Raw genomic sequence first — 144,179 nt, forward strand, 5'->3', positions numbered from 1 at the left:
TGACCAACTGCAAATTGGATCCTGCAACATTAACCTGGGACATGTATATTCACCTTCATTCATGCCTATTACTATTGGTATTATCTTTTGCCACAGTCATTCCACTTGTATTATTATGGTTCATCGCACAGTCAGTCAGATGTTTAGACTGGATTTGGCAATTTTATTCACTTATCGAGTCATTACGGTTTGTCGCACAGTAGGCCAGATATTCTGACTGGATTTGGCATTTTTGTCTACCTATCGAGTCCTTTCCAAGGATCTGGGACATGAGGATGTTTGATGGTATTACAGATATCACTGCAAGATGTAAGCTATTCCAAGTAAAGCCGCCTTTTGCAAGTGACTGATGGTGAATTTGTCAGTGCCAATGGTGTACAGGTAATGTTCCAGTTGTTTTGGGATTGCACCCAAGGCACCTATTACTATTGGTATTGCCTTTGCTTTCTTTTGCCACAGTCATTCTATTTCTATTTGCAGGTCTTCGTATTTTGTTATCTCCTCCAATTCTTTCTCTTCTCATTCTATTTTGCTAATGACCTTTCTGGTTAATTCTCTTTCAACCTAGAGGAGAAGTTAATAGTCTGTCCAATTGATCCTGATTAGCAGCAACAAGTACACATTTCTATCATGATTTTCGGCAGCTTGTTGACGTGACCTGTCATATACAATATTCAAGACATACAAGGAGTACAGAACAATATAACATTATCTCCACAATTTTGTTTTCCTTCCTACAACTAATGCAGGTTTACCAGATATCTAGTGCTGCCTATTCAAGGATCCATTATTTCAAGGCCAATGCAATGTAATTACTTGTCTCACAAATAATTGGACTGTTCAGCAGAACATAAAGACTTTCTGTATCAATTGCTGAACAAATAAAGTCTGAATAGAAATATTTACTGAACTGTTATTTTCAAAGCAAAGTAACGGATGCTATCATTTAGCAGAGGGAATGTCTTGGTGGGACAGACTCCTAGATAAAAAATTTGCTTACTCCCAAACTGCCATTTAGGCCACATTTACATGAATATTCCTGTCTGGAAATGAATGGTTTTTGTCTGTTTCTTTTTTAAAAAAAATCTTTATTTCAGGTAAATAAAGCTCACAGTGTAACGGTGTCCAGTGCCTTTAAACAATGAAGTGTATTGATTTCCCTGCCTGAGAAATATAATGCTATTTAACCTCCTTTCATTTCATGTTGATCCCTTTTGCCAAGACAAACTCTATTTTATAATGTCCCAATGCTTTGTTTTCATTGTTATTTCAGTATCTATATTTTTGTGCAGGTTCTTTTGTTCTGAAAGGCCTTTAGTGTTTCAGATCCAATAACATTTCAATGTCAAAGTTCCTTTTCCTCATTCTCAAAGCAACATTTGGTCCAGGTAGGCCTACTTGCTTCAGATTATTCAATGCTAACTTTAGGTGCTCAATCAATCCATTCATTCATTCATTCATTCATTCATTCATTCATTCTCCTGTTTTTTTCCCTTCTAGAGAATTCAAGCAATGTACCTCAAATTTTCCCCTAATTTTTATCATCACAACAATTCTGCTTCTTATGCTGATCTGAGAGTGATTGATACAAATCACACATCAATTTCATGGTCAGGTGGTGATTTGAAGCTGAGTATTTCTGGTCCAAGTAAAACCCTTTAAACATCAGCTCTTGTTCTTCTTATGCCTTTTTCCTGATATTGCTGATGAATTGCTAGGCATTATTTTCTTCATTTGAAGGCTCACAACGAAACCACATTCCATTGTGCATTTTTATTCTTCTCACTATTAATATCCCATTACATGCCTTGTGAAATCCCAAATTATTGAACCTTTGAACTATACATGTGCTGTCAATCTCCACTTGGACTTGGTTATGTCTATTTCTGCAAAATTGCATTCATTTGTTGCTTTGTGTGTTCTAAATGTCAATTACATGGAGCAGCATCCAAAGAAATCTCACACAACTTTGAGAAAGGCATGTCCTCTCCTCCCCCCCCCCCCATATCATTCTATTAACAATAAAGATCTCTTTTATCATTTTTACATATGTGTTATGTACTTAGCATGTAGAAGACAGTCACGGTTTCCAGAATTTCAGAGAGGACCTGGGGGGAAAAAAATGCCCCAAATCCTGAAAAGCAATTGTTACTCTGTGCCAAAATTCTGGAATTTCTTGTGTTCTTTGAGTTTTAGTGAACTTAGCTTTTACTGATTCAGCAATCATCTTAGTAATGGCCTTCATGTTTTGCTACATCCATATTCTTTTTATTGTTGCTGCTCTTTTCTTAATATCTTTCCTTTTATTTTCATCACCTTCATATTAAATTTTGAGCATGTATTTCATTGTACACTTTGATTTTTGCTTTATTGGTTCACTACAGACGTACAGCTGCAGTTATGAACTCAGCTTCATTTTAAAAAGGAAATAATAAAGAAATACCTGCAACAAAACGTTTACAATATTGCTTATCTGATCCTGTTTATCTTGAGCTTAAGCTGAGATCCTTACATGGTTGTTTTGCAGTGCCCTTAGAAAGTGTCTTGACTATCCTTTGCTCTGACCTACTGGTGGTGACCTCACCTATATTGTTTTCTGAGGTATTTTATTATACTTTTAGAAGGGCATTATCAGAAGCAATTTTTCTCTCCCTTGTGTTTTGAATAAAATACAACTATTCTATTGAAAATGCTACATCATCATCTGGGATGCTGGATTTTTAGAATCAGAGAATCAGAGAACTGAAAGGGACTTTGGAGGTCTTTTAGTCCAACCCCTGACCAAGATAGGATATTTTATTGCATCCCAGACAAATGGCTGTCCAGTCTTTTCTTGAAGATCTCAGCAATGTCCAGGAGACTCCATCATAGTAGTATTAATAAACATTCCTCCAAGTCTCTAAAGCAGCAGAAAATTATGTGGCATAAATAGATGAACCCCATTCTGCCTTACTATCAGAGCTAATGGATGCTGCTATTATTACAGTTTTAATGTGGGGCAAGTTAAGTAAAGAATAGCAGAATAACAAAATAACAGAAGGGACTTTAGAGGTCCAACACCTTCAAGCAGGAAACCCTGTACCATTTCAGACAAATGATTGTTCAATCTCTTCTTAAAAACCTCCAGTGATGGAGCACCCACAACTTCTGAGGCAAGCCGTTCTACTGATTAATTGTTCTAACTGTCAGGAAATTTCTCCTCGTTTCTAGGTTGGTTCTCTCTTTGATAAGTTTCCATCCATTGTTTCTTGTTCTGCCTTCAGGTCCTCTCTTCTTTGTGGCAGCCTCTCAAATATTGGAACACTGCTATCATGTCTCCCCAGTCCTTCTTTTCACTAGATTAAAGGTAAAGGTAAAAGTTCCCCTTGCGCATATGTGCTAGTCATTTCCAACTCTAAGGGGCGATGCTCATCTCCGTTTCAAAGCCAAAGAGCCAGCACTGTCCGAAGACATCTCCATGGTCATGTGGCCGGCATGACTAAAAGCCAAAGGTGCACGGAACGCTGTTACTTTCCCACCAAAGGTGGTCCCTATTTTTCTACTTGCATTTTTAACGTGCTTTCGAACTTCTAGGTTGACAGAAGCTGGGACAAGTAATGGGAGCTTACCCCGTTATGCGGCACTAGGGATTCAAACCGCTGAACTGCCGACCTTTTGATCGACAAGCTCAACATCTTAGCCACTGAGCCACCATGTCACTAGACTAGACAAACCCAATTCATTGAGTGTCATCTATCATAACAGACTGAGCAAGCAGTTGTTCTCCATTATGTAACAGATTTGGTACCTTTTTGAGCAAGAGCTAAATCCACATTTTTGTAGAGATTAAATGACAGAATATAAGACTGTGAGGGAGTTGTCTGACACATTTGGGAGCACTTCCACTTTATCCTCTTCAGCTGGGCTGATGTACATACATAGTTAAAATTTAGTAATTTGTGCACTTATAGGAATGTGTACATGCAGTTGAACATGCCCTGAACATTTCTAATTCTTCTATACAGGTAATCCTTGATTTACAATAGCAATAGCACTTAGACTTATATACAGCTTCACAGTGTTTTACACAGGGGTGAAATCTACTTACCTTCCCTACTGGTTTGGAAGTGTGTGCGCCACACCTGCGGGTGAGCAAAGCGAGTGCATGCACCATCATCAGGTCCGATTGTAGACCCTCTGCGCATGTGCAAAGCCTTCTGCACATGTGCAGAGGGTCAAAAACAGGTTACTTCCTGGTTAAAACCAGGAAGTAATGACATCCAGGTGGGTGGGCGGAGCCTTACACTGCCACTGCTACTGGTTCGCTGAACCACGTGCCGCCGCTGCTACCGGTTCACCTGAACTGGAGCATAACTGGTAGCATTTCACCCCATAAAACGGTAGCATTTTACAGCCCTCTCTAAGCAGTTTACAGAGTCAGCAAATTGCCCCTAACAATCTGAGTCCTCATTTTACCCACCTCGGAAGGATGGAAGGCTGAGTCAACCTTGAGCCTGGTGACTTATGACTGTTTTTTTCACACTTAGAACTGTTGCAGCATCCACATGGTCACTTGATCAAATTTTGGATGCTTGGAAATTGGCATGTATTTATCACAGTTGTAGTGTCCCAGGGTCATGTGAACACTTTTTGCGACCTTCTGATAAGCAAAGTCAATGGGAAGCCACATTCACTTAACAACTGTAACTGATTCACTTAACAACTGTAGTAGGAAAGCTCATAAAGTGAGGCAAAAATCACTTAACTTGTTTTATTTAGCAATGGAAATTTTGGACTCAGTTATGGTTGTAATCACGGACTACCTGTAGTTTGCTGCAACTGATTGGAAGTTCTGGCAACAACTGACTAAGTAGGGGCCTGTGCTCCCGAAACTAAAAAAAAAAAAATGGCTATGGAAACCCTTTGCCAGTAGAACAAGCAGGAAAATTATACAGGTAGTCCTTGATTTATTATCAGAATTAAACCTGGAATTACAGTCTTAACTGATGTTGGTCATAATAATAATAATAATTTTATTTCTATACCGCCCTTCTCCCGAAGGACTCAGGGCGGTGTACAGCCTAATTAAAAACAGAATAAACATCAATTTAAAATAATTTAAAAATATTAAATAAATTTGGCTTAATTTAAAACCCCAAAAATTTAAAACATCCAATTTAAAATTATATTGCTAACCCAGGCTGGCGGAACAATAGGGTCTTGAGTGCGCAGCGAAATACCCGGAGGTCAGAAATCTTACGAATTTCCGGGGGCAGTTCATTCCACAGGGCTGGTCACCATAAGGCATCTGATTTTACTACCATTTTTGTGATGTTAAGTGAATCACAGTTCATGTGATTCACTTATGTTGTAAAGCTGCCATAGTCATTAAATGAATGCCATGGTCATTAAGCAAATTGCTTAACGCATTGTAAGCCGCCCTGAGTCTCCGGAGAAGGGCGGCATATAAATCAAATTAAAAAAAAACAAACCCATCGTATACAATGGACATATTTTAACAAAACCCAGAAATAAATGGCATTGTAAACATTGCCATCACAGGGTACTACAAACAGTTGAAAATGTAGGCTGGTTGCTGAGTGCCCAGAGTGTGATCACGGGGAGAGTGGCCATCATAATTTTGATGGGAAGAGACAACTTGCTATGGCCAACTTGCTGCGGCCAACTTGTCATGATCAACATGGCACAGCCAACTTGCTGCAGCCAACTCACCATGGCCAACTGGTGAGCCAACTCCTCATGAGACAAATAGCCATGGGACCATTCAACAACTCAATTTAATTATTTAAAATAATTTAAAAGTATTTTAATGTTTGTTATTCACATTTCATTTTGTCCCTTCTTTCTTTAATGATTCTATTACACAATTCCACAAACTCAAGGTCCAGGGGCCAGATCCGGCCCGTGGAGTGCTTAGATCTGGCCCAAGGGTTGCCCTGTAAACAGAGAAGGACTGGCCCGCGGTACCTCGGCCAGCAAAAATGGAGCTTGTGAGGCCCATTGGCGGCCCTCCCGAGCTCTGTTTTCACTGGCAGAGGGTTGCAGGAAGCCATTGCAGGAGAAAACAGAGCTCGGGAGCCTGTTTTCGCTGGCAAAGCACTCAAGCCAGCACAGGTGCCCCTGACACGAGTGTTGTTGAGCTGGCCATGCCCCTCCTGGCCACGGCCCCAAGGTCAAACACAAGCCTAATGCGGCCCTCAATGAAATCGAGTTTGACACCCCTGTCCTAGACCCTAATTTTGAATGGTTGCACCCATTTAAGACAGAACCTGTGTTTTAAATCAAGCACAATCTGTCTTTCTCTATCAGTATAAATCAATCTTATGCACAGCAGAGAACTAATCATCTTTGGAGAACTACATCTGTTTTTCAAACACAAGCTTAGTGCTCTTTCAAGAGTCCTTAATTAAAAACAGAAAGCTCTAGTATCACCGTCAAAAGATTGCTCAATCCTAGTGTGGAAAGATGAACTTCCCTGATTCAACAAACAAGTAAAAATGTTATGTGGAAAAGCTAAGATCAACATTCTTTTTCCCCTGATGGTCTGTCAAGTGCACAGCTTAGGTAAGTAAGCAGATACAAAAAAATAAGGAAGAAAAAAAGCTGCAGTTACAGAAAGAGGAAGATTTTTAAAAAACCTCTCTCTAACTGCCATAGAATTGTGTGCAACCTGGCACATAGCAATAGCAATAGCACTTAGACTTATATACCGCTTCATAGTGCTTGATAGCCCTCTCTAAGCGGTTTACAGACTCAGCCTATTGCCCCCAACAATCTGGCTCCTCATTTTACCCACCTCGGAAGGATGGAAGGCTGAGTCAACCTTGAGCCAGTGAGATTTGAACTGCCGAACTGCAGGTAGCAGTCAGCTGAAGTAGCCTGCAGTGCTGCACTCTAACCACTGCGCCACCTCTTCTCATGACTGACATAGACTTTGAAGGGTAAAAAGAATAAAAGGAAGCCACCGCTGATAGATAGAAGGAGTACGTGCGGGTGTAAGGGGAGAGGAAATCTTCTAAATTAAATTTAATCCATCCACTCACTCCATCAGGAAATGCTATTGAAATGAGAGGTGGCCAGGCAAGATGTGGCTCAGGTAGAAAAGTACCATAAGAGAGCAACAATCTTGACAGACTTAAACACTGGGCCCTATCTAACAAAATGAAATTCAATGTAAAGTCAAGTCTTACACTTAAGCAAACCCCCCCCCCCCAAAGTACACATATAGACTGGGTGAAACCAGGTCTAATAGCAGTAACTATTGAGAGGGATCTTGGAGTCTTAGTGGACAACCAATTAAATATGAGCCAACAGTGTGCGGCAGCAGCCAAAAAAACCAATGCAATCCTAAATTGCATTAACAGGGGAATACCATCAAGATCAAATGAGGTACTAATACCAGTCTATAAAGCGGGGTCCACAAACTTTTTAAACAGGGGGCCACTTCACAGTCCCTCAGACTGTTGGGGGGGCGGACCAGCTGGGTGGGTGGGTGTAGCTATGTGGTCATGTGACTGGGTGGGCGTGGCTAGGTGGTCACGTGACTAGGTGGGTATGGCCAATTTAGCAGTCCATTAAACAATACTCACAAATTAAACTTTAATTTGTTTTGCTCCTGGTGGTGTTTTATTTGTTTTGTTTGCATGTTGCTCTTTTGATTGACTTTTCTTTTTACTAGATCATTTTTTAAGTTGTTTAGGAGTCTAGTGTTCAACTTCAGGAAATTCAGTTTTGCGGCAATTCTTCTCAGTCCCAAGGAGCTTACATTCAACAAGCCTCTCTCTGTCTCCTCTCTCTCTCTCTCTCTCTCTCTCTCTCTCTCTCTCTCTCTCTCTCTCTCTCTCTTTCCCTCCCTCCCTCTCTCTCTCTGTCTATCTCTGTGTCTCTTGCCTCTCTCTTTCCCTCCTTCCCTCTCTTTCTCTCTCTCTATCTCTGTGTGTGTGTGTGTGTGTGTGTCTCTCTCTCTTTTCTCTGTCTCTGTCTATCTTCTGGAGGCGGGGAACGCCAAAAACGGGATGCACCCTGTGAGGCCTCCATGCACCCCATTTTTGGCCTCCCCCTGCCTCCAGTCGCACTCTGCCAGCCAAAAACAAGCCCGTTTTTGGCCTCCTCTGCCTTCAGTAGCACTCTGCTGACCAAAAATGGGCCCATCTTTGGCTCCCCCACCTCCAGTAACACTCTGCCAGCCAAAAATAGTACACTGAGGCTTCCCGGGGCATCTGCACTCCACATTTTTGACCTCCCCCCCCTCCAGTTGCAGTTTGCCAGCCAAAAATGGGCCTGTTTTTGGCCTCCCCCACCTCCAGTATCAGTCTGCTGGCCAAAAATGTTGGCCTTACCTTCCAGGTCCAGTCTGCGAGGCTCGCAAATGTAAGTCCTGCACTTTGCCAAAGGGTGAGGGCCAACAGGTGGGAGGGGCGATGTGGGCAAGGCAGCTTCGTGGTCCCTTGCGGGCCTGATTACTGTCTTCAGTGGGGCGTATCTGTATCATGTAGGCCATATCATACCTCCAACTGCATGTACACATTCTGTATCTTTGAATGGTCACTAAACAAATGGTTGTAATTTGAGAACTACCTGCACACAACTAGGCGTCTCTGCAGAAACCAGGGGTCCGGCCCTTCCTGCAAAATACCAATACCCAGACCAAAATACCCATGGAGTTTAATGCCCTGCAGCCAAACAGAAGAATCATACTTCAGATAGGGTGAGGTGGTCTTTAAGAGCTACGCAACTTCCAGCCCAGATCAGGTCATCCACCACATTGCTTAAAAACATCACAAATCTTATCTGCAATAAAAAATAAATAGCATAAGAACCAGGAAAAACACATTTTTTTAAAAAAAAACCAAGACATTTACCACTCTAAATATTAGTGTGGAGTGAATCACCCAAGATGTGCTTCAAATAATCAATGCAAGCTGTTTATTAATTTGGGTTGGGGGGAGAAGCAGTCGTCAAATTGAATAAAAAAATATCCACTCTGATTTGATGCTTTAAATTGATTCAGCAGGAGTCAATGAAAGAAATGATTTGATCGAAATCACCTTTTGACTGAAACTCCAAATTGTCTCTTCACAGAACATGATTGAATATATAAGGGAAGGGTGGTAGAAAAATACCCCTAGTAGTTCAGCATTACACAGTGGTGGGATTCAGCCGGTTCTCTCCAGATCGCACGAACTGGTAGCGGCGACTGCGGGAGGCTCCGCCCACCTGCCCAGATGTAATGCGTGACTAGTGCTCATGTACAGATGGCCGTGTGCATGTGCAGAAGTGGCACGTGCAAGCAAAGTTAGTGCATGCTCGCGTGCGCTCACATTTGCAAACCGGTACGGAAGGTAAGTGAATCCCACCTCTGGCGTTACATATTATGTCAATTGACCCAGTCCAGCAAGAGAGATCTCTATAGGCAGAATCATATTTCTAAAATTGCAAGTAGAGAGAAAAGACGTGCATCAGACGTGCACTCATAATGTATTTAGTACCTCTTAGGCTCGTTGGCTGCATAATTTGATAAAGATGGGAGGGTCTATCTCAGGGGTGTCAAACTTGATTTCACTGAGGGCCACATCAGGGTTGTGTTTGACCTCGGGGGGGTGGGATGGGTGTGGCCAGAGTGGGTGCCGCCTGCTTGATGTCACTCATGTCAGGGGCACCTGTGACTGCCTCAGCTGCTCTGTCAGGGAAAACGGGTTTTTGAGTTCCGTTTCCGGCTGCGCGGCCCTCCTGAGTTCCGTTTTCGCTGTCAGAGGGTTGCAGGAGGCTGTCGCAGCTGGAAACGGAGCTCAAAAACCCGTTTTCCCTGGCAGAGGCATTGCGGGCTGGTCCCTCACTGTTTCCAGGGTGGCCCCACAGGCCAGATCTAGACACCCCATGGGTAGGATTCGGCCCATGGGCCTTGAGTTTGACACCCCTGGTCTATCTTCACTGAAGACTTCAGTAGTTTTGCAAGCATGCAACTAAAAGAAGTCTGAATTCTCTGGATTATAATTAAGTAGTGATTGTTTTAATAGCTTTAATTGCACTCCAGATGTATACATGCGAGTTGGCAACTTAAGCCAAGTAAACATTTTCCCCCTAAGATTCATTAATGGCTGCGTACATTTCTCCCTCTCCCTCTCCTTCTCCCTCTCCCTCCCTCTCTCCCTCTCTCTCTCCCCACCATTTAATGTATCAACAGTTCTAAAGTGAAAGAAGGAAGGTAATAAAAACCCAGCATTCTTTCTGAGGTTTCACAAACAGAGAGAGTGGACACACTCTGTAATTCTGACAAATTGATGGGTTTTACACAGCCTAAGTGGGTGTATGATTGCAAGTAATGTATCTCGATCTTTAAGTGTCAGGTTCTCAAGCTCAGAGTGAGGATGAGCTGACAGAACTGATATGCCTGGTTATGTTTCTATGCCCTGTTAGCGGTGTTTGGGAGCAGATGCCTGTAGCTTTTCATTAGCGTCTTCTCTGGGAAAATGTAGGAATGTTAACCTTTCTTTGCTGGTGTGATGATTGTGCTGTGTTTCTGGGTCTTGCTTTAGTTTATGTAGACACCACAATATACAGTGTTAGGGCAACACCTTTTGGTCAAGCAGAGCACAGCAAAGAAGCTTGTCAGAGAAATTTGATCACAATGTTATTTCTTCTTTTTGCAGTCACAAGTGTTGAGAAAAGCCTACAAGGTCAGAATCCATTTGGAACAGAAGCAGGCAATCATGAACAATTACCTAGAAAGGCTCAAGTGTGTAGATAGAAACTCTGGGAAAAAAAAGTTGGGGGATTTTGTTTCAAAGTCAAATGCACACACATACACACACAAATACAAATGACTGAAAATTCCATTTGGTTCTTGGATGGAGGGTATTAAATGAATTCTGCCAACAGCAGGATGATTCTGTATCATATATGATGAGGGGGAAGGGGGAACAGAGTTTGTATTTAAAATATCTGCACATTGTATATCTTGTTGGGGGAGGAGCATTGGTGGGATTCAAGTAATTCAACAACCAGTTCTCTGCCCTAATGATTTCTTCCAACAACCACTTTGCCAAACTGCTCAGAAAGTTAACAACCAGTTCTCCCGAAGTGGTGCGAACTGGCTGAATCCCACCATTGGGGAGGAGGGAACAACCTGAGACTTGAATGTACTTCCTGGACCAATTTTTATGTAACCCTAGAGCAGTGGGGTTCCTTCCGGTTTAACATCCGGTTCAGTGATTGTGCACTTCGTTCAACGAAAAATCACCTTTCGCATTAGTGCTACGGAATTAAAACAGCTGAGGCACAGCAATCTGCTCTGCTGCACTAATCAGCTGTGAAGATAAAGGTAAGTAAACGCAGGGGTGGGTGGGCGGGGACAGCTGATCATCGGAGCAAACCGGTTCGCTCCCAGCTGATTGTCGGAGCTACTGCTTCGCCTGAACCGGTTCAAACCGGTAGAATTCCACCCCTGCCCCGGAGTCTCATTTGTCTACTAGAAGTTGTGGCACAGTGGTTAGAATGCAGTATTGCAGACAGACTCTGCCCACAGCCTGTAGTTCGATCCTGACTGGCTCAAGATTGACTCAGCTTTCCATCCTTCCATAGTCAGTAAAATGAGGACCCAGATTGTTGGGGGCAATATGTTGATTTCTATAAACTGCTTACAGAGGGCTATAAAGCACTGTGAAGCAATATATAAGTCTAAGTGCTATTGCTACTATTGCTAAAAAATCAATAGTATGATTGCTTATAGTTTTGTGCCAAAACTATTATAAAGTAATGAAGACTATAGTATAAGCAAATGTATATAAACCCAGAAAAAAGTGCCTCCTCTGTGTATGTAAAATTCTGACAATCTTGTAATATGTTTCTTCCAGAGGTGGGTTTCAGCATGTTCTGACCAGTTCTGGAGAACCGGTAGTGGAAATTTTGAGTAGTTCGGAGAACCGGTAGTAAAAATTCTGACTGGCCCCGCCCTCATCTATTCTCTGCCTCCCAAATCCCAGCTGATCAGGAGGAAATGGGATTTTGCAGTAACCTTCCTCTGGATTGAGGTCGGAATGGAGATTTTACAGTATCCTTCCCCTGCCACGCCCACCAAGCCATACCCACAGAACCAGTAGTAAAAATTTTTGAAACCCACCACTAGTTTCTTCCCACTGTGGACCCAAACATTTATCTAAGTTAATTTCAGCTCGAGGTTACCAAACATTATCCATTCATTTCAGTGGTGAAATCTAAAATTTGTTACTACCGGTTCTGTGGGCGTGGTTTAATGGGGGGGGGAAATGTGACTGGGTGGGCGTGGCCAATATTTTTTTTTTACTTTTAAAACCATTTTTTACATGTAAAACCATGTAAAAGAATGCTTTCAAAAGGCTCTGACGATCCCAGATGAGTTGCCCGATCGTCAGAGGGTTTAAACCCTCTGCTAATCAGGCAACTCAGCTGGGATCGTCAGAGCCATTTAAAAGAAAAAAAAACCTCTGATGATCACCCGTCTCAGCTGGGCATGGGGGGTGGGGGCAGGGATTTTTGCTACCGGTTCTCCAAACTGCCCACCGCCATCACTACCTACTCGCCAGAGCCGGTCAGAACCGGGAGCATTTCACTCCTGATTCATTTTCACCTTCCTATTTTATGAACTAAATATGATAAATGTATTTTGTTTCTCAGAAGCTTAGGTGCACCTAACCATACTAAATCTTAGGAAAGCCAAAGGATCTGGTTATGTTTAGATATATTTAGTTTAAAGAAGTGAATTTAAGAATAAGAGTGAATTTTCTGATTGTGAGAGCTACTAAACAGCAAGACAGGTTCTTCCTGAAGTTACAGATGGTAATCTCCATCACTGGAGATGTTCAAAGGCTGGGCAGCCATTTATCTGGAATTATTTTAGAATATCTGTCTAGGATTTCTGCCCTGGGCAAGGGGGTTATAACCTAAATCATTTTAACCCTAAAAGTTAAGATCATAAGCTTTGATAGCCTTTCTGTGTCACAGCCCTCCACCTATGACCACAATTGAGACCAGAATTTTCATTGCTAAGCAAGGGAATTGTTAAGTAAGTTGTACACAGCTTTATTTTTATTTATTTATTTTGCCATAGTTGTTAAGTGACTCGTATGATCTTGAAGCAAATCTGGCTTTCTCCATTGACTCTGTTTGCTGGAAACGGGATGAGAAGATCACAAATGGCCTGAGGATGCTACAATTGTTGTAAATACATACAAGAACTGGTTATAAGTCACTTTTTTCAGAGCCATTGTAATTTTGAACGGTTGCTAAATGAATGGTTGTAAATTGAGAACTACCTGTCATTAACATGCTGTCATATCATGAATTAGAAAACATTTAAAAGCTCTGCTCTGTATTCTGAATAGGCATTGAACCATTCATGCAATCTGAAACTTCTCAATGCATAACATTAACATGGGGCTTAAAAGGAAGCATTGCTGGTGCCAAATAGAGTAATAGTATTACCTACAGAATCCTGGGCATTATTGCTTTTCTTGAATAGTTCAGAAAAGCCGTATGTGTGATCTTTCTAACAATATGGGAAAGGCCATTTTATTTCTAAACTTTTAAAATACATATTTAAGCACTTGAACATGAATTAAACATATAGACACAAGAATTATCTTTAGATAGCTTAGCTGAGACAAAACCAGACTTTAATAGACAGGGAGACAACTGATTCCAGTTCCTAAAAATAAGCAACCAGTCTTAAAATTGGAAAAGTGTTACAGTCAGTGTTGGAGCAAGAAAATAAAACCGTAAACTACATTATTCAAGAAATCACCGAAATGGATGAACTAAATGTCGAACAACTGATAGCAAAGGACAAATCAACAGCAGAGATTAACTATATAAGAAGCCCATACCGAAATAAAGTTTCTTTGTTCCAGATGTGATTATGAAACATTGCAAATTACAAATGATAATTTTCAAGCCAGTCTTCCTCTTCTCCTGAAAATTAAGAAATAATCTAGCAGTTATAATCCAGTCTTTCCTCCTTTCATCTGCTTCGTTATTGTCGTCCAGCTCATTTGCAAGCCTTGGTGTTGGATCAGTCCATCTCAATACATACACACACAGCTTGTTAAAGTCCTTGGCTCCATTTTATCAATGTTCTGACCGATAAGTGGGAAAGGTTTCTGTTCTGTGAATCTTCAGTGGGCTATCTTCTCCAAATCAAACAAAAAGGAGAAAGAACAATTATGTTATCAAATTATCACACATTCAGGATGTAATAAATTTGTCTGATTGAGCAGCTGCTCACTTTTACCATTAAAATGATGATTTGAGATGCCCAAAAGCATCATGACAAAGAAAAGTATTTTTTTCCTTCATTCTAATGTTCAGATTTTTATGGATATTGTTATCCATTCCATTTGCTTGAGGTGTTGAAATGCCAATCCAAACCTCCTTCACTTTGCCCTCACCCAGAGGTTTCTGCAGAGAGGACAAGAATCCAGATTATGGCCACAACTATGAACTAAAGCCACATTTTTTTATATTTTCATATAGACAGATGTCAGGTTCCAAAAACCAAGAGACACTGAGATTCTTCTAAGCAATTTCCTTTATAGCAATAGCACTTAGACTTATATACCACTTCACAGTGCTTTACAGCCCTCTCTAAGAGGTGTACAGAGTCAGCATCTTGCCCCCAACAATCTGGGTCCTCATTTTACCCACCTCAGAAGGATGGAAGGCTGAGTCAACCTTGAGCCAGTGAGATTCGAACTGCTGAATTGCTGGCAGCCGGCAGTCATCAGAAGTAGCCTGCAGAACAGGGGTGGGTTCTACTTACCTTTACTGCGCAGATCACTTCTGATGACGTCTGGGTCAGTGGGTGGAGCCTCCTGCTGGTTTTACTACCGGTTCTATAGAACCAGTCCGAACCGGGGCAACCCACCACTGCTGCAGTACTGCATTCTAACCAGTGTACCACCATGGCTCATAGTTTATAGTTCCTCACCTATAGATAAAAAGTCCTGCCAAACTCAGGCAGATTACTTGCACCGTGAAGCATATCCTTTGGGAACTATTTAGGAGTAGCCCTATTTGCCCTCTTTCTCTCACACAAACAATCTAAACTAGAGCCAGGGTGGCACAGTGGTTAGAATGCAAGATTGCTGGCTGATTCTGCCCACTGCCAGGAGGTTGATCCTGGAGTTTGAGGACTCCCATCTCTGGGAGAATACAATTCCAGAGAGCAACTTTCTGCATCCCATCAGAGGGTACTACTTAACTGATGGGACCCAAAGCATACCAGCTCTGTCCAATCAAATAGAACAGACAGAAACTACAGGAAGCAAATGGTCCATCAGCTAACCAAGTCCATTATGGCTCTGTAGATCATAACCAGCATGTTGAATTGCACCCAGAAGCCAACTGGTTACAGTACAAGTAGACTTATTTTAGAATATCTGTCTAGGATTCCTGTCCTTAATAACCATTCAGAGTTACTATGGACCTCCCCAGATCTACTCACAACCCATTTTCAAAGGACTGGACTGGACTGGACTGGACTGGACTGGACTGGACTAGACTAGACTAGACTAGACTAGACTAGACTAGACTAGACTAGACTAGACTAGACTAGAATAGAATAGAATAATAGAATAGAATAGAATAGAATAGAATAGAATAGAATAGAATAGAATAGAATAGAATAGAATAGAATAGAATAGAATAGTTGGATGGGATCTTGGAGGTCTTCTAGTCCAACCCCCTGCTCAGGCAGGAAACCCCATACCATGACCCACCCACCCCACACACACGCACTGTATTCATGTGATTATATTTTGGTCGCTTGGCAACCAGGTCTCCTTTACAGCTATTTGCAGGTCTCCTGATCATATTACTGTGATTTGTGACACCTTTTGCCAATTTCTGGTGTTTAATTCTGGTTTCAGACCAAAAATCCCCAACCCACTGAAGAAAATGGATTTGCTTAACAACAGTGGGGATCATTTAACGACTGCCACGTTCACTTAACAACTGCTGCCAAAAAAAAAAAAACATGTTGAAAATTTGGTTCTGGTCATGTTATTCCTTGACTTACAACCACTATGTATGACTATTACGGTCAATTATAGTTGTAAATCAAGGACTACCTACACATTTTACCTTTAATAGCATTTCTTTTTTATTACTTTTCTTTCCAGTCCCTCACAAATAAATTATATTGGACATTATATAAACACTTTCCTTGGCCACTAGATGTCCTTAGAGATTATAAAACAAATCAACAAGATTTGAATTGAAGCTACAAAAATATGAGCAACATTTTCACCTTACTAGAAATAAGTTTATTCAGGAGAGAGAGAGAGAGAGATAAAATCTGCCTTTCATCATGCATGTCACAATCTAAGCTACTACAATTAGAGGTGCATTTAGAATAATTACCTAATTGGAAACCAATAACATTTTTTTTCTGTTGAGAATAAGAAAGAAAATATTCAGATTGTTTAACAGACTCTGGAGTAGGTTTGGAGTTTGATGCCTGCTATTTCCTAATTTTGAGGAATCATATATATAGTCCACTATCCATTTCTTAAACTTTCAGACCAGAGGGGTGTTACATGTAACATGCCCTCATTTACAGGGTTTCATTTCATATGACAGCTGCTCCGCCCCCTATATTGAGTACCAGAAGGTCGTCATCAGGCGTGCATAAGAATTAATTTAGAACGTAAAGAATTAAAACATGGGTGGTTTTTATCTGGAACGGTCAAGATTTAGAATCCGATAGATCAGCTGGTTCCCACCTTTCTTTTCAGTTTTCACAATCTAAAGTTCACCCAGACAAGGAAAAGATAACATGCAATAACTTTCAATAAGGTTTTCCCAGTTGCAATGTATGGTTGTGAAATTTGGACCATAAGGAAGAGTGAGAGCCAAAGAATTGAGGCCTTTGAACTATGGTGCTGGAGAAGACTTCTGTGAGTCCCTTGGACTGCAAGGTGATCAAACCGGTCAGTCCTAGAGGAGATCAACCCTGACTGCTCTTTAGAAGGCCAGATCCTGAAGATGAAACTCAAAATACTTTGGCCATCTAATGAGAAGGAAGGATTCCCTGGAGAAGAGCCTAATGCTGGGAACGACTGAGGCAAGAAGGGGTGACAGAGAACGAGGTGGCTGGATGGAGTCACTGAAGCAGTCAGTGTGAGCTTAAATGGTCTCCGGGGGATGGTAGAGGACAGGAAGGCCTGGAGGAAAGTTGTCCATGGGGTCACGATAGGTCAGACACGACTTCGCAACTAACAGCAACAACAACAACTTTCAATAAAGAGCTATTCGATCAGGCATCATTTCTGAGATAGAATGAAGACTGATTGATTAAGCCTGTGGACTTAATTGTTACTGACTTTCCAAAATGGGAGACTTGATTAACACTTATTCAATTCCATCTGCAATCTAGTCAAGATTACTTGGACACTCAGATATAATGATAATCAGTTTTATGCACAAAAGGCATGTTTTTCTTAAATGAAAATAGTGATATGAAGTCTAGAGAGCACATTGTAAAATGTCACCTGAGATCTAATTATGTCATGTACATTTTCAACAAAGAAAAAGTTTTCCACCTTGCTCTTCACAGGTGGCCACGATCTCTCCTATGCGAACATAGGATCTCTTCATTCTCAATTCTTCTTTTACTTTCTCCAATTCACCTGCAACTTCCTCATTCATTCATTCATCCAAACCATATTTTTTCACCAGATCCAAATCAGCAAACTGTGCTTTGCCTTCCAAACCAAATCTGGGAACTGTGGTCTGATTTCCAATTCTATTTGGGAAGGCAAGCATCAAGATTTGTAATACAAGCATAATAGAAAATTAGAGCTTCCTTGAAATGGGAAGCCAGAGAAGGTCATTGCCCAGGAGAGGGGAGAAGAACAAGAAAAAGAAAGCACTGAAGACTGTCACTGATTAATGCAATACCAAATGAATCTGTATGGCAATACCTGTGTATCTGTACATTGCTCTATAAATGTTCCTGAGGTTCAATGTGCAATGTTATATAGGAAAGACCCTGGGGGACTAGATCAAGAGCCATAGCCAAGGGAATGGTCAGATAAGAGATACCATAGTTCACAATTGGATAGTAGGTGGGACAAGAGGTTCAGAAGGGACCCTCCCTGTTTTCTTTGGGCAGAGGTCGGCAACCCGCAGCTCTGGAGCCGCATGTGGCTCTTTCATCCCTCTACTGCGGCTCCCTGTCGCCGGTCAGCTCCACAATTGATAGGGCTTTCAGTTAGGACAGGTAGAGGAAAAAGGACACTGCGCTAGGAGACTCTATGATGGGGGAACTGGACTTCCGGTTGACAGTGGAAAAAGGACACCGCGATAGGAGGAGACTCTATGGTGGGGGAACCAGGCTTCCGGTCGGCTCCAGAATTGAATGGGGGGCTTCCAGTTAGGACCTTTGTGGCTCTCTGAGTGTTTAAGGTTGCCGACCCTTGTCTTAGGGTATAAATTAGGTGGTAGTGGGTTGGCTGAATGAACTTTCAGACCTGCAAATTTGATGCCATCTTCACAATATAAATCAGATACCAACCAGATATTTATTGTAAAGTGACATTGAACAGAATCTTGCAAGTCTGAAAGTACCTCTCTACCTCACCTCCTTTGCAGCTCAAGAAATTAGGGAGGGTCCCTTCTGAGCTTTTTGTCCCACCCATTATCCAGTTGCAGGCGATGTTGTATCTTATTGACTGTTCCCTTAGTTACATCTCCTGGCTCAGGCTCTGAAGAACTTTCATGCATACCATCACCCAATGGGACTATTTTTGGAAATGTTATATCAGCACCTTACCTTGTAAGCCAAAGAGCTGTCCGGTACTGTGCTGCCGTGTGATGTGCTGCCAATAGGCACTCCTGGGCAAAGGGACCATGGTGCCAAGAGAAACAGCTCGGTCAGTCATTTTCATTTGAAGCTGAAAGAAAATCCAAGACATAATGGGATGAATATCTGAGGACCATGTGAAATGCATCTTCAACATGTTGCATCAAAGTTGCACCTAGGTTGGTTTTAATGCTTTTCATCTTTGCAATGTGCAAAAAGTAAGCTCATATCCAAAATTAAAGACAGTTTATATAACCAAAGAAAGCAGAAGAACATTAGAATAGTCTTGCTTTATCAAATAAAACTGTTATCTTGAATATCTTCAGTCTGGAGTTCGATTCTGATGGCTTGAGGTTGACTCAGCCTTCCATCACTCTAAGGTTGGTAAAAATGAGGACCCAGATTGTTGGGGGCAATATGCTGGCTGTATAAACCACTCAAGTATATAAGTATACAGGTATATAGCTGTATGCTCCATCTATGGAGGAGTATAACATAGTAGAGATGTCAAGAGTCACACTGACAACTCCTTTGAGGAAAGGGATCCCACAAGCCAGGATTTTACCATATTACCTTGGTTGAGAAATAACACTGGTGCAATTTTGTGCATTTATGCATTCTTCCTTTGTTGGGTTTAAGATGAATAATTTAGGAAGTAAAGAATTAATGACACATCCTGTATTTAACAGCATTGCATTCAAATTTCTCAAATAGCAGCAAGGTGGGAGATATATTCAAAAGCAATACTAGCCTTACAAGAAGCCATTCTAACAATTTGGCTCTCCCAACATGTACCCAGACACACACACACACACACACACACACACACACACACACACACACACATTTAGGGTCTCTGGGACAGAGGAATCACTGAAATAAAAACTGGATGACATTAGATTTTTTTAATGTGAATACAGAAACTCCTTCTTGAAAGTCAAAGAAATAAGAGATATGTTAAGATATATTGATAACAATGGGAGACAAACCATGATTGCTCTATATCAAGTCCCACCCAAGACCATCTTTTTCCTGCCATGCCTTGTTCCACATGGGTCATTTTACTTCTGTGTCTTCTGCTCTCTTCTATCTTTACATCAGTCAACGAAAGCAATTTATCCTCCATTTCCAACATAGCATCAAAACTTTCACCGGTTCTTGGGGAGAGGTTTAAGTAAGAATGACATTGTTCATAACTCTTTGTAGTTCAGCTTGATTTTGTTTTGGGATTACAACTTTGGCTATAGTTTAAAACTGATTACAGTCATTTTCTGATATACTTTTCAATGAATGAAAATGTGTGATTAGACTTTCACAGTATAAAATGAAAAAAAAAAAGAAAAGCATGCCACTTGCTGGAAAGTTGATTTCATAACAATTCTACCTTAGGGAGTTAGGAGGGAGTAAAAATAAGCTACAGATTATCACACTTGTTCAGAACAAATATGCTGTTCTAAGAGTAGGGAAAATAACACATGGCATGACCGTTCAAAGACAAAAACACTAGGGAAAACATATAATTCTTTTCCCCTGAGGAAAAAAAAAAGCATGAATTTTAACAAACTATATTCCATTAATGTCAAAAAACATTGTCACAATTTCTTCTGGAAGAAAAGAAATTGCAGACTGTATTTTCCTTAGAGGAACCCACAGCAGGATGAATATTAGGAACAAATGAGATTTTATCTATTTTTTTTTTCTACTTTCCTTCCTTCTCTTTCTCCACATGCACACAGAAAGAGCAGAGCTGAAAAATGACAGTTTTTAAAAGAAAGTACCGGTAGCTCACTCCTAATTAAATCATGAGCCTCAAGCCAAGCTTCAAAAGAAATCCAGTTATTTATTAGGAGCTTCATGTCGGCACGTACCCAAGTGAAGCTAACTCTGACCCCACGTAATTTATGGCTCCAATCATGACCCTGTTTCCTCCCTCCCCCCCAGGGTGTGTATCACATTCGCCAATGGAACAATTTCGCAGATTGTAGAGATCAGTCCCCTCCGGCCGCTGTGGGTAACCCCAGGAGACAACCTTGAGAAAGATATGTCGGAAAGTGCTCCTGTCTTTGGCTGCCGTGCTGCTTTGTCGGTTTCCCATCCCCCTTGCCTAAGGCAAGTCGAGAGCAGGCCAGGAATGCTTTGCGAGTTGACACTAGCTTTGCTTAAACTTTTACGAATTTCTGCAACTCTCCTAAAAGAGAGACATGGTTCTAGTGTTTCTTGGACTGACCAGGTGATAAAACGTGATGATAAAGTGTCACCTGCTCTTTCCAGGGCGCACCAGAGAAGAGAAGAAATCTGTCACTACGGTAATAAGCCCACCAGGGTTTTCAAAGGTTAAAAATATCTGAAAAAGTTCTCTTAAACATCTTGTAGATTTTCAGAGGCAGTAATTCCACCCACCCACACACACATTAGATCTGTTAGATAACTATTAATTTTTAATTTTAAAAAAAAGTTGCTAGAATAAAAAATGGCAAGCTGTAGAATGCAATGCATCTTAGCCAGTCAGCACATCTTTAATACCTTCAAATTGGAGTTTAATAAGACTTACACATACTAGGACAATATGCAAAATATGAAGGGCATGCTTGTTTGTTTTTTTAAAAAAAAACTTATATAGTTTTGTTTATACCACTTTGAGGTAATGGTTAAGGATGCAGGCCTAGAAACCAGGAGGATGTGAGTTCAAGTCCCACCTAGGGCACGAAAGCTGGTTGGGTGACTTTGGGCCAGTTATCTTCTCTCAGAGCAGCGTAGCTCACAGGGTGGTTGTTGTGGGGGAAGAAGAGGAGGAGTAAGGAGAATATTCTGTACGTGTGTCACTTTGAGTTTCTTTACAAAAGTAATAAAGGTGAGATGAAAATCAATCAAACAAACAAACAAACAAACAAACAAACATAGCAACATTACCCATATTATGAATCATGGCCCTGAGCAGTTCACAAAACAATAAAAACATAAAAAAAAAAACCCCTACAAATAAAAACTTGGTACTCTGGGGGAAACCAGTCTCCAACACATCAGTGTTTTAGCTTGCTGGGCTTCAGTCTCATTCTTTCAAAAAGCTTACAAGAAGAGACAGTTCTTTAAGGCCTATCAGAAGAATTTAGAATTTAGAATAACAGAGTTGGAAAGGACCTTGGAGGTCTTCTAGTCCAACAGACTGCCCAGGCAGGAAACCCTACACCACTTCAGACAAATGGTTATCCAATCTCTTCTTAAAAACTTCCAGTGTTGGAGCATTTACAACTTCTGGAGGCAAGTTGTTCCACTGATTAATTGTTCTCACTGTCAGGAAATTTCTCCTTAGTTCTAAGTTGCTTCTCTCCTTGATTAGTTTCCACCCATTGCTTCTTGTCCTGCCCTCAGGTGCTTTGGAGAATAGGTTGACTCCCTCTTCTTTGTGGCAGCCCCCGAGATATTGGAATACTGCTATCATGTCACCCCTAGTCCTTCTTTTCATTAAACTACACATACCCAATTCCTGCAACCATTCTTTATATGTTTTAGCCTCCAGTCCCCTAATCAACTTTGTTGATCTTCTCTGCACTCTTTCTAAGACTATGAGGGTAGGATCCTATTGCATCTCTGAGGGTGTTTCACAGAAAACTACTTATATTTAACAAAAACCCAATTTGAAATCTTTAACACCTGCATCTGGATTACAAATACACCATGCAATAAAAGCCACACTGTTAAATAAATATGTTCCATCAGGTAAACCTTCAAAAGAATATACAAAATTATCCTATATTTTACTGTCATGGAAACAATTAGAAATCTATTTTTAGTAACTGTAACACATTTTAAAAACTTGCCTTTGAAAACAACTTAAAAGCGTATCATTCGGCATCTCTCTCATCTTTTTGAATTAAAGGTATCTTTCTTGTTTAAAATAAAAGACAGGTAAAATATTTTTAAAAGATTATTTTTAAAGAAACTTCAAATACTCTGATAGAAGGGCTGGAGAAAAGCATTTAAGCAAAGGAAACAAATAGATTTAAATAAAACTTATTTTTAACAAGAGAAAAACATTGAAAAGAACTGTAGAAGGAAAAAACCTTTCTGATATTTATTTATAGATCACAAGCAATTAATAGATTAAGGAAATACACCTAATAACAATTTCTAATAATAATTATTTTTGTCATACCAAAAAATATTGGACTACATTTAACAAGCCTGGGCACTGACATATTGCCATCTATCAATGACAAAAGGCAACATTGTCTAGATTGGCACATAGTATACTATGCTAGTACATTATGATGTGCTAGAGATGGCTAACCTTTTCCGAACCAAGTGCCCAAAGCACACATGTATGTGAATGTGTGCACCCGAACCCCCAAAATGCAATGTGTGTGCAGTCCCCATGCATCCGTCCCGCCTCTCACGCATGTGCGTGCTGCCCCCCGCATGCTCCCTGCCCCTGTGCATGTATGCACGTGCCCCACATGCGCCTGCCCCCCATGCAGGTACAGCAGAGACCTGAAGACCAGCTGGCCGGTGGGAGGTGCACACGCATGCACGATAGAGCTGAACTGGGGCAATGGCTCACGTGCCCACAGAGAGGGTGCTGCGTGTCACCTCCGGCACATGTGCCATAGGTTCGCCATCACGATCCTAAATTCTTGGAAAGAACTTGATGCTTATGAAGGTCAACATTAGCTAAAGAACTGATAGCTGTGACTTCACATTGTTGTGATAGGAATAATAATAAGTAATAATAAGTAATAATAAGTAATAATAAGTAATAATAATAATAATAATAATAATAATAATAATAATAATAAGAAGAAGAAGAAGAAGAAGAAGAAGAAGAAGAAGAAGAAGAAGAAGAAGAAGAAGAAGAAAAAATTCCAAAACAATCGAGAATACCACTTGAACACCATCAATACGGACAAAATCACCAGCAGTCAATTATAAAAGATAGCTTTACTTGGAACAATTTACATCCTGCGACGATACCTCTAACACCATCCAACAACAATATCTGCCTATATCCCAGATCCTTGGGAAGGACCTGATAGGTGGATAAAAATTCCAAATCCAGTCTATAAACATCTGGCTGACTGTGTGACCAACCTTAATATGTTAATCTAACACCTCAAGTTTTGCCTGACCATTTTTGGTATATCAGCTGATCTATCTCTGTTTCAGTTCCACAAAATCAAAGAATACATTTCTGTCTTCCAGTAAAATCCCAGTGAGATTTGGGGCAAAATATCACATATATTCCGAATGAGCTTTCTAGTTTAAGATACATTTGTTCTCAGGCAGATAGTTTTCATCAATCTCATATTGCAGCATGAAGTTTGTAGACTTAAAGCTGGGTAAACAAGTCAGCACAACTTTGGTCGAGGTAAAAATATTGGCAGGATGTTTCCCATTTGGAAAATGGACTACAATCTGAGGAAGACAAGATTATTGATCCAACTGTTTGGTTTAATGCAGTAGTTCAATACATGAGCTACACAGGGATTATGTATCCGGGATGCCAAACCTTTCTTTTCAGGTCCTATTATAACATGTACTTGATTTCTCCAAACTTCGCATTGAACAAAAAATAACAAAAATGAGACTTAATATAAGAAGACATTAAAACTAAGATGATACAATATCTAGTAAAAGGCTAAAAAAGGGCAAATTCTGCAGATTTGCTGAGAAAGGCAGTGTGAACAGAATAACACCAAAAAAGCTTTTCCTTATAATGTCTTCTTTTGGCTTACTTGTGTTATACCACCCACCCCAAAGACTCATGAGAGGCTCATGTCTTTCCAAGGAGCAGGGGCTTGATGTTCTTTTAATATTTAAGGGTTAAATGAGTAGCTCAGCAACAAGGGTGAAACCAGGCATGGATAGACTGCAGTTCTAGAAATGCACGAAGTTCCAACCATCCTTCTGCCAACCTCTAGAGTAGGAGTGTTCATCCTTGGCAACTTGAAGACTTGTGGACTCCAACTCCCAGAATTCCCCATGGAGAATTCCCCATGGAGAATTTTGGGAGATGAAGTCCACAAGTCTTCAAAGTGCCAAGGTTGGACGCCCTGCCCTAGAGGACATCCCAATACCTGTTCGTGAAAACGAGGGGCAATGTGGCCTACTGTTCTACAGTAATGGCCAAAATTGTGGAAACCTTTTGGGAAAAGTGTATTTTCTAAAACTAGCTAATAACACCACTTTTTTTTTTTTTGGGAGTAATACCATAAAATTATATATCAATGGAAAGATAATTGAATCAAGAATGTAATGCAATAACTTTTATGAAGGATTTGCTATTAGAATAGCAGTTACAGTATAAAGAAGAAAAGTGAAACACGTAGGAAAAACAAGCTATACAAAAATTATCACCATAGAAAAAACAAGCTATACAAATATGATCACTATAGAAAAAAATGAGATATACAAAAATTATCACCATAGAAAAAACGAGATATACAAATATGATAACCATAGAAAAAATGAGATGTACAAAAATTATCACCATGTCAGTTAATACTTAGTTGGGTAACCTTTAGCATGAATTATGGCCTTACAATGTCTTCCCATGGAGTGAACCAAGTCTTTTAGTTCTACCGCTGTTATAATGTGAAACCAAGATTGCTTCTATTAACTGGGTGTTATCGCTGGGTTGCTTCTGACTAACAAGTTTCTTTAATCGGCTCTAGTGGTGGGTTGCCCCCGGTTTGGACCGATTCATAAGAACTGGTAATAAAACCAGTGGGAGGCCCCACCCACCACCCTGGATGTCATCATCGGCAATCTGCGCATGCTCAGAAGCAAGGCGCACATGCGAGCAAAGCGAGGGCGTGCGTGTGAGATCCCATTGCGAACAGGTAGTAAAGGTAAGTAGAACCCACCCCTGGTCAGCTCCATAGATTTTCAATTGTGTTAAGTTCTGGGCTATTCCCAGGCCATTCCAGCAGTGGAATAGGATTATCTTGAAACGCCAAAAAAAAAGTTTGTGTTATTAGCCATCAAACCGCAAAAATACACTTTTCCCAAAAGGTTTCCACAATTTTGGCCACTACTGTATAACAGAGGCGAATCAATCCATCAGGATACTTGAGGTAGCTTTCACTTCCCATGTTCATCAATCAAACAGCAATTGCAGCTACAGGTTCATCACTCAATAAACCCATTGCTTAGAAACAAAGATGTGGAGTAAGCTAGCAAGAGCAAGTAGACTGCTTTGCCGTTCCTACCATCCAACCTAAACTCTTGCTTCAGGAGGTGACTTGTGTGGTCCATGAAATTAGGAGAAAAACCTACCATCGAGGTTTTCACATTCTGCAGTAAGTGGTCGTGCTGTTCTGCTATGGTCAAGGCAGCTGAGTGGACTTTCTGATAGATTGCCTCCCCATCTCTTGTCTGGAAGATGAATAGGCCTTCCCCAGTATCACACATCCTGCCAGAAAAAGAACAGAGTATGGTTCCACACGATCAGAATAATTGATAACTGCGTATTCCTACAGCAAGGTCTCTGCTGGGGAGGGGGGGAAGGAACAACAAAGGATGAAGCAAAAAATAGCAGATGACAATGTATTAAATTCAGATGAATTTCTGCCTTCCCCATTTCTTGCAACGTTACCACCTTTCTTGATGCACAAGTTGATCCTGTTCCAATTTTATGCTTTTCCATTGTAAAATATTGCTATAGAAATACTTTTCTCTGCAGGTTTTGGTATGCGATTCTCTACAAGGTGTGTATTGACTGGAGAGCTGTACCACAACATACAGAAATGTGCAAAAATCTAAGGCTCCTTTGAGTCCAGTTTGCACATGGTTCTTGTATTCAAATTTAAACCACAGTTATTAGTGAAACCTAAGAATCACATGTATATCCTTGGATAGACAGATAAGCATAAATAATTTCTACATCTGGGGAATCCAAATAAAGGCCATAAGGTAAAAATAAAGGTTCCCCTCGCACATATGTGCTAGTCGTTCCTGACTCTAGGGGGCAGTGCTCATCTCCGTTTCAAAGCTGAAGAGCCAGTGCTGTCCGAAGACATCTCCGTGGTCATGTGGGTATCATGACTAAACGCCAAAGGCGCATGGAATGCTGTTATCTTCCCACCAAAGGTGGTCCCTATTTTTCTACTTGCATTTTTTACGTGCTTTCGAACTGCTAGGTTGGCAGAAGCTGGGACAAGTAACGGGAGCTCACCCCGTTACATGGCACTAAGGATTCAAACCGCTGAACTGCCGACCTTTCGATCGACAAGCTCAGCGTCTTAGCCACTGAGCCACTGCATCCCTCTAAAGGCCATACAAAGCACATTTAATGAAAATAAAAAGAGAGAATAGACACTATTTAAAGTTCATTTCTTTTCTGGAAGACTTTTCTGTTTTAATATTCTCAAACAATGCATTCTTTCTCTACATGACAAGATAGCTCACGACCCATTATTCCGTATGGAGCGAAGATATGGATTAGTAGAGTAGCAGCAGAATGTCCTCAATTTACAATCACAATTGGGACCAAAATTTCTGTTTGCTAAGCAATCTGGTTGTTAAATGAGACACACCCAAATTTATGACCTTTTTTGCCACGGTGGTTAAGTAAATCACTGCAAATCTGGTTTCCCACATTAACTTTTTTTTAGATTTTATTTTATTTTATTTTATTTTATTTTATTTATTATTTATTTATTTATTTATTTATTATTTATTTCGTCAAGCATGTATTAGATAACAGATATTCCAGGACACTACAATTATCATACATTCATGCTGGTTGCCAAGCACTCAAATTCTGATCATGTGACCCTGGGAATGCTGCAATGGTCCTAAGCAGGGGTGAAATGCTCCCAGTTCGGACCAGATCACCTGATCCGGTAGCGATGGAGGTGGGCATAGCTTTGAATTTAGCTATGCTGCCATTTTGGCTGACTAGTTCAGCCAGGTTAAACCTGTACTTTTTAAGAGGACTTTCAGTACAGGAAAAAAATTCTTTTTTGTTCATCTCTGAAGCTTCATCTCTGAAGTTTCTCCAGTATTGGATATTCTAATTAATCCATTGTTAAATGTTCTCCTTGTCTACCATCCAGGCCAAAAATTGTACACATGTGTGAATATACAGTAGTGGCCAAAAGTGTGGAAACCCTTTTGGGAAAAGTGTATTTTTGAGATTTGATGGTTAATAACACCACTTTTTTTTTTGACTTTAAGATAATCATATTCCACTGCTGGAATGGCCTGGGAATAGCCCAGATCTTAACACAAATGAAAATCTATGGAGCTGACTAAAGAAACTTGTAACTCAGAAGCGATCCAGCAATAAAACCCAGTTAATAGAAACAATCATTCAAACTTGGTTTTGTATTATAGCAGCTGCAGAACTAAAAGACTTGGTTCACTCCATGGGAAGGCATTGTAAGGCCGTAATTCATGCTAAAGATTACCCAACTAAATATTAACTGATGTGATAATTTTTATATATCTCATTTTTTCTATGGTGATAATTTTTGTATATCTCATTTTTTTCTACGTTTCACTTTTCTTCTTTATAACTGCTATTCTAATAGCAAATCCTTCATAAAAGTTATTGCATTACATTCCTGATTAAATTATCTTTCCATTGATATATAGGTTTATGGTACTACTCCAAAAAAAAAGTGGTGTTATTAGCTAGTTTTAGAAAATACACTTTTCCCAAAGGTTTTCCACAATTTTGGCCACTACTGAATGTGTGTGAATATATATGTATGTACACAGATGGGAAATGTGTTTTTATCCTTCCTTTAAAATTCTCCTGAATAAAAAGTACAGGGCTAGTGCAACCTGTGTTGCAGGGAGAAAAATATAGGTCTGATTCTGTCGCATCTTCAGATTGCGCTGAAGAATTTTTTTAAAAAAAATCTAAAAGGACCCCAAAAAAATCCTTGCTAACCAATGTAATACCAGAAAAAATATAGTCCAGTCTGAATCATGCTTCTATAGCTTCCAATGCGACGGACTGTAATCAGATTCACACTTGTCAAGAGATTTAAAATATTGGCTGTTCTCCCAAAATCAAATAGACCTACTTCCTCTGCCATCAAATATATCAGATGTTATATTAATAGGACAGAGAACAGTTGTTGCTGCTGTATATGTCTGTGGCTTGTTGTGTGTCTTGTTAACACGATATACAAGGGTTCCAATGCAGAGAGAATTTCCTGTTTTCAACAACATTATGGGGGAAAAAACCTGCAGAAAAGAATTTGCTCACCTTCCAGCTTCAAATGTAAACCAGGTTGAGTCCCTCCCATATCTCCGGAGGGCACTTAAAGGCCAAGATACGAGTTTTATTCTGGGATTCTGTATGTCCCAAAGACAGATATTTTCAAATGTTATCTGCAAGGTACATTCCCCGTGTACATCTAAATTAGGTGACGGCATCAAATACACATGGAATCTCTCTGGGAGAAAAACAAAAGATTTAAATTAAAATTCTTGCCGAACTAAAAGCCTTTTTTTGGTGGCATTTTCAAATTGCTCCATAATTATTCCTACATTTTTTTTGCCCCCTAACAGCCTACAGAATGAAAGAGCAATCTTACATGGCTTGGAGGACTTTTATGTGATTGTGCCACTTCCGTTGGCAGAAGAAAAATATATTTTTGAATGTCACTGAAAAAAACCCACTGGTTGAAGAATGTAGTTCACTGAGGATAAAAGTTCAATTTAGTCTTTTGCCTGACATGCTATGTTGCTCTATGGTTTATGTATGTGAAACTACGTCAAAAACATGGAGCCCCAATGCAATTGTTAAAACGTAAACTCTAAGAATTTGGGGTACTGAATTGTGCATGATGTACAGCCAAAGAATCTGCAAGATTCTGCCTAGAAACTTTCTGTTTTTGGAAGTTAGAAAGTCAACAGGGTTCTTAGTGATATAGAAAAGTAACTGTTGGATATGAACACAAGGTGCAATCCAAAAACCCTGATATCCTACAAGGATAAGCCACTGTTCAGACAGAGATAAAAAAAATTATGCATATTGTTAAAACAGATTGATTTCCACCTAACTGAATAACAGAGTTGGAAGGGACCTTGGAGGTCTTCTAGTCCAACCCCCTGCACAAGCAGGAAACCCTATTCCTGTGATGGGGAACCGTTTTGGCACTGAGTGCCGAAAAGATCGTGCGGAAACATTGCGCACGGACACACACGCTTATCAGGGCAGTGCTCCAGAAAAGCCAAACTTCTGGGTTCTAGCATGCATGCACACCTGACGATCAGCTGGCCAGCACGCAAACGCAGGCTGCTTTTCAACATTGCCGTATGCGTGAAGGGATCGTGGTCAGGAAAAGCCGAACTTCCGGGTTCTGACACACATGCACACCAATAGTGGGTTTCAAAACCCGGCGCTACCGGTTTGCTATCGGTAGCGTGCGGGCGCACACGCTCACTTTGCGAGCGTGCAGCGCTTCTGCGCATGTGCAGATCATTTTTGATGACATCTGGGCAGGTGGGCAGAGCCTCCCGCAGATGGCACTACCGGTTTGCTGGAATCAGGGTGAACCGGGAGCAACCCACCACTGAAGCGCACCTGACAATCAGCTGGCCGGACAGCATGTGCACACCAGTTTTCGGCACTACCGCGCATGCAAAGGACAGCTGATCATCGTGTGCACATGTGCACCAGAAATTCAGAAGATAAACAGGCAAGGCCACATATGCCAGGCAACATGACTTCGTGTGCCACTTTAGGCACGTATGCCATAGGTTCGCCATCACGGCCCTATACCACTTCAGACAAATGGTTGTCCAATCTCAGCATTCCTCACATTCCTAAACAACAGCTGAGATTTATTCTCATTTCAAATAATTTCCTCTTCGCTTAGAAACGTAGGACTGAAATATTTAGAAGGACAGAATATAAACAGAGATGTCACTTGCAGATTTTTTTTTTAAAAAAATGACCAAATGAAAAAAATTAACAAAGGAGCATTTCTGGATTTTATGAAGCCATTTCGAAGGCACCCTGAATGTGTCTACTTGTGGTTATATACAACATGTATTTACATACCATTCTGTTCCCTTTCTACACCAGAAGCCAACAGGTCAGGTTCTCCGAGGCTAATATCATTAATCTGAGTCCCCAGGCACTCAATTTGAAGGACTTTGCACCATTCATCTGCTTCGAGTTCTGCATACAAATGACCAGAAATCTGCAGGTTGGTATGGACCATTTGTAATATTTACAGCTACCACAATCATGCACACACACACACACACACATTAGTCTATGTCATTAGACCTACCTGATTCACAAGCAAAAGTCCTGGATGTGTCGTCGTTAAAATATATCCCTACAGCATGTTTCCTTGTGCCTTTTGGCAACCGCAATATATTCTTCACATGATTAAGTTCTGTAACCTGGAATTAAAAAAAAATAATAAAAATAAACAGCCACTCGTGAATCTCATTAAGGTTGTTTCACAATGAATATTCTAGGTAATAGGTGCAACCTGACACATCGACACCATGCATTTGAGGTAAAGAATCTAAAGCTCCTTTTTTGTTGTTGTTGTTTTCTACCTCCAAGGGCCATTTCCATGGTCAGGTAAGCATACCAGTTGTGGGTTGCTCCCGGTTCACACCGGCTCGCAAGAACCGGTAGTAAAAATTTGTAGTAGTTCTGAAAACTGGTAATAACATTGGCTGGCCATGCCCCCGAACTGGTCCCCAGCCCGATCACCGTTCGCTTATCCAGCCACCTCATCAGAGCCTTTTTTTAATTTATTTTTAAAAGCATTTTTTCTACAACCTCTTTGGCGGAAAAAAATGCTTTTAAAAGTAAAAAAAAAAGCCTCTGATGATCACGCAGCTAAACTGGGATCGTCAGAGGCTTTTCAAAGCATTTTGAAAAAAGCATTTCAAAGCATTTTCAAAGCCTCGCAATTGAGCCTCACATTTCTGTTGCTAAGTAAGACAGTTGTTAACTGCATGTGGTCCCATTTTATGACCATTCTTGTCACATTTGTTAAGTGAATCGCTGCAGTTATTAAATTGGTTGTTAAGTGAATCTGGCTTCCCCACTGAATTTGCTTCTCTCAGAAGGTCGCAAAAGGGGATCACATGACCCCGGGACAGTGACCCCGTCAGAAATATGAGTCAGCTGCCAAGCGTCTGAATTTTGATCATGTGACCATGGAGATGCTGCAACAGTTGTAAGTGTGAAAAATGGTCATAAGTCACTTTTTTTAGTGCTGTTGTGTCTTTGAATGATCATGACACAAACTGTTGTAAATTGAGGGCTACCTGTATTAATTTAAAAGGACAAATGCAAAGGCAAGCCTAATGGACTGGAATATGCTTTATCGAGGAATTGGATTCATTATTATTATACAATCCCCAAACACCCCCCCCCACCCACCACAAATTCCCCACCCCTAAATCACTGATGGTGGCCCTTTGGTTCATTGTTGAGTGTAATTATAGCTCTGGGATAAAAACTATTCAGAAAACTCAGTAAATTCAGTAAAGAAATTAAAGGCATGAAAAAAGAAAGAGAAAACTGCTAAGTCAAGTTATCCAACATGTCATTCGCTATTCTTCTCTATAGCTTTCTATTCTTGCCAAGCTTCTTTGTTTGCCTTGTTCTTTAAATGTTTCATATAACTTTCTAAGGACCCACTCAACTCCAAGCACTCTTCTTAAGACATTCATTCTTTCTTGACATATTTATTTTGTGATTCATTCTTCATTGATTCTGCCTTTATGACCAAACCATATCCATTCCTTTCTTTCATTCATTTTTATATTCGATCCATAGTCATTCAAGCAACCATTGCATTCTTGACCTCATCTTTTCTTCTCTAATTGTACACTCATCTTAAATGTTCCATTTAAACTACAGTACATTCAATCCCCACTTCCATATAACAAAGTGGGCAAAATCACACTCTTGGGTTTTATATCTTCCTCTTTCATTTCTTTTTCTTGATCGCTAACATTTATAGCATTGGTTTTCCACCCACTACTCAACATCATACTATCATAACAATCCTATCACCTCTAAAATGTTCCTTCCAGAATTCAATATGAATACTGTAAAATATGCTTAGAATGTTTTTTTTTTCTTACTGTATTGTGCAAGCTCAATCCTTTTGGTTAGTCTGCAACTCAATGTAATTGTGCAAATTCAGAAACTGTGCAAATTCTGGTTCAGTGTACTGGATAGAATTGCAATTATTCGGCCTCTGGTAAACATAATATTAAAGTCCTCTACTTAACTTAAATATTTGTAAATACTTCTAGGTTTAAAGATTCATCTGTTATCTCCTCTACCTGTTGGAAGAAAAATCCAGGTCCAGTTCTAAGCTGGGAATAAAATGGAGGCTGATTGGAAAGAAAGATTTTCTTTATTGGTGAACAGAACCAACACAAACAGCAGGCAGTTCTGTGACAGCTGACAAAATGGAGTTGAGAGTACGGTGGGTTTTTATACCTTTTTGATTTCTATGGCATCATGTAGGGGTCATGGCTGGCTCTATAGGCAAAAGGGGAAATGCAAATCCTAGGTGTTTGTCTGAGCTAATCTTGTCTTGCCTAATTGCTTATCTGGAGTTTCTGTCTGACCCAGTCTTTCTGAATGGATTACCAGATCTGCATTTCTAAAAGCTGGCCTCTTCAGTTTCTGCTTGGGGCAGGGAGACTGGTGCTGGTTTCTGCCTCCTTTTTTTCCCACTTCTCCTGTAGGGGAAATATTCTATCCTACCTTTTTAATATTCCCCAAAATATTTCATTCTCTAGAGGTGGGTGCTGACTTTCTACATACCACAGAACAAGCAGAAGCAGAAGCCAAGTAGGTAAGAATTGCCCACTTCTACCTAGAAGCCCGAACTACATTTAAATTTCTCTCTGGGAAAAACCATACACAACAGTGTGAAGGATAGGATTTGTGATGATAGGATGAGAGAATGGCTCCAATAGATCCCAGAAACAACATAGTTCTTGTGTAGGTGTGGGTGTGTGGATGTATGTGTGCATGTGAGTCTCTATATATCTATGTATATACATAGTGTGCACCCACACACACATAGGGAGAGAGGTAGATTATTATTAGGGATAAAAGGTAAAGGTAAAGGTAAAGGTTTCCCCCACATGCGTGCTAGTCATTCCCGACTCTAGGGGGCAGTGCTCATCTCCGTTTCAAGCCGAAGAGCCAGCGCTGTTCAAAGACATCTCCGTGGTCATGTGGCCAGCATGACTAAATGCCAAAGGTGCATGGAACGCTGTTACCTTTCCACCAAAGGTGCTCCCTATTTTTCTACTTGCATTTTTAAAAATTTTTTATTGAAATTTATTATAATACAATACAATACAATCAATTTCTACTTGCATTTTACGTGCTTTCGAACTGTTAGGTTGGCAGAAGCTGAGACAAGTAACGTGAGCTCACTCCGTTACGTGGCGCTAGGGGTTCGAACCACCGAACTGCCAACCTTCTGACTGACAAGCTCAGTGTCCTAGCCACTGAGCCACCACATCCCTATTATTAGGGGGCTGGAGGCTAAAACATGAAGAATGGTTGCAGGAATTGGGTATGACTAGTCTAGTGAAAAAGGACAAGGATAGCAGTGGTCCAAAATTTGAAGGGCTGTCACAAAAAAAGAGGGGGTCAACCTATTTTCCAAAGCACCAGAAGGAAGACAAGAATCAATAGATGGAAACTAATGAAGGTGAGAAGCAACCTAGAACGAAGGAGAAATTTCCAGAGAATTAACCAGTGGAATGGCTTGCCTTCAGGGGGTATGGGTGCTCTATTGCTAGAGGCTTTTAAGAAGAAATTAGACAGCCATTTGTATGAAATAATATAGGGACTCCTGCTTGAGCAGGAGGTTGGATGAAAAGATCTCCAAGGTCCTTTCCAACAGTTTTTCTATTATTCCTGATTTCAGTCTGTACCATTGGGACCACATTGGGCTTTTCCACATCCTCTCTAGTTCCTCCTTCATGCCCTGGTACTTCTCCAGTTACTCATTCTCCTTCCTGATCTTACTGTCACTTGGCATTGCTACATCTATCACCACTCTATATATACACATCACACAGACAGACACACATCCATTGCTAGATGTATTATTGAAAACTAACTTTCTGTCTCTCTCAATTATCTATAACACTTTGTCTTTGGTAACAGCTTTTTTTTTTTCATTTTTTCCCCAGCCTGCTGAAATCTGAATTCTGCTTATTCAATTTCTTTGTGAAGGTAACTAGCTATAGATGAGATATGAGCTATTGACTGCCTATGATGGCTTTATGAGGTTTAGGAGAGAACGATACAAAAGATGTTTCCCAATCTATTCCCATTATCAATTCATCCTTAAAGGTCAGATACGGAAAGAGCAATTGCTCTGTCAAAATTTAAAATGAAGAACGATGGGTTTCAACAAACATTTTGCAAGCCTCACTTCACAACTGGTGCTTCACAGTTCATCCATCTGAAGAGCAAAATGGGTTTGCTTTGGGTTGCTTTTTCCTCCCACATCTGCACTTTATCAGTTCATAAAGCAGACAATGAAGATTGTTCATCACCAGTGACTATTATCTAGATTGAACAAGATTCTGATTTCATACTACAGATATCAAGAAAGATTAATCTTCTGAACCCAACAGCTTGACTCAAACATCTGCGAACCAAGACAACACACTGATTAGGCAGAATTTCATTCAAAATTCCCAGGGGGACAATGGTATCTGGAATGGAGTCTGAAGTCACATTGAATGTTTTCAGAGAAGTCAAGTTCAAACTATTGCTAACCTGGAAAACACAGAGCACTGTCATATTAGAATACCCCTTCTAACACCGAACTCAACTGACAGGTGAGAAAAAAACAGCCTTTTTACATTGTTGTTCATTTTGAATTTCAATTAAGCTACTTGTTCAGAATGAAAACAGAAGATAACAACGACTAATAAACAATGATTATCCTTAAAGAGATACCTGAGCATCCCTACGTTTAATTTCAGTTAATGAATGCAAGTTTTAACATTATTAGAATGTATCTCTATCCACATGTTTATGCTAAGTAAAACATCGGTACCTATATGTGATTCCCTGTAGCTGTCAAGCCTGAAGGCCTAATACAAAAGATGGCTTCCAATCCATTCCTAGACAACTTTCTTAAAATCAATAGCCCCAATTTTATCATTTAGACACCCGATGTTATGAGAATAGTATGGAGATCACAAGATGGAGCATGAGTTTATTTTTCTTGAGGGCTTTTCAGATAATTTAAATATTTTAATAGTTGAATTAGTGAAATGCCTCTCATATTTTTAAGAGGGAAGGTAAGGCTAAAGGTAAGGGTTCCCCTCACATGTATGTGCTAGTCATTCCCGACTTTAGGGAGCAGTGCTCATCTCAGTTTCAAAGCCGAAGAGCCAGTGCTGTCTGAAGACGTCTCTGTGGTCATGTGGCCAGCATGATTAAACACCAAAGGCACACGGAACACTGTTACCTTCCTACCAATGGTGGTCCCTATTTTTCTACTTGCATTTTTTATATGCTTTCGAACTGCTAGGGAAGCTGGGACAAGTAATGGGAGCTCACCCCATTACGTGGCACTAGGGATTCGAACCGCTGAACTGCCGACCTTTCAATCGACAAGCTCAGTGTTTTAGTCACTGAGCCATTGTGTTCCTTGTTTAAGATGGAAACCCCCCTCCACCCCAAAAAACTAACCATTTTGCCACTGATCTTAGGGGGCTATAGAGTGCAAACAGAACATTGATGGCTATGGTGTCCACATCTACCCTAAATTTGAAAGCCCCAGATGTGGTATCTGTGGAGTCCTTGGTGCTTTCTGAGCTTGGTTATTTTCTTGCGGACATTCCATTATAAACTAGGTGGCTTCATGATGTTAACTAGTTTGATAATGAAATGACTGTAACAAAACAACCAAGCTCAGAGAGCACCAAGGACTCCACAATACAACCCTGTGTTACCAATACGAATTCTCTTCTGTACTATCTGTTCTCACAGGGAAACTGTTATAATCGTCTAATAATTCTCCTTATACTGCTGCTCACTTTTGTTACTTAAAATTAAATTGGTCAGATTTGAATTGAAAACTCCTTTCCAATGCACATTGGAGGATTCAGACACATTTGTTTTAATCATGGCTTGGATGCTGAATTTTGTCCCTTACAAGGAAGAGTTTACAATCCGATGAAGAAGCATTCCATTCACAGGTCCTTCCTGATGATGGAAAAGTTCATCCAAGGCCTCATATCTATAAATAAGTGTGTTAGTTATCAGTTAGCCTAAGACATCACCGAAGGAGCTAAGCATAAGTCAGCTGAACAACTGCAATAAATCATTAAAGTGATAAGAACAAAATTATCAGATCTGGCTCTGCGAAATTAAAACAAACTTCAATCTATGGTGCTTATTGGAACACAACAGCAAAGTTCAATAACTTCAGTAATGTCTATTCAAGCTTTATCATTCTAAATCTGACCATAAGTAACATTATATAATTAGGTCTTGTCAGTAATGGCAACCCCAATTTTTACCACCCATCATCACCTTGCAGTAGATTTCAAACTGTTGAGTTCTTGATGGTAATTGAAGATGTGTATTTATTCCGACTTAACAAAATCTTTCAAAACCAGTCTAAATTGCAAGTTAAAAGTGGGGAAAATGAAGTCACCTCCAATTTCAAGCTCAATTACTAGTTACATATATGATATACCCAGGAATAACTTGGCATTATACAAAAGCGGTTCTCCTGAGCTTTCTTCTGGAATTTTTTTTAAAATTCCCAGTATAACATTCAAAATACAGAAACAGACTTAATAATAACAGCAGGTATTAGGCAACAGAAATTCAGACCACAGGGAAAAAATGTAAATTAATAAAGCTAATATTAAAACTTTATTAACTCTCATTGAAATATCTTAATATATTCTAGATCAGGTGTGTCAAACTCAATTTCATTGAGGGCCACATCAGGGCTGTGGATGACCTCGGGAGCTGGGTGGATGTGGCCGACTGGGTGGGTGTGGCCAACTGGGTGGGTGTGGCCAGCTTGACGCCACTCATGGGGTGTGACCGACTGGGTGGGTGTGGGTGACTGGGTGGATGTGGCCAGCTTGACACCACTCCCCAAACTGCTGGCATGTTTCCTCTTTGCACTGGGTAGACTGGACCGAAGCCACACTGACCCGGTGTTTCCTCTTTGCATTGGGTAGACGGGGCCGAAGCAATGCAGGTAGACTGGACTGAAGCAGCATGGGCCAGCCCCTTACATTTTTCCAGGACATCGGGGGCCGGATCCAGCCCGCAGGCCTTGAGTTTGATACCCCTGCCCTAGATAGACTTTCTTCGATTAAATTTATCTTCAGGATATAAGGCAATCATAGCAACAGTTTTGTTGGTGGCTAGTAACTCTGAGTTCAGAAACTTTTTTTCTTCTTCTAAGCAGGACAGAATTTATTTTGGGAAGTTATGCATAGCAAGAAATAAAATTGCCTTTTGAGAGAAGAGAAAAGAATTAATTATTACTTAATTCAAGATACTATATTCCGGCTCTAATTCCCTCATCATTCAGAGAGCTTTGGATGAACCACTTACATTTTGTATTAATATTAATGTATTAATAACATTTTGTATTAATAATGTGAATGGGAAAGAGAAAAAAAAGGTCAAGATCTGCTTCAATAATTGGTTTACTCAATGTTATTGCAAACTACATACTTTCTGTGCCAACCTAAAATTTTATTGCTGCAAAGATGGATCTCCCCAATTTCTATAGACAAACAAATGAAGAAGATAAAAGAATTGGTCAGATTTAAAATACATCTTTATTTTGGTCCTCAGCAAAACAAGTGCAGGTGCATAATACAGCAAAGAAAAGAACTAGTATATTCAATATTTTTCATAGTACAGGGGAACAAGGAATTGGACCAGAGGTGGTATTCAGCAGAATTGGTATTCTAACCAATTCTGGAGAACCAATAGCAGAAATTTTGAGTAGTTCAGCGAACCGGTAAATGCCACCTCTGACTGGCCCCACCCCCATCTATTCTCTGCCTCCCAAGTCCCAGCTGATTGGGAGGAAATGGGGATTTTGTAGTAACCTTCCCCTGGAGTGGGGAGGGAATGGAGATTTTACAGTATTCTTCCCCTGGAGTGGGGTGGGAATGGAGTTTTTACAGTATCCTTCCCCTGCCATGCCCACCAAGCCATGCCACACCCACCGAGCCATGCCCACAGAACCGGTAGCAAAAAATTTTGAATCCCACCACTGAATTGGACTAACCAGCATAGGCATTTAACATAATAAGTTCTTCCATATCAAATGGCACATTTAATTATGTGATGCAAATTAACAAAGACCAGATCACTGGGTGACTTTCTGTATGCAGCAGCATAGATACTGGTCACATTGAGAAGAACTGATAAGTTCTTGGCCTTTTCTCTGTTTTTTTTTTTTCCATGACCTTTGAACATGGTTTTGAAAATCCATGAGTTTGGGTTTGAGTTTTATTAAATTTTTATACCGCCCTTCTCCCGAAGGACTCAGGACAGTGTACAGCCAAGATAAAAAACCAACCATATAAAAGTTAAAAACAATTTAAAATTATTAAATAGTTTGGCCAATAATCTAAAATAAAATAACCCATTAAAATAATATTTTAGGCCAGCCCTGCTTGATGGAATAATAGTGTTTTAAGGGTGTGGCGAAAGGTACGGATGTCGGGAATCCAACGAATCTCCGGGGGCAGCTCGTTCCAGAGGGCAGGTGCCCCCACAGAGAAGGTTCTCCCCCTGGGGGTCGCCAGGCACCCTGGCACCCTGAGGAGACCCTCTCTGTGGGAGTGTACTGGTCGATGGGAGGCTATTGGAGGCAGAAGGCGGTCTCGTAAGAACCCAGGTCCTATGCCATGGAGCACTTTAAAGGTGGCAACCAACACCTTGAATCACACCCGGAAGACCACCGGGAGCCAGTGCAGCTCACGCAGGAATGGTGTTACATGGGAGCATCGAGTCGCCCCCATAATCACCCGTGCGGCCGCATTCTGGACCAGCTGGAGCCTCTGGGCACTCTTCAACGGGAGCCCCATGTAGAGAGCGTTACAGTAGTCCAGACGAGAAGTGATGAGGGCATGAGTGACCGTGCGCAAGGTGTCCCGGTCCAGAAAGGGACGCAACTGGTGGATCAGGCAAACCTGATAAAAAGCCCTCCTGCCACAGCCATCAGATGGTCTTCTAAAGACAGCTGTGAGTCCAGGAGGACACCCAAGTTGCAAACCCTCTCTGAGGGGGCCTAAATCTCACCCGCTGTAGTCAGTGATGGAACCAACTGACTATGACGGGACACCGGAAACCACAGCCACTCGGTCTTGGAGGGGTTGAGTCTGAGCTTGTTTCTCCCCATCCAGATCCGTACGGCCTCCAGGCATCGGGTCATCACTTCAAGGGCATCATTGGGGTGGCCTGGGGTGGAAATGTACAGCTGAGTATCATCAGCGTACTGATGGAAATCCACCCCGAAGCCATGGATGATCTCACCCAGTGGCTTCACATAAATGTTGAACAGGAGGGGTGAGAGAACCGACCCCTGAGGCACCCCACAAACTAAGCGCCTCACGGTCGACCTCTGCCCCCCTGCCAACACAGACTGCGTACGGTCAGAAACGAAGGAGGAGAACCACCATAACATGGTGCCCCCCACCCCAACCCCTCCAACCGGCGCAGCATGATACCATGGTCGATGGTATCAAAAGCTGCTGAGAGATCTAATAGGACCAGGACAGAGGAACAATCCCTGTCCCGAGCCCTCCAGAGATCATCAACCAATACTACCAATGCCGTTTCCATGCTATACTCAGGCCTGAAGCCCAACTGGAACGGATCCAGATAGTCTGCTTCATCCAGGTACTGGGGAAGCTGTCATGCCACTACACTCTCAACAACCTTTGCCACAAAGCGAAGGTTGGAGACTGGACGATAGTTTGATAAAACAGCCAGGTCCAGAGAAGGCTTTGTGAGTTTTTATGTCTTAAGATTCCAAGCATGGCACATAATTTCAAAGCTTTAATAATCAATACTGTACACATTATGCAGCAGGCAAATGTAGATAGATGGGGAAAATTTAAGGGGATTTTAAAAAGATTCAAACACAGTTTGCACATGATTTTTATTTCTTAAATGTTTCTCAAGTCAAATAAAATGGATCAGCTACCAGAAGCTTATCTTTCTTGCTCCAAGGCTCCTAAACACCACACCTAAATCCCATTTTTCTAATATATTAAGCTGCGCTGCCAAAGCTTAAAAAATAAGTAAAGGTCTAGTATAGTTATCATAACGCAGCATGGAATTACACATATATTTTCCAGACAGAGCATGTGATCCTCACATAATAGGACACATACACTCCCTCTCACACACATACTTCCTCCCTCCTCTCTCTCTCTCTCTCACACACACACATGGGGGGGGAGGAGAGAAAGAGAGATTATTAATTTGCAATGCTAATAAGCATTTCCAGTTTAACTGGGTGTTGTACACATTCTGAAATCCATAATGTTGGTTAAAACAGATAACACAAATAGGCAAGATAAATATCATGAGCATAATGAAAATGAAAACTGAAAATCATAAATCACCATATCTAATAGCAGAAATCTAAGCACTGAAAACCAACAGGCAAACTCCTTATCAAGCAGAATAGTCACAACAACCCAGATCCTGAGATGGATCAAAATCTTTAGAGACTCTCTGAAAGTCATGCATGAAAGGGCTATTTGAACATCTGTACCTTAAGAAGAGCACCTAAAAAGACATGTTTCTTTAGCTCCCAGAGAGGACAATCCTTGCTCAAGGGAAGATGGAGATATAAGGGTCAGGAAGATTTATTTAACCAGGCTGTATCCAGCAACTGTATTCCAAAAAGTAATGAACTTAATACACTTCTGAAAGGTCACAAGTTCTTGTGTTCTTATTTATACCTTATCTGAGCCTTGGAGATTTATACAACTGATGAAAAATGCTAAAAATGATCCATTTTCTCTTAGATGTATGGCAGTTTAAAAGAAAGAATGCTGTTTCAAAATCATATAATAGTCTAGGCAACAACAATAACAATCTGAAGCCAAAGTCTCATCCAAACTTGATCGTAGCTACCAAAATCTCAAAATTCAACTAATCACTGTAGTAGAATTCCTTAACGCTTGGACTATTAAATCCAAGAATGCTCACTGAGCAAAGTCAATAAGTATCTTGGCTAGAAAATGTAACAACTGGAAGAACACATCTAGAGGGCACTTAAGAAGATGGTTCTGTGTGTATAAGAGGTACAATAAAATATGCCAAACACAATTTAACACCCAATGAAGTTATTTGTAATATACTGTATAGCTGTGTTCCCAGGCATATGGGTTGGAGCATCAATTGGAGCCCAGGGTATGGTTATGTTGATGGATGTTTGTTTTATCTTAACCACCAATTATATATTTGTGTGTTCGATTTTTATTACATTATATTGCAACTATTGTCAGCCACCCAAAGACACCATAGTACCAATCTCATTGTACATATGTTGTGCACTGACAATAAAGATTTGAATTTGAATTGAATTTAGTAAGGTGAGTGGCCTTATCAATGGAATGCACGAAGGAACCAAAAATACATAATGAATACAAAAAGCTGAATCAAATGTACTAGGCATGTTATCATCTACTTCCCCAAATAAATTTCATACCATTATCCTAACATCCCAAAATCTGAAGTAAGACTACTAAATTTTGTTATAAATTCCCTTAATAATAAAGAAACTGCAAGCAAAAGTTTAATATGATAACATCTATCGTTTGACAAAGCATGGAATATTGCATTTAAACTCCAAGAATTTTTCATCTCCTTTTTTGGGGGGTGGGGAGAGGGAGTATATTGATTATATTAACATTTAACTAGAAGGGCTGAAGACTATTAAACTTGCATGCCTTGATAATTTTTTTCCTTTATTTATATAATTTATATAGCATCCAATTCAACCAGATGACTCTGGTTTCTATATCGGTATAGGTAACATGATTAAGCTGGGGCAAGGAATGCAAATACCAAGGTGGTGATTCAGATCTCATGATTAAACTACCATCTTGATTTCCTTTGTCCCCACAAAGGAGACAAAGAGACATCCCTAGATTAAGTGCTAATAAAACCAGAACAATCCCAACTTTAATTCTCTTTAAATGTCAGTAAACGGTGTATGTCTTTAGATGATTTGGCACAAAAGGCCAATTTAAACAATTTGCATAAGATTTTCATCACAGCATGAAACCGTGGGAGAAGCATCTCATCCAATTCTTTTAATTCTTCTTACCTTGTGATAACATCTGAAGTATGCAGCACGCTCATCTGAAAATTTCTCCATTCTTCTGGGCCCTTTGCTGGATGCTTTCTTGAAGACTAGCCAACATCTCTGATAAATCTATGAAAAACATACACAAACATACTTCCCCATGACTTGTATGACAATGGTTTTATGAAAATATACACTCATAAATATCCATACGCACTTATCCATCTAAACATGTTTAAATCCTCCATCTAGGATTTAAAATTAGGTCTATGCAATTTGTCCAGTGATTCCAAGAGACTTGAAGTTCAAGTATTTTGGGACCCATCTCAGCAATTAAACGTCACAAATAACATCCTAGTTTTGGGTTAAGAGATTATACTGTTATAGACCAGTAAATAATTCAAAATCACTGTGCAACTATGAAAATTTTCAGATGTCAGCACTCACCACTTTGTTTTTTTCTCTTACATTCACTCATTAATTCATAATCATACTACACATGGAAGCCTTTTTTTTTTTTTGAATGACCAAATTAAACAAGGAGAGAAGCAACCTAGAACTAAGGAGAAATTTCCTGATAGTCAAGTTCATAGATAACACAAGAATCCTGTTGTAACTTTTCTGACTCTGTGGTGTTTTCATGTCATTTAGCTTTTTCAAATATTACATATGGGATAAACATATTTTAGTATTTCTAGACTGCTCTCAGTGAGACTATCTTTTACAGCTCGACTGATTGTCTTAGCAGTTTAGAAAATAAGGAGTAATATCAATATCAGTCACTGTCACTGTCTTCCTCATCAGTGTTCCTCTATTTTAGCAGCTTTATGATGTATGGACTCCCAGAATTTTGTAGCCAGCATGGCTTCATCAGTAATTTAGGAGAACTTTTCAGGAATGGCTTTATCGTAGGGAGATTGTTTGGAGGCAGCTATTACGTCATTACAGAATGGAATGCAGAACCAAAGAGATGGTGGGTGAATTATTAATGCTATATCAACCTTGCAAAGTATTCTGCCAAAGTCAGGTGCAATCTGACCCACTGCCAGAATTAAAATATAATTTAACTATTATTGTAGTCAGTTTCTGTGCCTGGAATCCAACAAGGTAAATAGGGGGAGGGACTGTTCCATTTTATTACATGCAACAAAACACCACTGAATGGTTCTGATGTCTCTTCCCCATCTACTTATTCTCTGAACATTTACATCAGCATGGTGTCACTCTTCTTCCATCTGAGTAAGGCTGTGTTTCTGGACCAAATACCTAAAACTTTACAATTTTGTATTCTGAAATCAGTTACTTAAAAGCATGAATGTTGATTATTATATTGCCAAGGGAGTGTCAGAATAGACATTGATCAACAGCTGGAAGAAGGAATGAACGCCCCACTTCATGATGATGATGATAATGATGATGATGATGATGATGACAATGTGCCATCAAGTTGTTGACCAATAGTAACCACATAGATTTTGTCAGATTGATCTGCCAGAACCTGAAGATATCTTGGAAAGAATGTAGGATTGTGAAGGGTCTTGAGAAAGTTTGACTTCAGATGTATTATGCTCTTACTGTCTCTCCCCTTGCTTTTTTTTTTCTTTTGCTTAGGTTAATTTTTTTTTAAAAAAATTAAAAAAAAATCTGTTTCAGCCTTGTGTTATTCACCCAATCATCAATGTGGTGGCCATAAAAACGATTAAATGTTGTTTAGCAGGAATATGAAATGAAAGTTGGAAGGATCTTGAATAAGAATGATATAGTCAAAAACATCTGAAAATTTTGATAATTGTAAATATTTATATATCCTGGTTGCAATACTTTGATATGTTGGAATGTTAGAAGATAAATGGGAACTGTCTCTCAGGATAAGCTTAACTTTTATTCATTGACCATGTAAAATCAGTTGTAATCATATAATGACAACTACTACCTCTGATTTAGTCTACATTTAGTGTACAATCTCCAAAATCTCAATGGAGAGTTTATAGTTGAAACACCTAGCTGAGTTTTTTTATTCTTCCCAGCTCTTTATTTTCTCTTGTCTGATGAAGAGCTCTGCTCTTCTTCGCTCTGTTCAGTCTTGATAAATGTACTGACCTACTATGGTTAATAGATTTTCTTTTAAAGGACCAAACTTTACTCTGTTTACTTTACAGAAGTCAGGAACTTCTGATTCTATATGATGTGATAGACTGCAGCAAGCTGGATTCCTAGGAGATAGGGAGGTGCATTCCAGACAAATAAGGATAACTCAGTTGAGATACCTTGTGTGAGAGAAAGAAGGTGAAGACAGTTCCTCCCTAATAATTCTCAGAGTATATGGCAGATGCAAATAATAGAGTGTTTAGTCTGGCAAGAGTCTGTCTATAGGTGTGGACCAATAAAGAATTCAGTTTGAAAAAATCACTACGTGTCTTTCTTGGTTTGGGAGCCTAACAAACTAGGAGAACTAAATCCAGTACCACCAAGGTTTTGAGCTAACTGAAATGGACATAAATGACACAACATTTATAAGCTAAAAATGCAGTTAAAAGCAACAGTTATTAGCATACAATTGTTATGTTGTACTTTACAACTGTAACATACAATCAAGTTTGTTCTTGGTTAAAATTCATTTCCTTGGCAACAACTTGTCCTGCTGTGGTTTTAGAACGCTGTGCACCAGTAAGTACCCCATATTTATAAGTGTAAGACTTTTTGTAAGACTTGTAATTTCTTAAAAATTACAGGTGGGTGGATGAAATCTCTGGAACAGAAATTTGATGGCTACAAGATTAAAGTTCAGTCTTCAGTGCTTCCGTCTTTTAACCAGGACATATGCAATTAAACCATCTTTTGATTCAATTCACTACAGTCAATGTAATGGCAGAAAGTTTTCGAATTTTGTGAACATACCACAAACCACATTAAATGTTTAATAATTAAATTCTTAATTAATTATATTATTGTTTCCATGAACACTATCATATCCATTCAAAGCAATTATTCAGAGCATCTGTTTGTGTCTTTCTGCTCAACTGAATGTGGGTAAATGAAGCTGTTTGAAAAACACAGCTCAATAGATACTCTCGGTTGTTTTCCCCTCTTTTCCTTTTCTTAAAGCTACTGTCTTTGACAAGCCATTCAGGTGATAAAACTGTTGTCAGAGCATCAAGCAGAAAGTCTCATCCCAGAGCATCAACATGTTTTGGGATATATTCTAAACACGTATTGGCAGGAGAGGAACTTCAAATTTAGTCTACTACTTCATTTTCCTTTGGGGAAAATATCAAGGCTCAAAAATACAACATCCAGCTTTTGCATGCAAGACAGGTATAGCATCTCCAGGTAGCACTAGGAAAAAAATATTCTCTGTCTCATCACCTGGGCAGATGTTGGAATTAACCATTGTTCACATTGCTTTCGATTAACCTAGGAAGTGACATAATGGTGTTGATTTTCAAATCCTGACAATTTCAGGTACAATGGATAATGACATGGGAAACTGGGAGTTGAGGCTCAGCAACATAAGAAAGGCCACACCTTGTCCAACTTTGCGCTATATCTTTCATAAATCACAACTGGCTGGATCCACCCAGTGAGTCAAGCTATAAACCATATACTTAGATAGATATATAAAATGCACCTTATCAATACAAGAGCATCAATGAAATCCCTGTCTTGGAAAATCACTAATTTATCCCTGTTCCAAAAAGCAGGAAAAAATGTTGTGCTTCCTACTATCCCTTTCACCATTCCTACAGTACCATTCCTGAGCCAGGAGGGAGGAGGAGGAGGAGGAGGAGGAGGAGGAGGAGGAGGAGGAGGAGGAGGAGGAGGAGGAGGAGGAGGAGGAGGAGAGGGAGAGGGAGAGGGAGAGGGAGAGGAAGAAGAAGAAGAAGAAGAAGAAGAAGAAGAAGAAGAAGAAGAAGAAGAAGAAGAAGAAGAAGAAGAAGAAGAAGAAGAAGAAGAAGAACAACAACAACAACAACAACAACAACAACAACAACTAGTAATAGTAGTTTAGAACTAAATTTCTCAGTGTGCTACATGCATCCTGGGCAGTTCTCCTACCATTGTTTCAATAGATATGGTGCCCAATCCACATAGAAGAACAGGAGGAGGAGGAAGGGAGGGAGGGAGGAAGGAAGGAAGCTAGATTACTGGTGCATCCCCAAAAGTCACATTCATTCTACTACAAAACATAACCTATGTTCAGGTGAAAAATGAGAGCAATATCACTATTTAGAGAGTCCAATGAAATGCATTGTCAGGATTTCATTTTTGTTGTTGTTGTTTTTGTGTATAAGGACTGCAGAAAAACATGCATAAGGACAAAGGAGGCTTAATGTATCCCCGAGTGCTGATTCTTCAAAATGATTAATTTGCTGCTTTCATTAAAGCCAAGGAATAGCAAGAACTTCACTTTTCTCTATTGATCCCAAGCATATGGCAACTATTAAGGCAGGTTTTTCACAGCCAAGAAGCTAAGCGGTAGCAGTTTGTTCTAAACATGGAGGATCAAATATCTGAAGGAATGCCAGAAGTAAATGAGATTGGTTCATTTCCACTAGCCCCAGACAGGCACTTACAACTTCAGCTCTACATCTGCTTAAACAAGCTGCCAATAACTAGGAAAGCTCACCTAATGGCACTTTAAAACACCAAAAATGTAAGGGGAAAAGACAATTAGTAGATTCTGACAATAGGCCTTGGCATGGCTCTTAATTGTAATCTACATTAGAATTAACTTTTTCATCTCAACCTTTAAACATTTCTGCGCTCTTGAGTTCTGACAAATGCCTCCATAAAACCAAGAAAGCACTTTGTGAACTGAGTTTGTTCATTGTGACATAATCTGCTTAACCATACAGGAGGCATTGGTTAATGATATCAACTGGGACTGGAATTTCTAACACTAAGCAACATCATATGACTGCATCACTTAGTGATGGCAGTTTCAGTTGCCATTGTTAAGCAAATCGTTGTGGGTCATTAAGTAAGGATGTCACATGGCTCCCCTATGAGAGCATATGCACCAAGACAAATTCCTTGTGTGTCCAATCACACTTGGCCAATATTCTATTCTATTCTATTCTATTCTATTCTATTCTATTCTATTCTATTCTATTCTATTCTATTCTATTCTATTCTATTCTATTCTATTCTATTCTATACAATCTCCTGCTGGCTTCCCCATGAACTTTGCTTGTAGAAAACTAGCAAAAAAGGCTGTAAATGGAGACCATTGTGACTGTGGGACATTGCAGCAGTGGTGAAATTCAATTTTTTTTACTGGTTCTGTGGGCATGGCTTGGTGGGCATGGCAGGGAAGGATACTGCAAAATCCCCATTCCCACCCCACTCCAGGGGAAGGATACTGAAGAATCCCCATTCCCTCCCCACTCCTGCGGGAAGGATATTGCAAAATCTCCATTCCCATCCTAGCCAGAGGTGGCATTTGGGGGTTCTCCGAACTACTCAAAATTTCCACTACCGGTTCTCCAGAACCTGCTGGATTTTCACCCCTGCATTGCAGCATTGTAATTGGGAGTCAGGTATCCAGACTGTGATCATGTGATTGTGGGGCTGCTGCGACAGCCAAAACTTCAAGGTTCAGTTGTAAGCACCAAAGAGTCAGTGTTGTCGCAGGGTCGAACATTCACTGAATATGTGCTCATTAAGCAAGGACTGCCTGTAATTTACTGAACAAACTGCTGTTGGGAGGATACACACAACATACTATTCTGAGCAATGGTTGGCTCAACCATTGTTCCAGTGATCAAGATCCTCAGAAGGATTGAGAGCCACAATCCTGCTGAAGATATATCACACATATAAACTGAATTTTCAGGAATTTTGTCTTTAAAAAGATGTTATGGGTGTTGTTGTTATTTTGTTTCACATTTTAGGACTAATATGAATGTTGATTTCAAAATGAGAGTCAACGTCCCATCAGTTTGCAGCAGTCATAATGAGACAGACCTTTGAAAGTTGCACAATTCTGATTCTCAAGCAGGATATTCTAAGATGTCAAATGAGATTATAGCTTTCTTAGGTAAAACTATTTGAAAAGGGACGTGGTGGCTCAGTGGCTAATGCTGAGCTTGTCGATCGAAAGGTCGGCAGTTCAGCGGTTCGAATCCCTAGTGCCGTGTAACGGGGTGAGCTCCCGTTACTTGTCCCAGCTTCTGCCAAACTAGCAGTTCGAAAGCACGTAAAAAATGCAAGTAGAAAAATAGGGACCACCTTTGGTGGGAAGGTAATAGCATTCCATGTGCCTTTGGCATTTAGTCATGCCGGCCAAATGACCACGGAGAGATCTTCGGACAGTGCTGGCTCTTCGGCTTTGAAACAGAGATGAGCACTGCCCCCTAGAGTTGGGAACCAGCACATATGTGCGAGGGGAACCTTTACCTTTACCTTTAAAACTATTTGGAGCTCACAATGAAATCCTTTTACTTCAGATGATTAGATAAATAATAAAATGTGTACCATTGGACTTATTTATAAAATGTAGGAAACATAGGTAATTTAAGGAAAAAACAGTATTTAAAGACAAGATGCTTCTCCTGGGTTTCAAACAGAAATCTTCCCTGTACAAAGCAAATGTTATAACCATTATATTATTAGAGCTTTTCTAACATAGTTCTACATGATTAGACAATGTTAAGCATTTAACCAAGATGAGAGGTCTTACTGCCTCTGTGAAGTAAAAATGAATTGTTGGTATTAACCTGGAACAAACTACAGCATTTTGTTTGAAATGACAAGAATGTTCAGTGCTTCACAGAAGCAATTTCTGGAAATAAAACAGAAAAACATATCCAGAAATCACTTGATTAGTAAGTAGGAGGACTGATATGGATGTCAGTCATTCCCACCTGGTAGAGTGGACCAGGACATCAACTTCACAGGAAGGTTAAAACTTCAGATGATTTCATGTTGCATATCTTACTGATTTAGCTGTGGGTATGAACAACAAGGGGACCCGGTGGCTCAGTGGCTAAGATGCTGAGCTTGTCGATCAGAAAGGTCAGCAGTTTGGCGGTTCGAATCCCTAGTGCTGAGTAACAGAGTGAGCTCCTGTTACTTGCCCCAGCTTCTGCCAACCTAACAGTTCAAAATCATGTAAAAATGCAAGTAGAAAAATAGGGACCACCTTGGTGGGAAAGTAACAGCGTTCCGTGCACCTTTGCCATTTAGTCATGCTGGCCACATGACCACGGAGACATCTTTGGACAGCGCTTTGCTCCTCGGCTTAGAAATGGAGATGAGCACCGCCCCCTAAAGTCAGGAATGACTAACATGTATGTGCGAGGGGAACCTTTATCTTTACCTATGAACAACTACTGTAGGACAATATGAATGTGCAGTTTATCAGCCTGGCATTTTCCAGCACCGGATGCCAGTTGTAGTAAGACTTGGAAGGACCCTTAATTATCACTTTTTAATGTATAGGAAAGTATACTAATCTCCTAAACCTCTTTTTTTCCTTCTTCTAGGCATGCTAAAATAAGATTTCTCTTCACCCTATTGTCTGCCCATTGGCCTTCCGTTCTGCTTGAAATTCCATTTTTTGCAGGATTCTTCAGTGATCTTTTTTCATTTGAATCTCATTGGAAAGAGCTTTCATCTCACTGGAATAACAGTGGTCTTGCAGGAAATGACCAAAGAGATTACCATTTTAATACATGGGTGCATGTATGTCTCTCCGTGTCTACATGTTATAATATGAAAATGCACTGTGCTGTCCTTCAAAGTAATGATACAGGGTCATTTCAAGGAAAAATGTTTTACAGATGTCTGAAAACATTATTTTCAACCATAGAAGGAGATAAAAAGTGTTACTTTTACATAGCATGTAGTTAAGCTGTGCTATATGTTGGTACATTATCTGACTGTGGCCTTCATTTAGATACTTCTGTTGGAAACAGGAATGGTTTCAACAGGAATGGATTCAAAAGGGAGCAAGAATGAGCGAGTCATTTGTTCCTGTATCTTCCTTCATTTTTAAAGTTCTTTATTTTTATTTATTTATTGATATGCCACCCATCTCCCTGATAAGGCGACTCTTTAACAATACAAACAGTTCTATTATTTCCATTTTAAAAATTTAATTTGGGATACACAGTCCACATTGAGAAATCTATATTTTCTGTTCTAATTGCTGCCATTGGCACTAAGTACTAGGCACTAAAGATCTAGTGCAGGGGTGGGTTCTACTTACCTTTACTACTGGTTCGCAACGGGGCTGCATGCGCGCGCGTGCATGGCTTGTGCACACACTCTTCTGCGCCTGCGCAGAAGCATTTTCATGACATCAGGGTCAGTGGGCGGGGCCTCCCGCCGGTTTTACTACCGGTTCTATAGAACCAGTGCGAACCAGGGGCAACCCACCACTGATCTAGTGCCAAAAGTCTACACTGAGTGAGACTGATAAGTGGATTGGGCTGGTTTCTCCTTTCATTCACAGACTGCTGGGCATCCCTTATGATATGCGACTGAACTACCATTGGTCTTTTGAAAATGTCTCTCTACTGGTTTGAATGATCAAAGCTCATCTGTGTTCTACTTCTCTGATATTATGTCTTATAATTCATGCAGATATTTCTCTCTGCTCAGAACTATGGGCATTCCAGTATCTATCTATCTATCTATCTATCTATCTATCTATCTATCTATCTATCTATCTATCCTGTTTCCTCTAAAATAAGACATCCCCTGATAATAAGCCCAATCGGGCTTTAAAATACACACACACCCCCGGAAAATAAGCCCTCCCTGAAAATATTTAAATGTATGTGCAGCCAGTCCCCGCCATTTCCTCTGGTTAGGGTTAGGGAGACAGAGCTGGAAATCAGGTAAGATGGCAAGAGGAGCCCCATCTTGCTCCATGCGTCCCAAAGTAATAAGACATCCCCGAAAATAAGGCCAAGCACTTATTTTGGGGTTCAAAAAAATATAAGACAGGGTCTTATTTTCGGGCAAACATGGTATCTATCCATCCATCCATCTATTTTCTATCATCTATCTATCTTCTTTGGGTAAGCAATGTTATGCGAAGCACACAAAAAAGTAATAAAAATAATAAAAAGTAATGAGCAAAGGAAAAGTGAATCGAAAGGAGACAAAAAGGAAAGCTAAATTTACACCAACACCATTCCTCATAATATTACCTACTTTTTATCCTTGCCAACCATCCTATCTTCTATCACATCCATACCCAGATCTGACATTGCCTTTTGCTCTTCATATTGAGTACCTGTCTCTTTTTGAAGACCTTATCAACTCCATCCAACCAGGACATTTTTTTTGATCTTCCCTTCCCTTTCAAATTACTGTGTCTTCCTTCAGATATTTGTTTTGCAATCTGATTTTCATTCTCTTTACAGGTCCGAAGCACCTTAATGTAGTTACCGGTATTTCACACTGATCACTCATGTTAAATTTCTGCTGACACACACAACTCTCTTCCATACAAAAAACTGAGCAGAAGATCCATCTGGTACAGTAAATGTGTGTTTGCCTCTTTCAGCAAAAAATGTATTGCTCACAACCGATCTCATAAAGTGTACTATTTTTCTAACCGCATTTTCTTATTTTAAAATTTGGCTAAGAAAGTCCTGGAGTATGAACACCGTGCAAATAACCATTCAGTCTGCTATGATACTTCTGGAGAGAAACAGTAGAGCTTGTGACCTTGTCTGTGACGGAGAATGGGGACATTGAAACTGCTTCTCCCATGAAGTACAACAGAACTCATAGCCTGTCCATTAGAGGCAGATTGTCTAGTGCCGTGATGGCGAACCCATGTCATGCATGCCACAGGTGGCACGCGGAGCCATATCTGTGGGCACGCGAGCATTGCCCTAGCTCAACTCCAGCACATTTTCGGGCCTTCCGGGCCACCGGAAGTCAGGAAACGGGCTATTTCTGGCCTCTGGGGGGTGGGGAAGGCTGTTTTCACCCTCCCCAGGCTCCTAGAAAGCCTCTGAAGCCTGGGGAGGGCGAAAAACAGGCCTACCGGATCCACCATGCCATTGCATGCCAAAAGTGGGGGGAATGCGGAGGGGTCACGTATGCATGTGCAGGGGGCGGGGCGCATTGAATTATGGGTGTGGGCACACGCGTGCACAACCCCCCCACTCTCCCCCCACTTTTGGCACATGACGGCAAAAAGGTTAGCCATCCCTGGTCTAGTGGTTAAAACATCAAGCTGAAAACTATGAGTTATCTATTTATTTAGGAGATTTATATTGCTACCTATTTGCATATGGTGACTCAAGACAGTTTACAAGAATATAAAAGTATTGTATAAAAAACAATAAAACTAATAAAAGAGAGAATCATATATAATAAAATAAACCCCCATGCCCCAACCCGGCAACAACACATCATATGAGCCATTTAATGGGCTCCATCCCACTCTGCATTTCCCAGGCCTGCCGACATAACCAGGTCTTCAGTGCTTTCCAGAAGAGTGGGGGCCATTGTAATCTCTGGGGGAATGATGTTCCAGAGAGAGGGAGCCATCATGGAGAAGGTCCTTCTTCTGGGTCCCACCAGATGTATCTCTCTAGGTAGGGGATGTTACCCGCAACATTCCTTGACTCCCCGCTCTGGTGAGTTGGGTAGATGTGACTGGCAAGAGACGGTCCCTCAAATAATCTCGTCCCAAGCCATGAAGGGCTTTAAAGGTGACAACCAGCATAGTGAATTGCATCTCAGGAGAGGTGATACATGTGCACATTGAGGTCTGCAAAAAAACCATGTGGGCCACTGCATTTTGCACCAACTGGCGCTTCCAGATGTTCTTCAAGGGCAATCCCATGTAGAGCACGTTGCAATAGTCAAGATGGGAAGTGACTAGGGCATGAGTGACTGTGAGTTCTACTCCTATTTTAGGCATGAAAGCCAGCTGGGTGACTTTGGGCATGTCTCTTTCTCTCTCTCTCTCAGCCCAGCCCACTACATAGGGTTGTTCTTGTGAGGAAAATAGGAGTAGGAAGGAGTATTAGGTATGTTCAACAGACTTGAATTATTTATCAAAACAATAAAGGTGGAATATAAAATAAAAATTCAATAAAATTAAATTACTTTCTGGAGTGTGCCTTCTGTCTTTTTATAAACTGTAAGTGGCCTGTAGAGAAAAATTACACATCTGTTCTTAATGCTTCCTTCTCCAAGGTTCAGAATAAATTGTAAGAATAACTTTGCAAGGTTTCGACCTTTCACAAAAATTGTAGCAAGCATTAAGTTCTGAATGGTCTATTTTGTGGGCTATTAACTCAGCTTTCTTTTTCATATCTTAATTTATGTGGGAGATTTATTGTACCCATCTAGAAAATTACAGCGTGGTCAAAATTTTACAGATATTGGGAGCTATTATGATAACCAATTGTTTGACATTCATGAATGCTGGAAAATTTAAACTTTATTACACAATACTGTGCAGACAGGAGAACATTTGGACCTGACAGTCAAAAATAAACTTAAATGGAGGTTAAAAGGTTAAATGCTTATGATGGAATTCAAGTGGATCTGTTTTAAACTTAGGTCTTTTTTTTAAAAAAAAATACTTCTGGCTCACTCAGGTCTCTTTCCTTCTCTTTCTTCTTTACAGCTGTTTTTCCTTCTCTTTCTTTGCCACTTTCTATATATTTATTATGAGTCAGTCTTTGAGAGCTGACTATGATCATTCATAAATTAATCTGCTCATTAGATGTATATAACAGCTTTTCATTCAGCTCAGAGCAATGTGAGTATCACACTCAACTCCAAATTCTCCCTAAAATAGCAACCTTGTGAGTTTGATTGGGTTGGAAATGTCTGGTTCAAGGACATCCAATGAGATTCATAGTTGAGGGCCTTACTGACCCTAAATCTCCCAAGTTTCAGTTCAATAAATTAGCTCCTCCAGAGAGAAAGAATATATCAGTAGCTTTGCTTAACATCCTTTCTTATGACCTTCCCAAAAGACATCAATTTAAGAGGACATAGAGAAGTAAGATGGCAGTATCATATATTCTAAACCGGTGTATTTCAAACTTAACAACTTTAAGATATGTGGACACACTGGCTGGGGAATTCTGGGAATTGAAGTTCACACATCTTAAAAGTTTTCGAGTTTGAAAACCACAGTCCTAAACCAAGTTTTTTCAATCTGCATTCTGCAGAACCATGGGATTTTGTGAAGGTTCTTGGACCGACTAAAGAGAAATTCACTTAAGCACCTTTTAATCCCTAGAGGCATGACTCTTTATCAGAGATTCTGGGAAACAAACGAACAAATAATTATACATAGATGTAGGGTTTTTTTATCCCAGGGATTCCAGGGAACATGAATGAGTCTCTTTAACTAATATGATGTATAATATTTTATATACCTAACCTAGGGGTCTGCAACCTTAAATACTCAAAGAGCCATTTGGACCCATTTCCCACAGAAAAGAAAATACCAGGAGCCACAAAACCTGAGTGGGCATGGCCAACTCGATGTCACTCACTCCCACCAGTCACATGACCCCCCCCAGCCACACCTACCCAGCCGGTCATTAGGGCAGAGAACTAGTTGTTAAAAAACATCAGGAACCACAAAATCCTTTTGACATAACTCTCTCTCCCCTCCCTCCCTCCCTCTCCACCTACTCTCCCTCTCTCTCTGTATCTCTCTATGTCTCTCTCTCTCCCCCTCTCTCTGTATTTCTCTGTCTCTGCCCTGGCCGCTTCTCCATCCCCCGCCGTCACCCTTACCTTCTCAGGCCAGGCGAAAAGTGACTTGGAGGGAAGGGCGAGGGGTGGGGCCAGCCAGTGGTGGGATCACCTGACAGGAAGCCATAGCAGAGGGTCCAAAGAGCCTCATGCGGCTCTGGAGCCGCAGGTTGCTGACCCCTGACCTAACCATTGCTTTAAAATCTTTAATGTCCTTCAGATACATTGAAATGGTTGAGAGTCTAGAGATGAGGTATAAGTCCTTAAGAAGAAACCAAGATAGAGGAGACAGTTTTAGACATTACTTGGGGTTATCTTGATAAAATGAAGGGTTGTCATTGCAACAAGATGCAGTTCAAATTCTTCTATCCACAAATCACCACCAACATCCAACGATCTTCATAATTAACACTATACTTAAACCAATCCATAATAAGATGTTGCGATACTTATCTACTTTAGTCAAATATGCCTGAAATTCATTAAGCACGACACTGTTATCACCCTCCTGCTGCTCTAAATGTGTTTGTTAAATACATTTCCAAAGTGCACATATTACATTTTACAACCTCTACAGAAATATGACGATGCTTAAAAGCGTAAAAAATAAAATAAGTTTTAACCACTTTCTTTCTGAAAGTGATTTGTCATAATTTGTCACATGAGAAAATACAGAATTAAGCAGTTGTACATTCTGAGACACCCATCGTTCACTCATAAAATCAAAGAGGTTGCCCCAGTACAATGAAAATAGTTCTATAAAAGTCTTGCATGCAAGATTCATGTAGAGTAAATAGTGTATATTGCTTATATGATAGATAGATAGATAGATAGATAGATAGATAGATAGATAGATAGATAGATAGATAGATAGATAGAAGGCGGACAGGCTGGTAGGCGGGTGGGCTGGATGGATGGCTGGATGGAAGGATGGATGGATGGATGGATGGATGGATGGATGGATGGATGGATGCATACAGACAGACAGACTTCCCAGATTATATAAAAATTTCTCAGGAAGAAGTGTGGTACCCTACATCGCAATAAACTTTTAGTCTGAAATTTTTATTTTATAGTCTGACAGCTGTCCTTGGGATTTTGAAGAAACAGAATGGAAAGAGTACTGACATTTTTGATTTTTGGTTTTGGAGAAGACTCCTGAGAATGCCATGGAAAAAGAATCAATCCAGAGTTCTTTTCTGAGGCAAAAATGAGCAAACCCAGATCATCATATTTTGAACACATTATACAAAGACCTGACATTCTTGAGGAAATCTATAATATTTGTAAAGGAGAAAGGAAAGAGAAGAAGAGAACAATCACCAGGAAGATGGATGGACACAACTGCAGCAGTGATAGGTGCACAATAGACTGGACAACTGTTTGACTGGGATGATATAGGGTTTTCTGCCTTGAGCAGGATGTTGGACTAGAAGACCTCTGAGGTTCCTTCCAACTGTATGACTCTAATTAAGTCAAAAGCAGATTAACCTTGAGAATGTGTATCCCGTAGTCGCTAAATCAACATCTACCTGGTGGCACAAAATCAATCATTCAACAATTCCACAGGCTGCAAACATGTCCTGACTACGTTTATTAATATCCATTTTGTTTCAATTCCAAATAAAACTTGGATGAATAAAATTTGTTGTACATTGTCTAAGTGTATAACAACAAAGGCCCGAAAACACAGTTGAGTCAACATGCTTCCTGTTATTGATTAAGCTTCCACTACTGCAACAATTTTTTTTAAAAAAAAAATGACTCAGTTCTTTAATAGCACAGACAGTCTGTCAGGGCAAGATATTCAATAGCTCAAACATGGATGGCTTTTGTAATTTAAAACCAAACATGACCAGGAGAAGAGTGGATACCAATTATGAACAAGCCAAAAGTATATTAACGTCACCCTCTTAGATGGAAAGAGTGGTGCTCCCAGCCATAATGATGATTGACTGATTGAATTGATATGCCCAACTGACTCCCCCTCCTAAAAAAGTTGCCTTTGGACCCAAATGTCTTGAGTAACTATTAATCTGTCCCCAGCCTTTAGGGGGAAGATTGTTCAAAAACTAGTTGCTCGGCAGCTCATGAAAACTCTGATGAAATAGATTTCTCTAGAACAATTTCAGTTAGTTTTTAGGTCAGAAGACAGCTTTGGTAATGCTTGTAGATGACAAGGGCCAGGATGGCAGTACCACATCCATCCTTGATCTCTCAGGCAATGGTGGGATTCAAATAATTTAACAACTGGTTCTCTGCCCTAATGACCGGCTGGATGGGCATGGCCATGGTGGCCATGGCCAGGGAGTGTGACAGACAGAACTCGGCCTCCTGCACCCCCTGAGAGCAAATATGGGCTGTGGGGGGTGCCTCAGCCCCCCCCCACCCCATTTTGGGCCTAGCAGGCCTCCCTGCAGCCTTCTAGGAGCAAAAATGGGCCATGGGGGGGCTGCACCACATACCCCTTGCGCCCCATTTTGGGCCTAGTAGGCCTCCCTGTAGCCCCCTGGGAGCAAAAAGGGGCTGCGGAGGGGGCCACACTGCACCCCGTGCACCCCGTTTTGGGTTTAGTAGGCCTCCCTGCACTTACCTGAGAGCCAAAATGGGACAGGTGGGGACTCCTGGAAGGGGCAGGGTGGGGCCAGCCAGCAATTTAACAACTTGTTCACCCAAACCGGCCCAAACCGGCTGAATCTCACCACTGCTCTCAGGAGTTTTCAGTAGTGGTGACCATGAAACCCTTCTGAACCAGTACAGGTAGTCCTTAACTTAAAACAGTTCATTTAATTTGAAGTTAGAACTTCACTGAAAAAAAGTGACTTATGTTCATTTTTCACCCTTATGACTGCTGCAGTGTTCCCATGGTCACACAGTCAAAATTCAGACACTCGACAACTGGCTTAGATTTATGACGGTTGCAATGTCGTGGGGTCATGTGATCACCTTTTGCAAGCTTCTTACAAGCAAAGTCAATGGGGAAGCCAGATTCACTTAAGTTAGTATTACCAACTTAACAATTGCAGTGATTCACTTAGCAACTGTGGCAAGAAAGGTCATAAAATGTGGCAACATTCACTTAACAACTGTCTACCTTAGCAACAGAAATGTTGGGCTCAATTATGGTCATAAATTGAGGATTATCTATACTGCAGATTGAGAATTGGGTGGATTCAAAGAACATGCATGGCCTTCAACTCCCAGAATTCCTAGGTGGCCAAACTAATAAGGAATTTTAGAAGTCCAGTTTATAGGGCACCATTGAGGAATGATGGGATATGAGAAGCCCCTACTTTAAAGTCATACATCAGATTTTTTTTTAATTGCACATATATGAGGTATTCCTATCTGAAGACTAATTTGAGGACATAGTAGCAATTTAGTGGGGAACTTTAGATGCTCAGAATTACCATTCTTTCTTGGTTTGTATTATCTGCTCCCTAGTGAGACCTGGTTCAATTTAAAACCTGTCGTCTGATCCAAAAATATGTCCTAAGATTATATACTATGCACTTAATATCTTCCTGAGAAATTCCTGCTCAATCTTTTCTTGGAATGGAAATCCAATGAGCTTCTAAGCTGTTTATTCCGGTAATGAGATCAACATAAATTCTCACACAAGAGCATAGGAAGTATTACTTCCATTGCTTCTGATCTCATTGGATCATATGAGCAAGACTTCTTTTATAACACTATTTTTTTAAAACTTACTCAGAAACTGATTTTTTCTATTTTTAATAGGATACCCTGCAATGTTTCAGGCATAGGACACAGTACAAATAGGAATTAAATGGACAAATGGTAAAATTGAGCAACTGAAAGAAGGTGCAATACATATATTTCTCTATTTTTAAGTACGGGTGACATGTGGCTACTAAGGAATAGATAACCTATTTCCCATTTGACTATGAAAAATAAATGATTTTCTTCAGCATATAAGGTGACAATTCTAGTGTACCTTTTGTTATTTTCATACCATCTGACTTTGTTCAACAGAAGAGTTGTTGAATACAAGAAAATTCTTAGAACCCAACAATAATTGGTCAAATAGATTGCCATTTCTATAGCATGCAATTTACTTTAATATATGTTTGGAGTATAAATGAATTTACAATGAAGTAAGCAGCACAATATTCATTGAAAAGCATTATCTTTCTTTGCAAACATCTTTTGTTACTGTATAGCAATCCCTGAAACCATCTCATTTGTCTTTGTGTGTGTGTGTTGTTTGTGTGTCTGTGTGTGAGAGAGGGGGGGTACAGAGAGAGGGAGGAAGGGAGAGAAAGAGAAATCTGGCACAGATTTTTCTTGGGAAAAGCCATCATCATTATAAATTTCATCAATTTCTATCCCAAAGCAGCCTAAATTAACAGGCATTTTTATTTCCCCACTTCAGAAATATGCGACTTGGAAACCTCTACATTGATTTTAATTAAAGTTGGCAATCTTGATCCTGTGATTATTATCTAATTATGCCGTTCTGCTGGGAAAAGTAAAATAGGGGTTTTTTTGCGGGGGGGTTGCATTTCACCCATGCTAGGGACAAGCAATGCTTTATTTTAATAAATTTTATTCTGAATTTGGATAGTTGATCAGATTGCACAATCTCTGGAGTAAATCAGCATTTTCCTAGCCTTAACCCCAAATCAGATCTTGGGTCTGTGCATCTTCATGAATATATAAAACTCAAAAAGATGATGGTTTCTTGACTCCAAATGTGAACTAAGTTTTTAAAACGAATTGGTTGGAAAGAAATTTGAGAAATTGCATCACAGAAAGAGTTATACCTTCACATTATATGAGTTCCTTCTTAGCATCTTTTGCCCGTCTTATCTTTCCACATTCTTTTAAAAAGGATGTCTATAAAGTTCTGAATTAATTCCCTCTTTTTATTACTAACACAGAAATGAGATCTATCTGTCCTACATATATTCTTTGACATTCATTCTTTCTTTTCTGGCTGTGGTTTGAAAATGTGTGTGGAAGGGGAAGGGAACCAACTTATTCCCTTTTACTTAGATTACAGTGGCATCACAGCTATGTTGATACCATCAAGGAAAAAAAAATAGAACGGGTTTGCATTAATGTCAAAGGAGGTAATGTGGGAAGGAGGATTAAAAGCATCCATAAGGTGCAAATATCTGGAAAAGGGAAGGGAAGGCACTGGAATAGTAAGAAGGGAACATTCCCCAAGAGGAAAAGGTAGGTACTGAGAGACCAGCTCAAACGGGAAAGTCAAGAAGCAGAAAAATAACCAATCCGGTGAAGATTACATGAAGTGCTAGGACCACTTTATAATGCCTTGGTAAGGCCACACTTGGAATACTGCATCCAGTTTTGGTCACCACAATCTAAAAAAGATGCTGAGTCTCTGGAAAGAGTGCAGAAAAGAGAAACAAAGATGATTAGGGGTCTGGAGACAAAAACATAACAAAGAATTGTTGCAGGAATTAGATATGTCTAGTCTAGGGAAAAGAAGGATTGGGAATGGCAAGATAGCAATGTTCCAATATTTGAGGGGCTGCCACAAAGAAGAGGGGGTCAACCTATTTACCAAAGCACCGGAAGGCAAGACAAGAAACAATGGGATGGAAACTATTCAAGGAGAGAAGTAATGTCTTTCCTGACAGTGAGAACAATTAACCAGTGGGAAGCCCATCTTAATATGCTATTCCTGGTATGTGATCTTTTGTATACATACAGAGAAAGAAGCACTCTTGTAATCTTTGACTTTTAGGCTTGCTGTCAAACATCAGCCATAATACTAATGACTGTTTTGAACAATATGCAGGTTGTATTACACAAATGGCTATTTTATATGTGAAATTATGACTGAAATATTTCTGCACCTATATTGGTTCACACTGTCAGGAAGTTTCTCCTTAGTTTTAGGTTGCTTCTCTCGTTGTTCAATTTCCATCCATTGCTTCTTGTTTTGCCTTCTGGTGCTTTGGAAAATACATTGCCCCCCTCTTCTTTCTGGCAGCCCCTTAAAAGCCTGTTGCCTATCACACTCTTGGGCAAAGCATGTGAGCCATTTTCTCCTTTCAGTGGCCCATGAAAGTGCAGTTATAGTATGTAGATAATAAAGTTGAAAAAAGGTGAACAACATTTTTACAGAACTATAGATATGTTGAGGCTGGGTGTGACAAGGAATGGCAGGGAGGAGAGGGGCCAGGCAAGGCACCCCTTGATGTGAATGACATTGAGTTGGCCACACCTACCCAGTCACATGACCATTAAGACAGCCCACTGTCACATGATCTTCAAGCCATGCCCACAAAATAAGCCACACCCACAGAACTGGTAGTAAAAAAATTTAGAACCCACCCCTGAGTGGGATGCCAGTGGGATGCCTTCAGAAGTTGTGGGTGCTCCATTACTGGAGGCTTTCAAGAAGAGACTGGACAGCCATTTGTCTAAAATGATACAGGATCTCCTGCTTGAGCAGAGGGTTGGACTAGAAGACCTCCAAGGTCTCTTCCAACTCTGTTATTCTGTTAGGTCTTGTGATGACCACAATCTGAACTGAACATCCAGTCCTGCTAACAACATACTGCAACCCAGACTAGAATTTCTGAAGGTGTTCATGAAAGAAGCAGAAACAGCATGAGAGATCACAGTTTAGGAACCAGAAGTGCCTTAGGAGCCATTCTTCCTTCTTTGTGGCTCTGGTATATTCATGTAACTTCATTCTTTCTCACCCAGCTCCTGCTTCCTCGAAGGCCCTGTCCTTTATAAACTAGCATTCCAACATCTCATTTACAGTTATTTCTAACATACTTAATGCCACAACCATGTTGCTGCTACCTCAACTCCTTCACTGCCACTGGTCTAGTGGTGGGTTTCAAAAAAATTTTTACTACCAGTTCTGTGGGTGTGGCTTGGTTTGGTGGGCGTGGCTTGGTGGGCGTGGCAGGGGAAGGATACTGTGAAATCTCCATTCCCACCCCACTCCAGGGGAAGGATACTGTAAAATCTCCATTCCCTCCCCAATCCAGGGGAAGGTTACTGCAAAATCCCCATTTCCTCCCGATCAGCTGGGACTTGGGAGGCAGAAAATAGATGGGGGTGGGGCCAGTCAGAATTTTTACTATTGGTTCTCCGAACTACTCAAAGTTTCCACTACCAGTTCTCCAGAACTGGTCTGAGCCTGCTGAAACCCACCTCTGCACTGGTCATAAAATTGTCCATCATTGCTAAAGAATGTGAGATAGAATTCACAAAAAAAAATAGGTATAACTACTCTTACTCGGTAGAGAAAAAAAGTCTGTGCAGATTTTGGATGGCTCCTATCCAAGATTGGATACTGGCAATTCCATATCTTGTCCTCAGATTCCCTATTTAAATCAGATATCAAAGTTGCAGGAAGGAAGTCACTATGGAATGTCCAGGTCAACCCTGCTCACATTCTAAAAATAAACACAAACTCTTCACACGGAATTCTTCTTCATGTTACCATCAGTTGCAGAAGAGGGTATTATTTAGGATTGCAGGGCCTGTAACATGTGAACATGGATTTTGATAAGCCATGCAAAAATCATTAGGCGGCCCGCAAGGGTGATTTAAGAACTAGGAGGACTATCATGAGACCACACTAGAAAAAATGCCTATGTCTAGACAAACGCTTTAGAGAGAAGATATGGTGAATGTTTTGTTAAGAGTAGAATGTTTCTATCACAGTAATTGTACAACAGCTCATTAAATTCACCGACAGGAAGCAGTGAGTTTGAATTAGAACATGTAAGCAGATAACCTCTATGTCAGGGAATGGAACACAAAATTCCATTTTGTTAATGGATAATCTCTATAATGGATTGTATTATTAAGGCATTATTACTATGGAAGCAAACTACTTTTGTGATTAAAAGGAATTCAATTCACCCTGCAACATGGACAGTGTCAGAGCCAAACAAAATATTAGGGCGAAACAGCATTTGACATAGCCTAACACACTGAATAAAATTTACCCATAGACATTACGATTTAGTACAGTCTATTGTGTTCAAATGGACTTAGTCCCAAATTTATAGCTATATGTTCAATGTATAAAATAATAATTTTAGAAACTAAAAATTACAAGTATTTTTTTAAAAAATAAGATTTTCATTTTAACGATAGTTTGGAAGTTACCATGGCTTCCTTCTTGGGTTAAAAATGGGAAGGAATGTTCTAAAATAAATATAACACATAATATTTTTCTCTTTGTGAGCCAAGGATGGATTTTTTTTATACGTATAAAATGACATGATGTAGAGATGTAATAATTTACTACAGAACATATCTGCTGCATAATTCTTTTTATGAAATTGCCCATTTAAACTGCATGTAAAACTTTTTTTTTTTGTTTTGGTTTATTATAGAAAGAGTAAAACTACCTAGATTATATGTCTGAAGTAGTCCTTAGCTATCCTTCTGTAATTCACTTTCCTGTAGCACATATTTGTAGTTGCTGCTGCCTCCATCTGCACATATGTAGATTACTTTTTATATATTAATGTTTTATGTGATTTCCCTTGGTTATGTCACAAACTTTGGTGTTCAGCTACCTATAGAAACTATCAAAGTGTTTCATTTCAACCAATTCTGATATAGAACAATATTACGGAGTCCTTGGTGATCTCTGAGCTTGGTTGGTTGTTTGCAGACATTTCATTACCTGACTAGGTAACAAAATTATTCATTTTTAATTCCTAGCTTTTTTTTCCTCAGGTGCAGCGTCCAGTTTTTGGATTAACCAAACATTGATCCAGTTTGTAATAGGAATTGACTGACTGGCTTGTTGTCTAAGCCTGATGTTGTGGCCTGAGAGAGGGTGTCTGTCCCAAAGTCACCCAGTCAGCTTTCATGCCTAAAGTGGGACCAGAACTCACAGTCTCCTGGTTTCTAGCCTGGTGCCTTAACAGATAGATTCAACAGAGTCTTTTCAACCCTGAGCTATTCCCTTCTATTTAAAAATACAACTGTTGATCATGAAAAGCACAATGAAATCCATTATGGTGACCAAAACCCATTGTACTCATTCCTACCATTCTATTAGGTAGAACTATTAGGAAGCAACTAATAGTGCAAGATCAAGACTAAACAAACAAAACTGAATGATTATTAAAAGACAGAAAGAAATACAGAAATCCGTTGCTCTCTGTAGTCACATGGGGTCATTTTTGCGACCTAAATCTGGGCCTAAAAATAAGGGATTTCAGTCTGTTGATTGTCTTCCCTTTTTTCTTACACACACACACATGATAGATAGATAGATAGATAGATAGATAGATAGATAGATAGATAGATAGATAGACAGACAGACAGACAGACAGACAGACAGACAGACAGACAGACAGACAGACAGACAGATGATAGATATTGCGGATGCCTTTCATTGTATTACATTCTAAACCACCATGACTGTGTTAGCTGAAAGGCCATCCATAAATACTGTTAAGTAAGCAAATTCTGAACTGACCTCTAGTTATACAGGGCTACTTAAAAACAAGAAGAAAATAAAAGGAATTTGTGGCTCTTAAAACGATTTTATCCACTTTCCACAGGCCAGTGGATTTCCCATCAGCTCTGAGGTCTCTGCATCCATTCCCTTTGATGCCCTTTGGACGAGCAATGAAAGTATTTTACAACTCTTGGGCACCATTATATGACCCAAAGTTCTCTGGAAAGGCTTTAAGTGGACAATAACCACAAACGCATCTGATTTATTATTTTTCAAGGTAAACGATCCAGAGAGACTCTTCATGTTGTATGACCTTGCTGCCACTTCTTGTAATACACAGCCGGGATCTATGGCTTTTCACCTTGGCTGCAGCCTTTCTCCCTACACATGGATTTCATTCTTCAGTATTAACTGCAGTATAAAAGGTGACTTTAAGCTCTCCCAGGCCACTTTGCTGTAGTGAATTCTGGCCTCCCGGCAGGTTATCTATCCACAGTACATATAAATTTGGAAGACAGACTATAGGCAAGCACCATGTGGTACAAAGTCATTAGCTGCTCTTAAATCTCCTGCCAACTAAAGCTTTATCTAGATCATGATTCGTAATCTTTTTGTACCATCAAGACCTTTGAGAGTTTGGTGAAGCCTATAGTCCCTTCTCAGAAAAAAATGGTTGAATTGCATAAAACACATATGAATGTTATTACAAAGGAAGCCAAAGATCCTCAATTATCAAAATATTTTGAGAATAGCCAATATGGATATTATTAATATAGGTAAAGGTTTCCCTCGTACATATGTGCTAGTCATTCCTGACTCTAGGGGGCGGTGCTCATCTCTGTTTCAAAGCTGAAGAGCCAGCACTGTCCGAAGACATCTCCATGGTCATGTGGCCAGCATGACTAAATGCCAAAGGCGCACGGAACGCTGTTACCTTCCCACCAAAGGTGATCCCTATTTTTCTACTTGCATTTTTTATGTGCTTTCAAACTGCTAGGTTGGCAGAAGCTGAGACAAGTAACGGGAACTCATCCCGTTACGCAGCACTAAGAATTCGAATCACTGAACTGCCAACCTTTCAAACAAGCTCAGCATCTTAGCCACTGAGCCACCACATCCCTTAATATAGGTACTTCTTTATTAATCTATTAAATCAATGTCAATGTTTAATTGTTTTATGCCTGTTTTATGCTGCCCAGAATCGCTTGTTGAGATGGGCAGTTGTAGAAATCAAGAAAGAAAGAAAGAAAGAAAGAAAGAAAGAAAGAAAGAAAGAAAGAAAGAAAGAAAGAAAGAAAGAAAGAAGGCAATCCCCTTTTTAAGGTATAATAATTTTAGTGAGGTTTATTGATGTTAAGAAACATTTTGCCATAAATTAGTTTGTTGTCTATTTTTTTTTTAATTTGATTTATATGCCGCCCTTCTCCAGAGACTCAGGGCGGCTTACAATGCGTTAAGCAATAGCCTTCATACTTTTGTATATTTATACAAAGTCAGCTTATTGACCCCACAAACTGGGTTCTCAATTTACCTACCTTAGAAAGGATGGAAGGCTGAGTCAACCTTGAGCCTGGTGAGATTCGAACTTACAGTAATTGCAGACAGCTGGTGTTAATCACAATGCTATCAGTCTGCTGAGCCACTAGGCCCTTATTTACTTTATTGAATGAAAAACTACATTTTAGTTAGAGATTACATGGATCCCAGGTTGAGAGCTCTTATTCTAGATCATGGGTGTCAAACTCGCCGCATCATGTTGCTGTCACATGACATTTCATGATGTTTTTCCCCTTCGTAGAGCTGAGGTGGATGTGGCTTGTGCATGACACATCTGGCCCATGGGCCCCAGTTTGACACCACTGAACTAGAATGTATACTCCTGTACATTACGTGTACTAGAATGACTATCTAGAATCTAGACCAGGGGTGTCAAACCCGTGGCCCATGGGTCGGATGCATCACGCACTGGCCACGCCCATCCCCATTTTAGCAAAGGGGGAAAAATTGTGATGTCATGTGACGACAATGTGTCATCGCAAGTTTGACACCCCTGGTCTAGATAGTCATATAGTACATGTGAATGGAAAGATCAGAATCAACTGCTCTCTTCATTCCTCTTTCCAGTCTCTCAGGTTCAAGAACCACTTTCATGAGGAACTAAGCCCATATACTTGAAAAACTCACAATGGATAATCAGGATCCTTTGTTTCAACAGAGAACAGGAGAATGAGGGGAGATTATATAATGGCATTCTCCAGGTGTAACTATTTGACATGATTAACTTTACTTAAGTTAGGCTTTAAAATCATTCCAAGGTTGAAACTATGGTTAAAGTTGTCTATCTTAGCCACAATCTCAAAGTATGGTTTGTAATAATGTTACATTAATTAATTAAATTTATAATGCCGCCTATTCACCCATGGCGATTCAAGGTGGTTTACAGAATATAAAAACCACATTTAAAAACAGTAAAACTAATAAAAAATCAAATAAATTAATGTAATAAAAGGTAAAAAAAAATAATAATTACTCCACATGCAATCTAAATCCATATACTTAGTGAGGTGGGTTGGTTGGAGGGATTTTTTAAAATTCAAATTTATTCCATCTCTTTGATTTAAACCTCATACTAGCAATTAGCCTTGTCCAGAAAGCTAAACAGTTTGTTAAAAATCAAAATAAAGATTTAAAACTCTTATTTGCTTCTCTGATTTTTACCCTATCTTTTTATTTTGGTAAGTGCTCAAAACATCCACAAAATTTAGAAACAAAAACAGAATATTTAAAAAAATAAAAATACCAATTAAGGGAACAATAAAATAATTGGTGTTTATTTATCATGCTTGTACATAGCTATATTTTATGATGACTCCCAGTGGGTAACAACATAACCATACACATCAAATATCCATAGTAAACCAATTTAAGTAATTAGGTTTAAATTAATCAAATTAACACAGGCACAGTAATGATAATAATCATGATAATAAACAGATAAAAATGTCAGAGCATCATATAATTACGAGGATCGGGATATTAACAAAATTAACTACGTCTACTATGACTGCCAATTAACAATTAAAAGTCTGTTGAAATGAGTTGCTCTTCTAAAGGCAAAGATCTGGGGATGAAGTGCAACCCAAAGGATTTTATGCAAGATTCTCCCACTTCCACAGCAAGAGGCCTCTGACAATTGAGACCTCTTCAGATGAGACCTCCTGAAAGACAGGAAGCCATACATATGTTTATTTAAAAACAAGGGCAGAATATAGCCAATCTTTTTTGTTGTTGTTGTTGTTAGTTGCAAAGTCATGTCCGACCCATCATGACCCCATGGACAACGTTCCTCCAGGCTTTCCTGTCCTCTATCATCCTCTGGAGTCCATTTAAACTCACATCGACAGCTTCAGTGACTCCATCCAGCCACCTCGTTCTCTGTCGTCCCTTTCTTCTTTTGTCCTCAATCTTTCCCAGCATTAGGCTCTTCTCCAGTGAGTCCTTCCTTCTCATTAGGTGGCCAAAGTATTTGAGTTTCATCTTCGGGATCTGGCCTTATAAAGAGCAGTCAGGGTTGATCTCCTCTAGGACTGACCAGCTTGATTGCCTTGCAGTCCAAGGGACTCACAGGAGTCTTCTCCAGCACCATAGTTCAAAGGCCTCAATTCTTTGGTGCTCAGCCTTTCTTATGGTCCAACTTTCACAGCCATACATTGCAACTGGGAAAACCAATCTTGGTGGAGCCCAAAACAGTTAAGCAAGGTCATACCTTCTTAGAACTTAGAATGGATAACCAGAAGGATATATCACAGCCGTAGGTTAAACTGGGAACTCAAAAAACACCCTCAAAGGCACGGGTGGTATTCTACCGGTTCGGACCAATTCGGGTGAACCACTAGCTCCGACGATCAGCTGGGAGCGAACCAGTTTGCTCCGACGATCAGCTGGGCCCACCTGCCCGTCCCTGCGCTTTGCTGATCTATATCTTCTCAGCTGATTCACGCAGCAGAGCGGATTGCCATGCCTCAGCTGTGTTACTCCCCAGCAGTAACACGGAAGGTACATTTTCATAAAACTGAGTACGCACAAACAGCAAAGCGCATGATCACCGAACCGGTTGTTAAACTGGCAGGATCCCACCACTGCTCAAAGGGAATAGGAGCCTTCCATAATGTTAACCAGGAAAACTATAGACATTTCCATGGAATTCAGAACTGTCAGCTGAATGCCAAAATGTGCATTAGGGTTTCATCACATAAGCTCTGCCCCTTAGATACTTAGAAGGAACACCAAAATTCACATTAAGAGGGAATTCTTTGTCATTTGCTTCTGCTTTACTCCCATCATAGATGCCAATGTACATTCATGTACCAGGAGTCAAGATTGACTCATAGTCTTCTTTATTTAACCAAACACAGCATATTGTCCTTAGTAAACAATTTGCTATCAATGCAGATCCTTCAAGATCTGCAGCCATTGGGTGATGCAGGAGCCTAGCTGCTGAATTTTGCACCATTCATTCATTCATTTCATTTTGCTTTTTTTGTAAATAAATAAAAAGTAAGATTAGCATGCACAGCAGATCCTGCTCCAATAACATCCTTCTTCTTGATCTGAAATGAAGAGCGAGTAGTGCAAAGTATCCTATGTATATTTATAGTTGATGGGAGACTTTGAAAAAATGAGAAGTCCTTGGTGGTCTCTGAATGTACTTGTTTTCTTGCAGATGTTTCATTACCAAACTGGGTACTATCATCAGTGCTAGTAGGGAGTGAGATTTGTTCTCATTTTATATCCTACTGACTTGCCCTGTCAGGGTTGGTGGGTGTGGTTTTGATGGTTCTTTGCTTGGGCTATTTACTGTCAGTTTGCTTGACAGTTCCTTATTTAGGGTATAATTTGCTTCTTGGTTGTTAGTGTAATGTTAATCCTGGTGTTAATCTCTGCTCATCAAGGTGTTGATTGCTGTTGATAGGGTTTTTTGATCTTTGTGTCCCCTTTTTGACTTTTTGATTTTCTCTTTTGAACGGTATGTAGACTTATTTATTTTTATTTTATTCAATTTATATCCCACCCTTCTCCAAGTGGACTCAGGGCGGTGCACAGCCAGAACTAAAACATATATCAATACAAAATTTAAAATTATTAAAAGAATTAAATAACTCTGGCCCAAGAATTTAAAACATTGAAAACTAAAACCCATTTGACAATTTAAAAAGCTAAAAAATAAAAAAAAGGGGGGGGGGTTTTCACGCCAGCCCTGCTTGATAAAAGAAAAGTTTTTAGGGCACAGCGAAAAACCCGGAGATCCGATATCCTTCGTATCTCTGGGGGCAAATCGTTCCAGAGGGCAGGAGCTGCCACAGAGAAGGCCCTCCCCCTGGGGGTTGCCAGCCGACATTGCCAGGCTGACGGCACCCTGAGGAGTCCCTCTCTGTGGGAGCGTACTGGTCGGTGGGAGGCTATCGGCGGCAGAAGGCGGTCCCGCAAATATCCAGGTCCCATGCCATGGAGCGCTTTAAAGGTGGTGACCAACACCTTGAAGCGCACCCGGACTTGAAGGATCCTTCAAGTTCTCATTTGTCCTTTTAACTGCATCCCACTAGCTCTCACTAGCTCTCAGTAGCCTGATGCAAGCGTGCTGCCATAGTTAACATGGGATGTATCCAAGGCCTAGATATTGAATCTGATCAGCCCAGGAAGAGTCACATTCATCACACTAGATATGATTGTGCAAAAACATTAATCCCTGAGGATCAAATAGCACTCTCAAACAGAGAGGGCTGGTACTTTCTGGAGAAGTGGAACATTGTCTAATCCCAGTTAAACTTTCATCCTTAAGTCATACTTACCCATTCCATCTTGTCTGGATTTAATGTCAATTTGTTCTCCCTCATCCATCCATTATCAACAAAACAAATCTTCCTTCTTTTCTGAACCTGGAGAACCAGACAGGACTGGAAACTGGAGATATTCCTGCACCAAGTTATTTTCAAACTCTTGGCTGGTGATAATGGAAGTTGCATTCCAACATGCTTGGAAGATGTTAGCTTGCCTCCTTGTTCTATACAGCCAGTGGGGTATAAGTGTTATAATTTGGGACTAACAACCAAGGAGCGTCAGGTTCAGTTTAGCCGTAAAGTCCTTTGGGTTCGTGCAAGTTATTGTTCACACATCACATTAAGCACTTTATCTGGTTTGGTTTAGTATATTGTAAAAAAAACAATGTCATTTATTTCCTAAGTACAATTAAACAACCTATAACACTAGTGCCATATAGAAATCAAACAATGATCTCTCACTCTTCCTAGCTGACCTTATGTATTTGTTGTAAAATTAAAACCGAGGAGGAAAAGTAGATATTTCTTAAGCATTTTGGAGGAGAGGCAATGTAGTGATGTAGTAAACATAACCTCCAGTCCAGCCCATGTTTTCTTTTTCAGAAATGTCCGAGTTTTGGAGCTGCTAATCTGAACATATTTATTTAGAAATGTATAATAATAAGTCACTAAAAACTAGGAATTATATTTGTACAGGTAGTCTTCAATTTAAGACCACAATTGGGATCAGGATTCCCATTACGAAGCAAGACATCTTGATTTGATGATCTTTATTGCTACAGTTGTTAAGCAAATTACAGCAGTCCTTAAGTGAATCTCGCTTCTCCCATTGATTTTGCTTGTTGAAAGCTGGGATGAGAAAGTCACAAATGATAATTACATGACCCTGGGACGCTGCTGCAACCATCGTAAAGAGCAATAGCACTTAGACTTCTATACCGCTTCAAAGTGTTTTACAGCCCTCTCTAAGCAGTTTTACACAGTCAGCATATTGCCCCCAACAATCTAGATCCTCTTTTACTGACCTCAGAAGAATGGAAGGCTAAGTCAACCTTGAGCTGAGATACGAACTGCCAAATTGCAGGCAACCGGCAGGCAGCAGTAGTAGCCTGCAATACTGGATTCTAACCACTGCTCCACCGCGGCTCTTTAGTTTAAATACACGATTGCCATGCACCCAAATTCTGATCACATGACCATGGGAATGATGTGCCAGTTGTAAGTGTGAGGACCAGTCATAGGTTACTTTTTTCAGTGCCATTGTAACTTTGAACAGTTTCTAAGCAAATGGTTGTAAGTCAAGGACTACCTGTGTATGATTAGGAACAGGTATCCAGGTACGCTGTGTGAGCTGCCACAAAGAAGAGGAAGTCAAGCTATTCTCCAAAGCACCTGAGGGCAGGACAAGAAGCAATGGGTGGAAACTAATCAAAGAGGGAAGCATCCTAGAACTAAGGAGAAATTTCCTGAGAGTTAGAACAATTAATTAGTGGAACAACTTGCCTCCAGAAGTTGTGAATGCTCCAACACTGGAAGTTTTTAAGAAGAGATTGGATAACCACTTGTCTGAAGTGGTGTAGGGTTTCCTGCCTAAGCAGGGGGTTGGACTAGAAGACCTCCAAGGTCCCTTCCAATTCTGTTATTCTATTCTATCAGTGCATTTATTCTTTTCTACCACATAGATCTTTCAACATTCACATGTATGCAGTACATGAGCCTCAAGTTCACACTACATGAACCTTTCAGTTATAAAGCTCTCCCATTTTTATAGTAGCCAGTGACATTTACTATCCACCTGGTAAAATAAAGGGCGCTTGAGTTGAAATTGTATCCCATTTCTTTCGAATCTGAGACATCGGCTCAGTTGTTTATCAAAACTGCAGACAATGTGCCTCCAAAGAGTTAAAGCCTTGCAGATGTCTATGAATCAACTTCTCAAGGGAAGCCACAATAACTGCCAAAACAGCCTACCAGTGCACCGGCAACAGTCTGGTACAAAACAGTCCAGTGCACAATTTTAACATAAGACTCCTAATATTTTCATGCATAGCATCTTTAGTGTGTGTGGGGGGGTGTTAACTGAAAAAGTATGCGGGATAGGTAAACAATGAAAGAAACGCTTAAATGTGAAAGAAATGCTCCAGCACAACATGACAACTAAATTGAGACCTTCTGAAAATCAAAGGTGCAAACCTGTCCCAAGTATTTTTTTTTTCAACAAATAAAAATTCCAATGCAGAGTTTTCTACACACCCAAACTAAGCAATCGGCTGTGCAAAGAAGGAATTCTACTAGATTGATATGGATGTTATCTCCCTAAGATTCCAGTTTGAAATTGATCTAAATTTATTTTCTATGTCAAAGGCCGTGGCTTACTGACTGCCCAGAGCTATAAAAAGTTTCATGAATGAAGGAATCCTCTGGAGTAAACACACCATCAACATCTGACTTGGAGGAAAGGTTTACTTGAATGGTATTTCCATGTGACCCACATGCAGAGTGACAGCATATTTTAAAGAGACAGCTAACAAAAGCATGAGGGGTTCATCTGGCCGGAATGGTTTAGTATCACAAAACTTCAGAATTGTCAGGTGCAGATGATGAGATACAAGACTCACTAAGTGTAAATAATATAGATTTTTTTTTCCTACTTGCAGGGCCGGTTTTATTCAAGTGGGATAAACGCTGCTGTTCTGTTCCTGAGAGTATTTTGCATCAATTTGGACTTTTCAGTACATTTATACTCCTAAGCAATCTGAAGCCACTGAAGCCATGAAGATTTACTACTGGTTAATATGTAGTATATATAGTGCAATGGTGCAATATCATATCGGCTTGTTATAAAAAGAAGTAGACGTTAATACTTTAAGTAAAATGTGCATAGACTTGCCGTCAAGGCAACAGACATCCTTTAGAATCAACACACATAGACTTGTGCTGGCCCAACTGTTTGAGATAAGAGGCCAGCAATATATGTAAGTATTAACATCTACTTCTTTTTATAAAAAGCCAATATTGCACCGTTGCACATCACCCACCACAGGTCTCACTTCTGAGTGAAGTTACCTAGGATTAAGCTGCCCATCTCCAAGGTGCCACAAGACTTTAAACCAAACCCCCGCTGCAATTGCAAATCGCACACAGCTGCCCTGAAATTTCCTTGCTCTTTGGCACTAAAACGGGGCTCCGGTTTAGTGCAAAAGAGGAAAGTTTTCAGGAAAGAGAAGTGGAAAGTTAGGAGACACAGACCGCCTCGATCAGTCAATCCCCCGATTTCTAAATCAGTTTCCTATCAAGCCATCGCCTCCTCCAACCACTCGCCCCAGTCCCGTTTGAGGAAGAATTCTGTGGCATTCAGGGCTTGCTACTCTACCTGCACAGCTGAGCCCCTGAAAATACCCATTTAATGCCAGCCCACATCTCTGTGTATTTTCCCTTCGCTGAACCTGTTCTCTTAGAAATGCGCCTTGCAAGTCTGTCGGGTAGGTGTATGCAGGGATCTGGAAAGGCTCAACCCTCCGCAAGGTAGAAGTAAATAACTAGAACGCTAAAGCGGCCGTTGGCTTGCTTGTCTTCTCGTTCAGACCCTCCGACCGATCCCAACCCACCAACCCACCCGGCGGCCGCGGAGGAGCATCTGGCAAGTCTCAAAAGCCGCCGCCGCCGCTCAGTCTCGGATGAAAATGCCAAGGGGAGAAGCGGGGAATGGAAGAGAGGAGAATGGGGGGGTGGGGGTGGGGAGAGACGCCAAAGCCATCGCAAAATACTTACGCCCAAACGTCTGCTCCTAATCTTGACGTACCCTTGCTTTACTATATCGTTAAAATTGGAAGCCATCCCGGTTTACGGCGGAGGAAGGCGGGCTTGGAGGAAAAGTTGCAAACACAACCCAGTTTTGTAGCTTGTGCCTGGCTGGGTTGGCTTCTCGCTTGGCTGCCGTTTGAACTCTTCCCCCAGCCCACCCCAGATGATCGATCCGTCTTTGGGATAAATCCTCCAATCCTGACCCAGAAGCTCGGCAACCAGTACGACTGTTTTCCTGCTCGCTCGCTCTCTCTCTCTCCTCCTCTCCTTCTCTGTGAGAGAGAAAGGTAGCTTGAACGCTGCGGAGGTCTCGGCGGAATGAGAGAAGGGGATCTTCTCTCTTCCTCCTCCCCCCCACCTCCCCAATTTTTTTCCTGACTTCCCTAGTAGGGAGTGCAGTTCCCTCTCTTGCTTCCAGGGATGCAGAAGCAACTTTTCGCTCCTTGGGCCACCTCACTTTTGATAGGGCAGAGGTACCATCCGCAACTAGAGAGGAGGAAGTGACAGTCCTATAGTATAACACAAGGAAGAGGTGGGGATCTAATTTCAAGTTTAGTAAGCTTCTACTTCAGCATCTACAGAGTTCTACAGAGGAATGATTGAGTCTGTCAACTGCACCTCCATAACTGTCTGGTTTGGTTCTGCAACCCAACAAGAGAGACACAGAGGATAATTAGAATTACAGAAAAAAAGAATTACTACCAACTTGACTTCCATTGAGGACCTGTATACTGCACCAGTCAAAAAGAGGGCTGTGAAAATATTTACAGACCCCCTTGCATCCTGGACATAAACTGTTTCAACTCCTACCCTCAAAACGACGCTATAGAGCACTGCACATCAGAACAACTAGACACAAGAACAGTTTTTTCCCTAACGCCATCACTCTGCTAAACAAATAATTCCCTCAACACTGTCAAACTATTTACTAAGTCTGCATTATTATTAATCTTCTCATCGTTCCTGTCACCCATCTCCTCCCACTTATGACTGTATGACTGTAATCTTGTTGCTGGTATCCTTACGATTTATATTGACTGTTTCCTAATACGATTTGATTGCGTATTTGTTCCCTATGACTATCATTAAGTGTTGTACCTTATGATTCTTGATGAACGTATCTTTTCTTTTATGTATACTGAGAGCATATGCACCAAGACAAATTCCTTGTGTGTCCAATCACATTGGCCAATAAAAAATTCTATTCTATTCTATTCTATTCTATTCTATTCTATTCTATTCTATTCTATTCTATTCTGTCTTTGACCAATGCCAAGAACCGATGATTAGACTAAGAATTGACCAAGTTTCCTGAAGCTGCTGTCCTTCAGCTATGGTGAGCAAAAGCTTCCATGAGAATTGTAGTTCAACACATCTAGATGAATCAATAAATATGCCCCCCCCAGAAGATTTGGAGTCCCATTTCCTAGAGTCTATGGGAGTGGGCAGCTATAATAAATGTAAATTAACAGTAAAATAATAATTTTCTCCATTATGAGCTACTCGGAGCTTCTTAATGTTGAACATTATCCTGAAATGTCTTTAGTGGACTTTGAAGATGCAAGATAGAAACAGCATCAATGATGCTTGAAGTTTGGCATTAGCTATGACCCCTGAATATACTATGGATAGCCAAAGATAAAGGGATCATTAAACAAATCAACCCAGAGTTCTCACTCAAGGCACAAATGGTTAAGCTCAAATTATCGTGCCCCTTGATAAAGGTGCCCCTTGCACATATATGCTAGTCATTCCTGACTCTAGGGGGCGATGCTCATCTCCATTTCAAAGCCGAAGAGCCAGTGCTCTCCAAAGATGTCTCTGTGGTCATGTGGCTGGCATGACTAAACGCCAAAAGTGCACAGAACACTGTTACCTTCCCACCAAAGGTGGTCCCTATTTTTCTACTTGCATTTTTAAAGTGCTTTCAAACTGCTAGGTTGGCAGAAGCTGGGACAAATAATGGGAGCTCACCTTGTTATGTGGCACTAGGTATTCGAACCGCTGAACTGCTGACCTTTCGATCAACAAGCTCAGCATCTTACCCACTGAGCCAATTACTTTACTTTGGATTTATTTTCTGAAGACCTAGTTCTCTGGAGAAGGCTCTAATGCTGTGACCAATGAATGGAATGAAAAGAGGATGACCATCACCAAGATGAATGGATAACCAGTTACATGGTTATGGAATGGATTACCAGTGGCAATGGATCCATCATTGAAAGATCTGAAAGACCAGGTTAAGGCTGGATTGTCCTGGAGAAAATCTACCTGTGTGGTCAATAAGAATTGACACTGACTTAATGGCACACAATCGATCAGATATGTACTGTATTTAGTAAGATATAGCAACGTTGGAAATGTTGTTCTTTATATTGTAGGATATATTAGATTCTGAATCTAGAAAAATTAAATGAAAACAAGGCCCACTTTGTTAAGGTCATCCTAACTGGGGACTCTCCTTTTGGATATGGTATTTTCTCAAGAGGACATATATAGTGATATATCAATAATATCTGAAAAATTATTTGCAGAGGAAAATAATTTTCTAAGAAGTAAATTTGAGAGAAAAAAATCTGAGCATATCAGTGACAAGATATTGGGTCCCTAGTGTTTTGCAACTATCTTCCTCTCACCATCATTTATTTCAAAAATAATATGCGTTCTAACATGTGTTCTGTATCCAAGGAGAATTGTAAGTACTTATATTGTCAATATGATGAGGATTCTGCTTCACACACCTTGGGTTCAAAGATGTGCTGATTGCAAATTCTGAAGCTGCAATCTAACACCATCTCAGGAAACTTAATTCTATTGGAAATATACATCTCAAATCTTAACCACATATTTTTCCAGCCCAACACCTTGCAACTTCTAATACCAAATGATATCACAAAATTGAACATGAGAATTTTCTACAATCAACACTTGTGCTGTAAATGATAATGATAATATAACAACAACTGCTATTTAGCATTAACTCAATGTTAATTCTTATAGATTATGTGTAGATGTTCTATAGGATGAGTAGTCCCTTTACATTATGCTGGATGCTTCTTCACTTTCCATCCATCTTTCCCAAAAATATGGACTTCTCTAAGCAGCTGGGTCTATACATGTGTCCAAAATATTGTAGTTTGAGACTGTTCATTTGTGCTTCAAATGAGAATTCCAAATTGACTTAATCTATAATCAGTTTGTTATCTGGTATTCTCAGGAGTCACCTCCATCTCTGAAGTTCAAGGCATCAATATGCTTTCTATTCCATTTCTTTAATGTCCAACTTTTACATTTGTAGAGTAACGCAAAGAAAACTATTGACTGCACAATTCTAATTTTTGTACAATACATATAAACACGTCACAACATCTTTTCCATAATCTTCACTGCCACCATATCAAGTGTTAGTCTGGAGTGAATTTCTTGGTTGCTGATTGTTTTATTGTTGATAGGTGATCTGAAAAGGCAAAAGCAATCCACCATTTCAATGTCTTCTTGGTCAATTCTAAGACTGGTTGCTGAACCCGTTGTGATTAATTTGATTATCTTTGTATTTAACTGTAGTCCCAATTTTCACTGTGCTCCATGACTTTCATTATTAGAGCTTGCAATTGATTTGCATTTTGGTTATCAAAATCCCAATAAAGATTATTGATGCTTTTTTCTCCAAATATAAAACTACATACATCTTCTACTCCATCTTCTCTCAATCTATATTCTGCATATAGATTGAATAAATAAGGAGAGAATATACAGTCTTACTTCATTCCTTTGCCAACTGAGCACCAATCTACTTCACTGAATGAGCTGATTGTACAGATTAACAGATTGTAACAGATTAACAGAGTTGGAATGGACCTTGTAGGTCATCTAGTCCAACACCCACCCACCCTGCCCAAGCAGGAGACCCTACGCCATTTCTGACAGATGGCAGTCCAATCTCTTCTTGAAAGCCTCCAGTGATGAAGCTCCCACAACTTCTGAAGAAAAACTGTTCCATTGGTTGATTGTTCTCACTGTCAGAAAATTTCTCCTTATTTTGAGGTTGAATCTCTCCTTGTTTCCATCCATTATTCCTTGCCTGGTTTTCAGGTGCCTTGGAAAATAGCTTGACCCCTTCCTCTCTGTGGCAGCCCCTCAAATATTGGAACACTGCTATCATGTCTCCCCTGGTCCTTCTCTTCACCTGAATAGCCATGCCCAGTTCCAGCTTCTTGGATGAGAAGTGAAACATCTTCAAAGAAAAACAAGAAAGTCCAGTTGCTTCTTGAAAAAGCACCTTTGGGACAATCTACTTCATTGTTTTCTGCCCAGACTCACTTGCTGTCCTATGTACAGACTTTTTATGAGGATGTTTTGAGATTCCTACTTTACTAAGGATATTCCATAGCTTGACATGGCCTTCCCATTTTCAGTAAATGTCTTTTTGCTCTTCTTTGGATTTCTCAATCACTCAGTGTGCATTAAGAATAATGCCTCTTGTTCCTCAGCCTTTTCTAAAAACCAGCATGAATGTTTCCCTTTCTATGTAGGGCTCTAATCTGGGTTAGATCATCCTGAACTTTATTTCACAAGCATGAGAAATTAAGCAATTAATTGTACAATACTTTGCACACTATGTTAAGTTCTCTTTCTTTGGTATTGGTATGTACACTTGCTTCTTCCAGTTTGTTGGCCATTGTGTCATTCTTCAGCTTAAGATAAAGGTTCCCCTCACACATATGTGCTAGTTGTTCCTGACTCTAGGGGGTAGTGCTCATCTCCATTTCAAAGCCGAAGAGCCAGCGCTGTCTGAAGACGTCTCCGTGGTCATGTGGCCGGCATGACTAAATGCCAAAGGCGCACAGAACGCTGTTATCTTCCCACCAAAGGTGGTCCCTATTTTTCTACTTGCATTTTTTATGTGCTTTCGAACTGCTAGGTTGGCAGAAGCTGGGACAAGTAACAGGTAATTTGAACCCCTGAACTGCCGACCTTTCAATTCTTCAGCTTAGCTGGCCCAATTTGGTTCGCACCTTTATAGATTCCTAGTGTATGGTATCTTCGTATATTCTTTCCATCTTTATTAATGTATTACTGCTTCTGGTTTCTTCTCTTTTTTGTTTGTTGTATTTTTTTTCTGGTCTCTTTTAACATTGACTTTTAACAACAGCGTTGATTTCATGCCATGTTCCTCTGGTTCCCTATCAATGAGGCACAGGACTTCCAAGAGATTCTTGAAGGTTCTCCTTGAAAAAAATGGTGAGATTATACTCACTCTCTTTTCATGAAACTGGTCGATTTCATTCTTCCATTTCATCTTGGTGTGGAACTTGCATATTTAATGTATACCATGCTCAACCCTTGGTCCCATCTTTATTGTTATAACTGAGATCTTCTACCTCCTTGTACCAATAATATAGGCAATTTGTTTTCTGTACGTCCATCCAGTGATGTCCATATCAGTAGTGGGATTCAGTCGGTTTCCTCCAGATAAAGTGAACTGGTAGCGGCAACTGCAGGAGGCTCCGCCCACCCGCCCGGACATAATGCGCGAGCACTGTGCATGCACAGAAGGCCGTGCGCATGTGTGCTCACATTTACGAACCATTAGGGAAGGTAAGTGAATCCCACCACTGGTCCATATGTTGTTGCATTGCCTAAAGATTGTGTTAGCATCTTCCCATCTTTTCTTCCTTGTGAGGAGAAAATTGACATTGTCTTGTCATATTTGTCCTGGATCAGCTGAAAACTTAAATAGAGACAAAATGCTGCTACTCTGGTAATCTTCAAGCATTTTCCACTATGTTATCATTAGGCAATCTCAACTCTGTGTTAGCATTTATAATTGTGGGAGAACAAAAGGTCAGACTGAAGTATTAGTGGCTCCATTATTAATAATTTACACGGATAGTAATTATAATTACATTATTCTGTAGAGTGGGAAAAATGTTTTAGTCTGTGGTGCAGTTTCAAAAGGATTTCTTTTGGCAAGAGAAGGAGAAGCACTCAATGGTTCAACCAAAAGGATCAGCAGCTCATTCCAGAGCTCTTCCATTTTTTTTTAAAAAAAATTTGCCCTTCTGAACTTCTCTTCCTGAAGATAAGAATATGAAAGATCCCACTATTTTTTAAGTCTTTGAATGGTAATATCGACCGTTAGTGGTGTTTTCTGAAAATAGGGAACCAACAAATTCATAGAGCATACAGCAGCCCATTCAGCTCTTATGTTAGTTTTGAAAGCTATGATTGGTCTTCATATATGGATGCCCTTGTATACAGGTTATAAGCATTGGAAAAGCTAACATATGAATGAGCTGAGTCTGTAGATATTCAGCAATATTTGCTGGTCTTATGGATCAGCCTAAGGCTCTTTATATTAGGCTTTGCAGTGATCAACTTGATGCTTTCAGGATATTCAGAACAAGCTCTATCTATCTATCTATCTATCTATCTATCTATCTATCTATCTATCTATTATCTATCTATCTATCTATCTATCTATTTATCTATTATCTATCTATCTATCTATCTATCTATCTATCTATCTATCATCTATCTATCTATTATCTATCTATCTATCTATCTATCTATCTATCATCTATCTATCGTATTTTTTGGAGTATAAGACGCACCTTCTACCACCCTAAAAGGGGGTGAAAATTTAGGTGCGCCTTATACACCCAATGTAGCCCCACCCACCCACTGGCCCCCATCCTTTGGCCTCTGCCTCCCAGCAGTTTACCTCCTTGCAGCAAGCAGCAAGAAGAAACAGCTTGTTTCAGCTTCAGCACAGCCTAATTAGCACAAGTTGATTGTCCTTTGGCCTCCTGACTCTCAGCTGTTTTGCGCGGGCCTCTGCTGCTTGCTGCAAGGAGGTAAATTGCTGGGAACAGATTTTTTTTGTGTGTGTGCTAATCAAGCTATGCTGTAAATGAAAATGAAAGTAAAGCAGGCTATTTGCTGTTTGCTGCAACAAGGCAAAATTGCTGGGAGGCAGAAGCAGAGACAGATATCTTTTTCTTGTTTTCCTCACCAAAAAAGGTAGGTGTGTCTTATAGTCCGGAGCATCTTATACTCTGAAAAATATGGTGTCTGTCTGTCTGTCTGTCTGTCTGTCTGTCTGTCTGTCTGTCTATCTATCTATCTATCTATCTATCTATCTATCTATCTATCTATCCATCCAATAGAAGAGAATAATGCTGCACAGGACTGACCTTGGTGCTCTCTGACCTTGATTGTTTGCCTATAGATGTTTCATTGCCCAACGAGCTAAAGACACACACTATTCTATTGCTCATTTACCATTTCTGAAACTTTATTGTGATTTTAATTTTCTATAGTGTGTTAAGTGATAAACTAGGCAGAATTCCTGCAAACAAATGCTGTAAATCCAGATTCAATTCAATTCAATTCAATTTATTCAATTTATATGCCGCCCCTCTCCAAAGACCCAGGGCGGCTCACAATACACTCAAAAAATCACTATAAAAACACTTAAAAATTAAAAACATCAAAGACATTAAAACCCATTCACACCATTCATGGCCGGATCTCGTCAGATCGCAAAGCGAGATCAACAGCCCCAGGCCTGCCGGAAAAGCCATGTCTTCACCGCTTTTCGGAAGGCCAATAGGGTGGGGATGGTCCAGACCTCAGGAGGTAACTGGTTCCAGAGAGCTGGGGCAGCCACAGAGAAGGCCCTCTCCCATGGGCCTGCCAGCCGGCATTGTTTAGCTGATGGGACCCGGAGGAGACCAACTCTGTGGGATCTTACCAGTCGCTGGGAGCTATGCGGTAGAAGGTGGTCTTGAAGATAACCTGGCCCTGAGCCATGTAGGGCTTTAAAGGTAGTAACCAACACCTTGAATTGTGATCGGAGACCAATAGGGAGCCAATGCAGCTCGCTGAGAATTGGTGTAATGTGGGTGTACCTAGGTGCACCCATGACAGCTCGCGCGGCTGCGTTCTGGACCAACTGTAGTCTCCGAACACTTTTCAAGGGTAGCCCCATGTAGAGCGCATTGCAATAATCTAACTGTGAGGTGACAAGGGCATGAGTGACTGTGAGGAGAGCCTCCTGATCCAAGTAGGGTCACAATTGGTGCACCAGGCGAACCTGTGCAAAGATGATCTGCTGCTCAAGTTTTATCATCAGTTTCATGTTGATGCAAAAAAATGAGTTGAGCAGGACTCTCAACATGACTAAGGGTAGAGACGAGATGGGAACCTATTTGAAAAATCATTGTTTATGATGTCATTTAAATGTTAAAAGGAAACAATGATTTCATTTACAAACGTGATGAAGAAAGCTCATCATAGATATATAGTCAAATGTCTATTTTAATGCCAGCAATCTAGATGCTCACAGGTTCATTTTCTAAAAATAAATTCATACAGGTATGGAGATGAGTTTCAGGATCTGAGTTCTGGATTCTACACGATGTCTTAGTAAAGATTTTCATAAATTTATTTATGCAAAGGAATAAATAATCTTGTGAAATGTATGAAAGAGTCTTTAAGGAAGGACTTGCAAAAAAGATTAAACAGAATTGAAGCAAGCATGAGAAAGAAACTCAGAATAAGCCTTCTTTTGTTTAATATAAAATGGAACATAGAGACGCTTTCATGATTTTGTTGACTTTTCTGGAGATCTTTTGGTGTGTTTCTTCACCAAGCACACCTCAAAAGGCTGGTACCCTCAAAGCCTGTAGCTGAAAAATTCCAGACCCATTTCACCATGATTTCATTTAGGAAAATTAAGTAGAAAGGCCAGATCCTGAAGATGAAACTCAAATACTTTGGCCACCTAATGAGAAGGAAGGACTCACTGGAGAAGAGCCTAATGCTGGGAAAGATTGAGGGCAAAAAAAGAAGGGGACAACAGAGAATGAGGTGGCTGGATTGAGTCACTGAAGCAGTAGGCGTGAGCTTAAATGGACTCCAGAGGATGGTAGAGGACAGGAAGGCCTGGAGGAATGTTGTCCATGGGGTTGTGATGGGTCGGACCTGACTTCGCAACTAACAACAACAACAATTTTTTAAAAAAATATGAATTACTTCAAATCACAATTCCTTAATTCCTTATTATTGCCTCACGGAACTATGGAATGATAACAAAGGTAAAATATAAGCATGCTAGGTAGAAGGTTTTGGATTTGACCCTTAAGTTCTCTTTTAAAATTGCTGAGACCATGGAGAAGTTAATACTAATCAGATTAGCTAGAAACCTCTAACTTTTTCAGGCTAATGAACTGAATATTTGGATCAGGGGTGGGTTCTACTTACCTTTACTACCGGTTCGCATCGTGCCTGCGCGGATGGCCTATGATGACGTCCAGGTCAATGGGGGGAAGCCTCCCGCCGGTTTTACTACCAGTTTTTGTGAACCAGTCTGAACTGGGGACAACCCATCACTGATTTGGATAATATGTTATGAACTTTTGCATAAAAACCATTGCTGTGGAGGGAGCTTAGAAGGTGTTCTCTTAACATCCATACTTTATCTGTGTCCCTTGGGAGGAGAGTTGTCACATATCCAAGGAAAATGTGATACTGCAACTACCCATTATTTTTTTTTATTTTCTAAGAAAACTTTTGGGGCCCGCTTGTGCCCTGAAGACATCCTTGGATATCAAGAGGAAAGTACTTTACTGATACTTTGTTTCTTTTCGATTTAAAAAAAGAATACTAAAATCTTTTTTGTAAGGCAGATGTGGCAGGTAGACACCAAGAAATTCTGAAGACACTGTGGACAATGCAGCTTGTAGTTATGATGACCTTGTGATATGTTCTACTCGGTCAGCTGCTCATCTCTGTTGCTCAGTAAGACAAGCTTTTCTAACTCCTCCTTTCCAAAGCACTACAATTGCAACCCTCACAGAGTTTAGATATCTCAAGCTAATTTTAATTAATAATTATGATGTGCCATTCAATCTTGATTCAGAGTGCCATAATTTTAATGATTTAAAGTTTCATCTGTTTTGAGATTTGATTGACGTTTTGATCCATATATAGATAACGAGTGCTATAATGTTGATTCCCCCCTCCCCAATTTTTGTCAAGGTCTTTTGGTGAAGGTGTTGCCTAAGAGGCAGTATATACATCTGGAAATGAATGAATAAAGCTACTTCTGTTCAATCTGCTTTTGCTTCCCTACAGTCACGTTGTCAGTGCAATACAAGAATAAAAAAATCAACCACTTTTAGAAGCCGTCTGAGCAGCATTGAGGCACAGCCAAATAAATATTTTTCTTCTTTTGTCCCCATTTAAAATTAAAACCCAAAATTAGTAAACACGTTTACTTCTGCTTGCACAGACCAAAGCAAGTTGCAAGGCCTTATTTCATCATTTAATAGCCATCAAATTGTCTGGTCCGATATCTTGAAATAAGAAATTCTGCCTCCTCTAAGGATGATGCACCTAGAGAGTTGTGACATTTCATGCTTTGTTACCTGCATCAGATAATTGGTTTTATCTGACTCACCCAAGAACTTTTACTTCTTCAAAAAGAAAAACAAATAAATGTTCTCTCTCTTTGTGTGTGTGTGTCTGTCTGTCTGTCTCTCTCTGTGTGTCTCTCTGTCTCTGTCTCTCTGTGTCTCTCTGTCTCTCTCTCTCTCTCTCACACACACACACACACACACACACACTCATACACACAAATACTCATATAGAATAGAATAGAATTCTTTATTGGCCAAGTGTGATTGGACATACAAGGAATTTGTCTTGGTGCATACGCTCTCAGTGTACATAAAAGAAAAGATATGTTCATCAAGAATCATAAGGTACAACACTTAATGATAGTCATGGGGTACAAATAAGCAATTAGGAAACAATATCAATATAAATCGTAAGGATACAAGCAACAAAATTACAGTCATACAGTCATATGGCATGCTAAGATTTCTTTTTCTTTTTTAAAAAGCCATTCTTGTTTCTTTCCAACTCTGAATGAATGCAAACATTATCTGGAGCTCACTGAAGCTTAGCCTAATAAAGCAATTACTGCACAATCTTAATGAAATGGCTCACTAATTAGCATGCCAGGCTCTAGTCGGCACATAAGAAGCAACATGTCCATTGACTGAAGAAGAATCCAAGCAAAATAGAAACGATAACAGTCATCAGATTTGGGGAAGAGTAGGTGATGAGCAGGTGTGTCTTTCATGGGCCATTGATACAGTTCAAGCTCCTCAGATCGAATGTAATTTCTGCACTCAGCACAGTGGCTGAAACCCCAGGTTTCTAGAAATTCAAAATAATTTTCTGCAACTCCCACTTTAAGATCATCTGAGAGATCAAGAACATGTGTGCACAGTGGTGGGATCCTGCTGGTTTAACTACCAGTTCGGTGATTGCCCACTTCGCGTGTGCACAATTTTACGAAAATGTACCTTCCACATTACTGCTGGGGAGTAACACAGCTAAGGCACAGCAATCCGCTCTGCCACACGAATCAGATGAGAGGATATAACTCAGTAAAGCTCAGGGGTGGGCGGGCAGGCCTACCTCATTGTCGGAGTTAACTGTTCGCTCCCAGCTGATCGTCGGAGCTACTGGTTCGCCTGAACTGGTCTGAACCGGTAGACTTCCACCCCTGCATGTGCAGCTATTTCTTATTTATACCATTACATTGGGAGGAAAGAATGTACTGCCTTTAAAAATGCTAATTTATCTCTTAAGCAAAAAAATTTTTTAAAAAAAATCCTAAATTTTTGATTTAGTAAAATTTGTCTTAGAAGAATATTGGAGTGACTTCTGGGGAAGAAATGGCAGATTGAAAATGGCTCCACTAAAAGCAGAGCCAGCATTTTATAATCCATCTCTGACTAAGAAGAGATCATCTATAAGTGCTCCAGACAGATGGTCCTTGCTGGGAATTCTCAACAAAGCAGTTTTTGGTGAGTTCACCTTCTACCGCTACCGGTTCTCCAGAACCTGTCAGAACCTGCTGGATTTCACCTCTGGTCCAGTTCTCTGGGAGAGGAGGAAATAACCATCTTGCTCAAACCATAATCACCACCTTCAGAAGAACACTGGGTTTGCAAACTTCTTTTTTTAATCACTTTTGGAAATGGTTTAAGTGCAATTATTTTGTCTATTAGGAACTTTTGGATCAACAAGGCTGAAAACATCTGTGAGTTTCCTTCAATTCTTAGGCAAAAAAAGATTTAAGGGTTTAAATTTTGGGGGTGAATAGAAAACAAAAGGATTATTAGAACTAGGTTTTGGGAAATTATAAATGGTTTAGATGGAATTTTGGAATTAATTATAAAAATCCTTCATGTGGGAAAATGCTTTTGTTTTCAATTCTTTTTTTAAAAAATCATGATAGGATGGGAGTTTGAAGGATGGATGCTAGAGGGAACCAGAAGAAACTAAAGATTACAATTAAAGAAGAAGAACACTTAAATTGGACTTATTAATACAGAATTGAGGAAAATATTTCAACATTGGACATATTGAAGGATATTTTTGAACAATGGACTCAGAAGTTAATTTTAAAATCATCTGTCTCTATAGATAGACTGCATTTAAAAGATGTTAAACAAGGGGACAAGTTTTATAAGACAAGACTGAGGCTGATTGGGGAGAGATACTTTGAGATTTGTAAGAATAGAATAATAGAGTTGGAAGGGATCTTGGAGGTCTTCTAGTCCAACCCCCTGTTTAGGCAGGAAACCTTACACCACTTCAGACAAATGGTTATCTAACCTCTTCTTAAAAACTTCCAGTATTGGAGCATTCACAACTTCTGCAGGCAAGTTGTTCCACTGATTAATTGTTCTCACTGTCAGGAAATTTCTCCTTAGTTCTAAGTTACTTCTCTCCTTGATTAGTTTCCACCCATTGCTTCTTGTCCTGCTCTCAGGTGCTTTGGAGAATAGCTTGACTCCCTCTTCTTTGTGGCAACCCCTGAGATATTGGAACACTGCTATCATGTCTCCCCTACTCCTTCTTTTCATTAAACTAGACATACCCAGTGCCAGCAAACGTTCTTCATATGTTTTAGCCTCCAGTCCCCTAATCATCTTTGTTGCTCTTCTCTGCACTCTTTCTAGAGTCTTGACATCTTTTTTACATTGTGGCAACTAAAACTGAATGCTGTATTCCAAGTGTGGCCTTACCAAGGCATTATAAAGTGGTAGTATAAAGCATTATAAAGCAAGATTGGTGTCAGCCCTTCAAGATAGCCTAGACAAGAAGCATCAACCATGAGTACTTACTACATTTATTTAACAATAAACGTAGTAAGTACTCATGGTTGATGCTTCTTGTCTAGTATAATAGACAAGAGTATAATAATAGAACTGGCAAGTTTGAAAGTACATTTCTCCCCCTTTACCTGTACAGTCAAAGAAACTAGGGAGGGTTTCTTTTCAGACACCCAGTCCTTCTGAAATCTAAGCTATCTCTTATCTATGTCTACTCTACAGTTCCTCCTCTCCCTCCTGTTTCTCAAGGACATTCTTACAGACTATTACAGTTAAGCATACAAAGCCTAGCTGGAATCCATCTAGGAGGAAAGAAGGCAGAAATAAATTATTCAAAATTCCTTTACGACGTGTTCGTATGATCAAGCAGATGCTGCGGATACTTGTATTTGGATTCATACACTGTACAAAGATTAGATTCAATGATTGGAATGTTCCTTTCCAAGTTCATAATTACAGACATAGAGGGACAACCCAGTGATTCTCCAGATAGTGTTGTTGAACTCCCATCATTCCTCATCACTGAACATGCCATCTAGAGTAGCTAGGAACTGAAGTTCAGCCAAAAGGGCCAAAAGTTATCCACAAATAAAGATGAATATACATGTCCCAGGACAATGTTGCAGGATCCAATCGGGGTCGATCACCGGAACCAAAGGTTTAATCTTCCAAGCTTTTGGACTCATGCTAGAGCCCATCCTCAGAGAACCTCTCTCATGGTCTCAAAGATGGTGGCTTTTTTTTTTTTTTTTTTTGAGGAAGAAGAAGAGGTTTCGCTTCCCATCCAGGAAGCTTCATCAGTTGTCCTGGATTGTGGGGGAGATGGAAAGACAGGTACTGACAGTTGAGACTAGATGGTGGGGCTGGGGGAATGGAAGGATTGTGTTTCTTTGCAGACATCTGGTCTTAACACTGTCTGAGAGTCACTGAGGCTACTTGGGGTTTTATCTGTTCCAGAGGTGAAATGCTCCCAGTTCGGACAGGATCACCTGATCTGGTAACGATGGCCGTGGGTGGTTCGGAAAACTGATAGCAGAAATCCCTGCCCCCCCCCATGCCCAGCTGAGCCATGCAATCATCAGTCTTTTTTTTTTACTTTTAAAAGCATTTTTTCTACAAATGAAGAAGTTGTAAAAAAAAAATGCTTTTAAAAGGCTCTGACAATCCCAGCTGAGTTGCCTGATCATCAGAGCCTTTTAAAAGGCTCTGAGTCAGCCGGGATCATCAGAGCCTTTTGTTTGCTTTGCTTTGCTTTGCATTTGCTTTTAAAAGAAAAAAAAAAGCCTCTGATGATCGGGCAATTCAGCTGGGATCGTCAGAGCCTTTTAAAAGCATTTTTTTAACAACCTCTTTAGCTGAAGAGGTTGTAGAAAAAATGCTTTTAAAAGTAAAAAAAAAAAAAGTTGGCCACGCCCACCCAGTCACATTACCCCCCCCACCAAGCCACGCCCACAGAACTGGTAGTAACAAATTTTACATTTCACCACTGATCTGTTCCCTCAGGGTCACCCAAGGAATATATTCAAATCGCTGTGAGTCTCCAGTAATGGGTTTATTCTTTTGTTATTTATTGGGCAATAAGAGAAGTCATCCCTCTCACATGGTGAAGGTGCATGACGCTGCTTGTTGCCATTGATTTTCACTGTAGTTTCACTTAGATGAAGGATTTCCATGCCTGTGCAAAAACTCTGCCATGGATGGAGATGGGGGGATTTTGATTGGTCCATTTATTCTCTCTTCTTAGCAAAATTCTGCTTATGAACATTGTTGTGAAAAACTCTTTCACCTTGTATCTCCTTACACAACTGGCAAATATTGTTGCCAAAACAACCTTATGTAGCATACTGTAGCAAAGTAGCGAAGAGGCAGGTATCTTTATCTATTTGTCTACCTGCCTGCCTGCCTGCTTGCCTGCCTCTCTGTCTATCTGTCTGTCTGTCATCTATTATCTGTGATCCATCATTTATCTATGAAATAGCCATTTTCTTTTCTAAAGCATTGCCATGTTTCAATCCATATAAAGCAGATTGCATACAAGATGGCACTTCGGGTTGGAAAATCAAGATTTTTTTTTTCCAATTCGCAGAGCTGGGGTGGGCATGACCTGTCTGTGACACATCCAGCCTGGGGCTGCCAGTTTGACTGCTCTGATCTAGTGGATCACGATGTACCTAAATCTCCCTGGCTGCTGGTATATTTGAGCTGTTCATGTTAGTTGTCGGTCCCTAATCATTTGGTTCTTGGATCTGACTTCTAGTCCTAGCCTCACCACTTCCTACTGTTCTTAAACTTTTGGTCTTTAATCCCAAACTTTATATTACATAACTCTTCCACCCATTTGTTCCCATCACCAAACTTCCCCCGAAACACACACATACACTTATTTTTGATGTTGACAGTGTGCGATGACATTGTGAGGATGGATGTTCTGCAGTTAGCGATTTAACACTGAAGGTTAAATTTACCCTAGAAGTTTAAAAATGGTACTATTAGGAAAGACTGTCACAAGAAGATTAATATGGAATAGTTGTGATTATTCCTGTCCAGCTTCAAACTAGTAAATCCCATTAAGATGAAAGCTGTACTGTCATGCCAAACTGACATTGTTTGTTCTGATATTTATCCAGGGAAACTGAGTTGACTTCTTCACAAGGAAATCAATACTGGCTAAGACTGAGGCTTTGTTTCCTAACTAAGCAAAATAAATGACAGCCTGCAGCTGGATTTCCACGTGTTTGGGGTTCAAATGCATTGTTGAAGTGAAGTTTGTGATATTATTGAAGCCAGATTGAAGTACCCCATGGGATGTTCTTCAAAATCCTTGCCAAATGTTGCTCTGTATTGATCTAAAACAATGTCCATCCAAGCTATTCAGAACTTTAATTTCAAACTCAAACTCAGAGTCCAAGGATTGAATCAGAGGTGTGCTGTTTTCAACGAGTTAGCAATAGCAATGGTACTTAGAGCTATATACCGCTTTACAGCGCTTTACAGCCCTCTCTAAGCGGTTTTACAGAGTCAGCATATTGCCCCCAATAATGTGGGTCCTCATTTTACCCACCTTGGAAGGATGGAAGGCTGAGTCAACCTTGAGCCTGGTGAGATTTGAACTGCCAAATTGCAGGCAGCCAGCAGTCAGCAGAAGTAGCCTGCAGTACTGCATTCTAACCACTGTGCCACCTGGGCTCATATTAGCTATATTCTGCTACTGACCATGTGCTGCCCGTCCTGCCTACTTACAGTGAGAAAGCGAAAAAGAGCAGGAAGTGATAAATAAACTGTCCGGAATGAAAAGACAGGAGGTCTTTCAAATCGAGCAAGGGAAAAACAAGAGCTAAAATATATGAGGGGGAAACAGGACATAAGTTGTACATCAGGAGAGTAAATGTCATCAGACTGATGTTACAAGAGCCAAGGCAACAGGATTATCACAAAGGATTTATGAGGGGTGAATTTCAGAAATCTGATCAAGGTTTTGAAACATATATACAACTGACCCTTCTCATAACCCTTTTTTTTTTACACATTGGCAAAAAAATTCAGAACATCAAATACAAGCTGGGCAGATATGACCTCGTAGACAACTCTCATTCTGTTAAGGACCTTGGAGTACTCATCTCTAATGATCTAAGTGCCAGAGCTCACTGCAAAAACATTGCCAAAAAAACCATTAAGAGTTGTTAACCTAATCTTGCGAAGCTTCTTCTCCGGTAATATTGTACTGCAAACTAGGACATACAAACTTTTGCTAGACCAATTCTTGAATACAGCTCATCTGCCTGGAACCCGCATTGTATATTGGGCATTAATACAATTGAGCAAGTCCAGAGGTATTTCACAAGAAGAGTACTCCACTCCTCTGCTCACAACAGAATACCTTATGCCACCAGGCTTGAAATTTTGGGATTAGACAATTTAGAACTATGCTGCCTTTGGTCTGACCTAAGCATAGTACACAAAATTATCTGCTACAATGTCCTACCTGTCAATGACTACTTCAGCTTCAACCACAACAATACACAAACAAACAATAGATACAAACTTAAGGTAAATCGCTCCAAACTCAATTGCAGAAAACATGACTTCAGCAACAGAGTGGTCAATGCCTGGAATGCACTACCTGACTCTGTGGTTTCTTCCCCAAACCTCCAAAATTTTAACCTTAGATTGTCTACTGTTGACCTCACCCCATTCCTAAGAGGTCTTTAAGGGGTGTGCATAAGTAGACCAGCATGCCTACCGTCCCTCTCCTAAAGTTCCCTTTTACTTGTATCCTTAAACATGATTTCATAATAATGGTCATACTTATATATGTTATGTTATACGTGTTTGACAAATAAATAAATAAGTAAAAATAAATAAAATAAATAACCCTCCTCCATTTGAGTTTGCTCTATTTTAGATCATTTCAATGAGTTTCATTACAGGCAATCCTCGACTTACAATCACAATTGAGCCCACACATTTCCCTTGCTAAGAAAGGTGGTAATTAAAGAGAGCTGTGTCCCATTTTATAACCTTTTCCCCCCCCCATTGGTTAAGTAAATCATTGCCGTTGTTAAGTTAACCATGCAGTCATTAGGCGAATCAGGCTTGCCCCATTGACTTCACTTGTCAGAATTTGACTGGGAAGTTTTCAATGGCGATCACATGACCCTGGACAGAGCAACTGTCATAAGTACATGCCAGTTGCCAAGCACCCGAATTTTGATCATGGGGATGCTGCAAGGATTGTAAGTGTAAAAACTGCTCATAGGTCACATTTTTTTTCAGTACCCTTGTAACTTTGAACAGTCACTATAAGAATGGTTTTAAATCAAGGACTACCTGTTTTTCCTTTTTCCTTTTCTAAGATGGATTTTCAGGCTTTGCTTCTGGCGACCAACACACCTGCATCTTTGTTCTCATGGATCAGGGTCATTCCTGATTCTTCCAGCTTCAGTTACAGGAAAAGCTGGTCAGAATAATCTCGATGAGTTGTTCTTTCATTAAATAGTGATGTGTCTTCGACCTCCTTCTCTGAATCACAGTAAGTTGACTACGACAACAGAGGCAAAAATGTCTCTGATTTCTTCCCTCCCATCACAAGCCCCTCAGATCTTCCTCTTCAGAAAGCAAGTCTTCTTGGGTTGCCCTAGCACAGGGGTGTCAAACTCATGTCGTCACGGCAGTGTCACATGATGTATCAGGACTTTTTTTCCCCCTTCACTAAACCAGGCATGGGCGTGGTCCGGGGTGAAATGCACTTACCTTCGCTACCAGATCGCAAATGTGAGCATGCATGCCTCTGCCACATATGAGCAGAGCAGTAGTGGGTTACCCCCGGTTCGGACCAATTTTATAGAACCGGTAGTAAAACCGGTGGGAGGCTCTGCCCATTGACCCCAATGTCATTAGGAAGCTTCTGCGCACATGAACAAAGCAAGTGTGTGCGCACGGCCCTGTTGCAAACTGGTAGTAAAGGTAAGTAGAATCCACCCTGTGGCATATGTAGCCATGCCTCTGCCCAGCAACATGGAAGTGTTGCCTATTGGCTGTGAAGTGACAGCTCGCCCGGTGGGAGAAATGAGTGCGCGTGATTGGCCACCTGTTTGACAGCTGCTGTATAAATAGCAGCCATGACAGAAATTGTTGCCTTGTTCATTCGTTCCTACTGTAATGGGTGTTTGCTGTTGTTATGGCCTGAGGCCTTGCCTAATAAAGAGCATTGTTATTTAACACTGTCTCACCTCTTCTCACCTCGCTTCAAACAAAGCACACCCCGCAGAGGTTCAAAAACAGGACGTGATGACGTTCGGGTGGATGGGCAGAGCCTCCCGCCACTAGCCCTACCGGATCACACAAGCCAGATAGATCCGGCTGAATTTCACCACTGGCGTGGCCAGAGCATGATGCATCCAGCCTGTGGGCTGGGAGTTTGACAGCCCTCCAGGTCAGACAAGCACTGCAGCATCTGTAACAGTGCCAAAAAAGGAAAATATTCCATGTTTTGGAAGTACACAACCCTCAGCCAGTGGTGGGATTCAGCCAGTTCGCACCACTTCCGGAGAACCAGTTGTTAACTTTCTGAGCACTTTGGCAAACTAGTTGTTGGAAGAAATAATTAGGGCAGAGAACCGGTTGTTAAATTACTTGAATCCTACCACTGCCCTCAGCCTATCAAAAAAGAACCAGTATGGGAAAGATGCGATTTGCAGACTTCAGTTTTCCATCTTTTGTTAAAGTATAAGATATATATATATCTTATATAAATATATATATATATATTTATATATATATAAAACAATATAAAAAGCAATAAAAGTAATAAAAGAGAGAATAATAAATTAATGAAATAACATAATAAAATAACCTCCTACCCCAGCGACAAAATATCACACGAGCAGTGGTGGGTTGCCCCCGGTTCGCACCAGTTCTATAGAACCGGTAGTAAAACCGGCAGGAGACTCCGGCCACTGACCTGACCGTCATCAAAACGCTTCTGCACATGCACAGAAGAGCGCGTGGCCCCGCTGCGAACCGGTAGTAAAGGTAAGTAGAACCCACTCCTGCACACGAGCCATTTAATAGGTTCCATCCCGCTCTGCGTTCCCCAGGCCCACTGGCAGAACCAAGCAGAGGTGAAATCCAGCAGGTTCTGCCAGGTTCTGGAGAACCGGTAGTGGAAATTTTGAGCAGTTCGGAGAACCGGTAGCAGAAATTTTGAGTAGTTCGGAGAACCGGCAAATACCACCTCTGTCAGGCCCCAGAGTGTGGTGGGAATGGAGATTTTGCAATATCCTTCCCCCAGGAGTGGGGTGGGAATGGAGATTTTGCAATATCCTTCCCCCAGGAGTGGGGTGGGAATGGAGATTTTGCAGTATTCTTCCCCTGCCACGCCCACCAAGCCATGCCCACAGAACTGGTAGTAAAAAAAAATGGATTTCACCACTGGAACCAAGTCTTCAGCGCCTTCCAGAAGAGTGTTACAGTGTGGGGCCATTCTAATCTCTGGGAGAATGACATATACAAAAAAAGATTATGGTCACATGAATGAATGTGGGACACTATGAGAAACTGGTTGTATGTCACTTTTTAAAGTGACAGCCTAACTTTAAACAGTCGCTAAATAAGTGTCCCCAAGTATTGGCAGTCTAAGATGACAGATGACAGATTTTGCTGGAGCACATATAACCTAAAGTTATTTTGAGAGGTTGATTTGCCTTCCCACACGCCCACCATCTAAGAGAACCAGCATCTGAGCAAGTGCACTGTTAAAAATGTAATTTCCTTCTAGCTGCTACAGGAAATTCACATCAAGCTTTGCCTGTCCAGATGGCAGAAACCCCAAACATGGGAGAAATCCATATGTCAGTTTGAAGCTCTAGCTATTGTTGCCAAGGTTGGTAATGGTAATATTTTGGCAGTTGGAAAACAGACAGAGCTAAGTTTTCTCCTTCTTGTGTGTATGTACACAATTAAGGGTGTGAATTGATTTACAGATTAAGAGTTCGAAGGGACCTTGTAGGTCATCTAGTCCAACCCCCTGCCCAAGCAGGAGACCCTACACCGTTTCTGACAAATATTTTTATTGGTTCGATTTATATGCCGCCCTTTCTCCAGAGACTCAGGGCCACTTACAATGTGTTAAGCAATAGCCTTCATACTTTTGTATATACCTGCTTAGTAGGACTTTCGGGGCCCCCTGAGCAGTGTTCTTTTTTTATACAAAGTCAGCTTATTGCCCCCACAAACCGGGTTTGACATCCCTGATATAGAACATTAAAACGAAGAAATAAGACAGTCCAATCTCTTCAATTTCCAAAGGCAAGTTGTTCCATTGGTTGATTGTTCTCACTGTCACAAAATTTCTCCTTATTTCCAGGTTAAATCTCTCCTTGTTCAGTTTCCATCCATTATTCCTTGTCTGGCCTACAGGTGCTTTAGAAAATAGCTTGACCCCTTCCTCTCTGTGGCAGCACCTCAAATAATGGAAGACTGCTATCATGTCTCCCCTTTTTCCTCCGCTTCGCTAGACTAGCCATGCCCAGTTCCTGTAACCGTTCTTCATATGTTTTAGCCTCCAGTCCCCTAATCATCCTAGTTGCTCTTCTCTGCACTTTTTCTAGAGTCTCAACATCTTTTTTATAGTGTGGTAACCAAAACTGGATGCAATACTCTAGGCATGGTCTTAGTAGGGCTTTATAGAGTGGTATTAGTACCTCACTTGATCTTGATTGTATCCCTCTGTTAATGCAATTTAGGATTGCATTGGCTTTTTTGGCTGCCACTGTACACTGCTGGCTCATATTTAGCTATTCAAAAGAATATATTTTAACAGGAGAAACAACTCCTAAAAAAAAAAAATCAATGATCTTATTTCTTCGTTTTAATGTTCTATATCAGGGGTGTCAAACTCAAGGCCCGGGAGCCAGTTCTGATCTGTGGGGTCTGTGGGGTGTTTAGATCTGACCTGCGGTGCTGCCCTGGAAACAGCAAAGGAGAGGCGCCCACCATGAAAATGGAGCTCGCGGGCGGCCCTCCTGAGCTCCGTTTTTGCTAGCAGATGGTTGCAGGAGGCTATTGCAGCCAAAAATGGAGCTCAGGAGTCTGTTTTCACTGGCAGAGCGCTCGGGCCACCACAGGTACCCCCGACACAAGTGACATCAAACTGGCCACGCTCACCCTTGCCACACCCACCCTGGCCCCCTGAGGTCAAATGCAACCCTGATGCAGCCCTCAATGAAATTGAGTTTGACACCCCTGTTCTATATTGTCCCCAAATCAGCATTAAATAATGCATGGCCCTTTTTAATAGCAAATTATATAAATGGTAATAACATGACGTTACTTACAGGCTTAGAAAGCAAGGATTTTGTTGTTGTTTGGGTAGACTTTGTACTCAAACGGTAATAGGGGGCACTAATGGAGTAAGGATATTTTAATCAACTGTTGTTATTTACCATTTAAGACTAGCTGTTAGCCAACTGAACATTAAACAAATCTGGTTAAATCCAGCAAGAAGGATTGCACAGTCAGAAGCCTTTGTAATAGCTTTCTGCTTTCATTTTCCTGAGATTAAGGGGGAAACATGCTGGCAGCTTTGCTTCTAAGGATTATGTTATTCTCACCATAATCATCCTGTGGAAATCAGGATGTCACCTACATCATACCATCATGGCCTAAACTACATAATTGCAAATATCAAATTGTATGCAATTTGAGTCATATGCATTCAAGGGAGATGGGTGGTTAAGGAGTTCATATATAAATTAAATAAATAAACAATCAATTTTGGCCTTGGCTATTAGGTTCAAGCGCTGCCTGCCTGCCTTTCAGCTTCTAGAAGACAGTAGACTTATTTAGCCAATCTGAATCCCTTTGAATCAACCACCTTAACAGCCCTAATATGACATGCTTCAGATACTCAGAAGAGAAGATAATATTTTGCATTGTTTGCATCTAAACACTAAAGAATGTTTCTGCTTTGCCAATCATTGTGACGCTTTAGGACTAAAACCGTGTTTCTTTTCAGCACCTACAATTTAAAAAATTATCCCCAAGAAGTAAAAAAGTAATTTCTAATTTGAGGAAAACATTAGCAGCAGCTTAAGGAAGATGGCCTATAGAGGTTGGTGGGGGGGGATACCTTAGCTAAAGAGCAAAAGAGAAAAGTTTTCCATCCAAAAATATTATTGTGGTTGGTCGCAGTCAGCCAGATGTTTATACTGGACTTGGCATTTTTAATCTACCAATTGAGTCCTTTCCAAGGAAAAGGCAGATGTTGCTCAAAGGTGATAGTTGCAGGATGTAAGCTGTTTCAAAATAAAGCTGTTTTTTGCAGTTGACTGATGGTGATTTTGTCAATGCTGACGGTGTTCAAGTAATGCTCCAGATATTTTGGGACTGCACCCAAAACACTTATTATTATTCTCTGTTTACAAGAATGTGAAGCCACAGCTGCCAGCTCTTTAAGTGATATTGGCTTTTATACGCATCAAGTTAGTCCGAGGAACCGAGGATGTTAAAACATATTACCATAATGTATGTCTAGATCCAGTCAGTGTGATCTTTTGCAATTGACAGATGGAAATTTTGTCAATGTGCAATGTGGATTCCAAGATTTTCTGGTATGCATCCGGTGTGCTGATAACCACTGGGACCCGTACAATCGGTTTATGCCATAATCTTTCAACTTTCAATTGTCACATCTTGATACGTTGTGATCTTCTCAAATTCTTCTATTATTCCCTGGTTTTGTCGTCTCAATTATCACACTTTCTGGTGGGCCAAGACTTGATCAGTTTGTATTCAGAAATCCCACACTATTTTAATCTGCTCATGTTCAACTAGTATTACTACTATCATTATTGCTGTCAGTACTACAAGACAAACTTGGCAGTCTTAAACATAACTATTATTTGAATAGTTCTTCAGTTGATTTCCTTGGGAGTTATCTTTTGTATCCAGTGGTCTGGGAGTTTAATTGGCTGTTTAATTGACAGCTTATTTGGCTGTCAAGACTTATGGAAGGATATCAAGCTGGCTGCTGTAGTAACTATTGGGAGCATCCTGAAATAGTAGCCTCCGACATTAATAAAATATTCTTATTTTTAAATTATTAAATAAGAAATATAATATATGCATCTCATCCCATCACTGAAATATGGTAGCATCTTCTCTTTGGTTTTCTTGGCCTTACATATCATCCTAACCTAACCCCTTATAAGAGCCACAGTGGCGTAGTGGTTAGAGTGCAGGACTGCAGGCTATTTCTGTTGACTGTTGGCTGCCTGCAATTTGGCAGTTCGAATCCCATCAGGCTCAAGATTAACTCATCCTTCCATCCTTCTGAGCTTGGTAAAATGAGGACCCGGAATGATGGGGGCAATAGGCTGTAAACTGCTTAGAAAGGGCGGTAAAGCACTGTGAAGCGGTATATAAGTTTAAGTGCTATAACGCTATTTGTTTAACTATAGTCTGCTAAACCCTAACTGGCTGGGATCACACAACACTCTAAAGCCATAAATGATGGTTTTCAAGCATAGCACTGAGCCCAAATCAACCACCTTATAGTTTTGTGCAAGGTGTAAAGAAATCTATGTAACTGTGCCCATAGCTAAATGATTTCATGGAGGAAAGTAAGCTGTATACCTGGAAACTTATGTTCAAACACTAAGAACAATTATCTCAGAACAGCTATGCTGAAATAAATGAAAATACTGTTTTAATCTATTATACTGTATACTAAAGTATAATATGCATTATATGATACTTAATGTAATAAGTATAATATATTATACTTATACTGGAGCCAACCAGGTATCTTTGCAAAGTCCATGAATATATACAAAAGAGAAGATCCTTTCCTTGTTGTTCATCATCAAAGAGCTATCCATATCATCTTATTTCTGGGGGACTTAAAATACCCATATGAGAACCAGTTCGGTGTAGTGATTAAGGCACTAGGCTAGAAACTGGGCAGTCATAACTTTTCATCCCACATTAGGCACAAAGCCAGCCAGGTGATTTTGGGTCACTTCCTCTCCCTCTCAGCCAGAAGGCGGCAATGAGAAAACTGCTTCTGAATATCTTGCCAAGAAAATTGCATAGACTTGCCAGGAGTCAAAACTGACTTGATAATACAAAGACTAAGTCTTTTTTCCATATCCCCTTTAAATCAGGACTACAAAATGATGGACCACAAACTCAAATCAAGGGTAGGAGCTGTACTGGGACTATTTAAGGATTATTTAGTAATAGGCAACCTGAGACGTTATAAAAATGAATGGACATGTCTCTCATCTAAAAAAAAAAAAACAACCAATTTAACTCTTTGCTTGTCAGCATTAATTGAGTCATAACCATACTGCAGTGTTTTGCCTATAGTGAATGACAGGGATCATCCTTCTCAAGTAAACAGTGGTCTTCCTGGATAGCTCTCTAAACTACCCACAAATGAGATTTGCTTGACTTCTACAATCTACTGTTGGATAGCAGATTGATATGGTTGAAAAAATGCTAAATGTCTAAATCTAAATGATCAGTAGGTTGATCAATGAAAAAAGCGAATCCTTGCAAAGTTGAATTTCAATATCTATTCCCTCAGCATCTTCCTTTATTACTTTTTATGATGCACTCCCTGCTTATCTTTCCTCACTTTCTAGAACTTACAGCAAAAGGCATCAACATGACGAAGGTTGTTATTATTTCTTCCTCTTCTCCTTCTCCTTCTCCTTCTCCTTCTCTTTCTCGTCCTCCTCCTACTTCTTCTTTCTTCTCCCTTCTCCCTTTTCCCTTCTCCCTTCTCCCTTCTTCTTCCTCTTCCTCTTCCTCCTCTTCCTCTTCTTACCTCTTCCTCTTCTTCCGCTTCCCCTCCTACTCCCCTCCCCCACTTGTCAAACACTGAACAAATGCTGCCTCAGGCCAATACAGCAACAGCTGTTAATTTTATTCTAAAAGCCATTTGCTTCCAATGTTTCAGCTTGAATTTAGTTTCTGGGGTAGACGGGCAGAAGGACACATTTTCGGTGTGAGCATCTGCCAGCAGAACCAGAACCATTTCATGCATTCTGAGCAGGTGAGAGATGAGCTCACGTGGAATGGAAATTAACTTATAAGGCATCTGTCTCTCTTTTTACCCACAATGGTTCCCCTGCTCATTATAACAGACACAACCGCTCTTCATCAGGCAGCTCTTCCACTGTGTTCATATGGACACAGTGTATTTGTGACCATGTTTACATCGCATGGAAGGACTGGAGATTCAGATTTTGAGCATTAAATATCAAAATATTTTTTGGCTAAGTTTGGGTATTTTCTAGTTTTCTAGGTAAGATTTTGGAAATGGATGGCTATTGCCTATTTCCTAGGGCTAAGAGAGAGTGACTTGTCCAAGCAGTCTCAAAAACCGGACACAAATGAACAGAGAGAAAAAAATTCTAATTAAAATAAATGGACGGAACTTTTCAGTCTTTAGAATTCTGCAACTACCTTCCTTTCAAATAAGTGTGTGTGTGAGTGTGAGTGTGTGTGTGTGTGTGTGTGTGTAACTGACCAACTGGGCAAAACTTCAGCATAGAGATAAGCATACTCCATCCCATTGATCAAGTGTTGTGTTGCCTTATAGGGTAAGTTAGAAGTGCATTCTACTTTTCTGTCCCCTTGAGTTAACAAAACTGACCCCATATAGTGACACATCTCCAGAAACAAGGACCTACAAGAAGCCATGGTGGCACAATGGTTAGAATGCAGCATTGTAGGCTAATTCTGCTGACTGTCGATTGCCTGCAGTTTGGCAGTTTGAATCTCACCGGCTCAAGGTTGACTCAGCCTTCTATTCTTCCAAGATCGGTAAAATGAGGACCCAGATTGTTGGGGCAATAGGCTGACTATGTAAACTGCTTAGAGAGGGCTGTAAAGCACTCTGAAGCAGTATATAAATCGAAGTGCTATTGCTACATTTTGGTACAAAACAATAGAAATTATTATCTCAAATGATTGCCTCCCTGCCTAAATAAACACATACACACACACACACACACACACACACACACTGTCAGGCCTGGAAGCCATCTTTTGCATTGGGCCTTCAGGCCTGCCACATTTCCTACTGTTGGAAACTGGGAGGGGGGATTGTATGGAGCCAAGGGGATATATAGTCATAATAACATTCTTTTCTCAGAGAGTTAAGGTCATCTTGCCCTGCACCTGGAGGGCTGGAACTGGGAGGCCTCTCCAGTTGGGATGGTGCTTTGATTGGGTCATGTGATGGACTTGTGGGTGCTAGGCAGGGACTTGGACTTTTTGTTGGGTGGGGAAAACCTGGAAAACCTTTCAGATTCGGGTTTTCCCAGATGTGCCAATATGACATCTCTAATAAAATGGAACTTTGAGGAACTTCAAGCCTCAAAGCCTTCTTTTGTTGGGGGTGTTACTTGGAGACACACACACACACACACACACACACACACACACAGTTTTTCCCATGTCTGCTTCCAGATGGGGAGAAAACTGCCTAAGGAAGAATAGTAATTCTGAGTGAAAAGTAAATTTGACTAGAATAATGTAGCAATTCCACACATGCTGACTTGCAGACAAGGTCTTTTGACATACGTTTAGACAGTAGGGCATCTCCAGTTTTAAAGCTGTTCTGTTGGAGGCTGGGGAAAACTTGTTTAAGATCAGCATGAAACATATGTCTAAGCTGCACTATTTTTTTACCACAATAAGCTAAAAGGGAAGAAAAATAACTTTTTTTTCTTTGATGATTGAGATTATTCCTCTAGTGTCATCGATTATTTAGGGACTTCCATTAATAAATATGATATATTATTAACTTAACTGTTCACAGCAAAGAACACTCGAGGCCCTGGTTTAGTGAATTAGAATCTAACGGAAAATTGGCAGCCCATGAGCAACAAAATGCCCATAAGTGTCTCTACATCACCCTTTTAAAGAAGTTATTTAAATAATGAATCAATGAAATGGAATCCTAAACACATATGGGAAAAAAGGTAATGAATTTACCTGCCCCAGAAAAAGAAAGAAAGAAAAACTGGGATGAGGAAGATCCGTTGGATTGAGAAGCCAAATGAGGTGGTAGGGAATAATTTTGTGAATTTGCTTTTCAGTAAAAGGCCATTTTCTGACTGGCCACATCCACCAAGCCACCATTTTGTGAGGGAGACTATGCTATCCTATGCTGTCCAAACATGCTTACCAGCCCAGAAAGGATATTAATCTTGAGTTAAAAGTAGTAAGAGTTGTTAATAAAGGAATAGAGAGGGAAAAGCTGCATCAGAAAGTAGGGAATGACTATACTGTAACTTGGATACATCTGAAAATGAAGATACAGGAAATGCATTGGAAAAGTGTGTATGAAATAGGCTTGAGCAGAAAGTTGGATTCTAAGTGAGAGACTAAAATAAAAGAGAAAGGTAACCTTGGACCAATATCCCAGACGTTTTATGGAAAAGGGAAATGGATGAACTGCTTTTTTCCAAGAAAGAGATTTGGGGAATAATGGAATTTGAGGAATGAGAATCCTCCTAAGAAGCAGGAGCTAAGAAGACAGGAAAAAGATTTTCCAAGAAATATTAAGTAACCATTGTCATCAGGTTTAATTTCACTAAAGTCCACTACAAGGTATCCTTTCAAATTATTGACAGCCCTGATCTGTTCCTTCCCTAGTAGTCACTGACCAAGGAGGAAGAAATGGAATTGGGGGACATTGAGAAGCCAAAGGTGGAGGAAGAGAAGAAGTGCAGATAAGAAAGACAGGAATAGGAAAAGAATTAAAATAAACATATGTAAGCTCAAATGGTTTCTTCGTGCTCTTCTTTTTAGGCCCCTTAAGTATGACAGTCGCTGACTTCTGGGTAATCACTGGTATATTAGATTTGTTTAATGAGAGCCAGTTTAGTGTAATGATTAAGGCAGTGGGTTAGAAAAACATGAATTCTAGTCCCACCTTAGATGCAAAGTCAGCTGGGGTGACCTTGGGTAAGCTGTTCTCTCTCAGCTCTAAGAAGGCGGCCATGGCAAACGACTTTCTAAAAATTGCCAAGAAAACTGCAGGGACCAGTCCAGGAGTTAACAATGACATGAAAGCACACACAGAAACAGCAATCATAAAAATATTTTTGGCTACCCAACCTAGGAAATGGCACTATGGGTGTACTTTTTGTTGTTATTTTTCTTTTCCTCATTCCCTCTTTTTTCTTTTCTTCCTCAGGAGAAACAGCTTTGATGGCTGGGGAAGGCTTGCTACTCAAATAAAAGATTGCAGGTTTTCCAAACACATTCCCTTTATTTGGAGACTGGAGGCTAAAACATATGAAGAACGGTTGCAGGAACTGGGTATGTCTAGTTTAATGAAAAGAAGGACAAGGGATGATATGATAGCAGTGTTCCAATATCTCAGGGGCTGCCACAAAAAAAGAGGGAGTCAAACTATTCTCAAGGGCACCTGAGGGTAGGACAAGAAGCAATGGGTGGAAACTAATCAAGGAGAGAAGCAACTTAGAACTAAGGAGAAATTTCCTGACAGTTAGAACAATTAATCAATGGAACAACTTGCCTGCAGAAGTTGTGAATGTTCCAATACTGGAAATTTTTAAGAAGATGTTGGATAACCATTTGTCTGAAGTGATGTAGGGTTTCCTGCCTGGGCAGGGGGTTGGACTAGAAGACCTCCAAGGTCCCTTCCAACTCTGTTATTCTATTCTATTTTCTCATATTTTCGTTGAAGACGTTTTCAAAGAAGCAAAACGTCTTCAAAGAAAAAACAGAAAGTCCAGTTGCCTCTTGAAAAAGCACCTTTGGGATAGCCGCATAATAATGATCATCCTCCTCTTCAGATTGGGCCACCGCAATATGCTTTCCATGGAGCTGCTCTTGAAGTGTATCCATTTTAACTGGCACAGAATGCAGCAATGCTGACCATTAAAGAGGAAAGGAGAACAAATAAGAAAACATAGCGTCACAAATATTTGGGAAGCTTTTCAGACACATATATTTCTTTTCAGAAGCAAGGCTGGCCATTTTAGCATTTCAGCCCCACAGCATCACATTTAGGCTTTAGAATTTTTTTCAGACTCCATGTTGAAAACATATTGCATGCTTCCTTGCCAGCAGGATGAGATTTGAGAAGCTAAATTCTAAATTCAGTTGATGGTGCAGAAGACACAGCATCGAGATTGCTCTTCCAGTTTGACGTTTGCATCTCAGCTAGTTGTCAAGCACTAGCAATTAGAGAGAAAACATTGCCCAAGTCGTAAATTGATGCCATTTGACCTAAAAACTGCTAAGAAATGTATACTTCAACAAACACATCTATCCAATTCCCTTTTTAAAGATTTCATTTTGCAAACCACTCTGGGCTATGGAAACATAAGAGGAGAGGTTTGTGAAATTATATTTCAATCATTGCAATGCATAGCATTTTTCAGTAATGTTAGGTCCGCACACAAATATCCCAGGCCTATTTTAAGTTTTCTGAAACAGTCGCATCAGAAATAAATTCTATGGAGGCACCAAAGAGGCAAAGTGGATTTTGCAAGTGGTATAGCATCAAGCATGTTCGAACCACACTCAAATCTACCTAACACCCGTTAAAGATTGGAAACACTTTCATTAATCAGCAAAACCATTTTTTTTAGTATCAGCTGAACTCTTTAAAGGAAAAAGAAAGAAAATCAACCCACACATAGATTTCTTTACTAAAAAATTTCCACAACATTGGTCACTAACAGAGACAGCTTTAAATTTGTGGAGAACAGGGCAGTTTATGATGACTAGTTTTGATTTCTGTGTATTACTTCTTGGTAGTTTGCTGTTAATATCAGTGCCTAAGCAACATCAGTCTATTGCCTTTATATAACTCATGTCCTGATGACCCTTGAGCAAGATTATTGCTTTTGGAGATAACCTCTAACCTGCAGTTGGCACAAAATATGATGGCTAGACCTCTAATAGGTCAGCTTTGTCAAGCAAGTATAACATCTATTTTGAAATCATTATTCTGGTTGCACGTAGACTTCTGCCTCAAGTCAAAGTCTTGGTAATCATTTTTAAAGTCCTTTACAATGCAGGACCAGGATTGATCAGATAATGTCTTGTTAAAATCAGAAATGCCTATCTAAAGGGTTAGGGAGCACTTTTTGTAAGAAGTTCCCCTTCTTTGAAAAGTTTGTGAGAATTAGACAAGCAATGGTACTTCTGAGTTGTAGTTCCATTGTATGGAATGCTCTCCTTCTGGAGGTGTAGATGGCCTCTATTGAGCAAGTATTTTGCAAACGAGCAAAAGTAGTTTTGTTCCAGCAGGCATGGAGGTTTTCTTTTTTAAAAAAAAATATATTGATTTGTATTACCCATATAGGTTTTAATGCTCCTCTTTCTCATCTGTAGTACCCAGCCCAAAGTCCATTTGGATTGGGGCAGGCTATATATATTGTAAAATAAGAAATAAAAATTTGTCCTGCTTGGACAACAGTCTGTGCTGTTGTGCTGTCTGTTTCCTATTGGATCCTCCCAAATACTAACCACAAAAGAAAATGAGCAATAACTGAGTTATTTTATCTAGAAGACTTTATTTCAATTGATGATGAGGACTAAGGCTGAAATCAGCTTTACAAAAAGAGGAATGTTGATAAACAAGCCAACCTATACAATGAAAAGGGGCCCTTTGTAAATATTCCTATTGATATCTTCCCCAAAACTCATATTCTTATGATTATTATTCAAAACCAAAGGTCTTTGCTGTTTATGTCTCTATAACTCATGACCTTGTCAACTTCTGCATTCTAAACCTAGAGATATGTAATCAATAACTGTCCTGGAAATTAGAGTGATATTGATTTGTGCCTTTAATGAGCCTGACTGCTATAATAGATCTGTTTGACAACTACGTAATCTAGATTTTATGAACTCTTTAAATATACCATGGTTATACTGTTATACAATAAAATAGGGCACTAGCAGGGCAGAGTAAACTGCCTCTTGAATAAATGACAACATGTAATTAAAGCTTAGGCAGGAATTTATGGATCCTGCTGTGCGAATGACTGATGATCTATAGCTGGTTCAGATTTGCTAGGCTGATTTTTTATGCAAGGTGGTAAATTTTGACAAGAGGAGCAAGGAAGAGGATATTCAGATTAGTCAAAATGCCATCATTGATGAAAACCTAATCCTAGAATCATAGGGCTTGAAGGAACCTTGGAGCAGTGGTGGGTTTTTACTGGTTCGGCCCAGTTCGGGCGAGCCGGTAGCGACGATGGTGAGCTGAGAGCAAACTGGTTCTCTCTGACAGCTAGGTTGGCCCTCCCGCCCGCCCCTGCATTATACATACCTTATATTTGGTTGTTTTTAGCCAAGCTGAAAGGTGTGGCAGAGCAGATTGCCGCGTATCAGCTGTTCCGTAATACACTGCACTTGCACAGAGTGAAATGCGCACGAAGTGCGTGCATGAAGCAAACCGGTGGTAACACCAGTTGAAACCCACCACTGCCTTGGAGGTCTTCTAGTCCAGCCCTTTGCCCAAGGCAAGAGACCTTATAACATTCTGGACAAATGGCATTCTGGACAAATCTTTTCTTGAAAACCTCCAGAGATAGAGCATCCACAGCTCTGAGAGGCAAGCTGTTCCATTAATTAATTTTTCTCGCTTTTAGGAAAATTCTCTTTAGCTCCATATTGGACCTTGCTTAAATGACCTTCCACTCATTGCTTCTTGTCCTGCCCTCAGTTGCTTTGGAGAATAACTCAATTCCAGACAGCCCCTCAAGTACAGGAAGACAGCTATCATGTCACTCCAAATCCTTTTCTTAGTTAGGCTAGACATATCTAGATATTTGTACCCTATGACTATCATTAAGTTTTGTACCTTATGATTCTTGATGAATGTATCTTTTCTTTTATGTACACTGAGAGTGTATGCACCAAGACAAATTCCTGGTGTGTCCAATCATACTTGGCCAATAAAGAATTCTATTCTATTCTATTCTATTCTATTCTATTCTATTCTATTCTATTCTATTCTATTCTATCCATTAATCAGTGGTGGGTTGCACCCACTTCGCACTGGTTCTATAGAAACCAGTAAAACTGGCAGGAGGCTCCACCCACCGACCCCACCATCATCAAAACGCTTCTGCGCATGCCTCGCGGCCCTGTTGCGAACCGGTAGTAAAGGTAGAACCCACCCTTGCCGTTAACTATTCATCGTATAGTTTTGTCCTCCAGAAGCCTTATCATCTTAGCTAGTCTTCTCTGCACTCTCTCTTAGGGATTCAGTATCATTGTTTTTTATCAAGTTGACCAAAACTGGATGCAATATTCTAAGTATGGCCTCACTAGTGCAGAAAAGAGTGGTACTAACAATTCTTGTGATCTTGATGCTATCCCTCTGTTGATGCAGCCTAGGATTGCACTGGCTTTTTTGGCAGTTGCAGAACACCGCTGGCTCATATTTAAGTGGTAGTCCACTAGGACATCTGGATCCCTCTCACATATATTATTCTGCCATTTCTTTTACTGTTATTTATTATTTTTATTGTTGCCTTTATTACTGCTGAATATTTTTCTGTGTTGTGCTGTATTATCACTTGCTTTGAAATCTTCCCAAACTAAAATGTCGGAGAAGCAATTGAAATGTTCCTAATACAAACCCTGGCTTTTTATATCTTGCTTCTCTTCCACTCTATATACAGACTGAAAGACCACCACTGTTTCTGTAGGCAAGGGATACATAGCCACATACATTACCAAATGAGTAGAATTGATAATATACATGTATATCACTTCATTTGTGCTGCTCAATTTGACTTCAATTGCCTCTTTGTTTTATGCACTACCTAAAATTGATCTCCAGAGTTGCTGATGTCAAGATTGTTATATCTCTCATTAGTTCTGCTCTCTTCCAAGACAGAAGTCAGTTTCTTTGAAAACAGGACCTGAGCTGCTGCCTGCTTTTTCAGAGTATAGCCAATCATTATCTTTATTTGAGAAGGCTGAGAGGTACCTACTACTGCTACAATGGCAAATGCATTCATTCTGATACTTTAGACCAGGGGTGTCAAACTCAATTTCATTGAGGGCCACATCAGGGTTGTGTTTGACCTCAGGGGTGTGGGGTGTGGCCAGGGGCATGGCCAGGGGGTGTGGCCAGCTCAACGTCACTCCTGTTGGGGGCACCCATGGTGGCCTGAGCGCTCTGCCAGCAAAATGGGCTCCCGAGCTCCATTTTCAGATGCCACAGCCTCCTGCAACCCTCTGCCAGTGAAAACGGAGCTCAGGAGGGCTGTGTGTGGCCTGTCTGAGCTCCATTTTCACCGGCAGAGGGTTGCAGGAAGCCTTGGCAGCCGAAAATGGAGCTCGGGAGCCTGTTTTTGCTGGCAGAAACACCACGGGCCGGTCCTTCTTTGTTTCCAGGGTGGGATCTAAGTACCCCACAGGCCAGATCCAGCTCCCTGGCCTTAAGTTTGACACCCCTGCTTTAGACTTTAGACCAAAGGTACTTTTCTAAAAGGCAACTAGACTTCGTTTGTTTTTTCTTTGAAAGCATTTTACTTTTCATCCAAGATGTTTTTCAGTTCTGAAGTTTCTTGGATGAGAAGTGAAACGTTTTCAAAGAAAAAAAACCAAGAAAGTCCAGTTGCTTTTTGTAAAAGCATCTTTGGGACAACCATGACCTGGATGATTGAGAATCTCCAAATAGCACCTGTCTCTATTTGACTTGTTCTTCCACCTCATTCTTGCAGCTATTTGTGGCATTCTGGTTTGATTTTATTCCAAATATGTGTGTAGCCAGGAGTTCCTGTGGAACAAGATTTTAGATTTTAGATTTTATTGAACTTCTATACCGCCCTTTTCCCAAAGGACTCAGGGCGGTGTACAGCCATATTAAAACACCACAATTTAAAATTTAAGAACAAATATATAAATATATAAACAACAACACATTTATCTTCTTATTTTAATTCTGTGAGTAATTCACTCTCTTTCTTTTACACATGAATATGACTTTCTCAGCTACTGTGTCTCGTTAGCTCAATAAGATTCCATGGATGGCAGAAATATGAAATCATGAGTTCTACCAAAGTATCAGTTTAGGAAAAATGTGAGGCATGCTTGAAGGGAAAAACATCTGAGAGACTTGTAAATAAAAAAAAAGTTTATACAAATCTGCTAAAATTTCTAAGCAACGGCTCAATGTTCAAACACATTCCCATAGCATCATAACATTTTTTTTTTTCCTGAAGGGAAATTCAAACAGATGTACAAGTTTCTAATTTGGCAAGATAGAGGAAAGAACTTTAAAGGAAGCCTAAAAGGTTTAGACAAAATGGATTATTTTTTTCCCCTCAGAAGTCTTTTCCTATAAAAGGTCACAGAAGAGAGGTGGAACGCTGCGAGATGGAGGAAGAGCCATAAAGTGTGAAAAGTGAGAAAGCAGAGCACCTGTTGTGTGAAAAATGCAGAACCGAACAGAATACCAGAGTTGGAAGCAGTGGTGGGTTCCTCCCGGTTTTACTACCAGTTTGCTGATTGCGTGCTTTGTGCATGTGCTTCGAGTGTGCGTGTGCCAAATGTGCGCTGCGCGCCTGCACAGTTGCAAAAACTTTCCACTTCCGCGTTTCTACTGGGGAGAGCACAGCTGATTCATGTGGCAATCCACTCTGCTGCGCTAATCAGCTGAGAAGATAATGGTAAAAAAGGAGCCCTGGCGGGCTGGTGGGCCAGTCTGAATGTCAGGGGAAACTGGTTCACTACCAGGTGATCATCAGCGCTACCAGTTTGCCCAAACCGCTGCGTACTGGTAGCAACCCACCACTGGTTGGAAGCAGTGATGAAATCTAAAATTTGTTACTACCAGTTCTGTGGGCGTGGCTTGGTGGGGGGTGGTAATGTGACTGGGTGGGCGTGGCCAATTTTTTTTTTTTACTTTTAAAACCATTTTTTCTACAACCTCTTCAGCAAAGAGGTTGTAAAAAAAATACTTTAAAAAGGCTCTGACGATCCCAGCTGAATTGCCTGATCGGCAGAGGCTTTTTTTCTTTTAAATGCCTCTGCCGATCAGGCAACTCAGCTTGGATCATCAGAGGCATTTAAAAGAAAAAAAGTCTCTGATGATTGCGCAGCTCAGCTGGGCATGTGGGGGGGCAGGGATTTTTGCTACCGGTTCTCCAAATCACCCGCGTCCATCGCTACAGGATCGGGCGATCTGGCCCGAACCGGGAGCATTTCACCCCTGGTTGGAAGGGACCTTGGAGGTCTTCTAGTGACTAGTCCAATCCTCTGCTCAAGCAGGAGACCTATACCACTTCAGACATATGGCTATCCAATTTCTTCTTAAAACCCTATGGTGATATAATACAACTTCTGGAATTCCACTTAATTGTTCTCTAAACAATCTAGAGATATTGCAACAAAGTATAGTTTATTGGCATATGCAATCCTACAGTAATGTCTGTAGGAATGCCAGAGCAATGTTGTAGAGTCCCCAGATGTAAATTATATAACCTTTCAAAAGAATGCCATGAATTACAAAGGTAATGCAAATCACTATACAACCCTCACACCAAGAATGCCACATCAGATAACCTTATTATGGAGGCCAATCTGGTGCCTTCAGATTTCTGCATTTTCCAAGTTTTTTTTCTCCATACTCCCTTTGTGATAAGCAACATAAACATGTGTTCTGTATTATGATCATCAAGCGATCCCGTTTACCCTTAAGTGAAAAAAAAGCAGCTTCTTTTCCTTTTTAAGGTAATCGGTTGTCTACTGTTGCCTACTAATTCAACAGTATAAATTCAACTTTTATAATACTCAATTTTCTTAGTAAGGAAACAAATACACCAAAGTTTTCCAAATTATTTTTTTAACTTCAATACACCTCAGAGCAAAGAAACACAAAGGGTTTGTTGGGTTGGTAGGGAGTTACATTTTGCATAGATATCCAAATTAATGGGCCAAATGAAAGCTCAAGAGGCTACATGCCCTCAAGGGACTGGCTTTAAGAAGGAGGCTGTTTTGAACCTAAGGAAAAAAAATGTGTTGATTTATATTATTTCTTTTCTCCATGAAGGGAAAGGTAGCCTGGGGAGCAATGCAATGCCCCTGTGCTTCCTCCTACAGGCAAAAAGCCTAGTGTTTCTGCAGGAGAATTGTTACTGCTCCCTTCTTATCTACTTAAAGAAAACCCACTCTGCTTTGACTAACCCATGTATTTCCCCTCCAGCCATCCCTGTTTCAAAATTAAGTGGTAACCAACACCATGCAAAGTTGTGTTGATATGATCATTCATTAAATGTTATAGCAGCATTATCCATAACACTTTTTGTAAGTTAGAGAAGAAGTAGCAATAGCAATTGCTATTACCAAGAGCCTTGGTAGTACAGTGGTCTAAAGCACCCTGTTATTAAGACCAGCTGCCTGCAATTACTGCAGGTTTGAATCTCGCCAGGCTCAAGGTTGACTCAGCCTTCCATCCTTTCTAAGGTAGGTAAATTGAGGACCCAGTTGTGGGGGCAATAAGCTGACTTTGTATAAATATACAAAAGGATGAAGGCTATTGCTTAGCACATTGTAAGCCGCCCTGAGTCTCCGGAGAAGGGCGGCATATAAATCAAATAAAAAAAAATGCGTTTAGACTTATATACCTCTTTACAACACTTTACAGCCCCCTCTAAGCAATTTTACAGTCAGCATATTGCCCCCAACAATCTGGGTCCTCATGTTATCCACCTCAGAAGGATAGAAGGCTGAGTCAACCTTCAACCTGGTGAGATTTGAACTGCCAAATTGCAGGCAGCCGTCAGGCAGCAGAAGTAACCTGCAGTACTGCACTCTAACCACTGTGCTACCATGGCTCATAAACTAGGCTTGTACTATGGGCTGGACTAGAAGACCTCCAAGGCCCTTTCCAACACTATTATTCTGTTCTATGTTCTACTGCCCTTCATCTTTCCCTGCAAAGAAAAGACAACATTGATCTGGTACCATAATCACAAAGAAAGCCTAATTTTACTCTAACCATGCTTGCCACTATTCAATACAAGGTAACATCTCTAATTTAGAGATAATCTTGCAAGCCACTCTATAATTGTCTGCATCCCATCCAATTAGAATGCATATGCAATGTTCTGACATACCCTCAGGATGCAGCATATTTTCTCCACAGTTTAATCAACCTGGTTCTATAAGGGCAGGAAATCTCACATATGATTTGTCCATATGTTGCTGAGCCCAGCTGAGCTCTTAACCTCTAGAAAACCTTGACAATGCTGTGTTTTAGCCTGCAATGTGTTCGCAATTGCTCTTTAGGATCAATGCCGTCACTGATGAACATATCCATAATCTACTAACTGGTTCTTTTGGATTTGGAAACAAAAGACTTAATTTCTTCCATAGATGCCAAAGCATTTATCCTTCTTTTTTTCTTTTATATCACAAAAGTAGGGGAGGATGGGATGAAACTGATCGACAAAATCATCATTACCAAACACAACAACCGTAAAAATGCCACAATTACCGTAGTATATTTAAGAATTCCACAAATTGCTGAACATTTTGCTTGTTATTCATCTCTGGAAGTCACAGATCACTAGAAGTACTGTTTTGCTGCGGTATTTTTGTCATAACAAAGGTTCTTTTTTTTTTTTTTAATTTGACTTATATGCCGCCCTTCTCTGAAGACTCAGGGCGGCTTACAATGTGCTCAGCAATAGCCTTCATCCTTTTGTATATTTATACAAAGTCAGCTTATTGCCCCCACAAACTGTGTCCTCATTTCGCCTACCTTAGAAAGGATGGAAGGCTGAGTCAACCTTGAGCCTTGGCGAGATTCGAACCCTGCAGTAATTGCAGGCAGCTGGTCTTAATAACCAGCTTAATAACAGGGTGCCTTAAAACCCTGTACTACCAAGGCTCTTGAACACAATATCTTTGCAAACAGGTGTTCAAGTGTCTTGCCATGAGCAATCTTGGGTCAACAAATGTTCAATAACTTACATCAGGTGTGTCCAAGTTTGGCAACTCTAAGATTTGTGGATTTCAATTCTCAGAATTCTCCAGTCAGCCATGAATTCTGGGAATTGAAGTCCACAAGTCTTTTAAATTGCCAAGGTTGGATACCACTGGCCTACATAATCTAAAATCCATTTTAGTTTTCCAGGAATAATCATTTTCCATCTCCTTTCATAAGTCTCTCATTTTAGATGTCTCACTTAGTCTTTCTTCTCATCCGCACAGCAGCAGCCTCTCTTTCCTGGGAAAATATATTATTTCTCTACCTTCAAGGTCCAGTATCATCTTAAAACCAACAAAATGTCTGACCAGGTGTTCCTTGACAGGGTAGCAGAGAGTGATAAGAGACTGCCAGAACCATATACAGACCTTAGTCAGCCAACCGGTCTTGTATTATTTGTTATTTGTCACTTAACAATTATTTGTTAATATTGAACCAAAGCATATACCCAGATTTTCAATTTGGGTATATTTTTTTGCATTGATGGGAACTACTGTACTGTCAGATGCCTAATACTGTATATAAATGGCCTCTCTATTCCAGCCAAAAGCAAAGTTCAATAGAACTCACTGAACACACATCTGAAAACCATTATTGTTTGAAAACCATTGTTATTATTGTCCTTTTTTTTTTTTTAATTTGATTTATATGCCGCCCTTCTCCGAAGACTCAGGGCGGCTTACAATGTGCTCAGCAATAGCCTTCATCCTTTTGTATATTTATACAAAGTCAGCTTATTGCCCCCACAAACTGGGTCCTCATTTCACCTACCTTAGAAAGGATGGAAGGCTGAGCCAACCTTGAGCCTTGGCGAGATTCGAACCCTGCAGTAATTGCAGGCAGCTGGTCTTAAGCAGCTTAATAACAGGGTGCCTTAAACCCCTGTACTACCAAGGCTCTTCTTAAACTTAAACTTATATGTGAGCTTTCTGCTTATAGAAGCATTCAAGGCCATAAATAGTTTACCTGGAGCCTTAACCATGGTTTTCTGAATTAAACCAATCACCTGATTTATATGATACACAGAACTATTAACTAATTATATTGGCTGGTGGTCACACTACATATTAGTGAAAATGTGATTGATTACTTAATGGTGCAATGTCCTGTGCAACCTTGTGGTAATCTGCAAAAATCAGAAATACCACTAAATGATAGTAAAGAGATGCAGAAAATTTGGTATTCAGATTTGGAAGCCCTAATAATAATGGAGTCACATAAACAGCCAAGTAGATAACACACATTTAATATTCATATTTCTACATTAAAGCCACAAAACTCTGCATTTGTACCCCAAAGAGGATATTAGTGGCTTACTTCTGAGTAAATGTGCATATATACCTAGAATCCTGTCTTCATTTTCTTCAGTTTTATAACAATGGATGATGATAAGATGATGATGATGATGATGATGATGATGATGATGATGATGATGACGATGACGATGATCCTTACCTCTGACTTCCCAAAAGTTATGTTATTCTGGCTGAGAAAATTAAAGCATCTGATTTTACCAACAGGGGGAAACACTAAAAATAAATAGGTTGATCTTGGCAATAAATTCACTCTGACTGCAACTTGTCTCATTGTTACTGTTTCTATTAATAAGCTTACAGCTTGAATATTACTTCTGTCACGAACCATAATAGTTGTTTTCAAACATAAAATATGGGTTGACATGCTTAACTGTTTAGTATTTTTAAAACCCATATTTTGAAATGTATACTAGATGTTAGTTTGTACATGAGCATGCATTCTTATAGGATTCAGATTAGCCTAAGGTAATAATTTGTGATGTTTCTTGTAATCAGTGGTTGATGTTTTATTTAATTTAGTAATGTGCAACAATGCTTTTATTGCACTTTGTAAAGATATTACAGGTAGTCCTTGACTTACCACCATTTGTTTAGTGACCATTTGAAATTGGCACTGAAAAAAATATTTTATGACTGGTTTTCACATTTAAAACTATTGTATCATCCCCATGAGGAGATCAAGCCTGACTGCTCTGTAGAAGGCTAGATCCTGAAGATGGAGATTGGCCACCTAATGAGAAGGAAGGACTCACTGGAGAAGAGCCTAATGCTGGGAAAGATTGAGGGCAAAAGAAGAAGGGGACGTCAGAGAACGAGGTGGCTGGATGGAGTCATCAAAGCAGTAGGCGTGAGCTTAAATGGACTCCAGAGGATGATAGAGGACAGGAAGGCATGGAGGAACATTGTCCATGGGGTCGCAATGGATCGGACACGACTTTGCAACTAACAACAATTCACCCCCTCAGTCTTATGATCAAAATTTGAACACTTGGCAACTGGCATGTATTTATGACTGTTGCTCTGTCATGGGATCATGGGATCACCATTTGTAACCTTTCCAGCTGGCATCTGACAAGCAAAGTCAATGGGGGGAGTCAGATCTACTTAACAACCTCACGATTCACTTAACTGCAGTGGTTCACTTAAAAACTGTGGCCAAAAAAGGTTGTAAAATGGAGCGTACTCCCTTAGTAACTGTCTTGCTTAACAATGGATATGTTGGGCTCAGTTGTGGTCGTACGTCGAGGATTACCCTGTAAAGGCAAGTGAAAAGGGGAACAGAACAGGGGTGGGTTCTACTTACCTTTACTACCGGTTCGCAACAGAAGCGCACACACAGATCGTACCTTATGACATCCGGGCCGTTGGGGGGAGCCTCCCGCTGCTTTTACTACCGGTTCACAAGAACTGGACAGAACCTGGAGCAACCCACCACTAGAACAGAACACCTTAGAAATTGTTGGTGTAGACAAACTCTTACAGTTTTCAAGAGTCAACAATTTGGGCTTAGAGAAGAAAGGCTATGCAGAACAAGAAACATCAGATACTAGTGCACCCCGGATTTTCCCCAAAAGTTGCAGAAAATTCAGGCCATAGTTGGGCTGTGAGAATATCCTTGAGAGACAGAAGAAAGACCCACAGTCTAGACAACAGTCAGGTAAGACAATCTCAGTCTACAGAAGGAAAGGGGATGGAGAAAGGATCTCAGAAGGGCCAGCAAATGCTAGATAAAGCACTTGAAAAAGCATCTTCAAATATTGTGCTGATGCAGAATTCACAAAAGACTGTCTCGGCTCGGTCCACTGAAAGACGGAATAATCTCAAAGTTTGGTTAGTTAATCAAGCAGTCTAATAATGTTATCTGACTGATCTATTGTTATGATCTGGGATTGGGTGATTCCCAAGGGAGGGTGGTTAAAATACTAGCCTCATTTCAATCTCCATTTAAATAGGTTGGACTGAATGAATTGCACACTCAATTAACACCTTAAAATGCATCCCTGTTATAAGGAATAATTCAGCTGAAGTCAGATGTGCCACAGTTGAATTTGAAGCTACAGAATTACAATATGTTTTCTGCTTCACTCAAACTCATAATTTCATCTAAATGCCTTTGGAGTGGGGTATATAGACTCCCTGTTGATACCACTTGTAGCATAGTTGCTAAAGATAGAAAAATGTGAAACCAGAGATTCACTTACCAGATGTCATTTTGTATTATGCTATAAAATAAATGAAACACCCAGTCCCTCCCATTCAAGTAGGATATAATTATTGATTATATTACAATCATTATGTTAAGGCAGAAGAAAAAAAGAAAGGAAAGGAAAAAAGACAATTTCCTGAATTAAAAACTATGATAATATTTTAATCAACCTACTGCATATTAAAATGAAATCAACTATATTCCTAACAACATAATCAGAAAATACCAGAAAACCTTTTTTTTTTTTTTTTTTTTTTGTTGTTAAATGACAAACATCCCATTGTTGTTCCAGGATCATATATGGAATTTGTCAATCCTGTAACAAATCATATCATTTTTTTCTTAAATATATTAGAGAAAAATGACACGGCTTCATACTTCACAGCCCATGAGGTACTACAGGTAGTCCTCATTTAGCAATTGCCTCATTTAGTGACCATTCACAGTTATGATGGTGATGAAAAAGTAGCTTTGCAATGAATGATCATATTTACAATCTTCACAGGTCTATAAAGCGAAGGCAAGTTGAATTAAGATGATAAGCAGAGTCGTATTTCATTTGCAGCTTTGCTTAACAACCAGATTCCCAGACATAATTGTGGCCAGTAAATGAGGACTGCCTGTAGTTCTTTCTTTTGAAGCAGATATAACCCCAGATTTCCACCAGGTTTAAAGGGAGCTTTTTTAAAAGGCTAATTGTGGACTCTACTTTAGATAGAGGATGTAGTATCCCTCCCCTGTTGAGAGAGTGCTGTTCAGTTTCGACATAGATGGCCTCTTTGATCCCTCTTTCATCTATGTCAAAATTGAACAGCCCTCTCTCAGAGTGAGGGAGGGATACAATATCATCTATCTCCAATCTACAACACAGTCCTTTTAACACTGCCAAGAAGGCTCCGTACCCATTTGCATTACTCAGGTGTCCCTGAGGACACAAATAAACCTCCAGGTTCCCTCAACAACATGGGTGTCAAACTTGATTGTGTCACATGATGTCATGTGATGTATCATGGTGTTTTTTGCCTTTGCGGAGCTGGGGTGGGCATGGCCTGTGCGCAGGGGTGATATTCACTTATGTCTCTGCGCAGAGCGTCAAAAACGGGATGTGGTGACGTCCAGGCAAGTGGATGGAGCCACCCGCAGCCACCGCTACCAGTTCGCCCAAACCAGATAGAACCGGCTGAATACCACCACTGCCTGTGCATGAAGCATCCAGCCTTCAGGCCGCCAGTTTGACACCCCTGCTCTAAAAGGATTCAAATGACCAGCTGTCTGCAAGGAATATAAATCTTTTCATTCCCCACCATCCAGTCAGAGCTGAAGAAGCTTCTTGGATAAGAAGTGAAATGTCTTCAAAGAAAAACCAGAAAGTTTGAAAAAAGCACCTTTGGGACCTTATCCTTCATGTTTTGGTTAATTAGGAGCAGAATTGAAAGAGGCGGTGGTGAGGCCTCTCCTCAAGAAGCCTTCCCTGGACCCGGCAGTATTAGCCAACTACCGTCCCGTCTCCAACCTTCGCTTCGTGGCGAAGGTTGTTGAGAGTGTGGTCGCATGACAGTTTCCGCAATACCTGGAGGAGACGTCTTATCTAGATCCATTCCGGTCGGGCTTCAGGCCCGGGTACAGCACGGAAACGACATTGGTTGCATTGGTAGATGATCTCTGGAGGGCTCGGGACAGGGATTGCTCCTCTGTTCTGGTCCTGTTAGACCTCTCAGCGGCTTTTGATACCATCAACCATGGTATCATGCTGCGCCGGTTGGAAGAGTTGGGGATGGGGGGGCACCGTGTTACGGTGGTTCTCCTCCTTTCTCTCGGACCGGTCGCAGTTTGTGTTGGCAGGGGGCAGAGGTCGACCTCGAGACGTCTCATATGTGGGGTGCCTCAGGGGTCGGTTCTCTTGCCCCTTTTGTTCAACATCTATGTGAAGCCGCTGGGTGAAATCATCCGTGGCTTTGGGGTGAAGTACCACCAGTACGCTGATGACACCCAGCTGTACATCTCCACCCCGGGCCACCCCAATGATGCCCTTGAAGTGATGTCCCAGTGCCTGAGGCCGTGTGGATCTGGATGGGGAGGAACAGGCTCAGGCTCAACCCATCCAAGACTGAGTGGCTGTGGTTTCCAGCATCCCGATATAGTCAGTTGACTCCATCACTGACTATTGGGGGCGAGTCTTTGGCCCCCACGGAGAGGGCTCACAATTTGGGCATCCTCCTGGATACACAGCTGTCCTTGGAGGAACATCTGATGGCTGTAGCCAGGGGGACCTTTTATCAGGTCCGCCTGATCCACCAGTTGCGGCCCTTCCTAGATCGGGATTCCTTGTGCACAGTCACTCATGCCCTCGTCACCTCTCGCCTGGACTACGGCAATGCTCTCTACATGGGGCTCCCCTTGAAGAGCACCTGGAGACTCCAGCTGGTCCAGAATGCGGCCGCATGGGTAATTACGGGAGCTGCATGGCGCTCCCACATAACACCTCTCCTGCGTGAGCTGCACTGGCTCCCAGTGGTTTTCCGGGTGTGCTTCAAGGTGTTGGTTATCATCTTTAAAGCGCTCCATGGCATAGGACCTGGATATCTTTGAGACCGCCTGCTGCCACCAATGGCCTCCCACCGACCTGTGCACTCCCACAGAGAGGGCCTCCTCAGGGTGCCATCGGCCAAGCAATGTAGACTGGTGGCCCCCAGGAGGAGGGCCTTCTCTGTGGGGGCACCTGCCCTCTGGAATCAACTGCCCCCAGAGATACGAAGAATTCAAGACCTCGGTCAGAATTCAATTCCGCCGTGCCCTGAAGACCTTTCTTTTTCAGCAAGCCGGGCTGGCTTAACACTTTTTAAAATGTTTTAATAGGTTTGTCATTGTTCTTTTAATTATGGGGCCAAACATATATATATATATTTTTAAATTGTTTTTAATGTTTGTATCTATGTTTTTTACTTTGGCTGTACACTGCCCTGAGTCCTTTGGGAGAAGGGCGGTATATAAATTTGATAATAAATAATTAAAAAATAAAAGAATTGCAACTGTAATTTAGTCTTTAATACAAGTCAGCTTCACATTGCAGGGCCAAAAAGTTGTAGTAGTTAAGAGACTAGACTCTAATTTTCATAGTTATCTCATTGGATGATTCTGGCCAGATACTCTCTCTTAGCCTAACCTATCCTACAGGTTATTATAGGACTCTTATATATGCCATAATGAGTTTCTAAAGGAAATTCAAATAATATATCTACCTTTCCAGTTTAGATTACTTCCCCTAGGGAAGTCTCAATGCAGAAGTAAGGACCGATAGCTTTCTAAGAAATTAATGGAGCAAAACATAAAGATAAAAGGAGAACATATAAAAGTCCTCCTGTTTTTTCTCCTCTGCTTTATTTTTTCCTTCTTCTTTTTGATTGGTAGCTTTAGAAAAATGGAAGCAAGATACACATTTAAGGAGGGGGAATTCTTTTCGTTTGGTTTACCTAGGCCAATATATTATTTAGTCAGAAAAAGAGAAGTCCACATTCATTCAAAGACCAATTTGTCCTTGGCGAAAGTGATGTTTGTTCCACCTTGAAATTTTCAACCACAGAATACATCTGATCCCAAGCTTCTTTCAAAGCAGTATTTTAGCACTGAAAAAAACGAACAAGCAATACTTTATCAAGATAAGGTCTCTGCCTCCAACCAAGAAGGAGGCAATGTCTGACAAAGCATCAGGAAAATGTATGAGGGTTTTAAAAATTGTTTTTTCAACTATTGTTGTGTAGGAAGTTAGCACCACCCCTTTCCTGGAAGAATGAAATATTTTAGGAAATATTAAAAAGGTAGAATATTATATTTCCCTGGTTGAGAAATGGAGAAACATGTTTTAAAGACAAAGCAGCTTCCTGCCTCCCCCACACACACCTTTGTTAATGGCCCATAATCTGCAACACAATAGCAACAGAAACTAACACAATGGGACCCATCTAGGACAGAAACTCACCACATGGCACCTGGGAAGATTACATCAGCCAGCAAGGCTAGCTAAGACCCCCACCCCCTGGGAGTCTGACAACCAATCAGGATACTCTTTCGGGGCCCCAGGAAGTTCAAAGCCAGAGAAAGCATAAAACCTGGGGACTCGCTATATCTCGCCCTTTTCTGTTCAGGAACTCAAATCATGTGATCCTGTCCACCATTAAATCATCTTTCCAAGCAGTCTCCATGTTTCCAGTGTCTTTTTCCCCACTTGGAGCTGAACCCAAAAGGATATTTCTTCCAACAGTTGTTTTCCTTGTGTTGAGGAAAACCATTGAGATCATTGATGGGACTAAACCTTTCAATGCTTTGGAGAGATCATGTATCTTTGACAATTAACATTGCGAAAGATTCAGCATAGACTTGCTTCAAAAAAAAATGTTTAAAAATAGAGTTCATAGAAACAACTATGCAGAAGGGACCTCAAAAGTCACCCAACTTCCTTCTAATGCTGTCTATTCTGCTCTCGCACAATTCATGCTATGTGGAAGTTCTTTGCCATATGAAATGACTGGTTCTTTTTGTTCTGACTGAAGCAACAGGAAATAATTTATTTTTGTTCTCCATTTTTATACCAACTCTTCAAATACTTGAAGGTAGACAATCACATCTTAATATTTTCTCCAGGCCAATCCTAACATGTTTTCAACCTTTTCTTATAATAGCTCAGGGGTCTCCAACCTTGGCAACGTTAAGACTTGTGGGCTTCAACTCCCAGAATTCCTCAGCCAGCAAAGCAAAGCTGGCTGAGGAATTCTGCGAGTTGAAGTCCACAAGTCTTAAAGTTGCCAAGATTGGAGACCCTAGTAATAGCTGATATCTGGTTTCTTCAGTTGGCTTAGTATTGAGAAATTGCTAGAATTTGCTAGATAACTTTTATTGATTGGTCATTAACAGACTTAAAAATGTCCCTTTCATTGCTTTTAAATTAATCCCTGCCTACCATGTAAGTAGTTAATTACTCCTGTCAACTGCCAACTGGGAAGGTAACAATTTTTGAAATTATTTAACTGCTGGATATAATGATAATTCTCCCTTTTAATTCAAAGGTGAACCCTGAAAAAAAAACTACCCACAATACAATTGCAACAGCATTTGAAGAAGTATTAAGGGAAATAAACAAGGAATTATTTTTCCAAAAACATGGAATCTATACAAAAAGTATAAGACCACTTAATGAGCCTTGACTATGAGGGGCAATGATTGCTCCCTGACTCAGGTAAAGGTGTATATATTTGGTAAACTCAGGCTATTCCTTATTTAACATCAGCCCAAATAGATTTGCAAGATTATCAATGATGAAGAAAATAGAAAAAGTTTGATGCTTGCTTTCTGCCCATCCCCCATTACCAAGCTTTGATGTTAGAGATGAACATCTACCCAAGAGCAAAATGTCTTTCATCTATGAAGTTCTCAACTTAACTTCAAAAGTCCCTTCAAATAATCAGATAGAATTCCAACCACCGCAGTCTGTCCTGAACTATAACATGGAAAAGGTGGAGATAGAGAAAATAGTGTCAAAGAGAAAGATAGTGTGAAAGGTAAGATGAGAGAAAGGCAAGTGGGAATTTCAGAAAAGGGAGCCAGAGAAAGAGACAAGGTGAAAGAATCAATAGTCTCGCTCACATTGGATGTTGGACTGGTCTACTGCTTGCTTAAAGCCCACCCATAGGATCCCCCTGCATCTGAGACAAACAATCAAGCATGAAACCACACCAGTGGTCGGTTGCCCCCGGTTCAGACCGGTTCGCAAGAACCGGTAGTAAAACCAGTGGGAGACTCCGCCCACTGACCCCGACATCATCAGGAAGCTTTTGTTCATGCGCAGAAGCATGCGGCCCCGTTGCGAACCAGTAATAAAGGTAAGTAGAACCCACCCCTGAATCATACCCTAATTAAGAAACTACTAAGAAGAAAGCAAGACTTCTGCTAACACTGGCAGGGCAAGCTATTGTATATAAACAGAGAGAAAACTGCATACTCTATATAGTCCTGATGATAAAATCGATGAATACACCATCAGAAGAAACAATAATAAAGAAAATCCTCAAATGCACCGAAATGGATAAATTAACTATGGAGATCAAAGAAAGAGAAGACTCAGATTATTATAAAGTGTGCAATAGGTTTTATACATGGTTGGAAAACAGAAATCAAATTAAGAAATAAGAATATAAAGTGAAATTTGATATTAACATACTGGATATGAATGTAAATAATGACCCTGCTAACAAAACAGTTAATTATGAATATTTAAAAATAAAGAGAAGAAGCGGGAGGATAAAAGCTAAGAGTAAAGATAAAAGTCGATGCAGAAAGTTGTAAAATTGTATATATCTGTTATTAGTATTGTATTTTAACGTCTGATGTGTGTGTGTGTGTGTGTGTGTGTGTTTGTTTGTTTGTTTGTTTGTTTGTTTTTGCTATTGTGTGTTTCGTTTTAACCGGGAAGTAGCACAAAAATACAGAAAACTTCACCTTTTTGTTGCCATCAAATAGTTGTCTAGATTATTATAACCCAGATGTGACATGACTATCAAACCACCATTAACATGTAATCTGTTATGCCTATAGGAAAATGGAATCTTCAGGAGCAAGAAAAACTAGCCATTCTCTCTTAGATGCTTCCTACAATCTCACTCACCTTTAAAAAATCAAGATTTTGGTATTGGCCAGCAGGCAATCCTCATGACTCCTATAGCCAGGGATTTAGGAAATTCCCTTTTAACTATACCAGGGCATGATTGTGTTTCTAATCTTCTGTTCTGTATTGCTTTAATTCATAGTCTTTATTCTGACAGGGTTTGATATTTATTGCACACTATCTGCTTGTGATGAATAGAGGCTTTAACAATTAATGAATTGCAACAAATCTCCTTAACGACTTTGGCATTTTCTACTAAACGATACCCAATTTCTTATAGATTTAATGCAGAATTGATACAAACAGGGACACACAAAGAAGAGATTAAAAAAGAAGTCGAGGTAACATCCATGGCTTCCATCCAGTGGTGGGATTCAAGTAATTTAACAACCAGTTCTCTGCCCTAATAATTTCTTCCAACAACCAGTTTGCCAAACTGCTCAGAAAGTTAATAACCGGTTCTCCCGAAGTGGCTGAATCCCACCACTGCTTCCATCCCAACTCTTTGACCCACTTCCCACAGTGGGTCATATAAGAACCAGATTTACACAGCCAGTTAAGTATACTGGCAAATTTAGTCCAGTTCAAAGCAGCTGTACCGATGTGAATATTCCTGAATAGGGGAATAATTAGATTCCCAGAATAGCAGATGAGGGTTAGCACTGTTTCTCTACAGCTGCTCTGATTTTGCTCCTCACCCTTTTGGTTTCCATTCTGCCTCAACACACATCTCCATATTGCATGCCCAACACCCCCCCCCCCCTTTGTATACCAAGTTAATACAATGATCTCCCACCCATACACTGACTGTGGAAGAAATGAATCAGGGAGAAAAGACTGACACTGAAAAATCAATAAATTTTGTTGCTCTCATGGAAATGGTAGGGAAAACTATGCTTGAAGGCCTCAAGTTGTAATACATTGTGGCAGTTAGTTAGGAGGGGGGGGAAGGAGAGACAGAGGGGGAGAGAGGGGGGAGGGGGAGGGGGAAGGGAGAAGAACAATCAGAAATTTTTGAGTCAAAGGTGCCGATAGCTATCTTGGTTTATAACCTGCTCAGAGCTCGGCTTTCAGTTTTCATTCAATTTGATGGAAGAGCTTGTGTACTTGAGATTCCTTTCAAAGAGGAAGAAAATTTCAGATAAATTCTGAAATATATGACATAGGAACTATTTTATGGATGATTGGAGAATAAAAATAGAAGTGAGAAATAAATGGAGATCAGGGAAATAAAGAACATATGTTAAGATAGAGATGTAAACAATGTGATGATTATTATCAATATGATTGCTAAGATTATTATAGCTAATATAAAATTACATTTTTAGTAGACGATATGTTAAGAGGGAGAAATGAATAGAGTTATAATGCTGATTATTATTATTGTAAAATGAGAGAATTATTATCAATGTAATGAATACTGTAAATTTTGACTGTAATAGCACAGAGACATTTGTACCCAGATGACACCCTGTTTAATGGAAGATGATGCGTTCAAGTTAAAAAAATAAAAAAACCCTATTTAAAAAAAAAGAAAATTTCAGATAAATTCTCATGGGCGCAATGCACAGTTGTAATTCTTTGTGTATTTATTTATTTATTTTTATTTATTTTATTATATTTCTATACCGCCCTTCTCCTGCGGGACTCAGGGCGGTGCACAGCCGAGATAAAACATAACATATAAAATTTAAAAAAACAGTTTAAAAACAATTAAATAATTTTGGCCCAGTAATTAAAATAACCCAATTAAAACCAATTCAATTAAAACTGAGAGGATGGGATCAAGCCAGCCCAGCTAGATGGAACAAGTGTGTCTTCAGGGCTCAACGAAAAGTCCGGAGGTCTGATATCGTGCGTATCTCAGGGGGCAGGTCCCTTTTATTTATATGTGTGTAAATGTCATGTTTCTCATTGTCTAGTCATCTCTTCAGTGGTGAGCAGTATTTTGGGTGTCTGATGCTTCAGTTAAACCTCTAGTGAAGAGACCATGAGGGATCTTCACACACAGTAGGGTACTATCACCTTTGCTTAGTGACAGACTTCTTGAAAAATTGATTAGAGAAGTTGGTAGAGAACTTTCAAAGGCCATTATTGCCCAGATCTAATAGGAGCTGGGGATGCGGTGGCTCAGTGGCTAAGCTGCTGAGCTTATCGATCGAAAGGTTGGCAGTTCAGCGGTTCGAATCCCTAGTGCCGTGTAATGGGGTGAGCTACCGTTACTTGTCCCAGCTTTTGCCAACCTAGCAGTTCGAAAACACGTAAAAAATGCAAGTAGAAAAATAGGGACTACTTTTTGGTGAGAAGGTAACAGTGTTCTGTGCACCTTTGGCGTTTAGTCATGCCAGCCACATGACCACAGAGACGTCTTTGGACAGCGCTGGCTCTTCGGCTTTGAAATAGAGATGAGCACCGCCCCCTAGAGTTGGGAACGACTAGCACATATGTGCTACCTTTTTACCTTTTAATAGGAGCTGATGAAACTAGTGCTTTACGAAAGCATGTTTGCTGCTTGAAGAAGTGTCTCCCCAATGTCCATAATTTATGTCATTATAATTCTAACAATAACAAAATAATAGAGTTGGAAGGGACCTTGGAAATCTTCTAGCCTAATCCTCTGCTCAAGCACAAGACCCTATACTGCTAGCTATGCTGGCTGGAGAATTCTGGAAGTTGAAGTCCACAAGTCTTAAAGCTGCCAAGTTTGGGGATTCCTGCCCTATACCATTCCAGATAAATGGCTGTCCAATCTTTTCTTAAAAACCTCCAGTGATGGAGCATCCACAACTTCTGGAGGCAAGCTGTTCCACTGATTAATTGTTCTTACTGTCAGAAACTTTCACCTTAGTTCTAGGTTGGATCTGTTTTTGAGTTTCCATCCATTACTTCTTTTCCTGCCTTCAGGTACTTTGAAGAATAGTCTCCAATCTATAGATGAATATTATCCTTGCATGTTGATTATATTGGTTATCCATGAGAACATTGCAAAGTTTGACAATTCTCCAGAAAAGGGCCTCACGTGATGTTCCCACCACCGCTGCTCTTTGCACCTGCTTAAAGTGCTATTGCCAGGATCACCACTACAAATTCTTCCTTCTTTTTCTTTTCACTTACGCTTACAGTGCTGTCATGGATACCCCTTAGGCTTCTTCTCTTGCTTAACAACAGTTTCTTTGTTTTTAAATTAATTTCATTTTTTTTAAAAAAAATGGAGCTGATCCATAAAATATTCACAATACAATGATATCTCATGCATATTCTTAGAAAAAGAAAAATAGCAACTGGTTGCTGAGAGAGAAAGAAAGAGAAAAGTAAATAGTGAGAAAATGGACAGCAGATGGTTTGCTGAGGAGTAAATTCTGTAGTTTTCCTTCTGGCCCATGAGTGGTTGGATTATAACAAAAATGTTAGCCATCTTGTATTAGGCAAATCTCCCTTTGCTAGGCATTTTCTGAGGCTATCCACAATATAATTTCATTATTTACAATTTCCATACAATTTACAATATACTTTGATTATTTTTCCAGAGAAAAACAATTATAACTGTTCAAAGTAAGTAATATCTAAGAGACATTACAACAATATTTTTGTACAACAAAAAAAGCCCTTTCTACTAAAGATATCTTTCACTATATCTATACCTTTAATTGAACCTCTAATTTCTTTTCAATTCTACTGAAGTTTGAACCAAGAGAAGAGAAGAGAAGAGAAGAGAAGAGAAGAGAAGAGAAGAGAAGAGAAGAGAAGAGAAGAGAAGAGAAGAGAAGAGAAGAGCTTTCTTTGAGTTACACAACTACAACTGCCTACTGTGCTCCCTGCCACAATTTGTTTAAGGGCACAAATAGTGCAATCCTGCATTTTCACATACCGTAGAAGTGAAAAAGAAAAGTATTTTCTTTTCACAAAGAAATGAAGTTGTAATGTGGTGTTGCTTTTAAAATTATAGGTTTTCTCCTTTACATTACTTGTTTTATTTTAGATCGTAAATAGCAACTCATAATGACACCAATAAAATTTCAAATATGCTGCTTGGGAGTAGATAACGCTGTCCTATACTGGTTGAAGGACACATGCAAGACTCTCATTAAGATGGTAAGCAGATGTTCTGATTTCCTGAGGGAATATACAAGATCTTTTGATGAAACATTTTGTGACATTTGACTTTATCTTTCATTCCTCTGCCAAACTTTTCTTAATGCCAGGAATGCTTCAGTTTCCAAAGGTTACCACTACTTGGTAAAATCCTCTAGCCTCGAAATAAAACAAGTGGCAGCTTCTATTTATTCCTAGGGCATGGATAATGAACTCTGACTTCTAATTTCTCACAGAAATTATATCACATTATCAACACTCTATAGCTATAAACTAAAATATAGCTATGGATACATTAGAAATGCTTTACATTTATTTTTGCATAGTTGTCGCCCAATTTCTGTCAAGTAAAGTGTCACCTAAACGAATGTACTAAATCTCAGCCAAATTAATAATGATTTGTGTGTAGAAACTGGTGTATTTTGTTTCTGCTGGGAAAACACACAAATTCAAACAAGCCCACTAAAATACGATAATGCTAGCTCCATCCAAATTATGTAATTAAATATTGTCAGATCATGTCTTTAAGAATATGTCTTGTACACATTGATAAGCCATAAAGTGATTTGTTTATTCTACAAACCATGTGTCAACCCTGAAGCTGTCCTGACTGAAGCCATTTTTGTCTGCTTCAGTGTTGCCACACTGGAGCTAAGGGACAGGGAGGGGAGGATTTGAGAAAGAGGGATTTTTGTAGCCAAAACAAAATACTTTCTCTTGGGAACCAAGGACATTCTCACACCTGGTCAGAAGAAGGTGGAGTGATGCCACCCAGTTGTCGCACTACATGATGATTGGACCATGTGACTGATTGTTTTGAGAAAGTAAAAAAACTTTTTCTTTTAATGAGGTGAAAACCATGGGAGTTTTAGAGTCGGTTTTCACCAGATATGTGCCAATATGATATATGTTCCAAAAAAAGTATTCTTTGAGGAACTCGAGTGCCTCAGAGTCTTGCTTGCTATCGATTTATTGGAATCCTGACACCATGTTTACAGCATACGGGCAGTGAAATCCCCCCCAGTTCTATCTGGCTCACCGAACCGGTAATGCCGGTGGTGGGAGGCTCCGCCCACCCACCGGGACATCATTATGTCCCATTTTTTAACCCATTTTTTAGCGCATGCACCGAACCGGTAGTAAAGGTAAGTGGATTTCACCGCTGCAGCATACCATGTCTTAGTGCAATCCATGAATCTAGTACTAGCATTAGCTTAAGTCCCACACATTACAGCAAGGAAATTTAAAGTATAACTAAGTCCTTATAAACCCAGAGGCAGAATATTTTGAAGTGGAGAGAATGGTTTAAGATTTCAGTACTGAAGAAGGGGGAAGTAAAATGGCATTTATTTTCTCTTTCTGGTTGAGTCCCTCATTTTAATTTCAGTGGTAGTACCTATAGGACCTTGGGTGATCATCACTAGGTCATAGATTGTAGTCACCAAAGCATGTCAAGAGTGTAGGTTAGACTGGGAGTGGAAATTGATGCAAATCACAGAAAACAATGCAAACTACTTCTAGATCATACCAAGTCAGTGACATGGAAGTGGGCAGGTTTCAAAACCCATCGCTACCAGTTTGCTCATGGGTGCGCGTACACTCGCGTGGGCATGCAATGCTTCTGTGCACGTGCAGAAGCATCCGGGCGGATGGGCGGAGCCTCCCACCACCACCGATATCGGTTTGCCCAATCCGGAGCAAACCAGTAGCAACCCACCACTGATATAAGTCATTATAAATTAAGCTGAACTAAGACATTACTTTTTATCTTCTATGGTGACAATTATAAGAAATTATGAAAGCTTCACTGCCATAGATTTCAAGAGATATAAAAGGATAAGGTGTTCCAAAGACAGGACTTTGACATCAGAGAAGAAAAGGATGTGATGATAGCAGTCATCTCAAAGTGAAAGGCATGTGAACATGAACCTAAGACCGGGTTGTATTACCTTATTTCACAATCCCAATTTCTTGAGCAGTCAACCCCCTCTTTTCAAAGCAATGGGATATTTACACCATATAAATGTCCCCCAACTCTGAAGGGCATTAACTTTAGCACGCTTGCAATGCACTTCCCACAGCAGTCTTGGAGGGCTGATATTTTTTTAAAAAATCCTATATGATCTGAGTGCGCCCCTATTTAAACTACACCCCATGTCCCTCTATAACAGTGTTTCTCAACCTTGGTAGCTTGAAGATGGGTGGACTTCAACTCCCAGAATCCCCCAGCCAGCAGCGCTGGCTGGGGGATTCTGGGAGTTGAAATCCACCCATCTTCAAGCTTCCAAGGTTGAGAAACACTGCTCTATAATATACCTTCTGTAAGGACTCACAGACCCATTTCATAACACCTCACCTGATAAAATATCTTGAAAATACTGGTCTCTTTTATGTATAATTGCTGTGTATCAGATCGATCCAAAGTAGTTCTTCAAATTTTGTTATATTGTCTGCAATATTAGGCAGACTTTGACTCCCCTCTGACAATCCACTATCAATTACTAAATATTATCTTTTATTTAATTTTTAATGCTTTTTATTTGTACTGCTGGTCTCTGGCCAGAATGAAAAATTACTACTACTTTTAGGGTCCCAACTATTATGCATGGTTTAGAAACGGTGATTAATAATTTAGCAGGGTTTTTTTTAATTTCAGATAAAAAGAAATGTCTGATTGGGAGGAAACTGAGAAATCAGAAAATCCATAAATAATACGAATTATTAATAATATACGGAGAACAGGTCAGAGAATTGGAAACCATACAGCTGCAGCAGTGGTGGGTTTCAAATTTTTTTTACTACTGGTTCTGTGGGTGTGGTTTGGTGGGCGTGGCAGGGGAAGGAAACTGTAAAATCTCCATTTCCTCCCAATCAGCTGGGACTTGGGAGGCAGAGAATAGTTTGGGGCGGGGCCAGTCAGAATTTTTACTACCGGTTCTCCAAACTACTCAAAATTTCCGCTACCAGTTCTCCAGAACTGGTCAGAACCTGCTGAAACCCACCTCTGAGTTGCAGATTGTCACTGGTTTTTTTTCAGAACCCAATAAATGATCTTTTGGTAGAATAAGAAGTTTTCAGTTGTCATTGCTGTGCAGACATTTTAATGAGGAAAGTGAGGAGGAAAAAAGTTCTTTACTATTCAAGAAACAGAGATTTGGTATAATTCATATCTCTAAAACTGTGGTCTGATAATGTTAAGAATGATGGCCTATCAACTGAGACAAATAAATGGAGATAAGAGACTTTACAACTTTTCAGCATATAATTTTGGGAATCAAATAAGCTTAAGGTTTCTTTTTGAACATATTACATTATTTCATTTCCTTCATATTGATACAATAATCCTTATATTTTCTTTTCTCAAAGTCCCCATGAAGAAAGGTTTTGCAAGTTGCTAAGGCATTTCATCCAAGACTACATTCTTGTACACATATCTGTTCAAAATTAAATTCCTTTAAGCTCCAAAGGGTTTATTCTCAGGTCAATGAAGTTAGGATTTCCACTTTATAGATATGAAATGCTGCCTACAGTTAAACTCTAACTTTCCAGCTTGTAATTTAAAATATTATTTTGTATCCTTATCTCATTGGACAGGCCTTAACAGGATTTCGAAATGACCACCTTATTTCTTTCTCTTCTCCAATTATCCTTCATCCAGGCTAAGCCACCATTGATTGTGCTGCCAATATGACTGTCAAAAATCAGACACCGTTTAGGTGAAAAATCCTTTAAAATGTAACATTATAATATACCCAAAAGTAGAATAACAGAGTTGGAAGGGACCTTGGAGGTCTTCTAGTCCAACCCCCCTGCTTAGGCAGGAAACCCTACACCACTTCAGGCAAATCCAACATCTTCTTAAAAACTTCCAATGCTGGAGCATTCGCAACTTCTGGAGGCAAGTTGTTCCTCTAGTTAATTGTTCTAACAGGAAATTTCTCCTTAGTTCTAAGTCGCTTCTCTCCTTGATTAGTTTCCACCCATTGTTTCTTGTCCTGCCCTCAGGTGCTTTGGAGAATAGCTTGACACCCTCTTCTTTGTGGCAGCCCCTGAGATATTGGAACACTGCTATCATGTCCCCTAGTCCTTCTTTTCATTAAACTAGACATACCCAGTTCCAGCAACCATTCTTTATATGTTTTAGCCTCCAGTCCCCTAATCATCTTTGTTACTCTTCTCTGCACTCTTTCTAGAGTCTTGACATCTTTTTTACATTGTGGTGACCAAAACTGGATGCAGTATTCCACATGAGGCCTTACTAAGGCATTATAAAGTGGTATTAACACTTCACGTGATCTTCATTCTATCCCTCTGTGCTGGCTTTTTTGGCAGCTGCTGCACACTGCTGGCTCATATCTAAATGGTTGTCCACTAGGACTCCAAGATCCCACTCACAGTTACTATTATTGAGCAAGGTATAGGTAGTCTCAACTTAAAGCCACAATTGGGAGCAGACTTTCCACTGCTAATCTAGGGAGTGAATCGCATCCAATTACATGACCTTTCTTGTCACAGTGGTTAAGTCAATCACTGCAGTTATTAAGTGAGCCATACAGTCGTTAAGCAAATCTGGCTTGTCTCATTGACTTTGCTTATTGGAACCTGTCTGGGAAAGTCACAAATGGCAATTATATGACTCCAGGATGCTGCAACCATCATAAATACATGTCGGTTGCTAAGTGTCCCAATTTTTATCACATATCTGTGAGGATGCTGTGATAGTCATAAGTGCAAGGAGCATTGTAAGTTGGTGCCACTCTAACTTCAAACAGTCACTAAATGAATGGTTATAAGTTGAGGACTATCTGTAGGGGGAAGGAAGCAAGCAAGCAGCGTTATCATTACTGTGCCACCTTAAATGTGGGCCTCAGGCCTCAAACAGTTTGCTCATCTTTAATTTAAATAATTTTCCAATATGTACAAGTACTTGTTTTTCTTCATCCAATGCATTAGCATTCTTTGATTTAAGCCATCTTGCCAAGATGTACTTTTTTCCACATATAGGATCGGTTTTTCTAAAGGAGATTAGTTTATTGAGTGACTGAAGATCTTTTTGGTTTGATTGAGTTTTTGTCATTGTTAATATTCTTCCCTCCAAGGATTTAAAAAAAAAAATGGTTGGAGAAAAATACATTTCTGCTAGACGTTTCTGTTCTTCTCTAAAGTTCCTGTTCACAGATGGATAGTGAATTTATTTCTTTTTATGGTGATGAGCTGAGAGTGTGTTTTTGTGTGTTATTTTCTTATTGTGTGTTGGTTTAGACCAAGTTTGGTGGAGCATGAAAAAAGCCTTTCAATTCAAAAAGAGAAGCAAATAAAGAGTACCACTCAGCCCAGCCCAAACTAAGCAAAGTTGTCGCAGTTTTTTCAATGGTGAATTAAGTCTATAGGTCAATTGCTTTCATCAAGAGCAATGGCCTGAAAGGTTCTTAATTTAAAATTATTCCTTGCTTTTATGTTTGTTGAATTTCAGTTCGGTACTCAGCTCAGCGTGCAGCTGATGATAATGATGAATCATGAGACTATCTTTTAAGGAGGTCAAGATATCCTTTGTTCACTTTGGTTCATAAAGAGGATAATGCAAATTCTGAGAAGATGAGAAAACCGCCTGGCCATTTTGATGTCCTCTACTTCAGCTTTGTGACATTCTTCGGCACTGTAGCCAACTCTACAAAACCAGACTTTTAGCTGTCTTCTTTGATATTATGTTCTGGGCCACTGAACCAAAGCCTCATGATAAATTACTGCTCTGTGGCTTTTTGACTTCAATCTTTCCTTGGTAAACAGTTTGCCATTTTATGCTTAATATAAATAAATACATTTCACAAAGATACAGTTGTATCACAAGAAATTGGAGAAGCCGGAGGACTTTTAGGGCCTTCGCTGAACATTTTCATCTGAACATTTTATAAACCAAAGAGAAATGACCAAGACTGCCAGGTGGGGGAAAGGGACAGTTTGTTCTTTAAAACAAGAAACAAAGTGTGGGAGGAAAAACTGCCAGACTGATTTTTCTGACAAATGAACTGCAAAGCTCCTGTATGGATTGATGCTGACATTAATTGCAGGCTGGATTTGCACACAATACTGGGCAAAGTGTAGTTGGCTGGTTTGTAGAAGCTTCACCTGTGTGGTTAACTCGTTGGTTCAGTGTCTTATGCAAAACCAAGCGATTGGCTTAATTCAGTGAACCATGGATCAGTTCATCAGGTTGATCAAACAATGGAAGGTAAACACTCCTGTACAATTAACACATCACTCTGTATTTCCGTTTCTGAAAGCTAAAATAACAAGGTGGCCCAGAAGAAACAGCAGAGCTGAAATCCAAGGATAATAATCTTTTCTTTTTCTAACAGGGTTTCCAAACTGTATTTTTTTTTTTTTTTGAACAAGGTATCATCATCATCATCATTTTAGCCATTGTCTATCCTCTGCAAAATGAAGGCCTCTCCCACATGTTTCCAACCAATATGGTCCTAAGCTTTCTTTTCCCAATTGGGACTGCAATACTTGCTGATGTCATCAGATTAACAAAGTTGGAAGGGATCTTGTAGGTCATTTAGTCCAACCCCCCCTCAAGCAGGACACCCTAGACCATTTCTGACAAATTTGGATAGCAAAGTTTCCATCCATTATTCCTTGTCTGGTCTTCAGGTGCTTTGGATCCATCTTGTTTGAGGTCTCTTTCATGTGCTCTTTTTATCAAGTGGGATCCATTCTACGACTGCCTTGGTCCACCTGCCATCAGTTGTTCTTGTTATGTGACCATTTCCATTTCCATTTCAGTTCTTTTAGTCTCTTGATGATATTGTACATTTTTGTTTATTTTCTAATCCATGTGAGAGGTCTTTCTATCTTGTCTTGTAATGCTGAGCATCTATCTTTCCATGGCTATTTGTGCTCCTCGTTGCTTTTGTATCGATTGTGAGATTAGTGTCCATGTTTCACTGGATGGAAAAATCCCAATCCTAAAGCTGTTCCTACAGTCTGAAACACTGTTGTCTCCTAAACAAGCAGAGATTGTTTAGAGAACTATCCCTCTTCCCTATTAAAAAGTCTTATATAACATTTCAAACTCATTGGGCAGGTCAATCTTTCTGTTGTTGTATTCCCATAATGCCCCTATTATTTTCAGGCCTTCTAGGAAATTAAAATCACTATTAGTGGTGTTCATCACAAGCTACTGAGTAAATTGTCCAACAACATTGGTGTATACAAATTGTGTGTTGTGTATTGTGTATTCTAGCTAAAACTGAACATCCATGTCTAGAGTTAAATAAGTCCCGCTTTCCGGAAATGTAATGTGAATAGTACTACAGTATACTATACAGAATATCTACCTATAGTTTCAGAGCCTTACCTGTCTGTAATATCTATGAATTGGCAATTTCCATGCTTTGTTCCAACATACTGTTTGTTTTCTTCTGTTTCTTCATTTCAGGCTAATTCTTTTCATATTCATCCTTAACAACATCTTAAGATTTCACTCTATAGTTATAGGGAGGGAGGGAGGGAGGAAGGAAGGAAGGAAGGAAGGAAGGAAGGAAGGAAATTAAGCAAATAACTAAGAAAATATTTCCTCATAGTGTTCTTGAAAATGGATATATGCTCAAGTTTATATTGTGGAAACTGGATGGCTTTTTCTTCTTCTTTAGTTTAGCTTGAAACCTGCACATGAACAGTTCATGACCTGTTTCCCAGTCAGCATCTGGCCATGCCTTTCATGCTGTAATTGAGGTCCTATTTTTCCTTATAGCAATAATGTAATTAATTTGATTTCTACGTACTCCACCTGGTGATGTTCATAGATACAGATGTCCTTTTGATTGTTTGAATAGCCATCATTGAAGAAATCATTGAATTGGCAGAAACTGATGAGTCATTCCTGTGCTTTATTTCAATTTCCTAAACTGCACAATCCAACTTCGTTTTTCTCTTGAATGTTTCCAGCTTTGGCATATCCATCTCCCATCACAAGTAGCACATCCTGTTTGCATGTTTTATCAATTTCAAATTGAACTTCATCATGAAACTATCAAACTTCTCTTCTTCAGCATCAGTGGTTGGAGCATAAACTTGGATGATCTTCATATTAAAGGATTGTCCACAAAGTCTAGTTGATATTATTCAATCATTGATTGTTTGTAACCAAGTATTGTTCTTTCTACATCTTCCTGACTATAAAAGCAACAGAGTCCTTCTCTTTTCCAGGGCCTTAGTAATAAGTGTGACCTTCTGGATAAAAGTCTCCAGTCCCAGTCCATCTCGATCTGATCCCTAAGATGTCAATGTGTGGTATTTTTATTTTATCTTTCACTGTGTTGAACTTTCCTTTACCCATAATTTTTACATTCCACATTCCTAATGTAATATTTTCTTTGCACTTTTGGATTTTCTTTTGCTGTATGGCCAGATCATTAGTTAGACATCCCAATGACCTTAATCTACCCACATCATAAACATCATTAGGAGTCTGAAGGATCCTCAGCTCTTCTTCGGTAGTATGTTGAGTGCCACCTGAAGTGCTCATCATTCAGCATTATATTGTCAATCATTCTTTATTTTCCAGTCATGCATCCATTTTTTGGTATAGGAAAAATACAGGATGCCTCACTACAGTATTGTTCTGATCTAGGCTTCCTGAGTTATTAAAACACATGAGTAGTCCCAAAGACCTCTTTTATTGCAACAGTTGTGAATTCTGTTCATTCACAGATGAGTCCCAATTATTTATAAAGAGTCCTTCGGGAGAAGTCCTTCAGGATAATCACCCACCTTTATTTCCCTTGACACGCTGCCAAAGACCTAATTGACAAAGCCACACGGTGTCCAGAATCAAACAGAGCTTTAGGCTTTAAGCTGAACCGAATGAACAAACATTGCTTCCTGCAAAGGCCCACATGCCTTTGCTCCTCTTTTAAGCCTTATGGGAGGGGCCAATCATCTCCTGGCCTTACTCCCGAGTCGTCCCTTTTGTTTAAGCTGTTCTTGCCTTCTGGCAGCTCTGCGCATGCATGCACTGGGAACAGACTCCCTCTGTTCCTCTGCCTCGCTGAGGTATGACTCTGGAGGCTCCTGAGGCAGCATGTCCCTCCCAGATGGCCCTTTCTCTACTCCAATGCAGAGCCCTCATCCGAGTGTTTCCCAGATTCCAGGACTGGCCCATAGTCCTCCCCTGGCTCCTCACTGTCCAACTCTGCTGCCAGCTCCGCAGGCTTCTGGCAGACCACAACAAGTATTGCCTTCCCTCACATAACATGAACTGATGCTTTTCCCATTGTCACTACAGTGACCATCTGCCTCCAGCATCTCCTCATGTCGCTGTCTCAATATAGATGCCTGCATTCTTTAACTGCTGCCAAACAGGTGCCTGCTTGCTTGAGCTTCAACCTTTGTGCGGTCCTGCTGTGGATTTATATTCTTAGGATTGTTCTTCTTTGCTCATCACTACCAGAAGCAACCACAATGTGGAGCACAACAGGACTTTGGAGGGAGGGATAATATTAATGAATTTTTTTCAAAGGCTTATCTAGGTGAAAAATCATTTTTAATTTTTATACTCCAATAGCAATATCAATGACACTTAGACATATACACCGCTTTATAGTCCTTTACAGCACTCTCTAAACTGTTTAGAGAGTCAGCATATTGCACCCAACAATCTGGGCCATCATTTTACTGATCTCAGAAGGATGAAAGTTTGAGCTGGTCAGGATTGAACTCCAGGCAGTGAGCAGAATTAGCCTGCAGTACTGCATTCTAACCACTGCGCCACCACAGCTCATACTCCAAGGTAATTAGAAGTACCAAAGAATTTAGAAATCTAAGCTGAAATACTGATGGTGAAGTACTGTCTATCTAAGCATTGATGGGCATAGTAGCATGTGGATTTTTAAATTGTTATTTTACCTTTAAAAAGGTTGTTGTACTAATGTTTTGTTTACAGCCACTTGTTCTCCTAGGTAGGACTTTAAACAAAGACTGAGACAGACCTCATCAGAAAAGACAAACATTACATTACAAACATTGCAAACAAAAATATGATCAGGTCTATAAAGGCTGCCATCCACCCAAGACCTTTTTAATTGCTCATAAAGGAAAATTAAATGATGTATAAGAAGATGACTCCCAATTAACCACGTTAGAAACGAACAACAGACCTCACTTGATGACCAATTTTGACAACCTTATAAAAATATTAAATTACAATAAAGAGTGTTTTACTGCCATTGATTAACTGCAGTTTTTCAAAAGTGTTTCATAAAAGGGAAGTAGGAAGGGAGAGAGAGGGAGTTATGGCATGGAAGAATGAAACATTACGGACTTCCTGTTTGCTGCTGGCCGCCGCCAGACGTTCCTTTGGGATCGTCAGCTTCCACTGCCTGTCAGAGCCGCCTTCACAACGGAACGGCGGCTCGAAAAAACTCCGTTCCCATGAGGAAACGGAGATAGAGCCGGCAGGGGTGGGTAGAACTCTCTGCAGAGTCCCAAAAGTTTTTCTTTTACTTTTGGGATGGAGCGGATGAGATGCCCCATATCCCCAGCCGCTGCTCCGGGCTTTGGGAGACCTCTGCTAATGCAGAGCCAGGCGTCAAAAGCAAGCCTGCGAATTTGACAGATTACTCAAAGAAAATGTGAGCTGGACCTGTAATACTGAAGCGCAAGTATTTTACTTATCTTTTAAAAATTACTTAAGAGAATAGAGGAAGAGAAAGAGGAAAAAAGTTTCTTTTTAAAATGGCGTCTGCCGCGGCTGGAGAAGAGTTTGAGAGGGAAAGTTCTTCCGTTTTTTATTATTACAATGTAGCGGAATAAATACCACTGGCTACATTTGTAGACAAAACTCCGCTCCTGTTTTTGTTTTTCTCTTTTTTCCCTGGAGGCTTGAGTGTTGCTGGCTGGAAGTCTTTTGTCTTGTTTTTTTTTTTTTCTTCTTCTAACAAAGCCTGCTTAGGCGGAAACATGGCACTGAGGCTTGTGAAGTCAGACAAACAAATAGGTGGGGGGGATTCCCCCACTAAGAATTTAAAGGAACAAGTTTTAACTCTTCAGTCCCAGAAACCTGATTTTAATATAATAGAATTTCTCTTAGAGGAGATTGAAAGAAGGGATGAGATTGTGAATCAGCAACTTGAAAAATTTAAGCAGGAAACTAAGGAATTGGTGAAATCCAAGTTTGACTTTTTGCAGCAAAAAATTTTAAAATTGTCAGAATTCATGATTCGGTTGGATACAAATACTAATTTACTAGAGTCAAAAATGGATGAAATTCAAGATAAATTGGACAATAGAATTCAAAAAATTGAAAATGATTTGTTAAATATTCAGGATTATAGTTCAGAAGAAAAATTTAAAATGGATGCTGACCAAAAGTCTGGTAATGTAGAATATCTGGAACAGAGGATTCAAAAAGAGGTTCTAAAGATACAATATAATTTCACAGAATATGCAATAAGACTTAGAGGTTTGCAGGAAAATAACAGAGATGACTTAAGGAAAATATCTTCTGAATTTCTAGCTGGGATTTTAAAGATTCAACCTGAGGAAGTGTTTTGTAGGATTGACAGAGCTTATCGAATAAACTCCTGGACTGCCAAGCAAAGGCAATTGCCTAGAGATGTGGTAATCTATTTTTCAGATAAAGAAATTAGGAATAAAATTGTGCAAAATTCCTTCAATTCTAATTTGCAATTGTATGGAAGAAAGATTTGGATTTACAAGGAACTCCCACCTAAGATACTAATGGAAAGGAAGAAATTTGGCTTTCTGGTGTCTGAGTTAAAAAGGAGAAATATTCAATTCCGGTGGGACGTCCCAGTTGGTATTATATTGAGATATCAAGGAGAAAGATACCAGTTAAATACTGTTGAAAGGGCGGAAGAATTTTATCAAAATAGGTTGAAAATGAATTTAACGTCTTCAGATATAATACAGGATAAGCAGAAGGAGCTGGAACTAAAGACAGAGACTGTACCAGATAAATTGCCTTTGGATTTATCGGATACCCCAGCTGGATTATCTACAAATTTGAGAGAAGTGCCATCTGATTTTAATGTGATGACTTATCAAGGCAAGGACAAGCATGGAAACCAATTAGAGGATATACAAGGGATAAAAAAGAAATGCGAGACACAAAAAATTAGGATGGAGGTCAAACCCACAAAAAGAAAACAAAAAAAGAAATAGGTTGTACAAAAATAGAAATTTCTAACCCAAGCAACAGTGAAGCCAGTGATTTTAAAATATGAATGATTATGTGAAAACATAGAGGAGGCGACATATTGGTCAATATCATCCTGAGGATAGTGGCAGATCTCTGCATTGCCGTAATTTTGGGACATGGAAAGAGCCTCAAATTGATGGTTTTGAATTATCTACTTTGAAACTTCTTTTTGTGTTGATAAATATATTATAATTATCTTGAATTATAAGGCAAGTGAATCACATTGGGACATGCAGAAGATCGGGTTGTTACCCAATACGATGATGGAAATTAATAATCCTGATGAAACCCACAATTATTATTATATGGAATACAATTATAATGTCACTCGGGTGGTTGTTTTTACTTTTATATATATAAGAAGATGTTTACTACTGATGGGGGCAGATATGATTGGAGATCTTGAATAAACTGTTGCATCCGCAAGCTATGTCACCCTATTATGGATGTTGGTTTTAACAATCCAGTGGAAAGACTTCAAGAAGATATTATATGGACTATAAATTTAAAGTTATTGTCTTTTCTTTTTTTATTTAGATATAATGGAATATATATATATATATATTTTTAAGTAGTGTGGGCAGTGAATTAAAGATATCAAGAATTGTTGTGTATGGTAAATTTGTAAGACAGTGGGTGAATAAGCTAGCTACAGACTGATTAGTTTAAGAAAAGGGATTTTTAAGTGATACATTTAGGGGAGTGGAGGAAATGGATAGAGTGGAATAAATGTTAAATTAGATTTTATGGGGAGCCCGCTTTGAAATGTTATTAAAGTAGGACTTATTGTATAGTTTTAAAGTGGAAGGTGGTTTTGAATTGTTGCAATAATGCATAGATATAAAACACTATTATGCTAAATTAGAGTTATTTTATAATAGTTATAGTATAATGTGTTTGTTTTTTTTTGTTTTTTTTTTTCTCTTCTTCTTTTCTGAAATGTATGGATAAAGGGGGATTTATAATACTTTTAGTAAGTAAAGGTCAGTATTTTGAGGAGGGAGTAAGTAATCTGTTATGAATTAGGGTTTTTTTTTGTTACGAAGAAGTCACAGGGGGGGAAGGGTGGGGAGGGGGGGTTAGGGAGGGGGGGGAGGGGGGGGAAAGGGGGAAAAATTTGTATTTGAAAACCTTTTCAATAAAAAAAAAAATATTAAATTACAATAAAGAGTGTTTTACTGCCATTGATTAACTGCAGTTTTTCAAAAGTGTTTCATAAAAGGGAAGTAGGAAGGGAGAGAGAGGGAGTTATGGCATGGAAGAATGAAACATTGCAGCCCAACTGTCACAAATTAAAGGGGGGGAGTGTATATATTACTCCCTTTGCTTGGAATTTTTTGGGAAATCATTCATATTTGAAACTCTACCATTGGTATGTTGGACAATGCTTTCCCTGGCTGGGCTCAGTGGCATCGGTAGGAAAGGAAAAGGGGCTCAAAATATGCAAGATGGCAGCTGTGACTCAAGTTGTGTCCCTTTTATCTCTGTATCAATATCACAGGAACATACCTGAGCCTTGGATGGCTATACTACTTCGATCAATCAAAACAGAGCTGGAAGAGACCTTGGAGGTATTCTAGTCCAACCCCTCATGCTCAAGCAGAGGACCCTATACCATTTCAGACAAGTGGCTGTCCAGTGTCTTCTTAAAAACCTTCAGTGATGAAGCACCCACAACTTCTGAAGGCAAACTGTTTCACTGGTTAATTGTCCTCATTGTTAGGAAATTTCTCCTTAATTCCAGGTTGCTTCTTTCCTTGATTAGTTTCCATCTATTGGTTTTTGTCTTGCCTTCCAGTGCTTTGGAAAACAAGTTGACTCCCCTCAAATACTGGAAAACTATCATGACGCCCCTAGTCCTTTTTTCTCTAGACTAGCCATACCCAATTCCTGCAACTGTTCTTCATGTGCTTTAGTCTCCAGCCTTTAATCATATTAGTTGCTCTTCTTTGCACTTTATCCAAAGTCTCAACATGTTTTTTTGTAATGTTGTGATGAAAATTTTTTGCCAATTTTTCAGGTGGCATGTGCCATCTGTAAAACATTTTGTATTGATTCTCCTTATATGCAGTGACATTGTTAATTTATAATTCCTTTCCCATAGCTGCTCCTATTTATCTAACTCAATTGAATATCCAAAAATTTTTGCCCAAACTATCTTTGTTTTTTTACTTGTTCTTCTTCTAGTTCAATGCTAAGTAAGTAATTGTATTTTTTTAATTATTTTTTCATCTGTTCCTGTGAGTATCTTATCCAGTTCGATCATTTCTACATAAAAACCATATAGTTTAATGTCTTTTTCATATCTTCTTTGTATTTGCATACGAGTATATCAGTCCATCTCAATCCCTTGTTCTTCTATCTCTTGTTTCCCTTCCAATTCCCCCTTATCTGTTAATATATCCTTGTATCTAGGGATTTATAAAGTGGTACTAATACTTTGCATGATTTTGATTCTATCCTTGGTTTATACAACCAAGGAACTGTATAAACTTCCTTGGTTGTACAAACAAAGGAAGTTTATACAACCAAGGAGGTTTATACAGTTCCATCATCTACTTTGATAAGGCACCAATGATTGTGCGCATCCTATGAAGATCTTTTAGACTCAGGTTCAAAAAAAGGATCCATCTACTTTAATGAATAGTGGAGGAATTATGCATCAAAGTGAGGTTGGAGACTGTTCTTCTGAATACTTCTATAAACATGCATTACACAACCCTAATTCTTATCACTCATAAGAGGATAAATCAGGCAAAAGACCATCTTAGGGCCAAATTTTGTTTCTTGCATTGGCCAATTACTTAACTCAGGACATTTGCAAGCAGGAGATGGATATCTCCAGCCTGCCCATATTATTCTCCTGCAACTAGTATTTGGAGCCATGCAGCTTTCAGCCTGGAGCAGTAACTCTTGATAGACTTGTCCTTCAAGAATTTATTTAGTCCTCTTTTAAAGCCATCCCATTAATGGCCAGTGTCCCATCTAGGTGCTATAAATTTCACAGGTTATTTATGCAGTGGGTGTAAAGAAAAGCATCCTTTGGTCTGCTTTAAATATCCTGCCAATCAATTTCATTGAACAATCCTTGGGACTAATATTTTTGCAGTAGCTTTACCAGCCCTGAGCTACATTTCCTTCCTTTTTCAATCACATTTCTTTCCCTTTTCTAAGAAAGCGTTCAGAAGTTCACCCTTTTCTCAAAATCCCCATTGTTACTTCCCCATCTTTTCCAGATTAGAAGGAAATTTTATCTTTAATTCTTTACCGTTACTGTTACTGAGTTACTCAATAAAGTGGCTTGCTCAGGTTGGTGAAAATGTTCCCAAATAGATCAGCGAAATGCTGAAAATGGAAGCACAAGCAAGTTATATTTTTTTCATATGTGGTGGACATGGTCCAGAAGCCAGGAAATATTGGACTAAAATAAGAAGATGGCTAGAGGAAATTATGAACCAACAAACTGAATTAAAACCAGAATTATTTTTATTAGGTATAGTAAGAGGAAATTATTGCAAGAAAATTCAATATATTATACTGCACATAATAACCGTGGCCAGAATCACCTATGCGCAAAATTGGAAAAACGAGAACACTCCTTCTGATAGCATGGTGATAAAAAAGATGCTAGAATGTGCAGAGATGGAGAGGCTAACAATGGAAATAAAAAAAAGGGGGAGAAATGGAATATTATTTGATTTGGGACACATGGTATAATTGGTTAGAGAATAGAAGTAAAGAATAAGAATATAAAGATAATTTAAGCGGTTTAAATTAATTAATTTAAGTTAAAAGGAAATATACTGTATTTTTCGAAGTATAAGATGCACCGGAGTATAAGACGCACCTTAGTTTTTGGGGAGGAAAATAAGAAAAAAGCTGATTAGTGCGTGGATCGGCCTCCCAGAATACCCCCAATCAGCTGTTCCCAGAGGAGAATTTTAGCAACAGGTTCGTTGGTTATGAGCTCTGTGCCTTGCTTTTTTTTCAGCCTCTGAAACTTCTGAAACTCCTTTTCAGAAAAAACCTTTTTTTCTGCCTCTGAAAGCC

The 144,179-nt window shown here is 40.0% G+C and overlaps 1 protein-coding gene across 2 annotated transcripts; it reads right to left on the reverse strand.

Annotated features, from left to right (window-relative positions):
* Positions 1-13,632: 13,632 nt before the first annotated feature.
* DOK5 (docking protein 5) lies at positions 13,633-75,535 on the reverse strand. 2 transcript variants are annotated; one of them, XR_004594010.3, is made up of 9 exons: positions 74,893-75,535; positions 43,165-43,272; positions 31,090-31,204; positions 30,855-30,974; positions 29,052-29,241; positions 26,108-26,243; positions 18,806-18,926; positions 14,264-14,430; positions 13,633-14,159 (listed from the first exon to the last, which is right to left on the reverse strand). XR_004594010.3 is itself a non-coding variant. In XM_034433038.3 (8 exons), exons 1-8 carry the CDS (start codon positions 74,956-74,958, stop codon positions 14,101-14,103), a joined length of 915 nt encoding a protein of 304 aa, XP_034288929.1. In that variant the 5' UTR covers positions 74,959-75,531; the 3' UTR covers positions 13,633-14,100. The 2 variants fall into 2 exon arrangements, 1 of the variants encoding a protein (XP_034288929.1); XM_034433038.3 differs by lacking the exon at positions 14,264-14,430 and having other exon boundaries at positions 74,893-75,531.
* Positions 75,536-144,179: the final 68,644 nt, after the last annotated feature.

This window comes from Pantherophis guttatus, chromosome 3 (assembly GCF_059756535.1).
Source record: "Pantherophis guttatus breed Tessera chromosome 3, ASM5975653v1, whole genome shotgun sequence".
Lineage (NCBI taxonomy): Eukaryota > Metazoa > Chordata > Lepidosauria > Squamata > Colubridae > Pantherophis > Pantherophis guttatus.

Excerpts from the sequence above, each read along its gene's own strand:
- DOK5 (XM_034433038.3), bottom strand. The coding sequence starts at position 74,958 with ATGGCTTCCAATTTTAACGATATAGTAAAGCAAGGGTACGTCAAGATT. Across the intron at positions 43,273-74,892 it reads TTAGGAGCAGACGTTTGGGC|ATTTATCAGAGATGTTGGCT; the intron begins GTAAGTATTTTG and ends TGTTTTTCATAG. Across the intron at positions 26,244-29,051 it reads TTTACATTTGAAGCTGGAAG|GATGTGTGATACTGGGGAAG; the intron begins GTGAGCAAATTC and ends TTTTTCTGGCAG.